Here is a 127,898-nt window from a genome sequence, read left to right on the forward strand (position 1 = left end):
ACAATCTCATAATACTGTCCTAGCCTAGCGACAATGAACTCACAATCTTTTGACTCTAGAGGTGATAGTGTGGTCAATGACAGCTGAAGTACTGTGACAAAGAAATCATCTCTTGATGTTTTTTTAAAAAATCTAAGTATAAATCTAATCTAGTCAAGTAAGTCACAATGGCAATTGTCCTTCTCGAATGGTCAGTATTTATGCACACATCCTGATATTAAGAGTCAAACAGCCATCTATTATAGAGGATATCTTCGGTTAGCTTTGACCCAGTCCTCAACCCTTATTCATATATTTGCTCTTTCAGTAGAGGTCACTACATAGCGATCAGGTGTTAGAATCATTCTCTCACACTGGGAATCCAACTGTAGCATTGTCAAACCCCTACCATCTTTCAAAGGTAGTACACCTTAACCTGTGGTGAATGAACTGGACATCCCTAGGAGTCATCACGTAGTGAAGATGGTGGCACTTATGCTGGTGGAATGGAGAAAGTCATTGACCCTCTTCCTACAAGTGGCTGAGCTGGTGGCTTTCCTTGGACTAGGCCAGCATGATCTTGTTTCATGGTCTCCATTGCTGGTCCTGGGGGGGATGAGGATATTCCACCTCTGTAGCACACCATCCAGCAGAACCTACATGTCCCAGCCTGCAAAGCAATGCCCTGGAAGTCTCATGTCTGTCATGTCTGGAGGAAGAGACAAAACCATCCAGGGCAGCTTTGAACTGATCGTGCTTGACCACAAATTGTTATGGGGGCAGTGTGTGGTGCTGGAATCAGATTGGGCGATACTGTGGTGGTGGGGTAACGAGTTATGAGGCGAATTTAGTAAGATATGGTGAGAAAACCTGCTAGACCTTGTAGCGAAATGTCCTCCAAAAAAACCCCACACAACTCACAGCAAAAGAAATGGAAGGTTAACTCTACGGCTTTCAAACTTCTGTGTCTTGGAATAATTTAGTGGTTATACCTAAAGTTCACGGTCTCCTTTTTAGAACATAGGAAAACCACAGCAACAGGAATAAGCCTCACGTCTGCTGTTCAATTCGATCATGGCTGTTGGTAACTTCACTATCTAACTACCCTTGCTCCTTATCTTTGATAATCTTACTTAACAAGTTTTGAACTTTACAACTGACCCTAGTCTTTGCAATATTGGGTTTCGGATTTCTGCTACCCATTGTGTGAAGTGTTTCTGGAAATCACTAAAATAAAAACAAAATACTGTAGATCCTGGAGATTGGAATAAAAACAAATTGTTGGAAACAAAATGTAATGATATGGAGTCATTTCAAACTTGAAGCATTAATTTTATTTTTTTCTCTCCACAGATGCTGCCAGACTTGCTGAGTTTCTCCAACACTTTCTGTTTTCTTCCAAAGAATTGCCCCTGAATGACTTAGTTTATTATTAAGGCTTGATTCTCCATAATGTTTGAAATGTTCTTTTTCATTCATGGTATTGATTGCCTTCCTTAAATGCCCTGGAGAAGATGGTGGTGACTTGCTTGCTTGAATGACTGTAGTTTTGGATTATTCCTGGTGGAGGGTTTATGCCCGAAACATCGATTCTCCTGCTCCTCGAATGCTGTCTGACCTGCTGTGCTTTTCCAGCCCTACACTTTTTGACTCTGATCTTTAGCATGTGCAATCCTCATTTTCTCTCTGGAGTTTTGGCGTGCAGGTACACTTACGGTACTGTAAGGGATGGAGTTCCAGGATTATGACCCAGGAACAATGAAGGAACAATAATATCGTTCCAAGTCAGGGAGATGTGTGGCTTGGCGGAAAGCTGCAGATTGTGGTGTTCCCATGCGTCTGCCACATTTGACATTCTCGATGGTAAAGACCATGGGTTTGGAAAGTGCTGGTGAAGAAACCTTGGCATCTTTGCAGATACTACACACTGGTGCCACTGCAAGAACTCAATGTGAGTGGGGATGTGACCCATGCAAGCAACATTTAGGATGCCTTAGAGTCAGCATTGATTAACAAACAGAGGAAGTTTATCAGTTAGAAGAGGTTGGGATATCGCAATTGGCCTCAGCAATTGCACTAGTGAGGGAAAGAAAAAGAGAGGGTTCTTGCTTCTGACCATTATCCAAAGACTCCTCCTGAGCATGCATGGAAATTAATTAAGATCAACATCTGACAGGGGATGTAACGCCTTCTGTGACTGAATGGGCTATGCACCCTTATTTCCAAAACCTGCAAATGAAGAAGAGTGATTTGGGAGAGGTGGAGCTGTACCCCATGCCAAGCTGAACTAAAGAAATGAGGTAATGAAAAGAAAACCATTCTTTAAAAGAAACAAATGTATTTAAAACCTAACTTTAAAATCTGCAGCATTGTTGTTTTCTTTTCCTTTCTTCTTTCTTTGTGAAATATTCAAAGAATAATAAAAAAAGGATTAGAGCATGAAAGTTAAGAGGAGATGTGTTGGAAGGAAAATATCGAAGTCAGTTGGAAGAATGTTTGGATGAGGAGAGCTGCCTGTGATTGATGGATCTGGTGACACTGACGATGACTTGATTGCAGGTTATTTTGGGCTGGGAGACCTCTCCTCCTCCTCTGTTCCCTTATTTAGTGCGTGTGGCATTAGTATGACAGGGACCTCCCTCTTGCTCAGGATAGAGCTGCTGTGATTCTGTTCACATCGCACTGATCTGTCAGGTTTCAGTCCACAATGGCTGAAAAGGAGACCAAAAACAACAACAAAGTAGTTAAGAAAGAAAAAAATGCAGAGGGTGAAACAGGTGAAGAGGCTGCCACAGAGAATTTGGAATTCCCTGAGCTGGGGCCTTTTGAAACAATTACAGGGTGAGCATCGAACCTTTTTCTATCTAATAATGCCACTTCAGGAAAGAAGAGCAAGGTAGATATTTGTCTAACTATTGTTAAACATTTTTTTTTAACTCTGAGAAGAATGAACTATTTACCATGCTGATGTACGATACAGAACAAACTTACATCATTGACTAAGATGTGACAGACAAGGTTTAATTTTGACAAGAATGGTAAGAAATATGTTTGTCAGAGAAAAAGTGATTCATTGAATGTCAACTATAGTGTAGGTTACAAACGTTGGTATGCATTGTATTTCAGTAATATTAGTCAATGTTATTTCCATGCTACTTCAGTGCTGGATTAATATGGCAGTGTGTTGGAATTTCAAAACCAATATTACAAGGACACTTACCTGGTATTGAGTCTTACCTACTAGGAGTTCATATTGAGAAATTACAGGAACATTACTGCATAATTTGCCAGTCCATGATGAGTGAGTAACCTGGAGTGTTCTGGCAAAAATGAACAAGTGTGTTTGTACATATTATGCAGAATGTATAATTATGAATGTATATCCTACAAAGCAACAAATTCAATCTTAGTCACTTTGAGATGCAATAAGATGCTATATAGATGCAGAAAGTCTTCTTTATACACTGTATAATGTGCAACCTGCACGAAGTATATGTATCTAAACATTTATCTGAAGGCTACTACTCTTAATTGTATGTGATAGGCATCAACTGCAGATTCACGTATGTTCTTATAAATACAAATGGAACAAAACTATGCTTTATTGGATGAGGAGGTGTCTGTTCATAATATCTCTGTTAATAAATCCTCATCAACGTGTCTGAAGGCTAGATCCAGGTCTCTCCTTCTGTACTAGGATTTTGGGAGTAGAACACCCATGTCTAATACACTGGATGGTTGACTAGATTCATATACAACAGTGGAATTTCATTGATCCCAGGCTTGTTTGAATGAAAATCACACCAGATAATCATCACTATTACTGAGTAGCTCGGTACAATCTCAGAGCGAGTTTCCCCATTTAGTTCAAATGTCTGTATATTCAGATATTTAAATGGTCTAGTCATACTAAGAATGCTTAGTTCTAGTCTATACAGCCATTCTACCCATGATATTTCTCAGGGTTATTATCTCCTTTAAATCTGCTGGAGAACCTGACATAGTAGTGGAGGTACAGGTACCCTGTCTACTTACAAGCTGTAGTTAGTTAGGTGTGCAGCATTCAGCCGAAGGAACTGTGAATTTACAGACTGTAATGTATGTTTTAAAAATGATGTGGAGGAGCCAGTGTTGGATGGGGTGGACAAAGTTAAAGATCACACAGCAGAAGGTTATTGTCCAACAGGTTTATTTGGTTGCCCTAGCTTTCAGAGCACTGCTCCTTCATCAGATAGCTGTGATGAAGGAAACAGCTATCTGATGAAGGAGCAGCGCTATGAAAGCTAGTGCTTCTGAATAAACCTGTTGAACTACAACCTGGTGCTATGTGATCTTTAAATATGTATTAAATAGGCAGTGTGACTCCTAGAAACACTTGGGACTAAATTGTACGTTTGGCTAAGTGTCAGTTTCAGGAGGGTTTCTCTCTGTGAGGTTGAGGGAATTTCCTCACTGCATCTTCCCAAGCTTGTCTAATTAATTACTAACCCAGCCCACTCCTCTTGTCTGATTCTGGCCCCATGTTACTACTTGCCATCGCTGGGGTATCCCAAAGTGGACTGGCATCCCTGGCACAGATGCCATCTTTAAAAGGCCATTGTGAATATGCTCAGTGCACAGCTGCCCTGCACAGTTCCTGACATTTGCCCCAGACATGAGTGTAAAGGGAAAATTAGTACCCCTGTTTATGTACAGGTCTGGAGATCCAGGTGGATGGTCTGGTGCAGAGGACCAGCAGTGGATGCTATGACACCCAATCAGGTCAGTGTAGCCTCAGCTATCTGGAGGAATCCACATCAATGTAGGAAGAAGGTCAATAACCTCCACTCTGCCATCAGTACTGACCCATCCTATCTCCGATACCTTGCATCACTCTACTTCTGCACCTGGACCCACCTCCCACCAAGGGTCATTCTCTATTCCCCTGCAACATTTTCCCTCACTCACTCTCATCCTCCTCAACGCCCAATATCACTAATCCTTCATCCCCTGTGTGCTGCCTACTCATTCAATCAGAACAGCACCCCACCTGCACCAACTGTAGGAGCTGGGACAGTCACTTTCATTACTGTTAATATCGGCCTCTCTTTCTGGAAGAAACATAACCTGCAATAGGGCAGAAAGAGTCAAGAAAGATAATGAGCTGCCTAGCAATTTGCTCTTCTCTGACTCTGACTGTCCTGATTGACTGACTAACTACATCCAAGCCCCTGGATTGTATGGGAGGCTGCCCTTGACTAACTGTACCTCCTCACTGAAGGCTATTTCCCTCGATGTGACTGACAACCATGGCAAGCCTCCTGGCTTTGTGTCTGTGTTAAACAACAAAGCAATATGACAGTGCTATGAGCCTGGTATCTCTGGCTGAGGGGGCAAAGAGGAAAAAGCGATGCAAGGCAGGAGAGCTGTGAGTGTGCAGGTATGCACAAAGAGGGTGAGCCTGTAAAGAGCAAGCAAACAGGCCGTGGTGCAGCTCTCTCCGTCCACGAGCACGCAGTGTCCTTACTGTAGCACTGCAATGACAGTTGCTGATGCAGTCTGAGGTGCAGCACTGAATTGAAGAGGAGTCCTGGAAGTGGCTTGGAGATATGCCACAAGAGTTCCCAGAGACTGGCACATGTCAGATGCAAATATAAGTGGACATGGGGTTGCTGTGGCTGATGCCCATTGGGTGCATCCAGAGAAGATGGTGTCTAACATTTGAGACTGTTTGGAACAAACAGAAAGCTTGTGCCCAGCTCCAACTTGCCTAGCAAGAATTCTCAATGCCTAGTTTGATCATGGCAGGTGATACTCTAGAAAGCTACATACTACTGAGGTGAGATCTGAAGTTAATTAGTTCATTAACAACCAATAATACTCCTTTCATAAGCAACTTACTGCTCCAGACGAGACTCTCATCTTTACACCTAGAACTTAGTTAAGGAGCAGCGCTCAGAAAGCTTGTAATTTCAAATAAACCTGTTGGACTATAACCTGGTGTTGTGTGATTTTTTAACTTTGCCCACCCCAGTCCAACACAGGCACCTCCACATCTTAGTCAATAGGTGCAACAAACTGTTCCCAAAATCGAAGTAGGCTTTGCTGAACTTTTCATCTGATTCAGCCACCATAGCCCAGGCTGTTCAGGTTCTTCAATAAGATTCCATCATTAAAGAAATTGAGCCCTTTTAAAAAATATGTTATGTCATTGTTTATAATAAAATATGATGGTTGCTGCTGTATTGTGGAAATCCTGATTAAACTGGTGAGTTAAGAAGGCTGAGCAACTGGTGACAAAGGAGTTGATTTATAATGACCTTTCTAACACACATGTGAACAGTCTGCTTAAAATAAAATAAAATAATTTGAAATTAATTAAAATAAACTAAATATATGCCAGTGGGAATTTAGATTTAAAGTTCAGACTCACAATAAAGATAGTGGACAGCTTAACACTTTCTAATCAACTCATTCAGAGATGTTATTACTCACCACTGGAATCTAGGCCTCCTGGGTCAGAGGTGGAGACACTACCTCTTCACCACAAGGGCCTCAGGTTTCAGTCTTTTAACGCTAAGATTCAACACTGGCCCCAGCTCTTGGCCTCCATGTGAAATCTGAATCCCTTGAATTAAGTATTGCTGCAATGGAAAAACCGACTGCACTCCTACCTGGATGGCACAGTGGCACAGTGGTTAGCACTGCTGCCTCACAGCGTCAGAGACCTGGGTTCAATTCCTGCCTCAGGCAACTCTGTGTGGAGTTTGCACATTCTCCCCGTGTCTGCGTGGGTTTCCTCCGGGTGCTCCGGTTTCCTCCCACAATCCAAAAATGTGCAGGTTAGGTGAATTGACCAGGCTAAATTGCCCGTAGTGTTAGGTGAAGGGGTAAATGTAGGGGAATGGGTCTGGGTGGATTGCGCTTCGGCGGGTCGGTGTGGACTTGTTGGGCTGAAGGGCCTGTTTCCACACTGTAAGTAATCTAATCTAATCTACCTATTGTGTAGCCATGTGTTTCTCCAGTTCTGAAAAGGGTCACTGGACTCAAAATCGTAATTCTGTTTTCTCTCCCAGACCTGCTGAGTTGCTCCAACAATTTCTGTTTTTGTTTGTTTCTCCTATCTTTGTGAGTCTGTCTTGTGCTGATGATCCTTTTCCCCATTTGGTACGGCAAAGAAACAAAAGTGGACTGCTGACCTCTAATTATTAAAATTATCTTCATGAAGAAAGCAGATGATGTGGAGGTTAAACTGAAGGGGTGAAGGTAGTCATTGGTAGAATAGTAATGGAGTTTAATAGTAAACAAACAATCTTACTAAACTTTGTGTCACTTGGTCGAGATAAAATGAACCTGTTGCTAAAATAAGCAAAAGTATAAATAGCAGAGGCACTGGTCACAAGTTTTCAATTCTTATTGGATTCGAGAATAGTGTGGAGGAGTGGAGGATTATTAATGTTATAGCACTATTCAAGAAGGTGGAGGCCGCTACACTGAGAAACCATAGACTGGGCAGTCTAACATTATGGAGAGGTTATTGGAAACCATTAGTATGTTCAGGGAAGCTCATGGTATAAGGAGAAAATGAGGAAATGAATGCAGTCTTAAGTTAGCTACAGGAAGTACAGAATGGTGGTGGATGAATGTTTTTCACACTCACGGTGCTCCTCAAGTGTCAGCTTTGTCTCTATTACATGTCCCAGATTTGACAAACTAGGTTCACGTCTAGGTAGCAGCATTGTGAGGTTTGTAAATAGCACAAACCCTGGAAAAATATTGGATAGTGATGAAAATAATTTGTGGACTTCGTGATGACAAATGTATGATGGTGAAATGGGCAGAAGCAAAGTGTGCGGAGATCAATGCAGAGAGGTGTGAAATGACACACTTTGCAAGATCTATTTTTGAAAACAGTGTGCTGCTTATTACATGATTTGGAAAGTTTAAATGAGCAGAGAGACCTTCATGTTTATAAACAGAAGTCATTAAAGGTGGCAAGGCAAATTGATTAAACCAAAGCAGTTGAGTTAGAACATAAATGCAAAGAATCCATGCTCAAAACTTATAAAACACTGGAATATTCTGGACAATTTGGGGGAGTACACTTCAGGAAATATGTAAAGGTCTAAGAAAGGATGCGTAGGAAATTCACCAAGAAGTTATGAGGGAGAGGAACTTCAATCATGACATGAGGTTGGAAATTGTTCCCTTTTGAAATAAAGGCTAGAGTGGACATGATCGAGTTTATTAAAAATAGATAGAGAAAAATCACTAGTCGTCATATTTTCAAAATCAGTGACAAAAAACAATTTAGAGGAGAGATGAGAGAAATTGTTTGGAATTTGGAAGACTTTACCCAAAGATATGATGGAAGCTGATGTCATAAATAATTATATAAAAGTATTTAAACAATTTCTTACAAATGAGGAATTTACAGGGTTAAAAAAAGGAGGGATGAGGTGGGATGAAGCAATTTTGTTTTATCGATGAATCAACAGAGGAACAATGGGCTTGCTGGTTTCTTTCTGAGTTGTGAAGGTGCCAGTGTTGGACTGTTAAAAATCACACAACACCAGGTTATAGTTCAACATGTTTATCTGGAAGCACTAGCTGCTCTTTCATCAGGAGATTCTGTAATCTGTGTCAATATGTGTGATCTTCTTGGAGATCCTCTCCACTTTGAGCCGGCAGTTAGTGGTGTCAATGGTAACCATGATGTGGAGAAGACGGTGTTGAACCGGGGTGTACAAAATTAAAAGTCACACAACACCAGATTATAGTCCAACAGTTTGTTTGGAAGAGCGCTGCTCCTTCATCACAGCTACCTGATGAAGGAGCAACACTCCAAAAGCTAGTGCTCCCAAATAAACCTTTTGGATTATAATTTGGTGTTGTGTGATTTTGAACTTTTTTCTGTGTGATATAGTTTATGATTCTGTATTTCTCATGCTTCATTATTGATGGTATTATATGAGGCTACTAGTCTGAAAAGATCAAATGAAGCGTGCCATTAAAGGGTATGTGCCTCCGAATTGGTCTTGTGTCTGAGAGAATAGCCAAGATGGATCCTTCCTTCAACACTGCCCTTCCTTCCTGCGTGAGGATTGGTGTGTCGACAGTGAAATGCTAATCCTCTGGTGTCTCTTCCTGCCAGCACAGCTGAGATAAGGAAAGTTAAAAATAAATGTGAAATTCCATTGAGATATAGCTGAAAAGCCAGAGCAATGTGTCCCAGGCTTCACTGGAGAGCATGATATGTGATAGAGTAGAAATCTAAAACCCCACGTTGAAACTCTGGTGTAAGGTTCAGATGAAGAATTGAATTGGTGGGCCCATCTTAAACACCTTGCTAATATGGTGATCTTACCATATCACCTGTACTGTGACATTAGAAAAATGTCTCCAACCACAGAGTCCTGTTTTATTGCTCATTATATCTATGAGAGAATGACCTTTAATTTTAAACTGATTTAATTACAATACAACACAATGTGATGACTTTGATCGCATTTTGTGAGACTATTTAATTGCATATAATAAAAAGCCTTATTTGATGGAGACCTTTTTGTCAATTCTGTAAAAAAAGTTTGAAGTGTTTCACACATGATGAATTGCTTTGTACTACTCTGCTGTACAGAGGGATTTCTTTTTTGACAACTATCCTATACATAGCAGTATATTATTAACAGTGACTAGATAATGGATAATTAATCAGTTTCAGAGTGATTCTGTTTGAGAGGTAATGGTTGTTCAGTTTTTCTTTGAAAAATGCCTTGAGGAAGCCAACAGTTGCAATGAACTAAATTACTCTTGCTTCTGAGTCAGAGGCTTTAGGTTTAAAAGATAGATTAGATTCCTTACAGTATGGAACCAGGCCCTTTGGCTCAACAAATCCACACCAACCATCCGAAGAGTAACCCACCCAGACTCTTTCTCCTACCCTACACTGACCCCTGACTAATGCACCCATCACTGTGGGCAGTTCAGCATGGCCAATTCACCTGGCTTGCACATCTTTAGATTGTGGGAGGAAACCCACACAGACACGGGGAGAACGTGCAAACTCCACACAATCAGTCGCCTGAGGTGGGAATCGAACCCGGGTCCCTGGCACTGTGAGCCACCGTGCCACCCCATAGTCTACTCTATCTTTTCAGCATATAGTCTAGGCAGGCACTCCAATGCAATAATGAAGGAGTGCTGCAATGTCCGAGGTGCCAGTCTTCAGATTCCAGCCTCAGGCAACTGTCTGTGTGGAGCTTGCACATTCTCCCTGTGTCTGTGTGGGTTTCTACCCACAGTCCAAACATGTGCAGATTAGGTGGATTGGGCATGGAAATGCAGGGTTACGGTGATAGAGTGGGATAGTCTTTGGAGGGTCAATGTGGACTTGATGGACTGAATAGCCTGCAAACACACTATAAAGATTCTATGATCCCACAGGAGAAGAAACAGCGTGAGAATGTTACTTTTCTCCAAGTTGCTTTCTTAATTTAAATAAAGTCAGAAATCACCTGATGCCAGGTTATAATCCAACAGGTTTATTTGAAATCACCAACTTTTGCATCAGGTGAAGTCACTGACTTGTACTTCCAAATAAACCTGTTGGATTATAACTTGGTGTCATGTGACTTCTGACTTTGTCTACCCCAGTTCAACACCGGCACCTCCACATCTTAATTTTAAAAAGCCTTAGCTATGCTATAAAAGTCCCACATATTTTAAGGGTTTAGGGTTTCTCTCTTCAGTGTATACACTTCCCCACTTAAGGCAGTGTATAAGATATTGAAGTTAATTTTGGTTGTAACAGAAACACACACATACACATGCAATCTCTCCCTCTCTCTCTCTCCAACACAGACACTTCCACACATTCCCTCCTTCTCCCTCACACACACATATAAGTCAATGCGATGAAATTGCGTTTGCAGGCTTGTATTTGCAGATATGTTCTATTTTGTTCAAAAAGCACATAATCAGGAGGCAGTCAGTTAATGTGGCATTTTATAAGTTTTTACTTTGGAAACAGAACCAGTCTGATTCACGGTTGGGATACAGACAGACTCCAACCTCACACTTTTAATACATTGTCTGAGCTGAGGTGTCTTTTTTTTATATACTGATAAAACCTTAAGTTATCTTGGAGCCATGACTTGAAAGAAATTCTGGGATTTACATATTAATCAATCGAAACCTCCATTCCCATTCTTAGTGACTAAAGACTTGACAGCAATCTAGGTTTGTTCAATACAATGCATCAGTTGTATGACACTTTGATCTTTTACTATAAATTCTATGTTCTATGATCCTGCCACACTAGCTACCTGATGATGGAGCAACACTCTGAAAGCTTGTACTTTCAAATAAACCTGTTGGACTATAACCTGTGTTGTGTGAATTTTAACATTAAAATTGATAGCATCTGTATATCATCTCCATGTCCACTTACAGGTTTGTTTTGCTAGTTACAACAAATTTTTTTATGGTTGATTCCTACATGAATATTTTAATATTTATTGTGTTCTAACTGATTAATTATGCTAATTTCCAAATCAAACCTAAATTGCTAACAAAAACAGAAATTGCTGGAAAAGCTCTGCAGGTCTAGCAGCTCTGTGGAGAGAAGTCAGAGTTAACATTTTAGGATCTAGTGATCCTTCCTCAGAATGTCTAACCAGATATCACTACATGTACTCCTTCATTTCTGGCCTCTTGCTTTTCTCCATTTGTGGTAGTAGTGCCTTATATCTGCCTAAATTCTAAGCTGTTCAATTCTCTTCCTAAATATCATCTCTGCCTCTTTCTTCTCATTTTAAAATGCACCTTAAAACTCCTTCTGACCAAGCTGTTGTCTATCTCATAGATACCCTACACAGTGAAAGCAGACCATTCGATCCATCAAGTCCACACCAATCCTCTGAAGAGCATCCAACTCAGACCTAGCTCCCTACCCTATCCTTGTAACCCTGCAATCCCCATGGCTGACCCACCTTGCCTGCACATCTTTGGACTGTGGGAGGAAACCAGAGCCCCCCGGAGAAAACCCATGCAAACATGTGGAGAATGTGCAAACTCCACACAGTCAGTAGCTCAAGGCTGGAATGGAACTCAGGTCCCTGGTGCTGTAAGGCAACAGTGCTAACCACTGAGCTATCATTCTGCCCTTTGGATTAATGTTTCCTTTTGCAACTGTATTTGTGACATTTTAATGTGGTAAATACATTCTCTGTGTGAAACAACGATTATTTTAAAATGTGTTTGATGTGCTTCTGACGCTTGTAGACTTATAATAAGTGCTGTATTGATGAGGTTGAATACTTTTTTTTGCTCTGTCCAATACCTGCTTCTTTCTTTTCCAGGCAACGCATGCCATCTGCTTTCTTCAAATTCCAGTTCAAAAACGTAGAATATTCTTCAGGACGGCACAAAACCTTTTTGTGCTATTCAGTGGAGAAGCAGGGCACGGAATGTGAGAGGTCAGAGGGATATGTGGAGGATGAGCACGCGGGCACCCATGCAGAAAGTGCCTTCTTCACAGATATCTTCACGGAGTGTGATGGGAGCCTGAGCTACTCCATCATTTGGTATGTGTCCTCCAGTCCCTGCGCGGTGTGTGCTGCCAAAATCGCTGAGTACCTGAGCAATTCCCCCAATGTGGAGCTCACCATCTTCATGGCACGCTTGTTCATGTGGGAAGAGGCCGAAATTCATCAGGGCCTACGGCAACTGCAAGCAGCTGGCTGCCGGTTGAGAATCATGAAGGCACCAGAGTATAATTACTGCTGGAACACCTACGTTGACAATGAAGGGGAGGCTTTTACACCTTGGGAGGACCTTCAAGACAGCAGCATATTCTATGAAGAAAAACTACATGAAATTTTACAACAAGCCTAGAAGGTGAGGACTTTGCCAGAATTTTGGCTTGCCACTGTGCTGATGGTTTTGATTTTTACCTCCCAGTCTAGCGTTTACTTTCTTCATTCATTGGTGGTTTGTGTATATTTCTGGCAAGGCCTCCATCCCCAGTAGCATTTGAGTGGACTTGCTACGCTGTTTCAGAGGACTGTGAAGAGTCAACTGTATTGCCATGGGTCAAGCATTACATATAGGCTAGATCAGGTAAGGACAGCAGATTTCCATCCCAAAAGCATATCAGTGAAACAGGTGGATTTTAACAACAAGAAAAAGTAGTTATCACTACTGAGGCCATCTTTGTATTCCAGATGTATTTGTTTAATTTAAATTCCACTAACGTTGAGGGATATTTGAACCCATAGAACATAGAATATTACAGAGCAGTACAGGCCCTTGATGTTGCGCTAACCTGTGAAACCAATCTGAAGCCCATCTAACCTACACTATTCCATTCTCATCCATATATTTATCCAATGACAACTTAAATGCCCTTAAACTTGACGAGTCTACTACTGCTGCAGGCAGAGCGTTCCATGCCCTTACTACTCTCTGAGGAAAGAACCTACTTCTGACATCTGTCCTATATCTATCACCCCTCAATTTAAAGCAATGTCCCCTCGTGCTAGCCATCACCATCCGAGGAAAAAGGCTCTCACTGTCCACCCTATCTAATCCTCTGATCATCTTCTGTGCCTCTATTATGTCACCTCTTAACCTTTTTCTCTCTAACAAAACCAGCCTCTAGTACCTCAGACTTTCTTCATAAGACCTTCCCTCCGTACCAGGCAACATCCTAGTAAATCTCCTCTGCATCCTTTCCAAAACTTCCAGATCCTTCCTATAATGCAGCGGCAAGAACTGTATGCAATACTTCAACTGTGGCCGCACGAGAGTGTTGTACAGCTGCAACATGATGTCATGACTCTGAAACTCAATCCCTCTACCAATAAAAGCTAACACACTGTATGCCTTCTTAACAACCCTATCAACCTGGGTGACAACTTTCAGGGATCTATGCATATGGACACCAAGATCTCTCTGCTCATCCACACTACCAAAAATCTTACCATTAGCCCAGGATTCTGCATTCCTGTTACTCCTTCCAAAGTGAATCGCCTCACACTTTTCCACATTAAACTCCATTTGCCTCCTCTCGGCCCAGCTCTGCAGCTTACCTATGTCCCTCTGTAACCTGCAACATCCTTTGTCACTATCCACAACTCCACCAACTTTAGTGTTGTCCGTAAATTTACCAAAGCTGAAAATGTGTTGCTTGAAAAGTGCAGCAGGTCAGGCAGCATCCAAGGAGCAGGAGAATCGATGTTTCGGACATGAGCCCTTCTTCGGGCTCATGACCGAAACGTCAATTCTCCTGCTCCTTGGATGCTGCTTGACCTGCTGCGCTTTTCCAGCAACACATTTTCAGCTCTGATCTCCAGCATCTGCAGTCCTCACTTTCTCCTCGTAAATTTACCAACCCATCCTTCTATGCCCTCATCCAGGTCATTTATAAAAATGACAAACTGCAGTGGCCCCAAAATAGACCCTTGCAGTACACCACTAGTATGAACATTTCCCATCAACCACCATCCTCTGTCTTCTTTCAGCTAACCAAATTCTGATCGAAACTAATAAATCACCCTCAATCCCATGCCTCTGTATTTTTTGCAATAGCCTAACTTGGGGAACCTTATCAAATACTTTATTGAAATGCATATATATTACATCAACTGCTTTACTGATATTAAATCCACCTATTTGATCATCTTCTCAAAGAATGCAATAAGGTTTGTGAGACATGACCTACACAAAACCATGTTGACTATCCCTAATTAAATTATTCCTTCCTAGATGATTATAAATTCTACCTCTTATAGTCCTTTTCAAGATTTTACCCACCAACCGAAGTAAGGCTCACTAGTCTATAATTCCCAGGGTTGTCCCTACTCCCTTTCTTGTACAAGGAGACAACATTTACTATCCTCCAGTCATCAGGCACTATTCCTGTAGACAATGATGACATAAAGATCAAAGCCAAAGGCTCTGTAATCTCTTTCCTAGCTTCCCAGAGAATGCCAGGATAAATCCCATCTGGCCCAGGGGACTTATCTATTTTCACACTTTTCAGAATTGCTAACACCTCCTCCTTATGAACCTCAATCCCATCTAGTCTAATAGTTTATATCTCAGTATTCTCCTCAACAACATTATCTTTTTCCTGTGTAAATACTGATGAAAAATATTCATTTAGCACCTTTCCTATGTCTTTGGACTCCACGCACAACTTCCCACTACTGTCCTTGACTGGCTCTAATCTTACTGTAGTCATTCTTTTATTCCTGACATATTTATAGAAAGCTTTAGGGTTTTCCTTGATCTTACTTGCCAACGACTTCTCATTTCCCCTCCGGGCTTTTCTTAGCTCTCTCTTTAAGTCCTTCCTGGCTAACTTTTATCTCTCAAGCCTTCACACCTCATCCTTACATAAGCCTTCTTCTTCCTCTTGACAAGAGATTAAACTTCTTTATTAAACTACGGTTCCCTTGCTCGACAACTTCCTCCCTGCCTGATAGGTACATACTTATCAAGGACCCGCAGTAGCTGTTCCTTGAATAAGCTGCACATTTCGATTGTGCTCATTCCCTGCAGCTTCCTTCCCCATCCTATGCTTCCCAAACCATACCTAATCGCATCCTAATTGCCTTTCCCCCAGCTATAATTCTTGCCCTGCGGTATATACCTGTCCCTTTCCATTGCTAAAGTAAACATAATTGAATTGTGGTCACGATCACCAAGGTGCTCACCTACCTCCAAATCTAACACCTGGCCTGGTTCAAACGTCGATTTTGCCTGTCCTCGGATGCTGCCTGAATTGCTGTGCTCTTCCAGCACCACTGATCCAGAATCTGGTTTCCAGCATCTGCAGTCATTGTTTTTACCTCATTATCCAGTACCAAATCCAAAGTGGCCTTGCCACTTTGGGGCGTTACGGTGGCACAGTGGTTAGCACTGCTGCCTCACAGCGCCAGAGACACGGGTTCAATTCCCGCCTCAGGCGACTCTCTGTGTGGAGGTTGCACATTCTCCCCGTGTCTGCGTGGGTTTCCTCCGGTACTCCGGTTTCCTCACACAATCCAAAAATGTGCAGGTCAGGTGAATTGGCCATGCTAAATTGTCCGTAGTGTTAGGTGAAGGGGTAAATGTAGGAGAATGGGTCTGGGTGGGTTGCGGGTCGGTGTGGACTTGTTGGGCCGAAGGGCCTGTTTCCACACTGTAGGGAATCTAATCTAATCTCTTGTTTGCCTATCTGTATACTGTGTCAGGAAACCCTCCTGCACACATTGGACAAAAACTGACCCATCCAAACTATTCGAACCATAGTACTTGCAGTCAATATTTGGAAAGTTAAAGCCCCCATAACAACTACCCTGTTATTTTCACTCCTATCCAGAATCATCCTTGCAATCCTTTCCTCTACATCTCTGGAACTTTTTGGAAGCCTATAGAAAACTCCCAACAGGGTGACCTCTCCTTTCCTGTTTCTAAATTCACTATTTATTACTTCAGGAGAGGAGTCCTCATCAAATGTCCTTTCTGCCACTGTAATACTGTCTTTGACTAACAATGCCACACCCCTCTTCTTTTACCACCTTCCCTGATCTTACTGAAACATCTAAACCCTGGAACCTGCAGCAACCATTCCTGTCCCTGTTCTATCCATGTCTGCAAAATGGCCACAATATCAAAGTCTCAGGTACCAACCCATGCTGCAAGTTCACCCACCTTGTTCCATATGCTCCTGGCGTTGATGTGGACACACTTCAAACCACCTTCCTGCCTGCCAGTACACTCCTGTGACCTTGAAACCTTATTCATGACCTCACTACACTCCAGCTCTTGTACACTGAAACTACAATTCAAGTTCCCATCCCCCTGCTGAATTATTTTAAACCCTCCCGAAGAGCATTAGCAAATTCCCCCCCAGGATATTGGTACCCCTCTGGTTAGGTGTAGACCATTCTGTCTGTAAAGGTCACACCTAGCCCAGAATTAGCCCTAATTATCCAGGTATGTGAATCCCTCCCTCCTGCACCCTCCCTGTAGCCATGTGTTCAACTGCTCTCTCTCCCTATTCCTCATCTTGCTAGCACGTGGCACGTGCCCATATGGCTAATGCCCATGTTCAGGGCATTAGCCTAAATCTTCTGGATTACTAAGCCAGTGACATTATCACCATACCACCCTCTTCCCTTGGCACACTTACCTATTGGTATTGATCAACGAAAGATAAGGAACATTAAAAATGCCAACGCTATTAGTTTGGTTAATGTTCCATTGACTTAGCACCAATATATCAGAAAATAAAGAGTTTGAACTCTACACCAGACAATCCTGGTGAGTGGACACCACAGCTCTTACTCTGAACCCTATTTAATATTTAGAAATCATATTTAATACCCAAACTAATTATAAAATATGGGAGTCCATAACATTATCCTGCCGTGCAAACTGTAAGTCTAAATTGATATAAAAATTGGAGCCATTGAAAGAGTTTCATATTGTGATTTGATAGACTGACAAGCAGCCTGCAAATTTGTCTATGACTTCACACTGTTGTCTGAGGGAAGAATGTAAACACTGGAAAGCAACCCCAGGAATGGATATAAAATAAGTGCATAGGAAATAAGGGTAGATCATGGAATGCCGCCATTTGACATGGCCCTGACTGACCTCCTACCCTACCTTCATTTTCCCATGTGTTTCTCATATCCGTCCATTCTCTCAAAGATAAAGATTTAGTGATTCCACCTATGAATATGCTCAACAATTGACCATTCACAATTTACTGTGTTAGAAAATTCCTAAGATTCACAATCCTTATTGACAAATTTTATCCCCACTCTTACTCTAAATTCACCAACCAGGAGGAGTAATCTTTTTGTGTCTGTCTAATTTTGAGCCTCTTCAGAATCATGTATATTTAAATCACCTCTCTTTTCACTTAAACTATAGAGAGCAGAGACCCAATTAACTCATCATCTTCCCATCATAGGATGACCTGTCACTTCAGCACACAATCTAGTAAACCACTGGAATACTTTCTGTTCATATTTTTCTCATTGTGTTTCTAAATGGCAGCATTTGAGGCATATTTTAAACTTCCCTTTCCCTTGCTTCCAGGACAAATGAATCCTTTCTAAGATATAAATACCAAAATTGTATTGTATTTCAGGGATGAGCTTAGCAAAGTCCTTCACAAATGTTCTCCTTTTTGTACTCCCTTACTCTAAAGACCAATATGTAATGATTAGATTACCGACAGTGTGGAAACAGACCATTCAGCCCAACAAGTCCACACTGATCTTCCAAAGAGTAACCCACCCAGACCCATTTCCCTCTGACTAATGCACCTAACACTATGGGTAATTTAGCATGGCCAATCCACCTGACCTCCACATCTTTGGACTGTGGGAGGAAACCCACGCAGACACAGGGAGAATGTGCAAACTCAACACAGACAGTCACCCAAGGCTGGAATTGAACCCAGGTCCCTGGTATTGTGAGGCTGCAGTGCTAACCACTGGACCACTGTGCCACATTTATCTTCCTCCTTAATTGTTTAATGTTTCTGCAAGCCAATTTTCAGCATTGAATTTTCCCTACATGATAAACATCAGTTACCTTGTTGCCAATTCATATAACTAGCCTTTATCTCTTTGTAGTCTATTTGTGTCCTCCTCAAATTACTACCTGGCATTACATCATCAGGAACTCTTGGTCTCTCCATCCAAATCATTAACATAGATTGTAAGCTCAGATCCTTGAGGTAATTCTGCCCTGCCAATTTGAAATGTTCTCATTTATCCCTATTCTCTGCTTCTCGCCTGCTAACTAAGTCTCAATTGATGCTTATTTTTTACTCCCAATGTCATGAGCCCTTACCTTGCTCAATATCTTTGTATAAGGCACCTCATTGAAAGCCTTTTGATATCCAAGTATACCAGTGTTATTGACTTGCCTTTATCTACCCTATTGGTTAGATCTTAAAAACTCAAATAAATTCTTCAAATATGATTTCCCTTTGTAAAACATTATTGACAACGTCTGACAATACCTTGATTTATAAGTTGATTAAAACCACCTTAATATCAGACCCCAGTCTTTTCTAGACACTTGGTGTCATGCTAACTGATCTGGGGTTCCCTGTTTCTATTCCTCCTCATTTCTTGAATCACGGTGTTAAAGTTGCTGGCTAACGAAGGCTTTTGCCTGAAACGTCGATTTTACTGCTCCTCGGATGCTGCCTGAGCTGCTATGCTTTTCCAGCACCACTAATCCAGAATAAAATTGCTAGCTACCAATCACAGAGGCCTTTCCACCATCCAGGGAATTTTGGAAAATCAAAACTCGTGCTTTACCACCTTTCTTGTGCAAACTTTGGACAGTAAAACAACAGGGCAAAATCAGTAAACTGTTTATCTGACTATGAGTATTTGCAATATGGCTCGTGGACAACTAGTACAAAGGAACACATCTTCCATCATTTTTACTGTGAGATCAGCAGTGTTGTACGTATATGTGATTTTTCCTCTCAATTACTCTAATGTGGCCTTGTTTGTGGTTTGTCAAAATAAATAGTTAATTAATAGGCTATGATAGCAGCAAGCACAGGTCTTGTGATACAATGGTAGCATTCCTAGCTCTGAACCAGAAGCTCTGGGTTCAAGTCCCAGTCCAGGACTTGTTGGCCAAGAGGATTTGTTCATGACATGGCCAAGCAAATTGATTATTAGGCCTGTAAGTCCTCTCAGTATGGCAGACGATAACAGTGGGGGTTCTTTCTGATTAGCTAAACAGGCAACAGTAAACCACTGCAGTACTTTGTCCATTAGCATGGAAACAAATCATATCCTTCCAACTTGCATTGAACCTCACTGGAGCACTGCAGCGGGCCCAAGACCTTCATACCCGTTATGTCAACTTACTTCCTACTTCCACTAACTACACCATTCTCCTTCACCTACTATACCAATTCATTGAGTATCTAGAATGAGTGAACCGCCAACAACTATCAAGAAGCTCAACATCATTCAGGCCAAAGCAACCTGCTTGACGGGTACCCTATCCAGCATCTTCAACATTCATTTCCTTTACATCACTACGTGGTGGAGCAATGTTTACAAAACACACAGTGACAACTCATTAAGGCTCCTTATACTGTACCTTCAAACCCTTGATCTCTACCAGCTAGAAGGACAAGGACAGTAGATGCATGGGATCAGGGGCTACTGAAATCTGAAGCTCAGGGATGGTTACTGTGCTTGGGACTGGGTTGTGGGGTGTTCAGGTCAGAGGCTGGGGATATGGACCAGGAACAGCACCTGGTCTCATGATGTCTGTCCCTAACACACTGTGAGTGTTCCTATAACCCAAGTTCTGCAGCAGTTTCAAATTGGCAGCCCATTACAAAATTCCCAGAAGCAATTAGGGAAGGACAAGAAATGGTGGCCTAGCCAGTGATGCTCTCATCCCACGAATAATTTTTTAAAATATCCAAAAGTACTTATGCATGTAGGAGAAAATATCATTCTGCTAGTTAAATTGTTAAATTGCAGACAACCCTACATTTGAAAAGCACTCTAATGCATCAATATACAGTTGACTTTTCTGGACACTTATTGACAGTCCTTGACATTTTCCACAGAACGGGATAGGACTTATCCCATGACCATTTCTGCAGAGGCCTGTTACTTTTCCAAAGGGGTACCTTGTCTATCCAAAAGAAACTAATCTACTGGTCTAATCACCACAATCACATTCCAAACATTAGGGAATGCATGATCTGATTTCATTGAAAGCAGGTGGCCATGTCAGTGTGAACAACTGGAAATAAACAAGAACCCTTCAATCCTCAGAGATGCTCTCTCTATGTCCTGGTGAAAATGGGGCCTAGTGTACATTGACATTTTTTTTTGTTAATGTTTAACCTGCTACACTGTGTTAAAAAATAACAGTCATACAATTATTGATTTTTCTGACTAGACTTGAGAATGATTTGAATTGTACAAAGCCAGTGTGGGATGTTAGTGCTTTCAGGTTTATTCCTGTTTGGAGTGAGAGCAGCTTCTGGTTATGAATTAAAGGCATTACTTCGGAATACAATGTTAATAAATGTGAATTCATGCATTTTGGTAAGAGTAATAGTAAAAAGGATTATTACTTGAATGGTAAATAGTTGCAGCATGCTGCTAAGCAGAGGGGTCTGGTGCCCTTGTGCATGAATCACAGAAGGTTGGTCTGCAGGTACAACAAATAATTAAGAAAGCAAGTGGAACTTTGTCCTTCATTGCTAAAGGGATGGAGTTTAAAAGCAGGGACGTTATTTTGCAGTTGTACTATAGTCATTGGAATTCAGAAAAATTAGGAGAGATATTGTAGAACATATAAAATTAGGAAGGGAATAGATAGGTTAGAAGTGGAGAAAATGTTCCCACTGGTGGGTGAAGCTAGAACAAGAGGGCATAGCCTCAAGATTAGAGGGAGCAGATTTAGGACCGAATTGAGAAAGAACTTCTTCACCCAGAGGGTTGTTAATTTATGGAATTCTTTGCCCAGTGAAGTAGTTGAAGCTATTTCAGTATACATTTTTAAAGCTCAGGTCTATTTCTTTAGACCAATAAAGGAATTAAGGGATATGGTGAAAACATGAGTAAGTGGAGCTGAGTCCATGAAAAGATCAGCCATGATCTTATTGAATGGCGGAGCAGGCTCGATGGGCCGGACGGCCTACTCCTGCTCCTCGTTCTTATATTCTTATGAAGTACATTGTAGAATATTAAATGTGTGAACATAACTGTGATTGTTTTGCTGCCATGCTGTAAGTCCCTGGTTACACTGCATGTTGTGCAGGCACTATTAGAAGTTTCTAACAGCACTCAGAAGTGTTCATAACTATAATAAAAGCAGCCAATTGACATTTCAGCTTGTTTGCCAAATCAGTAAGAGCAAAGCTGAGTACATGTTTGGAGGGAACTGGGAGAATACACTCTGCTGGAAGTTATTATAGTTAAATGTATCTTATGGAAAAGGAAACCAATATTTTATTTGCAACCAATTGGACTGCTGTGAAAATTATTTAATTATAAATAATTTGGTGCTGCAGTTTACAGTTGGCAATTATTGACAGTTTGAATGGAAGCATGACACAGTGACAGTTTTTGCATTTCAAGCACTTCCTTCCATACTGAGAAAGCTTTGAAAACCTGTAAAATGATGTCTTCAATTGAATAAAAAATAAAGATCAGGATAGGGAAAGGTTATTCTGCTCACTGGAATTCATCCATCTGATACTGTAATATTGACTTCATAATGACACAGTGTTCAAATGCACTTTGACTATCCCAAATGCTTGAGTAGTGAGGTTTTTTTTCCACTGCTGGTTTACATTATTTTTTCACTTACTTAAGTTTAAGTCATCTCGCACATTTTCCTGTTATATTTGAAGGGAACAAGTTGGATTTGACATTGAATATTTAATGTATCTCAGTGATATCACATCTTATTTTCCACTCAATATATTTAGTGTTTCCAAATGTTCCCACTTCCTTTTACACTTCAAAACAGTGGAATAATATAATTAGCATTGTAATAAAGTAAATAGAGTAACAACTGATCCAGTCCCCTCTATAACCACAAACCTGGCAGCAAACATTGGCTAATTTTTTTTGTTGCTCTTACGGGTCAAATCCTCTGACTGACTGCAACCAGATTCACAGCAACTTTACCTGCCCTGTCTCAATCTAATTTTTATTGGGCTTAGGCCTGGCAAAGTAAGCCGAACAACTTCAGGAGCATGACTAGGAGCTTTCATTAGGGATGGGATGAATGGACATTTTTAAACGTATCTGCAGATCAGAGAAAACCTGTGGGTTTTATAAAGGGGAGAATGTGTCTAATGAACTTAATTGAATGTTTTTGAAGAGGTGACTAAAATAGTGGATAGGATATTCATGCTATTTATTTAATCTGACAACACATACTGATAATGTCCTTCATAGAGTCACAGTGTCATAGAGATGTGCAGGACGGAAACAGAACCTTCGGTCCAACACGTCCATGCTGATGAGTTATCCCAACCCAATCTAGTCCCACCTGCTAGCACCCGGCCCATATCTCTCCAAACCCTTCCTAGTCATATGCCCATCCAAATGTCTCTTAAATGTTGCAATTTTACCAGCCTCCACCACTTCCTCTGGCAGCTCATTCCATACATGTACCTCTGTGTGAAAAAGTTGCCCCTTAGGTCTCTTTTATATCTTTCCTCTCTCACCCTAAACTTATGCCCTCTGGTTCTGGACTCCCCGACCCCAGGGAAAAGACTTTGCCTATTTACCCTTTCCATGCTCCTCATAATTTTGTAAACCTCTATAAGGTCACCCTTCAGCCTCCGACACTCCATGGAAAACAGCCCCAGCCTGTTCAGCCTCTCCCAATAGCTCAAACTTATGCCCTCTAATTCTGGGCTCCCTGACCCCAGGGAAAAGACTTTGTCTATTTATCCTATCCATGCCCCTCATAATTTTGTAAACCTCTGGAAGGTCACCCCTCAGCCTCTGACGCTCGAGGGCAAACAGCCCCAGCCTGTTCAGCCTCCCCCTACAGCTCAAATCCTCCAACCCTGGCAACATCCTTGTAAATCTTTTCTGAACCCTTTCAAGTTTCACAACATCTTTCTAAGAGGAAGGAGACCAGAATTGTACGCAATATTCCAACAGTGGCCTAAGCAAAGTCCTGTATGGCTGCAGCATGACCTCCCAACTACTGTACTCAATACTCTGACCAATAAAGGAAAGCATACCAAACGCCTTCTTCACTATCCTATCTACCTGCGACGACTTCACTTTCAAGGAGCTATGAACCTGCACTCCAAGGTCTCTTTGTTCAGCAACACTCCCTAGGACCTTACCATTAAGTATATAAGTCCTGCTAAGATTTGCTTTCCCAAAGTGCAGCACCTCGCATTTATCTGAATTAAACTCCATCTGCCACTTCTCAGCCTATTGGCCCATCTGGTCAAGATCCTTTTGTAATCTGAGGTAACCCTCTTCGGTGTCCACTACACCTCCAATTTTGGTGTCATCTCCAAACTTACTAACTGTACCTCTTATGCTCGCATCCAAATCATTTATGTAAATGACAAAAAGTAGAGGGCCCAGCACTGATCCTTGTGGCACTCCACTGGTCACAGGCCTCTAGTCTGAAAAACAACCCTCCACCACCATATTAGACTGTTAAATGAAGTTGAATATCATGAAAATAAAAGCAAATTATTGAGCTGGTTAGGATGTGTGGCTGAGCATCAGGACACAGTTTGAATAATAGGTAGATACTCTACTTGGCAGAATATAACTAATGTTATTCAGAAGGATCTGTGTGTGGAACCTCAATTATTCATCATATTTTTAACAACTTAGATGATGATAGAGAAAGCCACGCATTCAAGTTTATCAAATCGTATGAAGATCATAAGCAATGTTGATGAAAGAAAGAGATATTGACAAATTAAGTGAATTGCAAATCTCTAGTGAATGAATATCACTATAGAGAAAGACAAGGTCATCCACTATGGAACTTACATGGATAAATTACTGTTCAAATGGTGAAAATCTTGAAACAATGGAGACCCTACAAGAATTAGTTGCCCATGAGCACAGATTGTGATGGACAGATATAGAAAATAGTCATAGGCTAATGGAGCACTAGCCATTATGTCTGACCTGCTGCGCTTTTCCAGCAACACATTTTTAAGCACCGATCTTCAGTATCTGCAGTCCTCACTTTCTCCCATTCCAGGTATCAGTTTAGTAAACCTGCTCTCAATTGTCTCCAATGTGGTCATAAATAATAACAGGGAACATATTTCTATAGTTTTTCAGATGATAGAAGTTAATTTATTTGGTACAGGCTACAATCAAGCTCTCAGCACGAAGTAGGATTGTCACTTTTGTTATTTTGGTCATACTGGGAAACACCCAAGTGTAGTTTTAGAGTTTAACTCTCCTATCCCACAGAGCCCTTCCCTTTGTTGCATTGTTACATGTCATGTGAGCCTCTCACATATCTTTGTATAATTTCAGCTGTCTCTTTAGATATTTATAGTTCAGCCTGTTTAGGGGAGGGTACACCAAAGACAGGGTAATCCAGTCAGGACTCCAATAAGGATGGAAACTTTTCCAACTATGGGATAGCGATGAGTTGGCTGCAGCTGGCAGTAATAATCTACTCTATATATGGGTTTCTGTGCAAATGTGTAACAACTTGAAGCTTGTGTGCTTATGATAGGTGCAGCATGAAATAAACAGGAGTTGCAAAGCAGTGCAGCAACCATGTAACCCTGCAAGCCGTCCGAGCAGATGCATCCTTTGTTGCAGTCTTAGCTCAACAGTGGCACTCTTTCTTAATGAATTAGGAGGCTGAATGTTCAAACTACCCTCGAAAGTCAACCTCTGCTGCGCACTCAATACAGTACTCAGAGAATTGCTGTATGGTCAAAAGCTGACTTTCAGGTGTGATGTTGAATCAAAGGCCTGCCCTTCTCTCTGATGAATGCAAAATAACTCATCGTATTTTTCACAGAATAGTAGGATGGTTCACTTGGTGTCCCAGCCAACATCTATTCCTCAACCAAACGTGACTAAAAGAAATCTCCATGCTGCTGTTCATGCTATTCATTTCACTGTGTGCAAATTGTCTGTTGCATTACTCTACATTACAATGGTAAACACACTTTGAAAGTTCCTTACTCGTTGTAAAGTATTTTGTAACATTCAGAAAGCAATTTTAGGAATGCAAGTTGCTTTTAAAAATTCTAATATCCTAAATGTAACTGCAGTGAAAAAAAAGCTCCATAAATAATATCTGTTGGGATTGCAACTAAAGTGATTTGTGTTCAGTTCAAATTATGTGTATTTAAATTATTTTTAAATAAAATAGATGGGCAAAGGAATACCGCATTGACCATCATCATATGTGAAATATGCCTTAAATAGATTGCTACTTATTATAGTTATTTATTCGTGTAATGTGAACATTACTGGTCAGTTTGCTGGGCTTGTTCAGGGAGCAGATAAGAGACAACCAAACTGTGAGTTTGGAGCCACATATAAGTCATGTAAAACTGCAGATTTTCTTTGCTAAAGGACATTTGTGAATAAGATGGAGCTTTATAACATTATGGTGGTTTTTTATTCCAGATTTATTAAATGAAATTAATCTAAATGCCCTCAACTGCCAAGATAGAATTCAAATATATCTTCAGATCACCAGTCCAAGTCTTTTGAATTATTTTGCTACTATAATCAATGAATAAAGTGTTCATTTAAGGAAAATACATTTGCTTCAAAATAAAAGCCCAATAATTAGCTTGCAGAAGTTTCCAATGCTCTGCATTCACTGCTATTTAAACAGTAATTATATACTTTTCTTTATTATAGAATATGGGTGCTGTATGCCAATCACTTCAGTAGCCCAACGGGATGCTGTGGGACATCTAGGAAGAAGCAGAACTCATTTATTGTATTTCATTTGGACTGAACTGAAAGGATTTTCTTTAACATCTCTTACAATATAACCTAAGATTGTTGTCTCCAATTTCAGTTCATTGCAAGTAGTTCCTGTACCTTAGGACAGAAGGTTCGGGTATGCTGATGCACTATTAATTCAATATAGGTCTGCCTCACAAACTGTAAAGTTTATGTTCATGTAGGTTTAGAATTTGGTAGTAAAATATTATTTCACATAGTGAACATTAATCATGTAGCAGACATTACAGCTGCCAATATAGGATTATATTAGATATCCAAAATATGTTAGTTGTCATTGACACTGTGTTTTACAATAAAATATTGACTGCCTACCTTTGTGCTTCTCAATTCTTTCATAATATGGTGAAGTTATCCATCTTGTAGAAATCAGCTGACATTACCTTTAAATGATTCTTCTTCAGGAATAAAACAATATGCATTTTATGGAATAATATACTTGAAATTGAGAACAGACCTCTAAGAGATTCTTGCAAGGATTTCATTTCCATCCCAAATCTGACTTAAAGTCATGAATTTCAAACTTTTCGCAAAGAGTTCAATCAGTTCATTGTTATATTTTGCTGATCGCTAAATAAGATAAAGTATATGTAAAAAGGAGGACAAACTGCTATTCTTACAATTGAAAAATAAACAATCAAAATAGAATTCCTATCAATAAAGAACAATTACAGTCTTAAAAAGCACATAAGGCAGCAATAACTGTTCTTTAATAGACCAATACATTTATTACATCATATGTGGTTTAGTCATTCATTCTCGTTATGTTCTTATAGGTGACATGGTCTTTTATTTAGAAGGGGCTATCTAACATTGCAATACACTGTTGCTGCGCCCAAGGTCTGAAGTTAATTGTGCTATCTGTGTTGATTTTACCTGAGTTCTTCAGGGAAAGCAGCTGAGAAATTCTCATTGGTATCCACACTCTTGTGCTAGCAGGGATGGGTGTGAAATGGAGTCAAGTTATCAAAAGTTCATGCTCATTGCCTAGCCTTTAAATTATGGAATCATCTTCCTTCATTTCTCCATCTTTCTGCTTTACTTCAAGATGTTCTTTAAAAGCCACATTTTCATCTGAGCGCTTGGTCATCTGTCCTAATATTGCCTTGCAAAGCTCACTATCAAATATTTCCATGAAGTGCCTTGGGGCTAATTTACTGTGTTAAATGTGCTTTTATTAATACAAGTTGTTATGCAATAAATCAGTGATGATTGAACTAAACTTAGCCTAATGACAAGAGCAAATTACTTCAGATGCTGGAAATCTGAACGACAATAGAAAATCTATAGCAACAGTAGAGGGAGAATAAGTTAACATTTCAGGGCCAATGTCCTTTTAATTTGCAGTGTTTTGTTTTGAACCAATTAATGGCGTCGGATTGAAATAGCTTGTTACTTTTAGGACGATATTTTTCAATGGACAATGCAACAGGGTTATCAAGCTGTTTTATGTCACTAGTTAAAAAACACAATCAGAAATAGAATGCCCAGCAAAAGTGTTAATGCAAAGCATCAGATGGCTAAATACAATGGACTTATGTTAAGGGTGACTGAAACAGGATTTTATTGAGATATTCAAGATCTTTAATTTCAATAAAACTGGGAAATTTATCATGATTAGATACAGCTCAGGAAAACATTAGGTAGAATGATCTAGCTTACTGTGTAATTTCATACATACAATGTATGATTGGAATGAATTGCCTTAAGAAATTATCAAAGCTATTCAATGTGGAATCATAAAACAGGGACAGGCCTTTGGCATGAAATCAATTTAGAAAGACAGACATGAACTTTGTATCCTGTGTTGGGTCAGCCAGACAGGAACCAAAAAGCATTCCACTCTGTCAACTTATTGTGCCAAATAATTGTAACACATAATGGTTACACTTTGCTTGTGGGTCATACCTTCCATATTACAGCCTATACAGTTAATCAGAACAAAGAAAAATGTTGAACACTCATACATTTAATGTAATTAAGTTTAATAAAATGGTTAAAAGCACTTAACACTTAAAAATAAGGGAATGGGGTACTGCTTGATCCAAAGACAGTGAGTTAACTCTAAGTATGTTTGCTTCAAACAGGAGAATATATTTATAAGTTTATAGTTTCTCTGTGACACATTACGGCTCCGTTAAAGTGGTGTAATAAGTATGACTGCTCTGGTCTTAATTGGGATATAAATGGGATATCATAAAACGTTACATTAATCAGTAGTGTTACGATATGGGGTAAACCCTCCTGCTTAATTTAAAACCAGCAACACAGAAAAGGTTTATCCCGTGCAGTAATCTGTAAAAATTCAAAGGGCCAAGAACTATGTAAAGTAAAAATTAACAACTTTATTTCTTAAAGTATAACAGAGAATAACTAACTAACAACTATGTACAAGTCCTTACTTTAACTTATCTTTTACCATCCCTTCTACAATATTAGGCTGATAAAAATCCCAATTAAGATTTACAACACAACATTTCTTATCTCAAAAACCAGGCAGCTTTCAGTTCTTCTATTTGGATCTTCCTGTGTCAGCTTTTCATCTTTTTAGGGATTCTGTGTCACAGATTACTGATCGAAAAGGTACCTTTTAAGAGAGCTATTTTTCAAGCAGTTTGTTACATGCTGGGGCTTGTCAGTTCTCCTCTCAACTATTTAATTTTCCCTGGTTTTATACCCCCAAAGCATGGGATTGTGTCATTGGCTTTTAAGATTGTCAGTAAGCTAAATTTAGACTGGATTGGAGTTTGGTATTTTTCGGGGTATAGTCTAAACTGATTGGCCAAATTCAAATTTGTTTTTGTCTCCAGGCAATGAGCTAATTGAGTTGTTTGACCCAGTGTTACATTGCTGCCTTATTGAGAATACTTGTTGCTGTGTCCAGTAGTTCTGCTGCCTTTAACGCTCTTAAAGGAACACCCGCATCTTCATAACTCCTGCCCCCTTAAGAAAAAATGAATCATGATAATGAAAAGATGGCTTCTTTTTTTTCTATTTTTTAAACACGTTACTCTAACATACAGAAAACTTTAATATAAGTTCACCGTAACCTCTTCCCATATTCCTGTATAACATTAAATAAAGACAAATGTTATCTAAACTCCATCAGTTAAATCCGCGCTAACACATCTGTGATTATATTCTTCTGATCCGCAATATGTATGATTTTTAAATTAAAAGTCTGTATCATAAGACTCCAATGAAACATTGTCATATTCTTATCCTTAAAACGTTCTAAGAATGTAAGCAGATTGTAGTCAATGTACACAACCGTCTCAGGTACATTGCTTGTGACATACACATTAAATTGTTGTAAGGACAGTACCAAACTCCATAGTTCTTTTTCAATCATGGAGTATTTCCTCTGGTAAATGGTCATCTTCTTTGTAAAGTAATCAACTGGCAGTTCAATCCCATCCTCATCTTCCTGTAGGAGTACAATTCCAATGTCTGTAGCATTGATGGTGACTTTAAAAGGTTTTGAAAAGTTTGGTCTAGCTAAAACTAATTTGGTGGTTAATATTGATATCAAATGGTCGAATGCCTCCTGGCATTGTTCTGTCCACTGCAACTTTGTGTTCTTCTTCAGCAAATTAGTTAACGGTGCCACTACAGTGCTGAGGTTTGGAACAAACTTCCGATAGATTCCGCTGAGTATCTGCCAGTACCCATGCATTAATTCCAACTTGGCGATGTAACTGGCTTGTCCAACTTTCTCAAAACAGTCGTGCAATTTAGGAATTGGATATAAGTCCGATTTTGTAATGGCGTTGACCTTCCGATAATCCATGCAGAATTGTTGAGTCCCGTCCGGTTTAGGAACTAAGACGATCGGCAAACACCACTCGCTCTGGCTTGGTTCAAAGGTGTCCTCATCAAGTATGGCCTCCACCTCCAGCTGGAGCTGTCTGGCTTTGAAAGGATTAAGCCGATAGGTTTTTTTTTAATCAGAGCAGTATTCCCTATGTCTACTTCATGTACAATAGCATTAGTCCTCCCAATCTGATTCTTACATATGTCTTTATACTGCAGTAACAAATGTTTCAACTGTGTTCTATGCTCCTGAGACAGATAGTTTTTGAACCTATCCCACTCCTCAAGGATTTCTTCATTTTTTAATCTATTTTGAAGCACCTCAAAATCAACATCATCTGGACTTGATTCCTCACTCTGCAGGGGCAGTAACCAACACCTGTTTCTCCAGTTCCTTTTCTCTAATATAATATGTGTTCGACATGCTCACATGACATACTCAATACTTTTTTCCTATCTGGCATCTTTACTAAATAATTCATCTGACTCAACGTTTTCTCAATTTGATAGAGAGCACTAAACCTGACTTTGAAGGGATCTCCTATCACTGGTAACAGTACTAACATGTCATCCCCTTGGGAAAACGTCCGAGTCTCAAAGCTTTTATCTGCCATCTGCTTCATTCTATACTGTGTCCTCTTTTGGTGCTGTTTAGCTAACTCACCTACTCTGTTTAATCTCTCCCTCACCTCTGATACATAATCTTAAGTGTGAGATCTCCGACTTTGGTCCTGTCAATTTTTCTTTAATTAATTTCAAAGGGCCTCTCACTTCATACCCAAATATTAACTCAAAGGGAGTGAACTGAATAGATTCATTCGGGGCATCTCTAATGGCAAATAATACAAATGGGATACCTTTATTCCAATCATTCGGGTAATCCTGACAGTATGCTCTCAACATGGTCTTCAAGGTCTGATGCCACCTTTCTAAAGTTCCCTGGGATTCAGGATGATATGCCCTGGATTTAAAGTGCTGCATACCTAAGCTATCCATAATCTCCTTAAACAGCCTAGCAGTAAAATAGCACTAAAAGTAGCCCATACCGCGTGAAGAAAGCTACTAACTCCTCTACTACTCTTTTTGCCTTGATACTCCATAATGGAATTGCCTCCGGGAATCTGGTAGACACATCCATTATGGTTAACAAATACTGATTCCCACTTTCAGTTCTCGGGAGGGGACCTGCACAATCAATTATAATCCATGTGAAAGGTTCTTCAAATGTGGGAATTGGCAACAAAGGGGCTGGTTTTATTACCACCTGTGGCTTACCTACCATTAGACAGGTATGACATGTACAGCAAAAGTTAACCACATTGTTGTGCCTTCCAGGCCAATAAAAATGTTTTGGTACCTTAATCTGAGTCTTTCGTACCCCTAGGTGACCCGTAACACCTCCTGTCTGTATGCCACCAGCAACACAATCTGATGCACTTCGGCCCCTTTCTCCTCCGCACTAACCTGCTGTGGTCTCCTTTTCCATCTTAGGATTCTGAATTTCAGATAATAACTCTCCAGAATATTCTCTGCCTCCTTTTCAGAGTACGCATTCACACATATATCTTTTATCATCTTGTCTTACTGTTGCAAGTCCCTTAGCCTTTCAGGACTAAACACTTCTGTCTGATTCTCATCCTATTCAGGTTTTTCCTGCACCATTATGTTAAACAGGGTAGCCATTAACTAAAACACAACTCCTTCATCTTTCTCTTTACTTTTCACTTCATGCTGTGACTTATGATAGTGGGATCTGGTTACTACACAGTCTGGGAAAATACAAGGATATTTCTAACTCCTCAGTTTCTTGGTCTTCCTTGGGTTCTCCACAACAAGGGGTGTCACTCCCACCTTGGATCCTGCCAAATCATTCCCAAGAACAAACTGAATTCCTGGAACTGACACTCTGTCAATACTCCCACTGTTACTTCCCCACTCTTGAATTGGCACTCCAACCTGTTCTTACATAGGGCAACCCTAAATCTCTGTCCATCTATCCCACAAATTAGCACACTCTCAAGTAACAGATCAGAAAGAGTGCATATTCACTCATCACTTACTATCAGAGACTGGTTAGATGCTGTATCTCTCAAAATTATAACTTTGTGTCCTTCTCGCCCTGTTCTGCGTAAACTTTACCCACAAAGGAGAATTCTTTGTAGAGATCAGGTACTAACTCCATACCCAGCCCCCCTGCCTGGGCTGTGCAGTCTCCTGCAGCTCCTTTGCTATTCTTGGGGTTTCCTTTACTACCTTCACTAATGCCACTGGGTTTAGCTTCTTTTGCCACATCTTTTCCCACAGTGCTGTTCTTTAACAACCAGCATGGTGACTTTACGTGTCCCACTTTACTACAGTGGAAACACTTGAGGCTTTTCACCTCCTTTTACCCTCGAGCTTATTTTTTATCCTGTGGTAAATTACCAGTGCTCTCTACTCTCTGTTTCATAGTGTAGGATCTCCCCTTCTCCCAACTTCTATCCCTCACAGGACAAAATTCTGGCCAAAATCTTGTCTTATGCACCAACATGTACTCATCTGTTAATTCTGCTGCCCTTCTCATTTCCTGAACGTTCTGTTCCTCCACGTGAATTCTTACCATCTCTGGAAGTGAGTTTTTAAACTCGTCCAGCAGAATAATCTGTCTTAGAGCCTCAAATGTCCTATCTATTTTCAAAGCTCGCACCCAATTAATCAATCAAAATAACTGTTTAATTCTTTTGAACTCAGCGTAAGTCTGACCTAGTTCCTTCTTTGTGTTTCTGAACCGCTGTTCTATATGCTTCTGGTACCAAATCATAAGCACTTAAAATAGCCTGTTTAACCTTTTCATAGTCTCTTGACCCTTCTTCTGGCAGCAAATACCTCACTAGCTCTGCCAACCAGTTTAGTCTGAACTAGCATTACCCATAAATCCTCGGACCACTCCATCTGCCTAGCCAATTTTTAAAATGAAATAAAAAAGGCTTCAACATCTTCCTCATCAAAATGTGGCAAAGTTTTGACATATTTATATATATATCACTACCTTCTCTATTAATCTTCATCCTGTTAACTTGACTTTGCCGACTAAGTCACAACTTCAAGTTCAAATTCTCTTTTTGTCTCTCCCTTTCTTACCTCTCTCTTTGCTCAGCTAAGAACGCTCTCTCTCTCTCTTTCTTTCCTCTCTCTCTTTGTTGATCTTCTAACTCCACCTTTCTCAACTGTAATTTAAGTTTGTCTACCTCTACTGCACTTGTCTGTTTCTCTGGCACACCTAAGTGTTTGAGTAAGCCCTTTACAATTTCAGCTTTACTTTTGTCCTTGGTTAAACCCAAATCTAACTTATTTGCTAATTCTAAAAGTATGGCATGTTTCTTTCTTTCTAAACTTTCTTGGCAAATTTGAGAATCATCTTCAAATCCCAGAACCTCTTTAGCAATTTTAAGAGCCATATCTCTCACTTTTAACTTAATCAACTACAAGTCACTGAAATTAAACAAATTGTCTCACCTGTGCTTTATTTGAAGATCTAGGACACTAACCTGGAGGTATTTAAATCTGCTGGGATTTTTCGTACCCCAAATCAATTCAAATCTGTCTAAACCAGTTCAAATCATGGATCTGAGCTTCTAAACTGTTACGACATGGGGTAAACTCTCCTGCTTAATTTAAAACCAGTAACATAGAAAAAAATTATCCCATGTAGTAATCTGTAAAAATTTGAGTATATAAGAACTAAGTAAAAATTAACAACTTTATTTCTTAAAGTATAACAAAGAATAATTAACTAACAACAAGGTACAAGTCCTTACTCTAGCCTATCTTTTAGCTTCCCTTCTATAATACTAGTCCAATAAAACTTTCAATTTACACTTATCTCAAAACCAGGCAGCTTTTGGTTCTTCTATTTGGATCTTCCTGTGTCAGCTTCTCTTTTTTATAGGAATTTCTGTGTCACAGGTTACTGATCAAAAAAGTACCTTTTAAGAGAGCTATTTTTCAAGCAGTTTGTTAAATGCTGGGGCTTGGCAGTTCTCCTCTCAACTGTTCAATTTTCCCTGGTCTTTTACCCCACCCACAAAGCATGGGATTGTGTCATTGGCTTTTAAGATTGTCAATATACTTAATTCAAATTAGATTGGAATTTGGTATTTTTCAGGGTATAATTTAAACTGATTGGCCTAATTTGAATTTGTTTCTGTCTCCAGGCAATGAGCTAATTGAGTTGTTCAACCACATGTTACATTGTTACCTTATTGAGAACATTTGGTGCTATGTCTGGTAGTTCTGCTGCTTTTAACTCTCTTAAAAGTACACCAACATCTTCATACCAGTAGCTGTAAAGAAGAGAATAATTGATACTGGTTGAGAAGTGGATCAGACATTATAAAGATATGGTACTGAGCGAACAGAACTTGGTGTTCCTATACATAAAGAATCAATAGGTGGAAGATTATTCCATACCTAAACCTGGACATACATTGGAGACTGTTTGATGTTCCTGACATTAGTGCATGAGAGTTTAAGTGGGAGATGCTGAGAAGTAAGATTTTACCAATTATTATTAACTTTTCCAGAATGGAGCTTCTACCATGCCCAGCTTACATATGAGATGCACAAGTGTTTGTATTTACAAGAGTGGAACTAAAGCATAATGTAGGAATGTGCAGGATTTACCATCTGCTTTCTTAATAAGTAGACAGACAATACTCAACTCAACATAAAACTTTCACTGCTTATTCAACAACATTTGTAACGGATGTCACAGAAATGTTCTGAAAACAATGGAACTAACATATAGTGTGTTCAAATGAATTTTACTTTACAATCTTCACAAAGTAGAAACTGGAAATCACAGATTCCACATCAAGTGATCTTGCAAACTTGCAAAATCATCTTATTGAGGTAATATTTGCTCCCCACTAGCCCAATTCTTAAAATTTCTTATATCAGTATAGTTGCATCTTCAAGACTCCAGGTCCACAAAGTGTTGGATAGTTCTCATCATTGTATCCTGGACTGATCTTGATGCAGATTGCTCTAGACCTGACCACGTGATTGGGAAGTATTGAGTCATTAATCTGAGAACAACCTGGAGTATCATTTTCTTCAAGCACTTGTGGAACTCTTCTACATTTTCCTATCTTGAAGAACTGCTCCACAGCTGGTCAGGCGTCGATATCCAGTTCATGTCCATTGATTCAACATTTCCAAGGTAGGGCTGTAATTCCTAGCAACATCATTCTCCTTTACAATTTCCAACAGAGAACACACTGTATCTTCAATAATACATCTTATTATAATGCATAACACTATCATTTACTTAATTAAAATTATTAAAAACATTGCAAATAGGCAAAATCTTTTCCTGGAGTCCAGGAGTCCAGAACTAGAGAGCATAGGCTTAGGGTTAGAGGGGAAAGATATAAAAGGAGATCTACGGGCAACTTTTTCACACAGAGGGTAGTATGTGTATGGAATGAGCTGCCAGAGGATGTGGTGGAGGCTGGCAACGTTTAAGAGGCATTTGGATGGGTATATGAATAGGAAGGATTTGGAGGAATATGGGCCGGGTGCTGGCAGGTGGGACTAGATTGGGTTGGGATATCTGGTCGGCGTGGATGGGTTGGACCGAAGGGTCTGTTTCTATGCTATAGATCTCTATGACTCTATAAAAGTTAAGCATCAGTACACTAAATTTTCAGCATTCAATGGGACCATATTCTCCTTTCACATGAAGTCTGAGTGCATACAAGTGAGTATGGCAAAGCAGGGACGGCGTGAAATGAATCTTCCCTTGGTTCTCTGTCAGCAACAGCTCACCATTTTTAAACCTTGCTTCAGCCCAGCAAACCAATGGGTCGTTTCAGGATAGCAGCAGACCTGCTGTCCCTCCAGAGCCAAAAATATGACAAGAGTTGCAGTTTTAGAAGGCTTCAGAAATAGTACACATTTATGTTCCATGAACACATTTTGTAAATGTCAATTTTTAAATGCCATAGAAACCTGCCTGAGGACCAGAGACTCCAAATGCAAAAGAAGTTTGCGTTCATAGTAGTTTTTGAAAAGGGATAAAATTCACGAACAGATTCCCAAATAAACTGATCAGAAATTTATTAGCACTTCAGCAAACATTACACTGCTAAGCAGGATTAGTTCAGCTACACTACGAAAGACCATGTCCAGACAAATCTAATGCAACACTACACCAGATCTACAATGACACGCCAATGAAGGGTTATGCATGCACAGTATTAAAGCCTCACAAACTAAGTTTTAAGTAAACAATTTAGAACTCATAGGTCATCTTCCAATTTAAAATCAGCATAGCAAAAATATAGGATGCAAATATCTATCTGCTGCAAAACCTATTTTAAATGATACTATAGTTTTCATTTACACCTCTAATCCATCCTTTTGTTTACTCACTTGTCCCCGATACCTTTGGCTTGTCACAATCATCATTTTTTTTCCCCACACAATCACTCCTACCCTCCATCCTAGAACATATATTCCTCTTTATATTCCCTTGCCTACCTGACTCTGTGAATGTATGTGGACTGTCAAATCTCCAACTTTTTAAAAATTCTATTGACCAGTCATGACCTGAAACATTAACACGTGCTTTTTGTCTCTACAGATGCTGCTGGACCTGCTGAAAACTTCCATCTTTTGTGCTTTCCAGTTCAAAATTACACGGCTGGCAGCTCTTGATGAGTGGATTCCACATAAATTACAATGTTTTCATTGTAATCCTGTAGGATTCTGAACCACGGCCTAAATCTGTGCTGCTGCCAGGTTTTGCAGATTAGTTTTGGGTAGTATTCACTGATGATATAGGGAACCCTGCTCTGGAAGGTTAATGGGGTCAATTATGCACTTTAAGATTCAAGTCATCTTGAGCTTATTACAAGCATTATCAGCTTACTGAGCAGTAGCTGGCATCTTCTTCAAGCCAGCACCATAATGTCAACAGCCTTTTAAATAGAAACTGAAGTCCATGGGATTAAAGGGACATTGGCTCGTGGACATAAAATTGGCTAAGGGACAAAAAGTAGAGAGCAATTTACGAACAGCTGTTTTCCAGATTGAAGGAAACGATTCAGTGGCAACTAAAGGTTCTTGTGGCCTAGTGAGAGTATCCCTACCTATAAAGCCGGGGAGACCTGGGTTTCAGTGAAACCTACACCAGAAGTGTGTAACAACAGAGTTGTTATGTTCCTGAACAAGTTGATCAGGAAACTATCTGCAGTGGTGCCTCCCAGGGGTGAGCTTTGGGACCACTGTTCTTTTGCAACTAACATGAAACTCAAATGTAGCAAACAGTGGGGCTGCCTAAAGATAGGGTGAAATAACACAGACATACAGCAGATGAGAATTAAAGCCTGATTCATTCATTTTTTTTTAGTAGAAAGAAAACAAATGTTAGAGGGATCACATATTAAAGTCGTAGGAAATGTAGAGTAGTAGGGTAGGGGAATGGATCTGGGTGGGATACTCTGAGGGTTGGTGTGGACTTGTTGGGCCAAATGGCCTGTACCACACTGTAGGGACTCTATGATTCTATGAAATGATACAATTATAAAGTGGGCACAGGATCAGAGACTTAACAGAGGATTTTTAAGCTTTTTCTGGGGACTCAAAATACGTTCCAGGCTCTGTCTCAATCCTGTATCATTGGACCCAGAGGTAGGATAGGAGGCACAATAGGGTCGCTAGCCCATTTACTACAGGGAGCTGATTAAACTTGTCAATAAACACTTAAGGGGTCGATTCACGGTTTTCCAGCCAACGTCCATGTCCTTACAGGTCGCAGGGGACAGTTTAGCAGAGTAGCTGCCTGCATTAAGCCAGAAGACCAGTGTTCCAGGCCTGGGTGCAAGAGCAGGCCACCTTGTGGAGGAGTTCACCCTAACAACCTCTCTCAGTTCTTCTCTACTCTCCCTAACCAACTTGTGGCCCAGCTGCAAATTTGAAAATGTTGGAGTGTATTCCTTTAAGTTTAAATCTTGCGCTCAAGCTGTGACAGCTGCTATCCACCAGCTGGGAGGCCTGTACGGATTCCCTAGCTCCATTAGATAGCATGGCCACCCTCTGGTCATAATCGGCAGAGTCTGGGAAAATTACAAGTGTGAGATATTGGAGTCAGAAACCAACAGAAAACCTCTGCTTCTGTTATTTGAATGCACAACTCTGAAGACACTTGAACATATATTATAGAATAGTACAGCATAGTATAGGCCTTTCTGCTTTTGATGTTGTGCCAACCTTTTATGCTAATCTCAGATCAAACTACATATCCTTCATTTTACTATCATCCATGTGCCTATCCAAGAATTGCTTAAATATCCCTAGTGTATCTGACTCTATTACCACCACTGGCAGTGCATTCCACATACCCATCACTCTGTGTAAAGAACCCACCTCTGACATCTACCCTAAACCTTCCTCTGATCACCTTAAAATTATGTTCCCTTGTGATAGCCATTTCTGACCTGGGAAAACATCTGACTATTCACTCTATCTATGCCTCTCAGCATTTTGTACACTTCTACCAAATTACCTCTCACTCTTCTTCGCTTCAATGAGAAAAAGACATAGCTTCCTCAACCTTTCTTCACAAGACATGCCCTCCAGTCCAGGCAGCATCCTGATAAATCTCCTCTGCACCCTTTCTAAAGCTTCCACATCCTTCATATAATGAGGTGACCAGAACTGAACATAATATTCCAAGTGTGGTCCAACCAGGGCTCTATAGAGCTGCAGCATAACCTTGAGGCTCTTAAACTCAATCCCCTGCTAATGGAAGCCTTCACACTATCACCTTCTTAACAATTCTATCAAGTTGGTTGACAACTTTGATAGATCTATAGACATGGACCCCCAAGTTCCCTCTGTTCCTCCACACTGCCAAGAATCCTGCCTGTAACCTGAGAAAGTGAAAATGATATCCTTAGTTTTATAAATAGACAGGATAGAAAAGCAAGGAATCACTTTAGGAAAGACAAAGTTATGTACAGAATGGAGAGAAAATTTACTCCAAGGGTAGCAAAGATGAAACACTTCAGCTGCATGAAGAGGAGAAAAATTCAGACTGTTCTCCTGATTGAAGAAGGTGCTGAGATGTTTTAACAGCCATGCCCAATGACTTTATTATGCAGTTCCCTGCCCAAAATTAGGTAAAGCTTCCAGTAGCTCAGCTACGGAGGCCCTTAAATGGATAAGGCTTCATTCCAGGAGAAAGTGAGGACTGCAGATGCTAGAGATCAGAGCTGAAAATGTGTTGCTAGAAAATGCAGGAGGTCAGGCAGCATCCAAGGAACAGGAGAATCTACGTTTCGGGCATAAGCCCTTCTTCAGGGGCTTATTCCTGAAGAAGGGCTTATGCCCGAAACGTCGATTCTCCTGTTCCTTGGATGCTGCCTGACCTGCTGTGCTTTTCCAGCAATACATTTTCAGCCAAGGCTTCATTCCAGCTTGGCTACAATTTCTATGGTCTCTGGGGGGGTGGGGGTGCGGGGAAGCATTTACAGTGAGGCACAGCCTACAACTCAATATCGAGCAGAATCTAGGAAGCCTTTCATTTTCAACTGATTCTTAACTGTGCAATAACGATGGCCCACACACCCAGAATGGGTGAGTAAGTTTGTTTCATTTTGTTTGCAGGAGCAGGCTTCACTATGGGCAATGTGAGACACTTCAAAATGCCTCTATAAGACAAGTGAAGGAATGAGTTACATAGAGGTGGAATCTGTGGTAGTAATGGGAGAACAGCTCAGCACATCATGAACCTTACTTAGTTGCCAGGACATACAGGTCATGGCATCCCAGAGCGACTGCCTTTACTTGCAAGCTCAAGGGTCTTCTCCTTGTAGGGCTGAAGAGATGAAGGTTGGCCATCTTACTACCAATCTTGCCCCTTCAAGCCTTACAGGAGACGGTGCATCTTGCAATGAGACAAAAGAAGGGATAGAGGGAGATGAAATTGGCAGCCACAGCCATTAAAGGTTGTACACGTGGAGGAAAGGTAGTGTCTTGATTTGAGTGACTAGAAAGCACAATGTTTAAACATGGCACCTGTAATATGAATGCTAGAAAATTCACTTCTGCCTCTGCTGACTACAGGACCACTCAAGAGTGGACCGTGGAAGCAGGATGCACAGTTAATGAGATTAGCAGTGGTAAATTGCATGAGAAAAGTCACCAAAGCTAAAGCAATGAATCTCAAAACTTAATACTTAACCATTTGTGTCAAATCATTTGGGGCAGCTAGAGACACAGGAGAAAATTCTGATTTTCTAAGTTGACAAGATGAAAGCAGAGCATGCAAAGGACAATGGGCAACACGGTGCCACAGCAGTTAGAACTGCTGCCTCACAGCACCAGAGACCTTGGTTCAATTCCCACCACAGGCGACGGTGTGTGGAGTTTGCACATTCTCCCAGTGTCTGAGTGGGTTTCCTCCGGGTGCTCCAGTTTCCTCCCACAGTCCAAAAATGTGCAGGTTAGGTGAATTGGCTATGCTAATTGCCCATGGTGTTAGGTGAAGGGGTGAATGTAGGGGAATGGGTCTGGTTGGGTTACATTTCGACAGGCCAGTATGGACTTGTTGGGCCGAAGGACCTGTTTCCACACTACGTAATCTAATCTAACTGGCGAGCTGATTTGCATATTAGTAAAGAAAACATATCAGATTTTCATTGCAATGAATTCTGTTCCTGGTGTGTTGACCTCTATCTAGTTTCCATGTTGCATTTCATTAAAGCAATGGTCAACACCCAAGTTTAAAATACCTAAACCTACCTTTAGGATGAATAATCTCCTTAATGGCAACAATTGAGGACTCATTATGTAGCTAGTATGCTATTATATTTATGAGACTTAACTGGGTTATTTTTAAAGATTAAGAAATTCTTGACAGGTACAAATGCCACATCTTTTAGGACATCCTGATTTGGTGTATTAATGTTAAAATTGCTCTCTGGTTTATTATTTTTATCTGATTACTAGGAAAACTTGTAAAGCAGGCATGTCTCTACACTGCCTATAGCAGAACTCCAATCTCCTTGTAACAAAGGCAATGTAGTTATTATAAATGAAGGTAGAAGGCATTACAGGCTTGGGCTTGTAACTCAAACTCCCATATTCTATTGGGACATTCTCACACACGGCCTGCGATTATGGGAGCATTAATCTGCGTAAAAATCATTGACATCTGATGCTCCTCCCCTCAGATGCTCCTGGATGAATTTCCTGATGATACATGGAGTGTACACTCCAGTAATGTTAAGGACAGAAATGGTCAAAAAAGCTTTTAAACCATGCTCAAGGAGGGGAGAAAATGCTATTTTGTGGAAAACAGCATTAACTCAAACACATTTAAGCTGCATACTATTCACAAGTCAATATTGAAACAGTGGCAAAGTCACTGGCCTTATAACTGGCTCTGCTCACATGGGTTCAAACCTTACAACAGCAGCTGGTGGAATTTAAATTGTTAATAATTCTGGAATATGAAGTAAAACCAGTAATGACAATTTTGACATTTTTATTGATTGGTTTAAAAACCTTACCTAGTTTATACTTGTCAAAGGGTATTCAAATGTAGGTTCATGAATTTCCTTCAGGTTAAATGAAGTGATTGAGCAATGGTCTGACTGCACTATTTGAAGCCTGTCCTTAGCATAACAGCTCATACAGAATCCTACACCAGAGACAGAGACCCTTTGGCCCAAGCAGACTAAAGTGTCCATCAACACTAACTCCAGTTCCCTGCAATTGGCCCATGCCCTTCTAAACCATTCCTATCCATGTATTTGTGCAAATGCCTTTTAATTGTTAATGCACCTACCTCATCCACTTCTGCTGGCAGCTCATTCCATGTGTACTACCCCTCCGTGTAAAGAAAAGTTGCCCCTCAGGTACCCTTTTATTCTTTCCCCTCTAACCTTAAACCGATGCCCTCTAGACCTTTATTCTCCAACCCTGGATAAAGACAGTACATTCACCCTAAGGGCGAGGGGGAAGAATTATCAGGAATGAGCAATGAAGGTCTCCTGCCCAAAATGTCAATTTTCCTGCTCCTCAGGTGCTGGCTGACCTGCTGTGCTTTTCCAACACCACTCTAATCTTGTCAATGAATAAACAACCTGCTTGACTGTTAGCATTATTGCTTTATTACCTTGTAGAAAAATTAGCTCCTGAACAAATGGACTAATGTTTGATGAACATTTTTGTATCCTTGAGTCACCCAGAATTAAGTTTACAACTGCACACCATTAAATATTGCTCTGCATGTTTTATTAAATCACTTTCCAATGAACTTGAAATTTATTTAAAAAAATGTAAATGCTTAAGTGATGAGAAATCATAAGTTTAGACACCAAGGACAGTGAGCTGGCTAACTATATTTTCACAAAGCAAGATTTGTCTACTTGATAAACAATCTGCATTAAAAGTGGGTGAATGCCTATCCATAGAAAATAAATAATTCTTGGAGATTTTGGTCAAACTGGCTGATGAAAAACAGGCATCCTTGAGGATTCACTGCCCTCACTATTTTGGGAAATAGGGCACTTAACCAGATGAGCACCCCTCCCCCCACAAAGTGAGGAGAACTGGATTAACCTCCCTGTTGCACAAATATCCTTGCTGTCAATGATCAGCACAGTCCCTGCCCTGTGTCCCCCATCATTTATTACTTGTGGGCTTACACAATCCTGGGTCTAAGGATGGCATTCCAGCAGTTGCCATCACATATCCAGTGACATTGCTGAACAGAATTGCTGCTACCTCCTAATCTGTACCACTAGAAGCTCTCAGTAGGACAGATATCCTGCTGTCGGAGTCCTGATTCAGGAGAAGGTCCACCAGCAGTTTCTCAATGTCCAATGGGTTCAGTAGGCCTTTCCCAGAGCGAGTATTGGATATCTTTGTCTGATGTACTTCCTAGCAGGTTAGAACAATCCTTTACAAGATTTTTTTCCCCATGCACCAAAAATCATTTATAAGTGAATTCACCTAAATAGTTATTTCTGCCAAATGAAACAATTTGAAAGCCACAGTAGTGAAAGCACTAATTCAAACACCCAGCTTCACTTTATTTCCTATTAAAAGTAGACTATCGTTTAGTGTAGGTGGCAAGCTTAGCAGGCGCTTCCAAAGAGTACACAGTGATGATGATATCAGTATTCTTAAAGACCTCTTGAATTATTTTAGAAACTCTCTCCCACTTCAGTTGGTCCAGTCCACATCCAATCCTGGAGAGCAAACAAAACTGATTTTAGTTCAGAGACTGTAGTGATGCATAATGTTAATATGGCAAAATCTTAAAGCCTAGAATATTTAAATGGCTTAACATCCAAGTACACAACATCGTACTGTCGAACCTCTTCCACCATTCATCATGGCTGATTTGTTGCTTCAACTTGGTTTCCCCACTTGCTGTCATATCCCTTCACTAGCTGAAACAAATCTTAGTTTTAATATATTCAGGTGAGAGCATTCACCACCTTCAGCAGACAAACATTCAAAACTTCATCCTGGACTGAAGAAGTTTCTCTTCAGGAAAAAAAAGTGATACATCCCTTCTCTGTGCCCGTGTTTCAGACTCCCCAGTCAGGGGAAAACAACTTGTGTCTACCTTGTCAGGTTTGTTCAGAATGTCACATTTCAAATGAATGTCAATTTACTTAGCCCAACCCACAAACTTGACCATACCATCTCTAAGGCAAGCATATCCTTCCTCAAACATACAGAACAATGCAGCGCAGAACAGGCCCTTCGGCCCTAGATGTTGCACCGATCTGTGAACTAATCTAAGCTCAGCCCCTATACTATCCCATCATCCATGTACTTATCAAAGGATTGTTTAAATCTCCCTAATGTGGCAGAGTTAACTACATTGGCAGGCAGGGCATTCCAGCCTTACTGAGTAAAGAATCTATCTTAATCTATCACCCCTCAATTTGTCGTTATGCCCCCTCGTATAAGCCATCATCATCCTAGGAAAAAGACTTTCACTGTCTACCCTATCTAGTCCTCTTATGTTTCGATTAAATCCCCCTTAGCTGCCTTCTTTCCAATGAGAACAGACCCAAGTCTCTCAGCCTTTCCTCATAAGACCTTCTCTCCAGACCCGGCAACATCCTGGTAAGTCTCCTCTGCATCTTTTCCAATGCTTCCACATCCTTCCTGTAATGGGATGACCAAAGCTGTACACGATATTCCAAGTGGGGCTGCACTAGTGTTTTGTATACTTGCAGCATGACATCATGGCTCCAGAACTCAATCCCTCTACCAATAAAAAAATTTAACACGCTGTATGCCTTCTTAACAGCACTATCAACCTGGGTGGCAACTTTTAGGGATGTACATAGACTCCAAAATTCCTCTGCACATCCACACTACCAAGAATCTTTCCATTGACCCAATATTCTGCCTTCCTGTTATTCTTCCCAAAGTGAATCACCTCACATTTAGCAGCATTGAACTCCATTTGCCACCTCAGGCTAATTCTGCAGTTTATCCAAGCCCCCCTGCAACATTTTTCCATAGTCCACTACTCCACTGATTTTAGTGTCATCTGCAAACTTACTAACCCATCCACCTATGCCTGTGTCCAAGTCATTTATAAAAATGACTAACAGCACTGGTCCAAAAATCAGATCCTTTTGGCACACCACTAGCAACCAGACTCCAGGATGAATATTTTCCATTTCAGAAAGGTAGTTTCTAATCCAAACTACTAAATCACCCTCAATCCCATAACTCTGCATTGTCTTTAACAGCCTACCATATAGAACCTTATCAAAGGCTTTACTGAAGTCCATGTACACCATGTCAACTGCCCTATCCTCATCTATATGCTTGGTCACCTTCTCAAAAAACTCAATGAGGCTTGAGAGACACTACCTGCCCTTGACAAAACCATGTTGACTATCTGAAATCAAATTGTTGCTTGCTAGAGGATTACAGATCCTCTTTTAATCCTTTCCAGAAATGTTTCCTACAATAGAAGGCTCACTCATCTAATTACCTGGGTCATCTCCACTGCCCTTATTGAACAAGGGCACAACATCTTCAAACCTCCAGTCCTCTGGTACTAAACTTGTAGACAGTGACAACTCAAAAGATAGAGGCCAAAACAGCACTAGTTATGGTTTGATCAAGCTACTACACAATATCAAACTTCCTCAATGTGTACTCTTACAATTTCCTTCCAAATTTCTGGCTGCACTTGTGTTAACTTTGCATTCCTTTTACAATTACACAAAATGTCTCTGAACATTTATAGAAAAGTTTCAGACTGAGTGGCATGGTGGCTCAGTGGTTAGCACTGTTGCCCCAGTGCTAGGGACCTGGATTTGACTCCACCTTTGCAGCATCTGTGCAAACTCCACATTCTCCCACTGTCTGCATGGGTTTCTTCTAGGTGCTCCAGTTTCCTCCCACAGTCTAAAGATGTGCAGGTTAGGTGGATTGGCCTTGCTAAATTGCCTGTAGTGTCTGGGGGATGTGTAGGTTGGGTGGATTAGCCACAGGAAATGCAGATTACAGGGATAAAGTATGGAGGTGGGTCTAGGTGCAATGCTGAGAGTCTGGATTCGATAGGGCAATTGGACTGTTTTCACACTGTTGGGATTCTATGATTTAAAAAGGATATTAGTTATGAGACCAACTATGAGACCAATCTTTGGTGGGCGGCACGGTGGTACAGTGGTTAGCACTGCTGCCTCGCAGCACCAGAGACCCGGGTTCAATTCCCGCCTCAGGCGACTGACTGTGTGGAGTTTGCACGTTCTCCCCGTGTCTGCGTGGGTTTCCTCCGGTTTCCTCCCACCATCCAAAGATGTGCAGGGTCAGGTGAATTGGCCATACTAAATTGCCTGTAGTAAGGGGTAAATGTAGGGGTATGGGTGGGTTTCGCTTCGGCGGGTCGGTGTGGACTTGTTGGGCCGAAGGGCCTGTTTCCACACTGTAATCTAATCTAATCTAATCTAAAGCAGCTGCAATGTGGGCTTCTAAATGGAGGACATTTAATGGATGTTTATGTATAATGCTCCTCCAATAAATCTATCCATTGCTGATAAAATTTAAATTGTTACTTTTGCGTGCTCAGTTACCTTCAATTTCTGATATTTAACTGGAAACTTCCATTGTGAAGGATAATAAGAATATTCCTGCAATTTCTTCATTTCCACAATTCCTTCTTCCTCGGTTTTTAAAGGGCCAATTGCATGGTCTTCTTTGCATTTTTTACATTTCTGGTTAAATCACAACATTCCTTCCTCTTTTCCAGCATTTTGAGAGCTCTTTGCTGGTTTCTAAAACTCGAGGTCATAAGGCTGATGACTTTTTCTAAAATATTTATATTCCTTAAGGCACATTAAATCTTTGGTGCTGAATTTGTTTTGCCAATGAAGTCAGTTTTGTACATCTTGAATAACTTAACTGTTATTGCTCATGTGGGTGCTTAAAGAAAAATAGTCAAGCCCCACTATTCCCTGAGTTGTGACAAAGGTTTTGAAAAGCATGCAGAATTTTGCGATTGGTGGCCTTGTACAACCAGATTGACAAAGTAAGGAGCAAGTTTCAGTATTTAAGAACACAATACTAAACAGATACAACAACAAGTGTTACAGGTAGAGGGAAAGATTAAGAGCTTTCCAATGAGATCTCTAGTGTTTGTGGAGATGATTCATATGCTGATCACAATCCTGCTTCTTCATCTTCATTCTCTGGACCCTTTTTTGTGGGAAGAACAATGTGACTGGTTCAACTAGCTTTGAACAAGCTTTTTTTTTTACTGCAGAGAACTGAGCAAATTCCTTGGCTTGTAGAGATTTAATGGCTTCTAACATTTTCTTCACAACCCTGAAATAATTGTTGACAGGCGGAAGGCTTTCGTCATTGAAAAATGTCATTAGTCCACAAGCCAAATTAGATATTTGCTAACTGAATACAGATTTGTACACAGCTCTTAGCTCCAGCTGGTTTACAGACCACTTAGTACTGCTTGAACCAACAGCTATGTAAATTATAAGAAAGTCTCAGGTCACCGAGCTTCAAAAACTGCAGCAATTCTGTAGGGTTTATTTTTTTAAAAAAAAAGTTATTTTCCTATTTCAATGTATAAATCAAAATAGAAATAATGTGGGTTTTACACGGTTTTGTTAACAGTCTTATTTAAGACCATAAGAAGGGCTGAATAGCCCAATTCTGCTACAGTCTGCTCCACAATTTGATCACTTAATGTTTCTGAAACCCATTGTCCTGCCTTCTCCCTGTAAAGAAGGGTCTATTTACTCAATTTCAACAAACCTTCCTCATATCTATATAACTAGTTTTGTTTAGAAACAAATACAGCACAGGAACAGCCCTTGTGGCAGTCTAAGCCTATGCCAACATATTTGCCCTTCCATACTAAAACGGTCTTCACTTACAGGATCTGTATCCCTCTAATTCCTTCCTATTCATGTATTTGTCCAGCTGCTTCTTGAATGCTGCTATTCCACCCGCTTCCTCCACCTCCTCTGGCAGGGTGTTTTAGGCACTCACCATCCTGTGTGCGAAAAACCTTAAACTGGTCTTAAACCTCACTCCCTCAAACAATACCTTAAACCTGTGCCTCCTAGTAATTGATCTCTCCACCCTGGGGAAAAAGCCTCATACATTCCACTATCCATGCCATTCATAATCTTAGAAATTTCTATCAGGGCACCCCTCAACCTCCTGCATTCCAGTGAAAATAAACCTAACCTATCCAACTTTTCTTCAAGGCTAAAATCCCCCCATACCAGGCAACATCTTCATAAACCTTTTCTGTATCCTCTTCAAAGCATCCCCAGCCTTCTGGAAGTATGGTGACCAAAACTGTATGCAATATTCCAACTGTGGCCTAGCTGAAGTAGCAACATAACTTGCCTATCCTTATTACTCAATGCCTCCTTCCAAAAGCTTAAAATGTTTTAGATTAGATTAGATTCCCTACAGTATGGAAACAGGCCTTTCAGCCCAACTAGTCCACACCAACCCTCCAAAGAGTAACCCACCCAGACCCATTCCCCCTAACTAATGCACCCAACTCTACAGGCAATTTAGCATGACCAATTCACCTAACCTGCACATCTTTGGACTGTGGGAGGAAACCAGAGCATTTGGAGGAAACCTGTGCAGACACAGAATGCCTGTGTGGAGTTTGCACAGTCTCCAGAGGCTGGAATCGAACCCGGGGCCCTGGCACTGAGGCAGCAGTGCTAACCACTAAGCTGACAGAAGCTTCTCCCTACCTTCTCTCAAGGATCTATTAGAGATTCGTTGGTTTCACAATTGATTTTTGTTCCAGAAAACTAGAACAAAAAATATTTTAATGTTCCACATACCTTTACATTTGTACAATTAACAAGACTGAAGTCCATTGTAGTTATTACATTGGAGCTTGTAATAAAACCAATTATTTCTTGCTTAGTGCTCTGTCAAAGGCTTAACTCCTTAAATGTTGGAGTGGGGAGGGGTTGGAACTATAAAGTACTCCCATCTGACCTTCATAAGGTGAACGCTAGGAATAACTGATTTCATGAAGTGACCCAAGACAAGACCATTTCTGCAACTGTTCTCCACACCCCTCATCCCCTAGCATTCTGCTCATCAAAATGTTGTCTCCCCTAGAATATTTATACACTCTTAATCCCTTTGTAACCATATCTCTGAAGTGGGGATTAGATCCAAACTATTTGTCTATTTGTGCCACTAGTTTACCCAACTTAAGAATGGGTTGCACAGATCAAGTTTGTTTCATTTGTAGTATTGACCTTAACGGACAAACCCTGTCCTTTCCAGTCTCACTCTACTCATCTTTATATGAATGGCTACACTGCTGTTGCCTCCACTTTTACCACCAGATTCGTAAATTGCTAATCACCTGACGTCACTCCATTTCACGTCCTTTCCTGCGAATAGCACAATTTCTCACGGCTCGCAGCCCTTTGATTAATAGCTAATTTATTTGCATATTCATGATCAGGTAAATCTTGAGTTTTGGATATTAAATGCACCAGCTAAGGAATTCCTTTTAGCCAATGTGGGACACCAATATGATTTGATGCTGTTGCCATCTACAGCATATCTTCACAAACAGATGCTGAGATCATAGAATCTCTACAGTATGGAAGCAGGCCATTTGGCCATCAAGTCCATTCCAACCCTCCAAAGAGGATCTCACCCAAACCAAGCACTCCCCTATCCTATCCCTGTAACCTTGCATTTCTCATGGCCACTCACCTAACCTGCACATCTTGGTGATTGCAGGAGGAAACTGGAGCACCTGAAAGAAATCCATGCAGACATGGGGAGAAAATGCAATTCCACATGGACAGTTAGAATCCTAGAATCCCCCAGAATGGAAACAGGCCATTTGGCCCAACAAGTCCACACACTCTCTGAAGAGCATCCACCTAGATCCATCCCTGTAACCCTGCATTTCCTGTGGCTAATGCACCTAACCTACACACTTGAAAACTATTGACCATGCTAAATTGTTCCATCCATCTAACCTGTACGTTTCTGGACTGTGGGAAGAAACTAGAGCACCTGATGGAAACCCATGCAGACATGGGGAGAACGTGCAAACTCCACAGTCGCCCAAGGTTGGAATTGACCTCTGGTCCCTGGCGCTGAGAGACAGCAGTTAACCACTGAGCCACCATGCCATACACTGAGTATTTTTAAAGTACACAACACACACTTTCCAATTATGATAAAAAATATGCTGAAAGGAAAGCTGGTTTTAAAAAAAATTAAGCTTCCTGTTATTACCTGGGCATTGAGATCCGCGAGATTCCATGTTTCAGGCAATGTTCCTTCATTGCTTCCAGGCTGCTCTGCAGATTTTCATAAGTTGGCTTTTGATAGGCTGCCTTTTTTGTAATCTGTAAATACACAACCACTTCATTTCCAAACAAGCATTCACAATTTCAAATCAATCATTGTTGCATTTCTGACATGTCACAAGAAATGCAATGATAGAGTATTAATGATGTGGAGATGGCAGAGTTGGACTGGGGTGACCAAGGTCAAAAATCAAACAACACCAGGTTATAGTCCAACAGGTTTGTTTGAAATTGCAAGCATTAAATATTAGAGTTAAAAGACAGGTTAGAGACGAATTAACTGGAAATGCACAGTGCAAGGTCAATAAAGACTTGAAGTTGCATTTAAATAAAAATATCTTTTGGCATTCACAACATTAGAAAATCAGAACAGAAATAAAGCAAGATAAAGATGATGGGACTGTACAGTTTTTCTATGGACAGTTTTATTCTGTTCTGTGAAAGATATGTCAGTGTTTGTACAATGTCATACACCATCTAAAACACATTTATATTTTTGATAATATCCTGTGAATTTATTCAAATGACCACTTCAGACAGTCAAATTAGTCAATTACCAAATAGTAGACATATCTTTGTTTTGTCTTCAACACTGCCACATCCCCAACTTTCTTTTCTGTGAAGAAAATCATTTATTTAAAAAACCTAAATATAGTAGTAAGGTAAATGCATTGCAAAGATGTTACATTAGTTGACTGATAGTACTGTAACAACGTCTGCATCCTATTAATGTAATCTAATGTATTAAGAAAAAAATCAGATTCAGGTCCAGCAGGTTTAACAGCAAAGACAAAAATTAAAATAAAAAAAGTTTCCATGTATACATGCCAAGGGGCTTTTACAATTCCACTGACTTTGTAAATTGCTAAGTGCTAGACAATGAAGGTTCAGACTTGGGGGCCCAGATAGATCAGGATATCTGGAACAGGTCCAAACCAAAGTTGTGGAATGCTTGTATTTATACAGACTAGAAAATAAAAGGGGTGAATGGCATCTCACAGCCATACAACTGCAGGTGAGACCACATCTGGTGACTGAACAGTCAAGGATACCTTAGAAAGGTTGAACATTTTGGAAAGGTGCAGCATAGATTGACCAGCATGATACCTGAACTCAAACAATAAAGGACAAGTTACACAAAACAGGATTAAAATTCCTGCATTTTAGATGGTTAAAGGGCATTTGGATAGAGGCCACCATTCAGCTCAGTCTAGTCTGCAAACTTGGAGGTTTAGTTTCCTCAACATATGTACAGTGAATAGCTGGAGTGAAAACACTGATCCCGTTGGTATCCCATCAGACACTGGGAGCAACTTGCAACATTGTGCACCTTTCTTGGGCTTCAAGGTGGAGTTTGTCAGACAGTGGCAAGTTGCTGATTAAGGGATTCTTTATTAACACATCTTATTTAATCTCACCTCATTAAATGTGTAGATTTCTATCTTACCCAAGATGCTGAAAAAAATACTAGATGGAGAATTCTCGATATGAAAGTCAGAGCAGGATCTGGTACTTCAGCTCATTGCTGGCTGTTAAGAGCTTCCCTGCTGTTCAGCACCAAATAGAATCTTGGGGCATGATCCATGGACAGCTTCCACATGCAAACCCCCTCATCCACAGACACTGGCACTCAATATTTACTAATTCCTTTTGCATGCTTCAACCAACGTGCAGATGTTTTAGAAAGCAGAGACCTGCAGTGCACCAGCAAGAACACTGTCGGACAGGCACCCAGCTCACAGATTAAGCCTGGCCCAATCTCAGGGTTACTGCTTGCTGTCTGTGCTCACTTGGTGGCTACCTGCATTCTCACAGCATCCACGTAGTGCGAATTAGCACAATCAAACAACCAGAGCGCTTGCCTTGCTGGTCACTGGTCCTTAGTCATGGGGAAGACATCTTGCACAGGATGTTATGTCAATCTCACACCTGTCCTACATGTCAGCAACTTTTGTAGCAAACACTAGCCAACAAGCAACCACGTCTTAGTCTTAGGATAGTGGTCCTCACTGAATTCCATGGAGGTACCTGTCAGTTACCCGGGCTACTGAACAGTAATTAAAGGGCAGCCCCTAACAAACTTGGTAATTGTCAGCCAGTCATCTGGTTGGGCCAAACAGAAAGCAGGAGAAGTAGGCCATTCAAACTTGAGTTTGCTCTGCTATTAAAAGTGATCATGGCCAATCTTTTCATTTAGAAGCCTATTCCCACTGTCTTCTGATACCCTTTAGCTATAACTACATTCAAGTCCTCCAAAACATTCAAATGTTTTGTTCTACCACATTGTACCTTCAAAAGGAATTCCAAAGACTCACCACTTTAGGTTAAAGCACATCTCCTCTAAGTGGTCATCCTTTTATCATTAGGCTGAACTCTTGTTTTGGGCTCAGTCATTGGGAACATCTAACCGAACTAGGCATTGTAAATGTAGAAAGAATTCAGTTTCTATGCAATTGCTGTTCATTCTTTTAAATTCCAGTGAAAGTAGTCCAAACCAAGTCTCTTCATACAACTGTCCAAACATTCAAGAAATCAGTTAAGTAAACACAGTCATTGCACTCCTTCCATAGCCAGAACATCCATCCTCCGATAAAGAGGCTAAAACTGCACATAATACTCCATGTGCGGAATCAACAAATGCAAGGCCCTATGCATTTGCAGCAAGACATCCCCATTTCTCATTATGAAGGCTAACAAGTCTCCCTTTCTCCCCCCCCCACCCATTTGCCGCCTTCACTGTCTGCTGCATCTGCATGCTAACTGTCAGTGTCTGGTGTACAAGGACAACACTCTTACCCCTCCCCCAATTTATTGCCCCTTAATCAGGCTGTGTTTGCTTACATTTTTCTGCATTACACTTCATCCATCCTGCATTTAGACACTCACTCAACTTGACCAGATCACACTGAAGTGTTTCCACATTCTCCTCAGCTCACCCTCCCACCCAAATCTGTTGTCTGCAAACCTGAAGATATTACATTTAGCTCTCTCAGCTAAAGCATTTATTATTGTGAATAGCTGAGGCCCATGCACTGATTCCTGTGGTACTGTAGTAGTTATTGCTTGTCAATTGGGGAAAAAAAACTCATTTATTCTGATAATTTCCTGTCTGCCAACCAGTTCTGCATCCATGTCAGTACATGATAGCCAATTCCATGAGCTATAACTTTTTTCTTTTTAAGAAAAGGGACCTTGTCAAGAGCCTTCTTAAAGTCAAGTAAACTGGACATCCACTGGCTTCCCCTTGCCACTAGCAGAGGTGACATTCTTGATAAATTCCAGTAGAATTGACAAGCATGTTTCCCTTCTGCAAATCCACCCTGACTGTCTAATCCAGTCACTATTTTCCAAACGCTCAGCTATTAAATCCTTTGTAACAAGCCTAGCATTTTCCCTACTATCAATGTCAGACTAACCAGTGTTTAATTCAGTTTTTCATTTATCTTTTCTAAAAAAAAAAAAATTGCATTAGCTACCCTCCCATCCTTGCGCCCTCGACCATATGGAAATAGAGACTGGAAGCCACCGACTAAAGAGTGCCACTGTTGCCTTGTATGGTGCTGAAAATCAAATTTTGCAATGTACAAGTGGTTTTAACTAATGAGGCTCTTTAGAGAGCAACAGCATTACACACAGATCCATAAAATGCAAAAAAAGTCAGACCTGGAAACACTCCACTTTCAAAAAAAAAAATCCCTAGTGATCAAGGCATTGCCTCCCTGTGTGCTCAATATCTCCATTCAGTTAGATGGATAAAAACTGCAGATGCTGTAATCAAAAGGTAGACAAGCAGAAGGCCGGAAGAACACAGCAAGACAGGCAGCATAACAGGGTGGAGAAGTCAACGGTGAAGGGTTACACAGTGTTGACTTCTCCACCTCCTAGTATTGCCTGGCTTGCTGCATACTTCCAGCCTCCTGCTTGCACGTCTCAATTCTCCAGATATTGCCACCATTTCATTCATCCCATCACTTTTGGACACAGACCAGTGGAAGAAGAGGAATGGTTTACCACATTTAGACAATGGTGCCCGTAGAACATTACCTTGCATACATCTTGATCAATATCTCTATATACAGCAGCTAGTTTCCAAACATCTATCCATGGTACATTCCTTAGAGACATGTTAGCATGCTGGCACAGTTACACCCAGGGTTACACAGGGACTCAAATAAGCATATGCAGTGCAAAAACTATCAAACTTATACAAACAGGATAAGTTAGTGTGCTGTTATTGTGCCAAAGTGACCAAAAAGGTTATAGTTTTCTTTCTCTCCCACAACACCTCACTCTAGTTCCAGATTCTGCAGCTGGGGTAGAAGGATCTGGCTCAAAGGGTAGCCCATTAGCCAAGGAGGATTCGTCATGCAACTCCAGGGACATTTGGCTGGACAGCCTCGAAATGCAGAAAGGATTCCCAGAGAGAAGTGGTTATATCTCAGTTGCACTTTCTGGGAACCTCTCAAGACTTGGTCGTTGTGGCTAGCCTATGCATATCTACCCTTGAGGCTTCAGGGGCCATGTGTGGTTCTTCCTAGCATTTTCTATTTACTTGTAGGGGGAAAGAGTCATTCTACACACAAGTTCCTTCAAGCTAGTGGTGATAGATTGCAGCCACTGAAGGCAGTTGCTGTGCCACAGATTGATTCACAACATCCTCAGGGAGCGATCTCCATGATTTCGGTCCAACAGCACTGAAGTAATAGTTATAGGCTTCCAAGTCAGGACAGTGAATGGCTTGGAGCAGAACTTACAACTGGGGGATCCATGAATCTGCTGTCCTTTTCCTTTGAAATAAAAACATGTGGGGGTTTGGAAGGTGCGGTCTAAGGATTTTCAGTGAATGTCTGTAGTGGATCTTGTTGATAGTAACAGCAGTGTGCACAAAGCAACTGTGATGCAGGTAGTGAATGTGTTTAGATGTGGTGCCAATCAAGCAGGCTGCTGTGCTCTGGATTATATCAAGCTTTTTGTGCATTCTCGGAGTGGCAATGCTCATCCAGGCACATTCAGTAGTCTATCACATACCAGTCTTGTGTTTTGTATATAGTGGACAACACTGGGGAGTCAAAAAGGGATTTATTCACTGCAGTATTCCTAGCCTCTGACTTGCTCTTGTAGCTAGTATTACTGGCTTATCCAATTCAATTGATGGTCAATGGTAACCACCAAGATATTGATAGTGGGAAGTGCAGTGATGTCAACACCATTGAACATCATTGCCTGGTCTCCTTTGGAGGAAGGGCTACCTGGACTGCACATCCTCCTGTCACTGCCTTCAGTCCCGAGGACCAGTTTCTGGGTAATAGGTTGTAGTGTGTGCATGTCTCCACTAACTTGCACATGGAGACAGTCAGATGATCACATGCTTGAGGTCACTGGGTCTCCATAGCATAGCTTCACTTCTGCAGTCTGTGCAATGAGGGCTATTGCATTCCACATATCTGATACCTGATCCTGCCTGTGCACAGGTTCAAAATCCCCAAAACTAACAGCACAAGGTCCTCTCCTGTTGGACACTGAACACGTCCCTCATCTCCAGCAGCCCTAAAGTGCCAGTGGTCTGGAATGTTTCTCCCTTCACCCTTCACCAGCTGTGAAGCTTTGAGTGAAGTTCTCACCAGTGAATGTTCCTAAACTTTCCAAGCCTGCCACTCCCACTAGGCAGTGCAGAACCCATGCAGAGATAGTAGTATGGAGGTTGGCTAGTGGAAACAAGAGTCAGGGAAGATATTGCACACAAATGGTGACAAAGTGTCAGACCATGAGTCTTGGTGGGAAGTGGGTAGCAGAGAGGGGAAAAAAGCATGACACGCATGCTGGCAGAGTAGAATAGATTGGTGACTGTCTTGTGGTATTGCTTGTCATTCATTTTCACCATGGAGACTGTACTGACTTAATCAGCAATCTAAGCAGGCTAACAGGATCAGGTGTTTATAGTCTTGTCAGTCTGCCAGAAAGTGGTTCTACTGCTACCGACAGCACTCCCTGCAGCTGGAAAGAGAATTGCAACACTATCTTCCTCTTGTGACATCTTCTGACTGAATGGCCATCACTGAATAGAGCAAGTTCAGAATGCCACTGCTTGCCCTGATGCACAGCAGCCTTGTTCTATGGTTTGAGTGTCAAAAGACAGGTATCTTCCGGGTGACAAGTTCTTCTGGCATCAGGGTGCAGTAAAATGGGAATAGAATCAGAGGGATGTCATATGGGCAAGATAGGTAGCTAATGAGGTGAGTTTGGAAAGACAGTGAGGGATTGCTAAGCCTCATGATAAAAAGCTCAACTTCATGTAAATGACACTGAAACCAAAAGTAATGCAGATTCCACCCATTGTCTGAGCTGAATTTAATTTGCTAATCAGATTAGCAATACAGATACAAGACAGAAGTCAAGTTAATATATTCGTTAGTTCATTCATTCAGGGGATGTAAAGTTCTGAAGTAACATGGTGATAGTTCCAAGCCAAGAGGTATCATTTGAGAAGAGCTTGCAGATGGTATTCTATGGATTACTGCCCTTGTCCTTCTAGATAGTAGTGGTGTTTGAATGGTCTTGCTAAGGAGCCTTAATTTCTGCACTACGCATTTTGTAGATTATATTTACTGCTTTTACTGTGTTGGTGAAAGAGGGAGTGAACGTTTGCAGGTATGCTGCGTTGCCCGAGATTGAGAGAATCTTCAAGTGCAGTTATCCAGGCAAGTAGGGATCAGTCAATCACAACCTTGACATGCCTTGATGAACAGGCTTAACTAAGTAGTACTCCAAAAATTAGGGATCACACTTTTAGGACAAAGATAGGAGGAAATTGAGGTTTTTGCAACTTTAAAACACACTGCTTCAGAATGGAGGTGGAGTCAGGGCCATTGAATATTTTTTAAGAGGTGGATGGATTTACCCTTGTATGGAAGGGAATCAAACTTTTAGATAGATGGGAATCTCAAATTCAAAACAAAGCAGATCAGACATTGAACGGTTGTGTGTGCTCGAGAGACTGAATTACCTACATCTGCTCCCAAGTTATAATCAATAAGTTTAGCAACCATAGATTTAGTCCTTTCATCCAAATGAAAATAAAGTAAATAGTTGTAGCCCCATACTTTCAAATAAACAAAAACTGTACACCATACTCCAAACAAGGCCTCAACAATGCTTTGTACAAGCATATCAAAACATTCCTACTTTTATATTATATTTCTCTTGCAATAAATAGATATTCCTTTTACTTTCCTAATCACATTTCTCTAAAGACATCTTACTCTGATTCAGCAGCTCTTCAACAGATTGAAACATCCGCTTGAAAACTACTGCTATCCCTGCTCCCATACGAACGTCTTCACTGATGCAATGCGCCAGTGCGTCCTGCTCAGGACATTTGAACAGGTCACCAGTCACATAATGGATCTCAAAGCTCTGGAATAGCCAAGAAGAGATATTACTCCTTATTACAATACTTGGAACATTTGACATTTCTTTCCCCACACTCCCCAACAGATGCCTTCTTCAGCAATTGAGTAGTTTTCTAATTAAAAAAGCTTTCACGAAGTTCACATTAGTTGTGGCATTCCTGTCCAACCAAAAGGAACAAAAACAAATACGAGCAGACCTCATTTGGATCACTAAACAGCAGTAACAGCTTATATTTACATCCTTCCGTTCACACAGGAAGGATGAGCCAATATGCTTTACAGGAGCACTAAAAATTGGGCAATAAATACAGAAGCAGACCTTTGGACAAGTGACAAAATACTGGGATACAAAAGTTGGTTTTAGAAGGAAAGGGAGGAGGGGTGGGAAAAAAAAAGAGGCACTGCAGCATTTAGGGCTAAGGTAACTCAGCATGGACATCATTGGTGGCATGATCAGGCAATTAGGAAAGGCAACCTTGAGGGAGAGTTTGCTGAATGTATTAGAGATTACTCCAAGAAACAATGTTCAGGAACCAGAGCTGACACTGTTAATGAAGTGGGATTAACGAATGATCTCCTATGAAGGATTCTCTCAGGGATGGCATGGTGGCTCAGTGGTTAGCACTGCTGAGTCAGTACCAGGGACCCAGGTTCAATTCCAGCCTCAAGTGACTGTGTGGAGTTTGCACATTCTCCCAGTGTCAGAGTTTCCGCCGGTTTCCTCCCACAATCCTAAGATGTGCAGGTCAGGTGAATTGACAACACTAAACTGCCCATAGCGATAGATGCATTAGTCAAGGGTAAATATAGGCTAGGGGAATGGGTCTGGGTGGGTTACTCTTTGGAGAATTGGTGTGGACTTGTTGGGCCAAAGGGCCTGTTTCCATACGGTAGGGAATCTAATCAATATGCAAGAATTTCAAATACATTTGCAGGATGAGAAACAAGAGGTTCTGGAGTTAAACAAAGGCCATTACACAGACACATGGACAAACTTCACCTGAGTGGACCAGGCAAGATGACTAAAAAGGGAGGACAATGGATGGGCAGTAGCAGAATTTAAGGAGATCCTCAACTGTTCTCAACTAAAATATATTTTGGAAAAGAAAGATTGTAAGAGGGGGTAAATATCATCCATGGGTATGCATGGAGGTTAAAGTGAATATAAAAACAAAAATCTAAGGCATAGAATATTGCAACCCCAAGTAGCAGGCTGGAAGTTGGGAAATTTCCTGAAGATCAAGAAAGGGTTAACAAAAAAATTCACAAAAAAAAAGCAAAGAAAGAAAGACTAACAAAATAAGAAAGGTAGCAAAAGCTTCTATAAAAGGAAAAAAATAGCTAGTGTAAACATTGGTCCCTTGGAGGACAAGACTGGACACCAACAGTGGGGTACACAAATTACAGTCAATTAAATAATTTGTTCAAATGAAAACTGAAGCATTTCATTACTTCTTACTATTAGAAAGGTAGAAGGGGTTATATTAAGGGAGAAACTTAGAACAATCACGATAAGGGATAAAAGTAGCGTGAAAACTATTGGGATTGAAGGCAGACAAGTGTCCAGGGCCTGAAGGTCTAACCCAGGGCCCTAAAGGGAAGTGGCAAGAGAGAGAGTGAATCCGTTGGTTAGAATATTCTAAAGTTCTGTATTTCGATAAGGATCCAACATTTTGGAAGAAGGTTAATACAATGCCATATTCAAAATAGGAACATAAAAAATAGGGAACAAGAGTCCAGTTAGTTTAACATGTACCATTGGTAAATTATTGGAATTCAGGGTCAGCATCATTTTATAAATGGAATATTGTGCTTTACTAATTTGCTAGAGCTCTTCAAAGATTAACAAAAAGGAATAACGAGGGCAGAGTGGTGGGCATAATCTATATGGACTTCAGTAAGGCATTCTAAAAGGTTCCTCAGGCTGATTAGCAAGGTTAGATCACACAATAGAGGCAGAACTAGCTGTTTGGATACAGAATTGGCTCAAAGGTAGAAGACAAAAGGGTGGTGGTGAAGGGTTACTTTTTTGACTGGAGGCCTGTAACCAGTGCTAAGAGACAAGGATAAATGCTGAGTCCATTACTTTTTGGCATTTATAGGAAAGATTTGGATGCAAATATAGAAGGAATAGTTAGCAAGTTTTGCATATGACACCAAAATTGATAGTGCAGCAGACAGTGAAGGAGGCTATTTCAGTACAATGGAACCTTAATCAGATGGGCCAACAGGCCGAGGAGTGACAGAGTTTAATTTAGATAAATGTAAGGGGTTGCGTTTTGGAAAGGCAAATCAGGCAGGACTTATACACTTATGATAAGGTCCTGGGAAGTGTTGCCAAATAAAGAGGCCTTGGAGTGCAGATTCATAGCTCCTTGACAGTGGAGTCATAGATAGAGAAGATAGTGAAGGCGGCATTTGGTATGCTTTCCTTTGTTGATCAGTACATTAAGTATAGAAGTTGGAAGGTCATGTTGTAGCTATACAGGCATTGTTTAGGCCACTTTTGGAATACTGGTCTTCCTGCTATTGGAAAAATGTTGCGAAACTTGAAAGGGTTCAAAAACATTTACAAAGATGTTGCCAGGGTTGGAGGTTTGAGTTACAGGAAGAGGCTGAATGTTGGGGTGGGTGGGTGGGGGGGGCGGAGAAACTATTTTCCCTGGTGTGTTCAAGGCTGAGGAGTATCTTTGGAGGCTTATAAAATCATGAGGGGCATGGATGGAATAAATCAACAAGGTCTTGTCCCCACAGTGGGGGTGCATATAAGCAATGAGCTGCCAGAGAAGGGTTACACCCAAAATGTCAACTTCATCTCCTAATGCTGCCTGGTTTCCTGTATTCTTCCAGCCGCCTGCCTGTCTACAGAGGAAGTGGTGGAGGCTGGTACAATTACAACATTTAAAAGGCATTTGGATGGGTAAGTGAATAGGAAGGGTTTAACAGGGATATGGGCCAAATGCTGTCAAATGGAACCAAATGGGGCATACTTATTTAGGATATCTGGTTGGTATGAGTTGAACCACAGGGAATGTTTCTTTATTGTATTTCTCTGATTCTATAAAGTTATAACAAGCAAAGGGAATAACCAGAATCCTGTAGATGGAGCACATCTGAACACTCAGAAGGCATTTCATTCAGTGCAGCATAAAAAGTTAATAGACAAGGTAGGGCTGGAGGTGATTTATTGGCTTGAATACAGGATTGGCTGAACAACAAAGCAGATAGATGGGGTAAATTGGTCTTTTTCTCATTCATAGAATCCCTACAGTGTAGAAACAGGCCATTTGGCCAAGTCCACACCAACCCTATGAAGAGTATCATCCAGGCCCATTCCCCAGCCTTATTACTTTATATTTCCCCTGACTAATGCACTTAACCTACCAATCCCTAAACACTGGGTAATTTAGCATGGCCAATTCACCTAACCTGCACATCTTTGGACTGTGAGAGGAAACCCACACAGACAGAGAATGTGCAAACTCCATACAGGCGGACACAGTTGCCCAAGATTGGGATTGAACCTGGGTCCCCAGCACTGAGGCAGCAGTGCTAACCACCTTGTTGCCCATTGGCAAAATGCAACTTTGAGTGTCACAAGGTTTGGTCCTCAGGCTCAACTATTTACAAACAACATTAATGACTTGGACGCAAGGATAGAAAGTACTATAACTAAATTTGCAGATGACAAAAGTTGTCAAGAAGAAATAAATTTACAAATGGATATGGATAGGTTAAATGCATAAGCCAAAATTGGCAGATGACATTTAACATGAGAGAAGTTATCCATTTTAGTCAGAGCAATAGAAAGGCAAATTATCTAAATAGAAAAAACTTCAGAGTGCTTTGGTGAAGAGAGATCTGGCATCCTTGAGCACAAATTATAGAAAACAAGCATGCAGTTAATAAAGGAAAGCAATAAACTTCAATTCCCCCATTTGGCAAGGAACAGAGTATAGAAGTAGGGGTTGCTGCAACTGGAGAAGACTTTAGAGAGACCATACCAGATGTACGGTGTACAATATTGGCCCAAATACCCAAGGGATGTGGTTGCATTAGAAGCAGTGCACGGGACTCATGAAGTTGATTCCAGAGATGAAGGGTTTGTCTTAAGACATATTTAGTAGTTTAGACCTATACTCTGTAGTTTAGAAGAATGAAGAGAGATCTATTTGAGGTACAAGATCCTAAAAGGGATCGACAAGATATATGTGGAAAAGGATACTTGCATATGTGGAGTAATCTAGAATGAGGTCAGTTTTAAGATAGCAATAGATTTAAAACAGATGAGAGATTACTTCTTAGTCATGAATTTGTGGAATTCATTACTTCTATGGTGGATGTTGGGACATGGACTAAATTTATGGAGAAAAAGATTTTTAATTATTAATACGTTGAAGTGTTTAGAGTGTTGGTAAGAAAGTGGAGTCAATGCTGAGGTGAGGTCTGCAGATGCTGGAGATCAGAGCTGAAAATGTGTTGCTGGAAAAGCGCAGGTCAGGCAGCATCCAGGGAACAGGAGAATCGACATTTCGGGCATAAGCCCTTCTTCAGGAAAGGGCTTATGCCCGAAACGTCGATTCTCCTGTTCCCTGGAAGCTGCCTGACCTGCTGCACTTTTCCAGCAACACATTTTCAGTCTTTATTGTATTAAATGGCAGGGCAGGCTCAAGGAGGTGAATTGCCTACTCTTGCTCCTAATTATTATTTTATGATTAAAATGAGGCATTTGCAAGAAACCATAACTGTAGGAACATAGATCTCAGTACTTGAGACAAACAAGTTATGCTCGATTTTTTGGTCTTATTGATAGATGTCAAAGATTCCTGGCCATTCAAGCACAGGAGGATTGCTGCAAGTATCTTGTTAACCATTAGCTTCAGGAGGAGATTAACAAAAGTAGCAAGAGGTTTCAAAAAAAAGTTTTGAAATGGTCTTTTTAATTTAAGCTACAAATGGAGAAATGGGAAATGGTCAGGGCAGGGACCATTTCAGCCATTCTGAATTCTACTGATCGAAGGCCTGGCTGGCTTGTGTGTTAAGGTTAAGGTGACAGGGCAGATTGTTTTACTGGCAAGGTGTATGGTATCCATATCCATATGGAATGACCAAAACATCTATGCTGACAGTGAATAGACTTCAAAGTCATTGGAAGGCATTAGAAGTGGCAAGTTGGTAAATGGTTATACTTTAAACAAAATAGGAAGATGCAAGATAACACATTAGTATTAAAAACAAAACCCTGTTAACCAGGATCACAAGCATCAAGAATTCTCAGATGCTCAAGATTCTGCTATCAGGATCTTTATTAGTAATTTGTAGGGAATATAACTACCGTAGACAGATATACTGTTATTGATAACTGGTCCAGGTTACTTGATTTTAAATGTACATTCATTTAATGACAATGGTGAGTTGAGTTCTCCCATATGCCACCAGTATTTCTCAGGCAATTGAGAGATTTAGGAAACAGAATCCCCAACCTCTGTGCACCAGTCACCTGGAAGATTACTTCACTTGGATAATCAATGTGAGTAAAATTGCCATGGATAGGGATTCGAAGAGGAAGATGGCACTGTCAGATCTAATTACAAGATGTTTTCTTAAAATATTACTGAACTTCAGCCTGTCACAATCTGAGACAAAACACAAAGATACAGGCACCTATTCTCAGGCTTCTGGTAGCTCAAACTCATCTACTCAGTGTATGAGGATTTTAACAAGATATAAAGATTTCTTTAGCTTTGAAAGAATAATCTTCAGGATAGGTTCAAAGGTAAAAGCTAGCTCAAGGATTAGAAATTATCAGGTCTGGTATAGAAAGAGAAAGGATGCCCTTGGGAACTAATAATTACTTATAGCTGGTTCTGAGAGAATAAAGAATCTACTTAAATGGCAGGGTGAAGACTAACGATGGAGGGAGATTTTTGGTTGCATTAGATTTTTAGTTGCATTAAAACATTAACAAGAGAATTTTTCTGTAGTGTTTCCAACAAAAAAAAGGTCTTCACTCAAATGTTCTTTTTAATTTGTTAGAATCTTAAGAAAAAATTGCAATGCAATCCCTTTAGATTAACCACTGGCAGTTCAAAAGTTAAAATTATTAGTTTTACAGGGAACACCACAACAAAAAAAAACATACAATACCTTCCTCAGTGAAGGCCACATACTTACACTTCCCTCTAGTGGTTTGTCCATTTCAGTTCCTTTTGGATTGCCACCTGTTAAGCAGAGCAAAATGAATGTAATCTTAACAACATTCTCCTCCCTCTATTTCCACTTTCTATTCTTCACTAATTTGTTTCTCCACAAACAACCAAAGGTTTAAATATTCATTAAAATTAATCGCTCTAGGACTTCATCTGCCTAGATTTCAAACTGAATATCCGTCTCTACTTCTGTCCCATCCTTTAAATTCTACCTCATTCACTAAGCTATTGCTTGCATGATCACTTCTCTTAAAATCTCGTATGACACTTAATTTTCTCCAGTTCATGTTATGAACTGCCTTGGGATATTTTATATTCAAGACACAAAAAGAGTGCAAACAAAATGCAGATTATTGTATATCAATGTTCTGTCACATTGATGACCTTTCCCCCTCTCGTGGGAACACTTGCTTGAAATCTCTCAGGCAAGCAGACTTGCATTGGCAAATTGTGCCGAGAACCACAAGGTATCCTCTATCTCTGAAACAAGGCACTGGCACAGATGTGGGTCTGGGTGGGATGCTGTTTGGAGGGATGGCGCAGACTCAATAGGCTGAATAGCCTCTGCACCGTTGTGATTCTATATAATATGGAAAGAAGCCCCAAGTGGTACTGCCCCCACCTTTGGAGCAGAAGGCCTGCATTCAAGTCCTACCTCCTCTACAGGTATATAACAACTCTGAAGAGGCTGAGAACATATTTAAGAGCTGGGTTCTTTCCTCTTCATCTTTACTAGTGCTGAGACAGTCATGTAGAGGTAATATCAATTACTGTGGATAGAGATGCCCAGGCTGGCCTGGGACAGTGCTGAGCAGGTGTGGCTTCAAATCCCATAGCAACTGATAAAAGGAGCCCTGATTGTCTCTTGTGGAGCAGTGGATGTACAGGTATCCCTATACCAAGACAGGAGGGTTAAAGTTCTACCTGTTTCAGACTTAAAACATTCCTGAACAGATTGACAAGAAAATATCTAGATTTGACACTACGATAAGGGCCAGAAGATCAAGGTTCATGTCCTGTGTAATAACATCGCTAAGCAGACCAATGTCTAGAAACAAAATGAATCATCGAAGTAAAACACATGCAAAGGAGCCCTTTAGCCTATCGTGTCCACACCAGTCTGCAAACATTTATTTCAATTAATTCCACTTACAGCACTTGACCCATAGCTTTGTATGCTATTTCAAGATTGGATACTATTTTTCAACATTTCAAAACATTTACAAATATTTTTTAAAAAGCTTACATTTATAATTTTTCATAATCATTACTGTCAATGAAGTACCTCAGTTACATAGTTACTGGTCACAATGTAGAGATGCAGTAGAAAGATACCCCAGAGCCAAACCTTAAGTGTACCAACGTATCCTTCAGCTTTTGAAAAAAAAAAGAATAAATAAATGAAGAATTACAGACTTCTATAGCTGGGGGGGGGGGGGGGGGGGGCTTCAAATGCAACAGTAGTATTCCTTCCTTTAGGATTCAGCTCCCAACAGCTACAAGGATGTGTCACAGTATTTCACATCAGATTGTGTAAAAAATACAGCTCAAGTTACAAATCCCAAGGTAGCAAGTTAACTACACAGTATAACTTTTGAATAGGTGCAGACAATTTTCTAGCCCACCTGTTCAGAACTGCTATGAGACCCCTCTGGAAAAGGTGGGATTTGAACCCAGATCTCTTGGCTCAGAGATAGGGACACTATTACTGTGCCATAAGACACCCCCACCCTATCTGAACTTGTACAAAAATGAACCTTTTTTCTAATCAACCTGTTCAGGAGATATTATTACACACCTCTGGAACAGGTGGGACTTGAACCTGGGTCTTCTGGTCCAGGGATAGGGACACTATCACTGCACCCATTTAGTCTGGAAGATGAAAATAACGTTCGCCAATTCAAAAGGGTAGCGTTTGTGACAATTCGATTAGTAACACTTTGTTTGGGATAAGTCACATTACCGTGGTCTGGAGAAACAAATCTGACGGAGAAATTCAAAATCAGGACAGAGTTTCCGTGTCTGGGTTAAGAAGGTGGCCACTGGTTTAAACACATCCAAAAGCAGGCGGCTGGCCGTTCATGGCGTGAGTTTAGTGTCGGTGGATATTTAATGTTCTTACCAGGGTTGAAGAGGTCGGTTACCCTAACAACGGGGCCTACTCCGGCAGGAGGCGGCCTGCAGCCTGTGCCCCCTCACGCTGTCTCCACGTCCTGGGCTCGGCTTCGGCCCCGGCCTGACTCTCCCCGGTACAGGCAAGCTCCCGAGCCCAGGTCACAGGCTTATGGCTGTACACGGTAATATTTCCTTGTTCTGCATGTACTTTTTTTTTCCTTCTGAAAGTCAGCAACACCTCTTTCTCTCTCTTTTAAATCAAGATTGAAAAGGGAAATGGAAAAGCCTGAAAGCCCTGTGGTTCCTCATGTAACCTCCACTGTTGATCTGTTTAGAGGAAAGATAGCCACTTAAAGTTTACACGTGGAACATGGGCTTTCCAATTTCAGATGTTCACTATATTGCAATAACAGATAGATGACAGAACGTTTTCTCTTTGCCCTGCAGGAAGAAAATCTCTTGCCCTCATTCGTCTTGAATTTTCTGTCTCAGCATCATTGTTACTATCGTTATATTACTATTACTATCACTTATTTATTATCAGGGTGAAACAAGATGTGAGCAATTGTAATTGAGCAGAAATTTAACTCGTGGTATCTGGAATGCACTACCTGAGAATGTGTTGTAAGTAGGTTCAATTGACATCCCAAAAGGAATAAGATAGTTGATGGAAATCTTTCAGAGTTACAGGGTGAAGGCAGGAAAGTGGCACTAGTTTTACTGCTAATTTGGAAAGCTGGCAAGGATAAGATAGATAAAATTACTTCTTCCTTCAATTTTGTGATTCTGAAATGACTGCTTACCATGTAGCAGTTATCCTACCACATACCGATAACACCAAGATAATGAATAAATAGTAAATAAAAACCGAAAGAACTGCAGATGCTTATAAATCAGAAACAAAAAAAAACAAATTTCTGGAAAAGCTCAGGAAGGGTCACTCAACCCAAAACATTAACTCTGATTTCTCTCCATGGATGCTGCCAGTCCTGCTGCGTTTTTTTCCAGCAATTTTGTGAGTAAGAGAATAAATAAAAGCAGACCATTGCAGATGTTGGAAATATGAAACAAACACAGAAGATGTTGGAGAATCTCAGCAGGTCTGGTAGGATCTGTGAGGAGAGAAACAGTTAATGTCTCAAGTCCAAAATGACTTCAGAACTAATCAATAGTGTTGACTCAATCACTGCTCTATACATGTGCATGTAATGTGCAGTCAGGAAATGTGTAACCTTCAGTCCAACTAATGTGTGTTTCCACGTGCTTGGGACCTTTAGAAGGGGTGCTGGAGGATGAGTTGAAAAAAATGCCATACAGTGCAGTAAGGTACAGGTTTTAAAACCAGCAATCTTAGGCCTGATTCTGTGTCAGATTGGGTCAACTAGTTCAGCTGAGATCAGAGGTTACTCGGACCACTCAGACTGCAGGAAAGAAAAGATTGGTGCTTGAAGTTTGATGAATAATTTGGCCTGCCGCTATACCAATACTGCTTCTCGCCAAATAGGCAGATCAGATAGTCCACTCATTTAATAAGAATTAAAATTCAAGCATTGCAGCTTACAGTAATGTAGTGTCATAGAGTCATACAGCACGGAAACAGATCTTTTAGTCCAACCAGTCCATGCTGAACATAATCCAAAACTGAACTTGTCCCACCTGCCTGCTCCTGGCCCATATCCCTCCTTTCCTATTCATGTACTTATCCAAATGTCTTTTAAACAGTGGTGTAACACCTCCACCACTTCCTCAGGAAATTAATTCCACATGCAAACCACCCTCTGTGTAAAAGCTTGCCCCTCATGTCTTTTCTAAATCTCTCTCCGCTAACCTTAAACATGTGCTCCGTAGTCTTGAAATCCCCCATGCTGGAGAAAAGACAACTACCTACCAACTCTATTTATACCCCTCATTATTTTATAAACTTCTATAACATTGCCTCTCGGATAGCCCACATTCAGATATTGTACCTGTAGTCATTTTATTTTAATCCATAGACACTACTTAATTATTTTAAAAGATTTTCTCTCCTCTGGATTGCAGTTACCATCCAGGCCAGAACTGCCTGCTTAATTGGCACCACACCTACTCCCTCTGCCATTGACACTCAGTGTGTATCATGTACAAGATGCACTGCAGAAATTCAGCAAGGCACCTTAGACAGGACCTTCCAAGCCCATGACCACTTCGAGCTAGAAGAACAAGGCCAGCAGATATTTGGGAACCATGACTACCTGCAAGCTCCCTTCCAAGCTACCCATCTTCCTGACCTGGAAATATATTGCCATTCTCACAGTATTGCTGAATCAAAATCCTGGAACCCCCTAACAGCATTGAAGGTACGTCTACAGTACAATGTCTGCAACACACCATCTCCTTCTCAAGGGAACTGGTGATGGGCAATAAATTCTAGCCCAGCCAGCAATGCCCATATCCCATGAATGAATTAAAAAAACTTCAAAGATCAGAAACCTAACCTGGTTCATAATGGCATTTACCATCTACAGCATATACAGCCATAACTCACCAATGGCTCCTTTGACAGAACTTTCCAAACCCATGACCTTTACCACCGAGAAGGACAAGGGCAACTGATGCCTGGGACACAACCACTACAATTTCCCCTCAAAATCACACATTTTTCACTGTTGTTTGCTCAAAACCTTGGAAGTGCAATCCTTAGAGCAAGGTTGGTGTACCTACACCCCAAGGACTGCAGCATTTTAAGAAGGCACTTCATTGTCACATTCTGAAGGACAATTAGGAATGGGTGATAAATCCTGGCTTGTAAACATGTAAAAAGATCTGCTCACTTCCAGTTTAATAGACTGGAGTGATGTGATAGGTGACTCACCTGGTCAGAAAAGGGTGTGGGGTTGTGGACTTCTATTTAAATGGGCAAATCGGTCAGTGGTCTCAAACCTTTATAGTTTTACTGTTGTGGGTTATGTTCTCTTGGCTTCAGAACTGTGACAGCTGAAAGGAGGTGACAAAGTTTGGATCCAACTGTTAAAATCCTTTCCAGCCCAGCTTATTGGCCAAACATAACAGGAGTTTCCCTCCTGACCCCCCCAACTCCAGACACCCAAGTTAACCTGCCATCCTCTCTGTGATTGGCTAACATCACTCCACCAGGAGCATCTTCTTTTCATCACAATGTCCTCCCCATACTCTATTCTCCCAATAATTTACACAATAATATCCCTGCCCCATTAGATTAGAATACTTCCCTTCTCCCATATTGACATTGTGCACCCAGATACTTATTATTTAACTCATCCCAGCTGCCATTTTGATCTCTCAGCCATCCATTCCTCTCTCCTACACACCATGACCTTCAGGATATCTCATGGGCCTCACCAGGGCATCCATCAGCAACTGAAGGTTTGTCAAGGATGTGTGGGGGGGTTCAGTTTGTCTCTTCCACAGCTACGTTTGTGTCCTGGAGATGGTCATTTTTGGAACACTTGAATTTTTCACAACCAATAGGAAGCAGTGGGACTGACTTGCTTCATTAACACTTGAAACAGAAATTAAATTTACTTTGTTGTATTTTATTTATACGGATAAATTAAGTTTGTGGTTGTGCCTGAAATAACTCTACAGAAGTTGGTATCCCATCGCCAAGTCATCCTAATTTAATGTGGAGAGTCTCTCAAAGTGAATACAATCTCTGACACTCCTGTTTTTAATCTGTCAGCCCGGGCTCCCTGATTGGACCAGATTAACAGCCCCAGTCAGGGAACTCATATTCTGTGAGGTTCACCTGGTTGACCCTGTTACAATCACTACAAACCCTTTAAGAACAGCACCTGTTAGTTTTAATTGGTGAAGTAACCAATTATCAATCATCATTAACAAATGAAAGAGGCAATCTCACACAAACTGTTCAGTGAACATGACCCTGATCATGCATCTGCTGAAAATCACAATTTACACCTCATACTCAGCTTCACCTTGTCTTCATGTATTTAATATTACTGCAAGCTTGATCTTACAGCTTACACACCATTAGCTATTCAACCCTGCCATTTCACCCTCACAGAATAAACCAAATTCACTGACACACTCTCACTTGCAGGAGGCAGCAGCATATTCTGTCCTTTACCCTTGCACGTTTTGATCACACTGCCATTAAATCTCTTCTGGAAACGTTTTTGTTTCATTATTTGTCCCAATACCACTCCCTCTGACCCAGCATCTCCAACACTTCCGCAGTTAATCTGTCTTATCTTCCAACCCATCACAGACCTTCCCTGCTTTTCTTTTCCCATCCTCTCCCATTTCACTTTCTAACAAACCCAAATTCTGAGGAGAGGTTATTGACCTGAACTGTTAACCCTGTTCCCTCTCCACAGATGTTGCCTGACTACCTGAATATTTCCAGTATTTTGTCTTGAGTTCAAAGTTCTTCAATGCCTCTCATTCTATTCCCTCTGGATTTAAGACTTAGTTGTGCGAATCATCCAACACCTCTGCAAACAGTAACAGCTAGGAGGAATCAATCAGCAACTAACTTGAAAGTGAATGAAGAGCCCTTTAAATAGGTGGGGATGGGGAAATCCTTTATGGTCGCCTGTACATAGTAAACGGTAGGGTGATAGCTAGATTGTTGAGTTCCAGAATAGCATTACTGGCATAAAAGTCTGTGTTGCTGTTGATTAATATTGCAATGTGATGTTTCATGCATGTACTTGTGCTGTTGCTCTGCCTAAGGTGGTACCTGGCACTTCCTGCAACAATATTGCGCACATGTGCCACAGAAGCCATTTTGGAACTCGATTATAGGCAGAAAATCATAGGTTTGCAGTATGTTTTTTAAAAATTAACTGTCCCAGAGAACAAGGATTCATTGAAGCTTTATCAAAATAAAGGAAAATGTTGCTGTCTCAATTTCCAGTTACTAAGAGAAAAAAAATTCTCAAGATGAAAGAATGTACATGCTACTCTTTCTCACTGGCCCTAATGATCTCTTTTGGTGATTAAGATCCCATTCCATACTCAAACTCATTAATCCAGAGTTTGTTGGTGGAAGTTGTCCTTACAAAGGACAGTTAGTGAGTCTAACATTGTGGCAAATAACAATTGATTTTTCAGTTTGTCATGTAGCTGATCCTCCAATGTCCTCAAAAGGAACAGGCTGTAAGTTGTAGTTTTATACAGGTTTATAGATTTCAAAAGCTCAGAGTGGATTCAGTTTATACTGTTTGTATTGATTCTGTATTGCAAGACCTTTGACCTATGTTAATGGTGCTACATAAATGCACATTATGTCATCCAACAGGTGTGGAGAAACCGGAAACAAAGTCTAAATCTTGGATTTTATCATATCTGGCCACTCCAAACACCCTTGGAAAATTCATTGATCCTTTTCTAAGATAGAGGAGTGAGACAAAATGTGCCTGTTTGGGTTTCTGACTAAAACTGTGAGATAATGTTTGTGGCAGTTCCAGACTTTTTACATCAGTGACAAGCACCACTCAGAAAACAGACCACATGTTACAATGCTGTAGTGGTAACATTACTTTTCCTCAATTGGCAGCCATTGCTCCCCACATTCAGGGGCAGGATGCCAACAATGTTGCTGACCTATGTTCATTGCATCATATTTAGTATAAAATACAAATGAACCTTTCTTATCAGTTGGGTTTCAATAGAAGTTCATGTCATGGAAGCAAAGTCCACAGGTATCATGAGCTGTGTGTCTCTGCAAACAGCAATTTACAGGACACAAGGCAGGGGGCTGTATTTGCACCTCCTGCCTTTACCCAGGTCATGTGAAGTACTTGGGATGGCCTGAGATTACCTAGTTCTGCACATTACTGCAATTGTTAACACAAGGATCTTGACACACACATCCGAAATACAGTTGCAGTCACTTAGCATATGAGAATAATAAATTGGAATTGCGCATTTTGATAAGAAGCTTTATCCAGCTTAATTTGTTGAATGTTTAAATAATACTTAAGCATTTTCAAAAAAAACTATTAGGTTGATTGCAAAGTGTGGGAAGGGATAACTTCAAGTAGGATAAGAAAGAAAGCTACAAATTCTTAAAATATGAAACCAAAGAAGGAAATGCTGAGATTGTGCAGTGATCCTTAACTCTCTTAATGTAGCAGGACTGATCGATTAAAGTGGTTAAGAGAGCAGAAGGAATGCTTGCCTTTAATAGCCAAGGCATAGAATTGAAGAACAGAGGGGCGGGGGGGGGGGGGGGGGGGGGGTGTTTGCCGGAACTGTACAAAAGCTTGGTAAGGCCACAGTTAGAGTATTGTATGCAGTTCTCAAATCCACATTATCGGAGGAATTGATTGCACTGGAGTGGGTACAGAGGCAAATTACCAGGAAGTTGCTTAGTCTGGAGAGCTTTAGCTGTGAAGAGATATTGGATAGACTGATGTTGTTTTTCTTGCAGCAGAGGAGACTGGGGGTGGGTGGGTAGGGGCATGATCAAGTTACATAAAATTATGAAGGACAGAGACAGGGTAGAAGGGAAGTAACATTTCTCCTCGGTGGCAGGATCAACAACCAGGGGATAGGGATTAAAATTAGGGGACAGGAGGTTTAAAAGGGATGTGAATAAAAATCCTTTCATCCTGAGGGTGCTGGGAATTTGGAACTCGCTGCCTGCAAGGATGGTAGAGGCAGAAACCCTCATAACATTAAAGAAGTATTTAGATGTACACTTGCAATGCCAGGACCTGCAAGGCTATGGACCAAGTGCTGGAAAATGTGATTTGAATAGTTAGGTGGATGCTTTCGACGGGCACAGACAAAGTGGGCTGAAGGGCCTTTGTGGAGTAGATCTCTATGACTTTACAAGGAGATGCTTCTGATTTGCTAGATCAAACTTAATATGCATGGAGACAACTGATGCAGCCATTCAAAAGCCACAAAATGTTTAATATTCTTTCATGACAAAGCTATTATGTAAAAGCCTCCAGCATATCCTCAGACTGTGACCCCTGGTTCAGAACTCCCCAGTCATTGAGAACATCCTTCCTTTGTTTACCCTGTCTTGTCCTATTAGAATTTTATAGATTTTTATAAGATCCCCTGTTATTCTTCTAACTCCAGTAAGTATAGTTTCATGTCAATTGAATCAATCGTTGTTGCTCTCCATTGTCCGCAGGAGGTGCAAGACTTGCGCCCACACCTCCCCCCTCACCTCCCTCCAAGGCCCCAAAGGAAACTTCCATATCCGCCACAGATTCACCTGCACCTCCACACATATCATCTATTGCATCCTCTGCACCCGATGTGGCCTCCTCTATATTGGGGAGACAGGCCGGCTACTTGCGGAGCGTTTCAGAGAACACCTCTGGGACACCCGGACCAACCAACCCAACCACCCTGTAGCTCAACATTTCAATTCCCCCTCCCACTCCACCAAGGATATGCAGGTCTTTGGACTCCTCCATCGTCAGACCACAACAAAACGACGGTTGGAGGAAGAACGCCTCATCTTCCGGCTAGGAACCCTCCAACCACAAGGGATGAACTCGGATTTCACCAGTTTCCTCATTTCCCCTCCCCCCACCCTGTCTCAGTCAAATCCATCAAATTCAGCACCGCCTTCCTAACCTGAGATCTTCTTCCCGACCTCTCCGCCCCCACCCCAGTCTGACCTATCACCCTCACCTTGACCTCTTTCCACCTATCACATTTCTGACGCCCCTCTCCCAAGTCCCTCCTCCCTACCTTTTATCTTAGCCTGCTGGACAAACTTTCCCCATTCCTGAAGAAGGGCTTATGCCCGAAACGTCGATTCTCCTGTTCCCTGGATGCTGCCTGACCTGCTGCGCTTTTCCAGCAACACATTTCCAGCTCTCCATTGTCAGAACATCCTTCCAAAGTAGAGACCAAAACTCCACATAATGCACTGAATTTGGTCTTACCAAAGCCCTGTACAATTTAGCAAGAAATTCCTCTTCCTGTACTACTGCCCTCTTGCTATGAAGGCCAATGGATCATTTGTCTTCTTCACTGTCTGCTGCATCTGCATGCTTACTTCTGCAGCTGGTGTACATAGACACTCAGCTCTTGATGCACCTTCCGCTTTCCAAATCTGTTGCCATTCAGATAATAATCTGCCTTACTGTTTTTGTTACCAACCTAGATAACGTCACATTCATTTATATTGTACTACATCTGCCATGCATTTACCCACTCACTGAACTTGTTCAAATCACACTGAAGTATTTCTGCATCCTCCTCATGGTTCACCTTCCCACCCAGCTTTATGTCATCTGCAAACTTGGAGTTATTACATTTACTTCCTTCATCTATATTATTAATATGTATTCAAAACAGTTGGGGTCCAAACACTAACCTCTGTAGTGTCCCACTAGTCACTGGCTGCCACTTGGATAAAGATCCATTTGTTCTTAAGCTTTGTTACCTGTGTGCACCCTCAACGTCTCTGAAATAAGCTAGTTTAAACTAGTATGGCAGAATGTTGGGAACCAAAGCAGTAGGTCAGCATTTGGCAAAATTGCAGAGGAGGTAAAGGTTAAGTCAAGAAAGCCTAATGGAAAGAACAGGCAGGGACAGATTAATAAACATGACAGAACTGGCACTTTGTAGCCTATGTATGTTAATGCAAGGATTATAACAGGTAAGGCAGATGAGCCTAACGTCTGGATTAGTAAGTGGAACTACGATGTGTGGCTATTACAGAAACTTGGTTGAGAGAAAGGCAGGACTGGCAGTTCAACATTCTAGGGTTTAGATGTTTCAGACGTGATAGAGAGGAATGTAAAAGGGGTGGGGGAGTGGCATTACTTACTGAGGAGAATGTCACAGCTGCATGAAGAGAGGACATCTTGGAGGGCTCATCCATTGAGGCCATATGGGTAAAACTCAGGAACAAGAAAGGTGCAAACACTATGATATAGTTATACTATAGGCCTCCTGAGAGATAACAGGAGATACAGGAAGAGATATGTAGGCAGAACATGGAAAGATGTCAAAACTACAGGTTTGATGTAGTGCGCAATTTTATCTTCCCCAATATTGACTGGGATGTCCTCAGTGTCAGGGGCTTAGATAGGGCAGAATTTGTTAGATGCATCCAGGAGGGTTTCTTGAAACAATATGTTGATAGCCCAACTCGGGAAGCAGCCGTATGAGATCTTGTATTAGGGAATGAGCCTAACCAGATGAGCGAAGTTTCAGTAGAGGATCATTTTGGAACAGTGATCGTAATTCTGAAAGTTTTAAGACAGTTATGAATAAGGATATGACTGGTCCTTGGTGAAATTGCCAAATTGAGGGAACGCTAACTAGATTGGGGATACAAAGTTAAAAATCACACAACACCAGGTTACAGTCCAACAGGTTTAATTGGAAGCACACTAGCTTTCGGAGCGTCGCTCCTTCATCAGGTGGTAGTGGAGGGCTCAATCCTAACACACAGAATTTATAGCAAAAATTTACAGTGTGATGTAACTGAAATTATACATTGAAAAATTGCTTGCCTGTTAAGCCTTTCATCTGTTAGAATACCATGATAGTTTCACTTCTTTCATGTGAAAATCACAAAACCTTTTTTTAAAACGTTGCATTCTCAGGTTAGCTGTTAACAATGGTGATAGCTGGACAATATGTTGAAGGTGTTGGCCCCCTGTGTTCTCTGTCTATGCCATGATGTTTAGATTGATTCTAATCTAAAAAGTGAGATAACAGTTTTACATGAATGCATGCAGTTTTTGAGCAAAATACAATGTAACCCTGCAAGTACAAATTCACCCCCAAAAATATATGTGTGCGTGTGGGTCTTTGTCTGTCTGTGTGTGTGTGTCTGTCTGGGTTGGGGGTTGTGAGTGTGAGAAAGCGTATGTGTGTGTGTAGTGAGTGTAGAGTGTCTTAAGTCTGTGAGGAGGTGCATGTGTGAGTGTGGGAGTGTGTGTGTCTGTAAGGGTGTGTGTGCGCGTCTGTGTATATGTGTGTCCATGTGTATGTGTGTATAAGAGTGCCTGTGTGTGTGTGAGAGTGTGTGTTTGTAGGAGTATGTGTGTGTGTGTATAGTGCAATGGTGGTCACCTGTAATGTGACATGAACATCATGGCATAGACAGAGAACACAGGGGGCTAACACTTTCAACATATTGTCTAGCTATCACCATTGTTAATAGCTAACCTGAGAATGCAACTTTTTAAAAAAAGGTTTTGTGATTTACACATGAAAGAAGTGAAACTATCATGGTATTCTAACAGATGAAAGGCTTAACAGACAATCAATTTTTCAATGTATAATTTCAGTTACATCACACTGTAAATTTTTGCTATAAATTCTGTGTGTTAGGATTGAGCCCTCCACTACCACCTGATGAAGGAGTGACGCTCTGAAAGCTAGTGTGCTTCCAATTAAACCTGTTGGACTATAACCTGGTGTTGTGTGATTTTTAACTTTGTACACCCCAGTCCAACACCGGCATCACCAGATTGGGGATGGCTGTTTGAGGGTATGACATGTCTGACATGTGACAGTCTTTTGGCCAGTTGATCAAAGTTCAGGACCAGCAAGTTTTGTGAGTGAATGGTAAGGATTCAGGAATCCCAGATGTTAAGAGATATTGAAAGTTTAGTGAAAAAGTGAAAACAAACATTCTGTGTGGTTTAAGAAACTGAAATCACACATGGCCTTTGAGGAATACAAAGTAAGCAGAAAAGAATATACATGGAATTAAGACGGCTAGAAGTGGTCACGAAATGTTCTTGGCAAATATGATTGAGGAGAGTCCCAAGGCATTGTACACGTGTATTAGGACCAAGAGGATAACTCAGGAAAGGTCCACTCAAGGACAAAGGAAGGAATTTATGCATTGAGCCAGAGGAAGAGGTGAGTACTTTCCATCGGTATTCACCATGGAGAAGGATGTGGATGATGGAAAGATTAGGGATTGCTATGTTGATATTCTAGGGCATGTCAATGTTAAGAAGGAGGAGCTGTTGGATGTCTTGAAAAACATTAAGGTAGGTAAGTCCCCAGGGATATGATTTATCCCAGGATACTGAGGAAGGCAAGAGAGGAGAATGCTGGGTATGAAAGAAATCTTTGTATACTATTTCGCTTCAGGTGACATCCCAGAAGACTGGAAAATAGCCATTGTTATTCCAAAGACAGAGGGTAATTGTGGAGGGTATTTTTCTGACTAGAGATCTATGACCAGTGGTGTTTCTTAAGGATCAGTGCTATAACCTCTGGTATTTTTAAGAGATATAAATTATTTGGCTGAAAGTGTGAGTGGTCTGATAAGTATTTTTGCAGACGACACCAAAATTGGTGGAGTTGTGGGTAGTGACAAAGGTTGTCAAAAGATACAGCAGGATATTGATCAGTTGGAAAGTTGGGCAGAGAAATGGCAGATGAAGTTTAATTGGGTAAGTGTGAAGTGATGCATTTTGAGATGTCAATTGTGTGATGAAATTATAGAGTAGATGCTAGGACCCTTAAGAGCATTCGTATACAGAGGGATCTTTGGCTGCAAATCCACAGCTCCCTGAAAGTTGCAACAGAAGTGCAACTTGCCTTTATGTTGATCGGGGCATTGACTATAAGCGCTAGCAAGTCATTCTGCAGCTGTATTGGAATGGTTGCAAAAGAGATTTACCAGGATTTGCCTGGATTGAAGTGTATTAGCTATAAGGAGGGGTTGACAAACTTGGATTATTTTTGCTAGAGTGTTGGAGACTGAACCTGATAGAAGTATATAAAATTTTGAGAGACGAGAGGGTGGATAGTTGAGTCTTTTTTCCAGGGTGGAAATGTCAACTACAAGGGGCCATAGGTTTAAGGTGAGAGGGAAAAGTTTAAAGGAGATGCAGTTTGCACATTCTCCCTGTGTCTACATGGGTTTTCGCTGGGTGCTGCAGTTTCCTCCTACAATCCAAAAATGTGTAGGTTAGGTGGATTGGGCCATACTACGTTGCCCCATAGTGTCCAGGGATGTGCAGGCTAGGTGGATTAGCCATGGGAAACATCGGGTTACGGGGATAGGGTTTGGGGGGGCTGTTGGGCTTGGGTAGGATGCTCTTCGGAGGGTTGGTGCAGACTCGATGGGCCAAATGGCCTCTTTCCTCACTGTAGGGATTCTTGAGATTATGATGTGTGAGGCCAGTTTTTTACGCAGAGAGCGGGAGTTGCTTGGAATGTGCTGCCAGGCGACTTGATAGCAGCAGATTTGATAGCAATGTTTAAGAGGCATTTAAAAAGCCAAATTAACAGGCAGGAAATAGAGGGATATGGACCACATGCGGACAGATAGGATTAGTTTAGAATGGCATCATGGATGGTGCAAACATAGTGGGCTGAAGGGCCCGTTTCTGTGCTGTATTGTTCTGTGTTCAATGAACTAAAACCAAAATATTAAGATGCAGGAAATCTCAACTGCCAGTAAACATCCAGCAGGCAAGAAGCCAGGAGAGAGAAACAGGGTTACCTCAGGAATGAAGGCAGGGCTGAGAATTTCAGACAATTGTGAATCTTATCAAGATTTAATGTGGTAGAACTACATACAAACTCTATTAACAGTTTGGATGAAGGAACCAAATATATGATTGGTAAATTTGCTGATAGCTTAACAATAGATACAAAGTTAAGTTGTAAGGTCAGGTAAATGATTGGGCAAACATTTGGCAGATAGAGTATAATGTAGGAACATATGAACTTGTATAAAGTACTGTTTCGGAAACGATCAATGCTAAATACTGCATTAAGCTCCATTCAATATGATGAGATCATAAGGATTTGGGTGAGAAGGCAGATCATTTTAGGATCATGAAAGAAACAGTCCTGTTATATCTCCAAGTATTGTAAATAACAATGTCTTTCTAAAGTAACTTGTACATGCTTGTATCATGCAATAACCTAAATGATTTTTAAGGCAAGAGCCTCTTCTCATTAGACTACCAAATAGTTTTCCCTTATTAACTAGATCCAGGTCTGGCAGTAATCTAGGCTGAAAATGTGTTGCTGGAAAAGCGCAGCAGGTCAGGCAGCATCCAAGGAACAGGAGATTTGACATTTCGAGCATAAGCCCTTCTTCAGGAATGAGGAAAGTGTGTCCAGCAGGCTAAGATAAAAGGTAGGGAGGAGGGACTTGGGGGAGGGGCATTGGAATTGCGATAGGTGGAGGGAGGTCAAGGTGAGGGTGATAGGCCGGAGTGGGGTGGGGGCGGAGAGGTCAGGAAGAAGATTGCAGGTTAGGAAGGCGGTGCTGAGTTCGAGGGATTTGACTGAGACAAGGTGGGAGGAGGGGAAATGAGGAAACTGGAGAAATCTGAGTTCATCCCTTGTGGTTGGAGGGTTCCCAGGCAGAAGATGAGACGCTCTTCCTCCAACCGTCGTGTTGCCATGGTCTGGCGATGGAGGAGTCCAAGGACCTGCATGTCCTTGGTGGAGTGGGAGGGGGAGTTAAAGTGTTGGGCTACGGGGTGGTTGGGTTGGTTGGTCCGGGTTCCCAGAGGTGTTCTCTGAAACGTTCTGCAAGTAGGCGGCCTGTCTCCCCAATATAGAGGAGGCCACATCGGGTGCAGCGGATGCAATAGATGATCTGTGTGTGGAGGTGCAGGTGAATTTGTGGCGGATATGGAAGTGTTCCTTGGGGCCTTGGAGGAAAGTAAGGGGGGAGGTGTGGGCGCAAGTTTTGCATTTCTTGCGGTTGCAGGGGAAGGTGCCGGGAGTGGAGGTTGGGTTGGTGGGGAGTGTGGACCTGACGAGGGAGTCACGGAGGGAGTGGTCTTTTCGGAACGCTGATAGGGGAGGGGAGGGAAATATATCCCTGGTGGTGGGGTCCGTTTGGAGGTGGTGGAAATGACGGCGGATGATACGTTGTACATGGAGGTTGGTGGGGTGGTAGGTGAGGACCAGTGGGGTTCTGTTCTGGTGGCGGTTGGAGGGGCGGAGCTCAAGGGTGGAGGAGCGGGAAGTGGCAGTAATCTACCCAGTTATATTTTGTGCATCAGGCATGATCATTCTACAATATGTTGATAGCGGTTGTATCCTCAAAAACAGTGCTGTCACCTATAGCTGTTTACAATGTACAAGTCAACAGACATTTTAATATAATTCTGCTTTTGGGTATCAAGGATGGAGCAGAGTGCTTGTATTCCTTAGAGTTAGTAAGACAAACTAAGATCTGTACAATATTGCCAATGGGAAGTAACCAACATATATTTCTGCATCAAGGTCAAAACCCTTAAAGAAACTGAGAATTGATGTGATTTTAGCCACCAGTAGGACATTTTACCCAGTGTGGCAGTGCTTAAGTTAGCTTTTATAACATAAAAAACTAGGCCATGATATTATAAACTCCAACAAACATTATATTATTTGGCTATGTATAAAAATATTATGTGTATACAGGTGTATCAGTGTCTGAGATAACTTTAAGTTATTAGTTACAATGAACAGCATACTTCAAATGAATTGAGTTAAGATGCTGTCTGAGAATTTTATATTCTCAAGTTACATGCTGTGATACTGTGATGATATTATGAGCATTTCACTTAGAAGTATATTGACATCCTGATTGTAAGACATAGCAAAGCAAAAACATCAACCTACTTTTTTTCAGCATGGTTTTAAAAAGGGAGAAATGTCCTGTGATATTTCATGAAACATCTTGCATTGACATTTTGTAGCATTTCATCTGATAAGATCACCATTTCAAGATTTCAAATATCCTATACTTGCATATTTGATTATTGGCAAAATGCAATACAGAAGTATTTTCACAAAAAAGACAACCTTACAATTAGGAATGTATAATGATCTGTACTTTTCTGGATTTTTATAGCTCATGTCTTTTCAGTGATCTCCATTAGTATGCCACTCACCTATTACAACTGGCCATCTTCAACCATATGTTGGATATAACCTTTAACTATGATAAATCCATGTCCCACTTAATTATGTCTCAGAGATCTAGATTTAGTGTTTTTTGTGAGGGAAGATTTTTGCAAATGTTACCTTTGTTCATTTTCTGTGGTGTTATAAATGCCAGTTCATGTTATTGGTTCCCTTTAGGTCTGTCAGGAGTGCATTATCATTACATAGTCAACTCCACTCTAACAATATAATAATATATTTAGGTTGTCTGCCAGTAAAGTCCAGAGATCAGTCCTAAAAATGTTTGCAGTGAGTAAATTTGCAAAGTATTTGCTTATATGTTTGGAACATTGATGTACACAAACCTCACCTGCCTCTCGAAACAATGCAACAGATGTCTGATAATGTCCATATTTACAACTTCTGTAGGCTTTCTTTGTACTCTGCCCTTTATCTCTGCTTCACAGTGACATGGGAAGGGCTTACTTTGTGGCACCGAGGTAATTTGCATTAATTACTCAACATATCTCATCATTTAATGTCAAGCAGCAGAGAGAAAAAAAGAACTTGCATTTTTGTGCTCATGAACTAACGTATTTTACAATTAACGAAATACTCTTGAATTATCTTTGCTGCTACAATCTCAAATGTGGCAGCCAATTTGTGTGCAAAAAATTTGCAAAGGCAGCAGTGTTGTAACATCCAGATTTTTGTTTGTGATTTTGGTTGAGGGGTGAATGCTTGATTCCAACTTTTTACCCCTTCAGGCTTCATATCTCAAATTAACCCTCTGACCCCACCTCCACACCCTGCAAGGTCTCCGAACAACCACAGACACACCCAGATCTTCACAATCCTTTGATTCCCACCCCAAATCACAAAACTCCAAGTATCCTCACACTCAACCTTGTGCTATTCCCCCAGGATTGACAGCTAATTGACTTTCTCCCCCACTCATAACAGTAGAAGCAGCCTCAACTCCACTCTCTGCTGTGCCAATAATGCTTGTTTGATCATTTTTAAATTGACTTGTGAGATGTTGGTGTTGCTGACTGGCCAATGTTTATTGCCCATCCCTAGATGCTGTTGAGAAGGTGGTAGTGAGCTGTCTTCTTGAACTGCTGCAGGAAATTTACTATAGGTAGATCCGCAATGTTGTTAGGGAAGCAGTTCCATGATTTTGATCCAGTGATAGCTAAGGAATGCAGATGTATTTCCAAGTCAGAATGGCGAGTGGCTTGTAAGGGAACTTGGAGGTAGTGGTCCCATATATCTGTTGCATTTGTCCTTGTTGAGGGAGTGTATGTTTGTGGATGTAGTGCCAATCAAGCAGGCTGTTTTATCTTGGATGGTGTTAAGCTTCTTGAATATTACTGGAACTGCACGCATCCAGGCAAGTGGAGAGTAGCCTATCACACTCCTGACTTGTACCTTGTAGATGATAGACAGACTTTGGGAATCAGACGGTGAGTTCCTCACTGCAGTATTCTTAGGTCTAACCTGCTTTTGTAACCACTGTGTCTATGTGGCAAGGCAAGTTGAGTTTCTGGCCAATGGTAACTACCAGTATGTTGATAATGGGGGATTCAGTGATGGTAACACAATTGAATTTCAAAGAGCAGTGGTTAGATTGTCTCTTATTGTATATGGTCTTTGTTTGGCATTTGTGTGGTATGAATGTTACTTGTCATTTATCAGCCCAAGCTTGGATATCGTCCAGATCTTCTAATTCAGGAGTACTTGTTGCATTTGAATTTGGACTGCTTCAGTATCTGAAGGATTGCAAATGGTGCTGAAATTGTGCAGTCATCAGTGAACATTTCCACTTCTGCTATTATGATGAAGGGAAGTCATTGATGAAGCAGCTGAAGATGGTAGGGCCTTGTACACTATCGTGAGGAACTCTTGCAGAGATATCTGGGAGCTGAAATGATTGACCTCCAACAACCACAACTATCCTACTATGTGCCAGGTATGATTCTAAACAGTGGAGATTTTCTTCACTAATTCCAGTTGATTCCAGTTTTGCTAGGGCTTCTTGGCACCATACTCAGTTGAATGCAGCTTTGAAGTCAAGGACTGTCACTCACACATCACCTCTGAAATTCAGTTCTTTTGCCAATATTTAAACCAGGGCTGGAAAGAGGTGAGAAGTTGGTGGAACCCAAACTGGACATCCCTGAGCAGGTTATTACTGAGCAGGTGCTGCTTGAAATGATTGTTGTGGAATTAGTGAAGAAAATCTCCACTGTTTAGAATCATACCTGGCACATAGTAGGATAGTTGTGGTTGTTGGAGGTCAATCATTTCAGCTCCCAGATATCTCTGCAAGAGTTCCTCACGATAGTGTACAAGGCCCTACCGTCTTCAGCTGCTTCATCAATGACTTCCCTTCATCATAATAGCAGAAGTGGAAATGTTCACTGATGACTGCACAATTTCAGCACCATTTGCAATCCTTCAGATACTGAAGCAGTCCAAATTCAAATGCAACAAGTACTCCTGAATTAGAAGATCTGGACGATATCCAAGCTTGGGCTGATAAATGACAAGTAACATTCATACCACACAAATGCCAAACAAAGACCATATACAATAAGAGACAATCTAACCACTGCTCTTTGAAATTCAATTGTGTTACCAACACCTTCCATCACTTTACTGATGATTGCGTGTAGAATGCTGGGGTAATAATTGCCTTATTTGGATTTGTCCTGCTTTTTGTGTATAGGACATACCTGTGCAATTTTCCACATTGTTGGGTAGATGCCAGTAATGTAATTGTACCAGAAGAGCTTGGTGAGGGGAGTGGCAAGTTCTGGAACACAAGTCTTCAGTTCTGTTGCCAGAGTATTGTCAGGATCCATAGCCTTTGCAGTTTTAAGTCCCTGCAACCATTTCTTAATATCACGTGGAGTGAATTGAATTCACTAAAGATTGGGGACCACTGGGAGAGGCTGAGATGGATCATCCACTCAGTCCTTGCGGCTAAAAATTGGTGTGAATGTTTCGGCTTTTTCTTTTGCACTGTTGTGTGCATCTTTTCCATCATTTAGAATGGCAGCATTTGTGGATCCTGCTCCTTTGGTGAGTTGTTCAATTGTTCACCATAATTTGCTTCTAGATTAGACAAGATTGCGGGTTTAGATCTGATCCTTTGATTGTGGAATTGCTTAGCTCAATCTATCACGTGCTGCTTATGTTGTTTGGCTATAAGGAGATCCACAACTTGAACTTGTTTGGAATCTCAGTCTGGAATACATTAACTAGGTCAAGGGGAGATGGCTTCATAACGATAAATTCTAATAAAGTGCTGAGGGCCAAGTCTTAAAATCCACCATGGCGGATGATGAAATTTGTGTGTTCTCTTGTGTCAATGGCAGTGTCCCTACCTCTAAACCAGGAGACCCTACCTCTAAACCAGTTCACATCCTACCTGCTCTAGGGTTGTGTAATACCATCTCTGTGTGGCTGGATTGGAAAATATTTAAATGGAACAAAGGCAAACAATATGTGGGAATGGGAATAGCTGGTCCTGATGACATAATTTTGAGATTGGAACCTGATCATGGGGTCAAATGTGACATTGAGATTTCCAAAAAATGTGTTTTGTTGGCAGACTTCTGCCGTGGAGAAGGGTGGATTTAGTTTAATTGGAAAAAATCAAGGTTTCTCCTGTAGTGGATGTCAGATAAGCAGTCTGATGATTTGGCGTCATTGGAGAAGATCGAAGAAATGTTGGTGAGGTAAAATTAGCTTTTATGAGAAAATGATAATGGATTCAATTTTTTTTTTGGCTAAATCCAATTTAAGGTTTTTGAGCCCTGTATTACTCAATCTGCTTCATTATTATGTTCATTTTGCACATTTTGGGTCTTAAATCGGACTGATCTCACTACATGCTGCTCCCAGATCGACTTGTCATCCAGTAGATTCCCACTGAAACACCAGCATCCCTTGCACACACACCATCTGTAAAAGCTTGTTGTGCACCTGCGCCAGCACAGTCAATCCTGCACAGTTCTTAATGCTTGGGAAATTTGTGCCCCACTTTGCAGGCAGGATCCTGGAAGTCCTGTGTCATGGGACAATGCTGACTTGTGACTTCCTTGTGCAGGACCAGCAGTGGAGGCCACAACACCAGATCATTGCAGCTTGGTCAGGGGTTGTTGCTGGGTTAAATCAGTCTCAGCCATATGGAGGAATGCACAGCACTGTGGAAAGCAGGTCAATGTCCTCTTCGCTCCGCCAGTGTAAGTGCCACCATCATCTCTCTGATACCTCACACTCAGTCTATCTTTGCTACAGTTGCCACCTCCTACCAAGGCTCATAATTGATACTCCTACTGTGACAGATAACATCTACTCCACTCACTTTCACCCACCCCAAACTCCATACTACAAACCCTGCATGCCCTCTGTGCTACCTATTCATTCATTCATCTCCCCACCTGCACTAACACAAGTTATGCCTCCCCCTTTCATCTTCTGTAATACTTGCCTGTCTGTTGTTCCAGGAAGAAAGCTGACATTAGGATGGTAAGAGTCAGGATGTGTGGTGTGTTGTCCATCATTCTGTTTCTCATCCCAAGTGAGGAGAGGACCCTGTCTCTGACCTGGACTGGTATCGGAGGTGCCTTTGACTTACAGTGCTGGATCTCTGTGAATGATGGCTATTTCCCTTGAATTGTCTGAGGCCTGCTGCCAAGTTTCCAGACTTTATGTCTATTCTAAACTGCATGACAAAACAGCAGTAATATAAGTTTGGTGTTTCTGACTGAGTGGGTAAAACACCGAAAGACAAGGCAATGTGAGAAATGGATCCAGGAAGGCTCTGAGTGAATGATTCTAGATTAGAGTGGTGCTGGAAAAGTGGTGCCCACCATGGATATCCAATCCCTCTACACCTCCATCCACCATGACCAGGGCCTCCAAGCCCTCCGTTTCTTCTTCTCCTGACGTCCCCAACAGTACCCTTCCACCGACGCTCTCATTCGTTTGGCTGAACTGGTCCTCACCCTTAATAATTTCTCCTTCCAATCCTCCCACTTCCCCCAGACCAAAGGGGTAGCCATGGGCATCCATATGGGCCCAGGTATGCCTGTCTCTTTGTTGGCTACATAGAATAGTCCATCTTCCGTAGTTACATCGGCACCACTCCCCACCTCTTCCTCCGCTACATTGATGACTGCATTGGCACCATCTCGTACTCCCGCGAGGTGGTTGAGCAATTCATCAACTTCACCAACACATTCCATCCGGACCTTAAATTTACCTGGACCATCTCTGACACCTCCCTCCCCTTCCTGGACCTCTCCATCTCCATTAATGATGACCGACTTGACACTGACATTTTTTACAAACCCACCAACTCCCACATCTACCTGGATTACACCTCTTCCCACCCTACCTCCTGCAAAAATGTCATCCCTATTCCCAATTCCTCCGCCTCCTCTGTATCTGCTCCCAGGAGATAAAAACAATGACTGCAGATGCTGGAAACCAGATTCTGGATTAGAGTGGTGCTGGAAAAGCACAGCAGTTCAGGCAGCATCCGAAGAGTCGGAAAATTGACATTTCAGGCAAAAGCCCTTCATCAGGAACACAACATCTCCCATCCTGGTTCCCTCCCCTGCCACCGCAGGAATTGCAAAACCTGCGCACATACTACCTCCCTCACCTCAATCCAAGGCCCCAAAGGACCCTTCCACATCCATCAAAGTTTCACCTGCGCATCCACCAATATAATTTATTGTATCCGTTGCTCCCGATGCGGTCTCCTTTACAATGGGGAGACTGGACGCCTCCTAACAGAGCGCTTTAGGGAATATCTCTGGGACACCCACACCAATCAACCCCACTGCCCTGTGGCCCAACATTTCAACTCCCCCTCCCACTCTGCTGAGGACATGCAGGTTCTGGGCCTCCTCCACCTCCGCTCCCTTACCACCAGACGCCTGGAGGAAGAACGCCTCATCTTCCGCCTCAGAACACTTCAACCCAAGGGCATCAATGTGGACTTCACCAGTTTCCTCATTTCCCCTCCCCCCACCTCACCCCAGCTGCATCTTTCCAGCTCAGCACCGTCCTCATGACCTGTCCTACCTACCTATCTTCCTTTCCACCTATCCACTCCATCCTCCTCTCTGACCTATCACCTCCATCCCCACCCACATTCACCTATTGCTATGCTACGTTCTCCCCACCCCCACCCCCTCTCATTTATCTCTCCACCCTGCAGGCACTCTGCCTCTATTCCTGATGAAGTGCTTTTGCCAGAAACGTTGATTTTCCTGCTCTTCGGATGCTGCCTAACCTGCTGTGCTTTTCCAGCACCACTCTGATCTAGACTCTGGTTTTCAGCATCTGCAGTCCTTGTTTTTATCTGAGTGAATGAGTCCATGAGAGCAAGCAAACTGGCTGGAGTTGCATCTGGGACAGTCCATGAGCTGGTTGCAGATCCCTTAGCACACTGCATTCTTGCTGCAAGTATTACAATGATAGCTGCTGGTGAAGCCTGAGGTGCAGCATTAAAGTACAGAAATGTACGTAAGTGGATCAGAGATGTGCCATTAGCATTCTTAGATGCTGGCACATGTCAGATGCCTATGCGAACAGTGCCTATGGAACATGCCCTGAGATGTTGGTGCTTAGTTTTCAACATAATGATAGTTTGGACCCAGCAGCAAGCTGAATCCACCAAGTATCTGCTCTGGTTTCCTTGTTGAGTATTCCTGACTCAACACGGTATGATTGGTAAATTGAGGAAGCTGAGAGGCTGAATATTAATAAAGTAAATTAACTCTTTCAGGAGGCAGTACAGATATGATGGGCCAAATGGCATCCTTCTGTACTGTAAAATTCCATGATTCCAATTGTGGCATTAACAAGGCATTTAATAAACACAAATTCCTATAATTTGATTTCTCACCACTGCCTAGTGAGAATCTCACCATATTGCTTGTGGAAAACATAAATGATAGGGCAAAATGATCTCAATGTCCAGATGCCACTCATCACAGCATAGCCCGTGTCACTCAGACCTCAGTAAAATTCTGCTCTATGGTTTCATGGGGTAGCATGGTGGTTTGCTGGCTAGCACTGCTGTCTCACAGTGCCAGGGACCCACATTCGATTTCACCCTTGGTTGACTGTGTGGAGTTTGCACGTTCTCCCTGTGTCTGTATGGGTACTCTGGTTTCTCCCCATAGTCCAAAGATGTGCAGGTCAGGTGGCTCAATTGCCCATAGTGTCCAAGGATTTACAGGATAGGATGATTAACAGGGATAGGACAGGGGTCGGGCCTGGGTGGGATGCTCTTTGGAGAGGTGGTATGGACTGAGTGGGCTGAATGGCCTGTTTCCACACTGTAGGGGATTCTATGATTCAGATGATCACGCCAAGGGACAGCATAGAGATGAGAAATAGGAGGGGGCATAGACAGATTATTGAGGTTACCAGAGGTAACAGTGTAGGTGCAGGAAGAAATCCATGCAGGTATTTTTCTGGCTATGATTAGATATGTAAGAATGGAATCTGTTCATTGACCATTATTTGGAGACACATGAACTGCCAAATGTGGTGTCGGATTGCAGGGGGAAAGTTCCCCTAAAGCAACAGGTACTCACATGGTTTTGGCCATGTTTTTCAGACTGGAGGCCTGTGACCAGTGGAGTGCCACAAGGATCGGTGCTGGGTCTTCTACTTTTTGTCATTTACATAAATGATTTGGATGCGAGCATAAGAGTTACAGTTAGTAAGTTTGCAGATGACACCAAAATTGGAGGTGTAGTGGACAGCGAAGAAGGTTACCTCAGATTACAACAGGATCTTGATCAGATGGGCCAATGGGCTGAGAAGTGGCAGATGGAGCTTAATTCAGATAAATGTGAGGTGCTGCATTTTGGGAAAGCAAATCTTAGCAGGACTTATAAACTTAATGGTAAGGTCCTAGAGACTGTTGCTGAACAAAGGGACCTTGGAGTGCAGGTTCATAGCTCCTTGAAAGTGGAGTCGCAGGTAGATAGGATAGTGAAGAAGGCATTTGGTATGCTTTCTTTCATTGATCAGAGTATTGAGTACAGGAGTTGGGAGGTCATGTTGCTGCTGTACAGGACATTGGTTAGGCCACTTTTGGAATATTGCATGCAATTCTGGTCTCCTTCCTATCGGAAAAATGTTGTTAAACTTGAAAAGGTTCAGAAAAGATTTACAAGGATGTTGCCAGGGTTGGAGGATTTGAGCTGTAGGGGGAGGCTGAACAGGCTGGGGCTGTTTGCCCTCGAGCGTCAGAGGCTGAGGGGTGACCTTCCAGAGGTTTACAAAATTATGAGGGGCATGGATAGGATAAATAGACAAAGTCTTTTCCCTGGGGTCAGGGAGCCCAGAATTAGAGGGCATAAGTTTAGGGTGAGAGTAAAAAGATATGAAAGAGACCTAAGGGGCAACATGTTCGCACAGAGGGTGGTACGTGTAAGGAATGAGCTGCCAGAGGAAGTGGTGGCAGCTGGTACAATTGCAACATTTAAGAGGCATTTGGGTACTGGCAGGTGGGACTAAATTGGGTTGGGATATCTGGTCGGTATGGTCGGGTTCGACAGAAGGGCTTGTTTCCATGCAGTACATCTCTATGACTCTGTGACTCAATGGCCATTAACTAAGGTGGCATCTTGCCCATTGTTTGGAGTCTTAGGTTCCTGTAGCAACCCCTCTTGTTGTTAGGAGCCAACCACTACTTCATGGACTGTATCTTTGATCACACGCTGGAATGGTTCAGGATTGGGGGTGATCAGTGATGTTACTGGAATTAAAACTATACAGGATGTGGAGAAATCATGAATTGTGTTCCCCACATCTTTCTGACCAAGACAGTCGCTATGGTTCAGTTAAGGAAGAGTTCCTCCCAAAATTCCCAATAATTGAGAAGTCAAGAATAATGACCATACATACATGATTAAATATCAGAGATTTAGACCTGATAGCAGACAAAAGATTTTTAATGAGACAGCTATGAGCAAAGATATGTGGGATTCACGGTGACTTGGCCACGTGCATTCAGAATTGACTTGCCCATAGAAGATGATAGTGGAAGGTGCTTTCCTGGCTAGAGGTCCATGACTAGTGGTGTTTTGCAGGGATCCATACTGGGACCTCTGTTGTTTCTGATATGTATAAATGACTTGGATGAAAATGTAGATGAGTGGGTTAGTAAGTTTGTAGAACAGTTGCAGATATGGGCGGAGAAATGGCAGATGGAGTTTAATTCGGGTAAGTGTGAAGTGTTGCACTTTGGGAGATCAAATATTAAGTAAACGTATACAGTTAATGGCAGAACCCTGAACAGTAGTAACATACAAAGGCTTGAAGTCCACAATTTGCTGAACGTGCCCACTCAAGTACATGCGGTGGTAAAGAAGGCATATGGCATACTTGCTTTTATTAGTTGGAAAATTGAATACTAGAGTCAGAATGTCATGTTGCAGCTTTCTTAGATGTTGGTCAGGCCACACTTCGAGAATTACATTGAATTCTGGTTGCCACGTTATGGGAAAGATGTGGAGGCTGTGGAAGAAGTTTATCAGGATGCTGCTTGGATTAGAATATGAGCTCTAAGGAAAGGCTAGAAAAACTTGGGTTGTTTTCTCTGGAGTGGTGGAGGCTGAGAGGAGACTTGATAGAAATCTATAAAATTATGAGATGCGCGGATAGGGTTGATGGTCTGAATCTTTCTCCCCAGAGTTGGTATGTCTAAAACTAGGGGGCATGCATTTAAGGTGAGGGGAAAAAGTCAGAGGAGGTGTGAAGGGCATGTTTTTTACACAGAGAGTGGTAGGAGTCTGGAACGTGCTGCCAGGGATGGTGGTGGAGGTGGATACAATAGGGGCATTTTAAGGCATTTTCAATGAGCACATGAATATGCAAGAAATGTAGGGATCTGGAATCTGGACCAAAGATAGAAGGCATTAGTTTAATTTAGCATCATGTTCGGAACAACATTTTGGGCTGAAGGGGCTGTTCCTATGCTGTACAGTACTATGTTCTATGTTCGGACATGTGTTGCTGGAAAAGTGCAGCAGGTCAGGCAGCATCCAAGGAGCAGGAGAATCGACGTTTCGGGCATGAGCCCTTCGGGCATGCCCGAAACGTCGATTCTCCTGCTCCTTGGATGCTGCCTGACCTGCTGCACTTTTCCAGCAACACATTTTCAGCTCTGATCTCCAGCATCTGCAGTCCTCACTTTCTCCTATGTTCTATGTTCTAAATGAACATCAATTATATGGTTCATGTTTGAATCAGAATCTACTTCATAATTCATGATTGGATTAAGTTGATAATAATTAGAAAGGTGGGTAAATGGAACTAGAGCTGCTTATTCACATGAAGGGTAAACATTGAGGCAAATTGCTTTTGTCAGATGATTCCTGAATACAATAATCATGTATATATTTGAATGGTGGTCAGACTCCTGACTTCATACTTTAAAGTGGCACATGGGAACACAGAAGCAGGAATAGGCCATCCACTCACCTAAGGTTGTTTTGCCATGCAGTTAGATACTCGATGATCTGTTACTTAATTCAATTGATTTGGCATTATTCTGAACCTGTTAATAACCTTACTTTATAAAATCTATCAATCCCTGGTATGAGAGTTTCAATTAATTCAGTGTCAACAGCTCTTTGGGAGAGAGAATTTCAGGTTCCTACTATCCCTTACATGAAGTACTGCTTTTTGACATGAAGGACTTTCACCTGAAATGTTGATTCTCCTGCTCCTCAGATGCTGCCTGATCTGCTGTGCTTTTCTAGTACCACACTCTCCAGCATCTGCAGTCCCCACTTTCACCGATGCCCCTGAATGGCCTAACTCTGATTTGATGTTAATGCCGCCTTCTGGACGCCCTCATAGAAAAAATAGTTTCTCTCTGCCTATCCTTTCAAATCCTTTAATTATCTTAAATGCTTTATATTAGATCACCATTTAATTGTTTGAATTTATCAGGAGATTACAAGTGCAGATAACACAATCTTCTTTCATAATTTAACTCCTTTAGTCCTGGATGCACTGTATCATTTCCCTGCATGACCAGTACATCCTGTCTTGAGGACCAGTTGCAGTATTGCTCGTGGAAGTTAAACACAGCTCTGTCTCTCTTACATTCTGTGAATCTGTGAGTTAGGTGAATTGGCCATGCTAAGTTGCCCCATAGTGCTTAGGGATATGTGGGTTAGGTGCATTAGTCAGGGGTAAATGTAGAGTAAGAGGGTAGGGGAATGGGTCTGAGTGGGTTACCCTTAGGAGGGTCGGTATTGACTTGAGGACGTGGCTGGATGGTCTGGGAGATGATGGTTTGGTGGTGGGAGGTGGGGTCATGGTCAAGGCGGTTGTAGGAGGAGGTGTCCGCGAGCTGGTGTTTAGCCTTATCGGTGTAAAGGTCGGTGCGCCAAACTACTACCGCGCCTCCCTTGTCTGCTGGTTTGATAGTGAGATTGGGGTTGGAACGGAGGGAGTGGAGGGCTGCACGTTCTGAGGGTGAGAGGTTCGAGTGGGTGAGAGGGGTGGAGAAGTTGAGACGGTTAATGTTGCGGCGGCAGTTGACTATGAAGAGATCAAGGGCAGGTAAGAGGCCAGCACGGAGTGTCCAGGTGGATGGGGTGTGTTGGAGGCGGGAGAAGCTTGGTCAAAGAAGTAGGTTTCATTAGATTCCCTACAGTATGGAAACAGGCCTTTCAGCACAACAAGTCCACACTGACCGTACAAAGAGTAACCCACACAGACCCATTCCCTTGCCCTATATTTACCCCTGATTAATGCACCTAACACTATGGGCAATTTAGCATGGCCAATTCACCTAACCTGCACATCTTTTGGATTGTGGAAGGAAGCCAGAGCACCCGGACAAAACCCACACAGACACGGGGAAAATGTGCAAACTCCACAAAGACAGTCACCCTATGCAGGAATTGAACCTGGGTCCCTGGCGCTATGAGGTAGCAGTGCTAACCACTGAGCTACTGTGCCATCCTAAAACATGTTGAGGTCCCACCGAGATGGTGGGACCTCAACATGGTATCTCAAAGAAGGAGAGACAGATCAAAAGCGTGCAGGAATTACAGCATTAAGGATGGAACAACTCCCAGAAAGTTCACCACAGGTGGGGTGAACAAAACAAGTGGCTGGAATGACAGGAATGCAAGTTTCTTGGTGTCTTATAGAGCTGGAGGAGGTTACAAACTGAGATTTGATGAGGTCACAGAAAACGTACAAGTAATTACACTGGAGCCTGCCATTTGCAAGATGTTATAATTGCCTTGTGATTGGCTGACTGCGCAAGTTTGTGGACAGAAACCCACATTTACCTCATTATTCTCATAGCTCACAGGGAGTAACTGAGCAGTGACTGACAAAGTACAGACAAGTTATGAGCTAAAAAGCACAAATGTACCCCAGATTCCAGACAGGCGGTCCTGACGAGAAGGCAAATGGCTCCTTGATTGTGTTGACAGCCATTGTTGCTAGGATTCTCTCCTTGGATCAAAAGTGACCAAAGAGGAGCACTTCTCACCCAAGCCTGCAGCAAGGCCACCAGGATTTCTTTGGCGGTCTCCCTGCTCAGTAAAGGACACAACCATAACAAATAAATTGCCATCGGAGGACGGAAGAGGCCCTTAATCTTAAGTGGTTCAATTGTCCTTTGAGCTGGAGTATTGTCTGCCAACTTCCCCATCAATGGCACAATGTCACTGTGAAGGAAAGATTATGAGTTCACCAGTCCCTCGCAAGACCTCTCTACTTCACCCCATGTCCCAACCTATTCCTGTAGGACTGGAAAAATTCAACCTATCATATGTAAAGCCATATCCCAAACCTACTTCCTTCTGTCTCCAACCTGTGGGAGAAAAAAACTCTTCCAATTCACTTACTTTCAAAATCCCACCTGCTTTGTCTTTAGCCCTCTGTTCACAAGACATTTATGCTGTTACCGATTTACTCAGCCACATTGCTTCCTCCATTTTTGATTTCCTAGTCTCCATGAGATTCATGATTGGAATTTTCTTTTCTGAAGTCTAATTGTGGCATTGGGACTGATAGCTGGTGGGGGTGAGGGTGGGGATGGTGGTGAGGGCAATCTTCACACATGTGTGTATCAGCTTCACCCATCCTAACTACATATGCATGCTCTGGTAAAGTGCCAAAATTTGTGAACGGTGGGCAGGAGGTTCTGCCTACTTTTTTAAAAAGACAGTAAATAGCACTTCACTTTCTCCAAACCAGGAGCACCACTCTCTGCCTTTGACAGAGGTGGCTGCAGAAGGCAATGGCTATGGGTGGCTGTAAAGAACTTGGCGCCAGGGCTGCAAGAGGCTGACTGATCTGCTGTGCTCATCCTGAGTATGTACCATTATATGTTCAATACTCAACCTTCCTCTGAATGTGAGTTTGGATTGTAAGATTGCCACTATAATGGAGGTTAGGTGCCAGGCATCTCCATTGGATGGCTCGTGTGCAACCGTTCTGTCACTTCATTGCAGCTATCAATGTAGCACTACTGGCACCATTGCGGCACTGCCACCCATAGAACTGTCAGGGTTCACATTTAAAACAGAAAAAGAGCTACAACACTCAGCTCATGCACCATTGGATCACTGACTTACATCATACCTAGGAGAATGTACATGTCTGACTGCTTTTGAACAAAGGGACATGGATATAGCTGCAAAATAGGACCTTTTGAGTTGAGCCTACTTTTGAGTTCAGCCTGATATGTAGCCCCAGTCAGGTTTGTGATTGTCAGCGTGGCTGCCTTTGCTTCTTTATCCAGTCAGGCTCCATACCCTGATACTATACTGATTTACCAAGTCAGACTGCAATTGACTAAGGGTTCTCTTCAGTTTTTCAAAAGCAATCAGACAAGTACATTCTCCTAGATATGATGTAAGTCGGCGATCTACTGATGCATGAGCTGTGAGTGTTGTAACTCTTTTTCTGTTTTAAATGTGAACCCTGACAGATCTATGGGTGGCAGTGCCCCAATGGTGCCAGTAGTGCCAAATTGATAGCTGCAATTAAGTGACAGACGTTTGCACATGAGTTGATCAACATGGAGAGGCTTCACCCCTAAGAATGTAAGTTTTCTTATGAAGAAATACCTCGGTTATGAAGCAGTCACGTGATGAAGAAGCTTGCATTCTCCACAGTTTGGAGGAAAATGTCTACTTCACCAGGAACACTTTGTATATGGATTCAGTGGGTGAACACACGTATTTCTCATGTTTAACTAAGATGGTTGTGCCCATGAATGTGAATACAGCAAGTTGGTATGATAATAAGTATTCATGACACGTTAATGAATGCAAAATAGTTTCTGCCATGAAAATCAACCTAGCTGGAATGTTCTAAGAGCATAATAGCAAAACTTTAACCTACTGTTGAGAAACTGAATTTTTCCCAGTTAAGGTCCTCCTCTAAAAGCTCCAGACGACTTTGGAAAATTCCACCCATATTGTCTTTCACCTTGGTAGGGCCTTCATCTCTCTCTCCCATAAGTCAAAGGAAAGCAGATTTGACCTATTAGAGTGCAGAACTGATTTAATTATTCACTGCAACATCTGGTGGACTACCTACCAGATTATTGGGCCTTACTTTCAATGCTAAAACGGTTCACTATTTCAAGATTAGCCTCAAATTCAAAGATAACCCCTGGAGTCTTCTTTCAATTGTAAACCACCTGCTTACACCTCTCTCCCAAGTGTTCTCTACCCTCCTCTCCAACAGTAAATGGAAGGAGCTTTTGAACTTTTTAATCACAAAGAATGACATATAATGGATTTCATACTTCTCATCTACATGTTGCCCCTAACATCCATAAGAATGGTATTAATTGTCATATGTATATTGAAGGCACATAGACTACTCACTGATATCCCTCTTGACTCTTCCACAGTCCCTAAAGACTGCTTTGCCAGCATCCAGTACCAGATAAGCAAAAACTTGCAACCAAATATTGAGAAGACTTATCATCTTTGGTTCCCACTACAAATCCCAGTTTTTAAAAATTCATAAATGCATCCTTGTTGCATTGAGAAGATGATGAACCGCCTAATTGAATTGGTGTAGTCTGTTTGGTGCAGATACATCTGCATTGCTGTTAGGGAGGAGCTCCAGGATTTTGACCCATCAACACTGAAGAAATGGTATTGTCTTTCCAAGTCTATATGGTGCGTGGCTTAGAAGGGAATATACGGTGCTAGTCCCATGTATTTGCTACCCTTGACCTTCTAGATTTCATAGTCATGGGTTTGGAAGATGTTGTTGAAGGAGTCTTGGTGAATTTCTGCAGTGCATCTTATAGATGGTGTATGCATGTTGCTGCTATTGTACGTTGGTGGCGGAGGGAGTGAATGATTGTGGAGATGATGCCAATCAAGTGGTCTACTTTGACTGGATGGTGTCAAACCTCTTGAGTGATGCACCCATCTGGGTGAGTAGTTGCACTCCTGACTTGTGTCTTAGAGATGGTGGTCAGGCTTTGGACAGTCAGGAGGTAAGTTACTTGCTGCAGGATTCATAGCCTCTGATCTCTTCTTGGAGCCATTGCATTGAAATGACTAGTTAAATTCAGTTTCTGGTTAATGGTAACACTCAAGATGTTGATAGACTGTTAAGGGGCAGTGGTTAGATTCGCTCTCACTGGAAATGCTCATTGTTTGCCTCTTGGGTGGAATGAATTTTACTTGCCACTTCACAGCCCAAACCTGGACATGGACTGTTTCAGTGTCTGAGGAATGTGAGAGGAGAAAGATATAAAAAAAAAGGCAATGTTTTTCAACAAAGAGTGATTCATATATGGAATGAGGAAGTAGTGGATGCAGGTAAAGTTTCATCATTTTAAAAAGATTTGGATAAGTACATGAATAGGAAAGTTTTGCATGGATATGGGTCAAACACAGACAGGTGGGACTAGTTTGGTTTGAGAACATGGTTGGTGTGGACTAGTTGGACCAAAGGGTCTGTTTTCATGCTGGACGATTCTATGACTTTATGAGTTGCGAATGATGCCGAACATTGTGTGATCATCAGTGAACATCCTCACCTCTGTCCATATGATGAGTGAAAGGTCAATGATGGAGCAGCTTAAGATGGTTAGGCCTAGACACCACCCTGAAGAACTCTTGCAGGGATGGCTTGGAGCTGAGATGATTGACCTTTTTATCAACTGCAGCCATCTTCTTTTGTGCTAGGTATGACTATAGGGATTTCCTCTGATTCTTATTGACTCTAGTTTTTCTAGGGCTCCTTGATGCCTCGCTATTTCAAAGGTGACCTTGATGTCAAGGACCTCTCAATGTCCCTTTGGAGTTCATCTCCTTTGTCCAGTTTTAGAACAAGGCTAATAAGGTCAGGAGCTGAGAGGCTATGGCTGAACCTAAACTGAATGTCAGTTAACAAGTTATTGCTAAGCAAGTGCTATTTGATTCCGGTGTTCTTGACCGATTCTTACACATAACTAATGATCGAGGGTAGACTCACTGGGACAATAATTGGCCAGTTTGGATTTAGCCTGATTTTTGTTTATGGTTCATAAGCTGGGCAATTTTCTATATTGTCAAGGAGATGTCGATGTACTGGAACAGCTTGGCTAGGGGTAATGGCATGTTCTGAAGAGTACATTTTCAGCAATGTCCCCTCTAAGCTGCATGGCTATATGAGTGCACAGTTGCTCTGATGTTCTGCATACAGTGATCGGCTTGTCCAAAAGGATTGCAGCATTGACTTCTGGTTCCAGACATTATTGTTGCTGATGGACCTCTTACGTCCATACAGAAGAGAAAGAAATTAGAAGGAACACTGATCTACAGTACTATTGCCAAAAAGTTGTCGGGGCCCATAGCCTTTGTAGTATCTGGTGCCTTGAATTGACTTGGCTGAAGACTGGCACCTGTGATGCTAGGATCTCTGGAGGAGGCCAAGATGGATCATCCATTTAGCATTTCTGGCTGTAGATTGTTGAAAATGTTTTATCTTTTGCCCTGATCATAAAACCACAAGACCAATAGAAATCGTAACAGGAATAGGCCATTCTTAAGCCTGCTCCACCATTCAATAGGGTCACAGCTGATCCGACATTCCTCATAACCACTTTCCTGCATTTTCCCATAACTCTTGATCCCACCACTGATCAAGAACATATCTATCCCAGCCTTAAATATACACAAGGACTCTGCCCCCTTAGCTCTCTGTGGCAAGGAGTTCCAAAGACTGTCACACTTTGAGTGAATAAATTCCTCTTCATCTGAGTGTTAAATTAGCACCCTTTATTCTGAGATTATGGTCTCTGGTTCTAGACTGTCCCATGATGGGAAATATTGTCTCAGCATTTACTCTGTTAAGCCCCTTAAGAATTCTATAGCTTCAATGAGGTATACTGGGCGATTGTATCATTGAAGACGGGGATATATATGTACACATACATAGAGATATTCTTTTTCATATCTGATACTGTCAGTCTGCTTTTAGAATCAATGTCACATTTGACCCTGACATCAGTTTCTGACCATCACTAAGTCTACCCATTCCCACTTCATTAGCTTCACTCAGTCCTGCTCATACCCAGCTCATCCGCTGCTGAAATCCTTATCCATGCTTTTCCTATGTCCAGATTTGTCTATTGTAACAATTGCTTGGCTGCTCTCAAATTTTACCACACGTAAAATTGAGGTGATTAAAAAAACTACTGCCCATGTCCTAAGTCACACCAGGTCCCATTTACCCATTGCTCCTCTGCTCACTGACCTACTCTGTTAAGCAATGTCTTAATTCTCATTCTTGTTTTCAAATATCTCCTCATGCCATGGCCCTTCAGTCATCTAAATCGCTCTGACTCTCCAGGATATCTATTCTCCAATTCTGGTCTGTTGAGCATCGCTGCTTTTAATAACTCTAGCATTGGTTGTTGGGGTCCTCCTATGTCGATCGTAAGCTCAGGAATTCCCCCATTTAGCTTCTCACCATCTGGATCTGTCTTTCCCTCTTTAAGATGCTCCATAAAACGTATCTTAACTGCCCTAATATCTTCTCAAGTAGCTTGGTGTCAAATGCTGTTTGATAATGCTCCTTGAAGTAACTTAGGATGCTTTACTATGGTATATGAATTATGGTAATGTCCGAATCCTTGGTGAGGTTTCCCAAGATCCAGTTGTCAAATTCCTGGGTGAGGAGAAGTTAGAAGAATAAAGATGGTGGTGGTGGTGGTGGAGTAGCAGCCCCCAGGCCCAGGGAATGGTGAGGCCGAGTAAACGTTGAAGGAGAAGGCGTTTGGCAGCAGCAACGCCAGGGCGAGGTGGACATGACATCATTCCAACCTGGGGTCTCCGGCGAATGAAGAACATGTACTAGTTTTAATCTCCCATTCCAGATTCAGTTTGAACTGAGGCTGCAGTCCACAGCTAGGCCTGGGCACCTGATGGCGGAGTTGACAACAGCAGTGAGTTTAGTCCCAGTGCAGCATCCTGTGGCTGCATCAGTGAAGTTGGACAGAGAATGGGGACATTTTGTTCCAGTAGTGGCAGGGTGAAGCAGTGCCATCGGTTTAACAACAGGGACTTGAAGTCCTGGAGTGGGGGAGTCTGGATCCAGGCCCATGGCTGAGCTAGAAGTGGGAGCTGTTCCATAGACCACCTGACTTTATTGAGATAAAGCTATAAGATGCACTTTGTAATTTATTTTGGATGTATATTATGTGCTTTGATTTGTTTACTTTCTGTGTTTGAAGATGGCGCCAGAGAGTGGTTCACTCAACAACACTTTTCACTGTATTTGTACTAAGTACACATGACAATAAGTAAATCAAATCAAACCAAGCTAGATGAATTAGCTTACTTCTTTATACACCTGGCCTCTAGCCTCGGTTGGTTGCAGCAAGGTTACTTTACAAAGGACTCTTTCCTTTGTGGATGACCTTTCTCCCAGACCAAATGAAGTTATGTTTTAAAATTGCCAACTTAATCAGGCCTTTTAGGGCTAACAAAGTGAGAGTTTATTCATTACAAAATGTGAGAAAAACTAATAATGCAACAGGTATACATGCTGATAAATAATGAGCAGTGAGACCAAGAAACACTGAAAGTTAACAGATATACTGGTCAAGCTAATAGTTAAGCAGTTTAATTTGGGAATCTTGGCTTTGTATTTTGGTTCACAGTTCCTCTTGTTTCCTTTTGATGGTAGCTAGCTGGCAGCACTCAAAATGAGACAGTACATCTTTTGTCCAGTTTCCATTTGATTGGTCTGCTGGCTTGCTGGTTTCTAGCACTCAGACTAATCGAAGGTCTTTTCCTGTAAAGCAGGGGTGACTCGCGGATTGTTTTTCAAGCATGACCTTCACAACACACTAGAGCTTGAACACAGATTAATACCCAAGAGTATCTGAGCTCACTGGCACATCTTCTTCCACTAGTGTACACAGATCGAGGTTCAAATGGCTTTTGATATTTGTCATTCTGCATTCCTGAAAGGGAAGGCATAGATCATATTTCTCACCCAGTTTGCTGTCTTGTTGTCCATCATTTTCAGACTCTAAGAGAATTCCCATGAGATTTTCATGTGAATTTTGATACTAAGCATGTGAGGCAATTTTTCAGGAAACTATGTCAAAACCGAGCTGAACCCTGTTCATAGCTAATGATAACACACTCAAGCATTCAGCGGTGGTCAATAACTAGTGACCTGAAGCAGAAATCTTGGCTTCAGAAATCCCTATATTTTGGTACTTTCAAGGCTTTATGAGGGAGTTTGTGACATGCTGGTACTTTCACTGGAAGATTCTGGATCAGTGGTGCTGGAAGAGCACAGCAATTCAGGCAGCATCCGACGAGCAGCAAAATCGACGTTTCGGGCAAAAGCCCTTCATCAGGAATAAAGGCAGAGAGCCTGAAGCGTGGAGAGATAAGCTAGAGGAGGGTGGGGGTGGGGAGAAAGTAGCATAGAGTCTTCAGGGCAGAGGAAATGACCTGGGAGTTGCAGTGGGAGAGGGACTCCCTGAGATTCTTGTCGAGAAAGGCGGAAAACTTCTTCAAGGCAGGCATCCTTGCAAGAGGATTCGCAGTAGGGTTAAAATCAACGAGGTAAAAACAATGACTGCAGATGCTGCAAACCAGATTCTGGATCAGTGGTGCTGGAAGAGCACAGCAATTCAGGCAGCATCCGACGAATGATTCCTGATGAAGGGCTTTTGCCCGAAACGTCGATTTTACTGCTCGTCGGATGCTGCCTGAATTGCTGTGCTCTTCCAGCACCACTGATCCAGAATCTGGTTTCCAGCATCTGCAGTCATTGTTTTTACCTCTTTCACTGGAAGAGTCATCCCGAAAAGTCAGACCAATAATCTAGAGACAAAGATTCAAATCCTACCATAGCATCTGGTAAAATTGAAAGCTGGTTTTAGTGATGGTGACTGTGAAACTACCATTAAAAACCTTACCAGTTCAGTAATGCTCGTCAGAATAGGAAATCCGGTTGCTGGTCTGTATGTGACTCCAGATCTGTAATGATGTGGTTGAATCTTAACTCTGCTTTTAAATGGTCTAGCACACCAATCAGGAGAAAGTGAGAACTGCAGATGCTGGAGATCAGAGTCGAGAGTGTGGTGCTGGAAAATCACAGCAGGTCAGGCAGTATCTGAGGAGCAGGAGAATCGATGTTTCGGGCATAAGCCCTACATCAAGAATCATTCCTAATTAAGGGCTTGTGCTCGAAACATTGATTCTTCTGCTCCGCGAATGCTGCCTGATCTGCTGTCCTTTTCTAGCACCACACTCTCAACTCGAGCACACCAATCAGTTCAAGTGTCATTAGGGGATGTGCACATTAGCTGGCTTTGCAAGTGGCACCCAAATCGGATGTAAGAATAAAGGAAAAAACAGCTTTTTCATGTAATAGACCAGTTTTATGACTGGCCTAGATCATAAACCTGTGACAATAGCATTATGAAATCATTATTGTGTTGTTTGTGCCATCACTCATTATACCTTATTGTTAATAATAGCATATGTTAATGCAGTCAGTCATCCAAGTTAATTAAAGTAGTTAGTCGCATAGTGACTTTTTGAATTGAGCTCATTTACATTCTTTTTGCATAGTGTCATGTAGATCATGTCACTGTCAATGATCATAATTCAGAACCGGTACAGCCAGTTTATCTGGGTCCAGTGATTCAGCTAAACATGAAGGAATGTTCAAGCAGTAAACAGAGACCCACTGGAACAGCAGCGTGGTATTCCTAGCTGCCACTTTTTAGAGGTAGAGTTCTGAACTCTCGATGGGTGTATACCTAGAGGTTTTATTCCTTGATCTTTGCCTCCAACTGCACAACCATTTAAATAACCCCTTTATTTGTGCCTAGAATTTTAAAAAATAAACCATAGAAAATGAAAACAAAAACACGTTAATGCCTGCACATTTAATTTTCCTCACTGGTTGCACATTGCAGTATATAAGGATATCAAATTCTGCAAATTTCAGGACATTCCTATTTAGATTAGATTAGATTAGATTAGATTACAGTGTGGAAAGTTACAATGGTAATCAGGGTGGCTGGATACTCAAAAGAAATATGACAACAGAAAAGTGAACTTTACCATAAGTATGGCAGTGCTTTCGAGCATTTCTTATTGGGTGATACATTTCTGTGTTACAATGAATTTAAATCAATTTTACAGCCCAGAAACAGACCATTCAGCTCACAGGTTTTTTGCCAGTTTTTATACTTCACGTGAGCCTTCTCCCACCTTACATCATCAAACCCTATAAGCAAATATTTCAATTTTTTTTGTTTCCTTAATTAGATTTCCAGTAAATATTTCCATTGATTATTTCAAGCACTCCATTTGAAAGGGACTAACACTGCTCATGATAGGGAGTTCCACATTCCATCTACTATCTGGGTAAATAATTTCCTGAATTACCTATAGGATTTATTACTGATTAACTTATATTTATGATCTTGATATTAACAAGTGTGAACACCTCTATATTTAACCTCCAAACCATGTCAGAATTTCAAAGATCTCTATCAGGTGACCGTTCAGTCTTTTATTTTTTACAGAAAACAGCCTGAGCCTGCATTGCCTTTCCTAAATGCTGTACCCTCTCAAAGCTGGTAACATGCTTGTAAATCATTTTTGCACCTTCTCCAAAAAGAAAATTTGGGCCTGAGCTTTTCCATCAGTTTTCCTTCAGAGATCAGGATCGTTTCCAGTTTGGGAATACAGACATGGACTGGTTGGGACTTCTGGTTTGATCTTCTGGTAGGTTAAAAGGGGAAAAAGAAAGTAAAACTGATCAGAGACATACTGCTCTTGTATTCTTTATAATGGTGAATCAATATGACCAATACATTTATTTTCAAGTATTAATATCTTCTAACTTTTCTTTCCTTCCAATGAATAGCTCACATCCAAGATCACTACTGGGGATGATGAACAGTCTCCGATTACAGCTGTCTTGCCATACCATTCAACACAGACACAAAGTCAAGAGCTTGTTGATTTGCCACTTCAGTGTCATCAGTTGTATTTTTTTCAGGGGTTTGTTGTTTTACAAGTCTGGGCCTGAACACATTGCAGCTCTCGGCAATGCCAGTCTCTGAGCATGGTTGTCATAGCTGCCAGCGTGTCTCAGTGAAATCAATCGGGACAGTCTTTGCTCAGGAGTTGCTGACACAATAAGTCAAAGGCAGCATCCAAAGCTAGTCCAGGCCTTGCTTGAGGTATTCAGAGTCAGGATCCTCTGTTCATAAAGGGTAATGAGCCAAATTACAGGCAGTACACTACCTTTCTGCTATTGCGGCATGAACTAAGAGAGAGGCAAGTCTTACAGGGGATGAAAGTAGTTGGCTCAGCTAATACTTTCGTGTACATGGTGAGAAAGTGAGTAGGCAGCACAGTGGGCATGTGTGGTGAGTATTGTCAGGTGTTGGCGAAGGGGACAGCATGTGAGGACAATGTTGCAGACAATAGTGAGAGTGGTAGAGCATGAGACTTGGTTTGAGATGGATACAGTAGTGGTGATAGTGAGTGTGAGGTCTCAGAGAGAGAAGGTGGTGACATCTACACTGGTGTAGTGGAAAAGAACACTGTGCATTCTTCCAGCTGGCTTCATCTGCTTTAACCTAGCTGGCACTCTCAGACCAGACTGGCACGTGACTTCCACAGCTGGTGCTGAAAGAGGAGGGTGTATTGTGTGGCACAGCCCAGTCCTTCCCTGCAAAGTGGTGTGCTGATTTCCCCCATGCCTGCAGATAATGTCAGGAATTGTGCAGGCCAGTACTGGACTGACTGTGCTTGTTTAGATGCACAACGAGTTTTAAAGATAGTACAGGACCAAGTGATGCCAGTGAATTCTGACATATCTGATGGTTAACAAGTTGTGAATGATAAGGTGGACCCAGAATTGGATGTTAGGCATACCGAAGGAGTGTGATAGGTCATTAATGAGGCAGGTTTTGCAACGTAAGGCCAAAAAACATGATGTAACTCGCACTTAGTCAAACAAAATGCAAGATTCAGCCCATAAAGTATTATATCATGGAAAGAAGGCCTGCAGCCAATCATATATGTGTTATTCATCAAGGACAAGTTGACTGTAACCCTCTTTTCCAGCACTTGCCCCATAGCCTCGAATGCTATGGACTTCAAATGATTATTTAAACGGTTCTTAAATGTTGTGATGGTTCCTACCTCTATCACTCTTTTGTGCAGGGAGTTCCAGATACCGACTGGGTGAAAAACTGTTTTTGTATTCTCCTCTAAACCTCTTGCTCTTTACTTGAAATCTATGGCCCCTGATTATTACTAAGAGGAAACGTCTCTTCCTATTTTTCCTATCTATGTGCTACATAATTTTGCATACCTCAATCCGGTCCCCCCTCATCCTTCTCTGCTCTAAGGAGAACAACTCCTGCTTATTGAATCTCACTTCACAAATGAATTGCTGCAGCTCAGGCAACATCCTGGTGAATTTCCTCTGTACCCTCTCTATTGCATTCACATCCTTCCTACAGTGTGGTGACCAGAACTGCATACAGTATAGCTATGGCCTAATTAATCTTATGCACAGCTTCATCATAACCTCCCTGCTCTTGCATTCAGTACCTCGAATAATAAAGGTAAGTATTGCTGGCTTTCTAAACCACCTTATCCACTTGTTCTTCGATGATCTGACGACAAGCACATCAAGGTCCGTCTGATTCTCCGTAAGTCTTAGAGTGTTTTCATTCATCATGTACTCCATTGCCTTGTTAGTCCTCTCAAAATGCATGACTGCATACTTCTCAGGATTAAATTTCACCTGCCATTATTCTGCCCGACTGGCCTATCCCTCTCTATCGTCCTGTAGTCTATTATTAGTCTCTAATTATTTGCCACACCACCAGTTTTTGTGTCATCTGTGAATTTACTGATCAGACATCCCATGTTCATATCTAGTTCATTACTGTACATTACAAAGAAGGAGGAATCCAATGCCCACCCTGTTTTTCAACATAGAACACAAGCTTCCAGTTACAAAAACAACCTTCAATCATCACACTCTGCTTCCTGCTAGTAAGTCTGTTTTGGATTCATGGGCTTTTACCTTGACCAATATCTCATGTGACCCCTCACCAAAGCCTTACCACAGTCAATGTAGACTCCATCTGCTACACAACCTTCATTCATGCCTCCAGTCACCTCCTCAGAAAATACAACTGAATCTGTCCGATATGGTCACCCCCCTCATAAATTATCCTGATTATCCTTGATTAATTCTTGCCTTTTCAACTGGAGATTAATTCTGTCCCTCAGAATTATTTCCAAAAATTTCCCAATCAATGAGGCTTGACTCATTGGTCTACAGTCCCTGCTTTTTCCCTAACAACCCTTTTTGAATTATGATCCCACATATAGTGTCCTCCAGTCCTCTGGCACATCTTCTGAGTCCAGAGAGGATTTGAAAATTAATGTTAGCACTTCAGCAATCACATCCCTTGCCTTCCACAAGGATACATCTCATTTGAGCCTGGGCATTTATCCAATTTTAAGCCTGCTTAAATCATTCATATCTCCTTCCTCTCAATTACAATTTGTTTAATTTTATCACAGTTATCTTCCCATTTTTCTGTGCCTGCATTGTTCCTCGCTGTTGTCAAAGTACTCATTTAAAACATCGCCTATGTCTTCCTGCTGCCACTGTTTGCCACTTAGCTCCCTAATGGGCCCAACTCTTTCCCTGGTTATCCTCCTGCCCCTTCATTCATGCCTCCAGTCACCTCCTCAGAAAATACAACTGAATCTGTCCGATATGGTCACCCCCCTCATAAATTATCCTGATTATCCTTGATTAATTCTTGCCTTTTCAACTGGAGATTAATTCTGTCCCTCAGAAATCCTCAATACCTTAGGATTTTCCTTTACTTTTCAAGCTAGTGTTTTTTCATGCTGCCTCTTTGCTTGCCCAATTTCTTTTTTAAGTAACTTCCTGCACTTTCTATATGCCTCTAGGACTTCTGATGTTCTGAGCTCCTGGTATCTACCATAAATTTCCCTTTCCTTCCTTATCCAATCCTGTACATTTCTCAATATCCTGATTTCTTTGGCATTTTTGTTTCCACTCTTCACCTTTAAAGGAACATGTTGGCTCATTTTTGAAAGACTCTCACTGCTCCAATATAAATTTTCCAACAAGTGGTTGTTCCCAGTCCACTTTGGCCAGATCCTGTCATATCATATTAAAGTTAGCCTTCCCCCAACTCAAAACCTTTTTTTCTTGTCTATTTTTGGCCTTTTCCACAATTAAATTTTACTGAATTATGGTCACTTCCACCGAGACAAACATTTACTGTGCGTAGAGGACCATCAAACCAGTGAAAGATGCTCTTTGATCTGCTTGAAACTTGTTGGTCTTCCAGAGCAAGGAGATTCAGTCACCTGAGCCATCTTTCATTTCATCTGGAAGCCTATGATAGACTGAGTCTGCAGGAACTCCATGTACGCAACTCTAGATAAAGTGGGAAGAACATACCCAACTTTGCCCTCATCCTGGTGGCCACCTTTGTGTGCGGCTGCATCAAGCTGTGCGTAGATCCTTGATACACAAAGTGTCACCACGTTCTGAGGTTTTATCTACCCCCAGTGTTGCGAAGGATGGGACTGGCCTTGCTGCCATGGTGCGGTCCTTCATCAAGAAATTTGCAAAGAAAACCATCTTTGACGACCAGTCCATTAGGAAGTGGTCAGCACACAGCATCCTTGAAACCCTGAGGGAAAAGGAGATATGGGTCCTGTCGTGTGGTTCCCTGAGCAGACTGTCAAAGTCATTTGGCAGAATGCTGCATCACCAGAACTTTCTAACAAACACCAAGACATCGCTTGACTGGTGGTGAGCAGGGCACTACCTGTGAGATGCTTTATGTACCGCTGGTCGGTCTGTGCCACCACTCATTCCCTCAAAGTCACACATCTCCTTCTGGAATGTGCCATTGTAAAGGAAGTCTGGAGGAAGATGCAGCGGTTTGTGTTGAGGTTCATCCTGAGTAGCTCTGTGATACAGGACTCGGTGCTGTGCAGTCTGTTCCCTAGAGCGCAAACTGAGACAAGCACCAGTTGTGCCTGGAGGACCATGAACTCAGTGAAAGATGCTCCCTGGTCCGCTAGAAACTTGTTGGACTTCCAAAGAAAGGAGTTGGCCCCAACCGAATGTTGCAGACTGGCACATTCCAAGGTCCAGGACTACATGCTGAGAAATGCACTAAATCTTGGGGCAGCTGCTGCCAAAGCTGAGGTCTTCCTGCTGAAGGTAAATAGGGGTCCATTCAGTTATCAGATCCTCCTAGTGTCTCAAATACATGCAAATATTTGTATTGTATGTGTAAGAGAAGTCTTTGGTTTTTTGGATAGAGTCAAAGTCCAATGTTTTGTTTATTGACTTGATATGCAACTGTACAGAACCGAACTGCTTTTATGACAATGTATAAATACAAAGAGATCTTTTATAAATAAAGTATATTTTTGAAATAGTAAAAAACAAGTTGACTTCGACTGAGTGTTCCACACTGGATCGTTCCAAGGTCCAGGGTTATGCATTAAGGTATGCACTGAAGCTTGAGGCAGCTGCTGCCAAGGCTCAGTTGGAAAACGCCACCATTTGAGGTCTTTCTGCTGAAGTTAAATTGGAGACTGTTCAGCTATCGAAACTCCTGATGCCTCAAATGTATGAAATTATAGTATGTACAAGTAAGAAATGCCTTGGGCCTATTTGTTCACCAGATGTGAAGACTACTGCTATCGTGACTATATATGTATATAAAGGTATTTTTTGAATAAAGTATTTTTTTAATTAAAAAACCTTCTAATTAAAAAGATGAATTTAAAAGATCTCCCAGGTACATTTTAAGAATTTCACCACGTTTAAGCTTTTCATACTTTGTCTGTCCCAGTTAATATTGGGGAAATTGAAATCCCTGACAATGATTGCCCTATTATTTTTACTTTTCTCTGTAAATTGCCTACATGTGCGCCCTTCTATCTCTCTCAGACTGTCTGGGGGTCTACAGCACACTATCAACAATTTTAAGTTCTGCCGAAATAGCTTCATCCCTCCTTATTGCAGTAGTTGGCTCCTGGATCAATATTGAGTTCCAGTCATTTCCTTGTGTTTTAACTTGACTTTATTTGCTCTGTCTTCCAGGCTCTCCATTTGTCTGTGAATCACTTACTAGTGTATCTCTACTTTTGATTCATTCCCCTGCCAAATTAATTTAAACCCTTGCCAACGGCATTAACAACCCCCACCCCTGGAAGGATGTCGGACCTTTTGTGGTTCAGGTGCAACCTGTCAGATTTGTATAGGTCCCACCTTCTGCAGAAACAGCCCCAGTGTTCCAGGAATCCAAGCCCACTTTCCTACCTCAATTCATTGCCACATATTCATCTGTTGCATCGTCTATTCCTATATTGATTAACACCAGGAGTTATCCAGACAGAACAATCTGATGCCCTGCTTTTCAACCTGCTGCCTAGCTCCTTAAAATCTTGTTGTAGGGCCTGTTCCTCTTTCCACCTACACCACTGGCACCAATGTGGGCTATGACCTCTGACTGTTCACCCTCCCCCTTCAGAATGCTGTGCAGCTGTTCTGTGACATTCTAGACCCTGGACTTAGGGAGGTAACGCACCATTCTGGAGTCACATCTATGGCCAGGGAGAAACCTGTCTGTACCCCCTCACTATTGTATCTCCTACCAAGACAGCTTTTCATCTCTCTGTGCTTACCCCCCTTGCCCCTCCTTGCGTAGTTGGATTCTGACAACAGGCCCCAGAGAAACTGTCAGTCTGGGGTGAATGAACTCATGTCAGACAGGGTGACAGTGAATTCTTGAACAGTTCACAAAGAGCCTTGATGCAGTAACATGTGGATTTGGGAGGATTGGCCTAGTGGCATTATTGCTGGACTGTTAATCCAGAGACCGGAACAAGGGACCGGGGTTTGAGTCCCACCGCGATAAATGGTGGAATTTGAATTCAGTAAAAAAAGGAATCTGGAAGTAAGAGTCTAATGATAACTACGAATCCATTGCCAATTGTTGGAAATACCCATTTGGTTACACTAATGCCTTTAGGGAAGGAAATCTGCCGTCCTTACCTGGTCTGGCCTACATGTGACTCCAAACCCACAGCAATGTGGTTGACTTCTAACTGCCATCTGTGCAATTAGGGATGGGCAATAAATGCTGATCTAGCCAGTGAATGAATGATAAAACAAACAAGAGGACTAGAGGGTCTGTAGGGACAGATTCTGAACTTGAAGGAAGTTGAAAAAATAGAAAAAGAATGAATGAATGAGCAAACTTGTATTTTGAACTGTCTCCTATAATAACATTTTGTACCCATTACTCATTTGTTCCATTATTCAACCACAATCGGATAATCAAGTGTTACAATAGATTGCATAACTAAAGACAACCCTTTTTTGTCCCCGATATTTTAAGCTTTTGAATCATTGTAACAACATGGTTTACGTTTTGCATTCCCAGCTCAGATTTAGCATCTATTTGTTTGGCTGTACATTTGTGGGAAGGGAGAGATCTAGCTTTTACACAGTATTATTGGCAATAAACCAGAATGGTCACCTGCCTTGAATGTTCAATCTTAGCATGACGTTTTCAAATTTCAGTCTAATGTTCCCTCTAAGCTGTGTAGATGTATTGCCACACAGCAAGTCTTAATGTATTATGCCTAGAACAAGCATGCTTCACACGACAGGTTAGTTTCTGGAGGAGTGGCAATCTTAGCTCCTTTTTTACACAACACAAGAGCTCTGTATTGCAGACAGTAGTTTCTAGTCAGGGCACCTTCAGAAATGCAGAACTATATTTCCATTCTGACAGGGCCTTTGTATTGTAGAACAGCTGGAAAAAGCAAACCACTCATTCCTTTTCACAGCAATTAGCTGCCATATTCTATAATTTAAGGGCTCATATTTACAGTCAGCTGCTCTTTGTTCGCCTAATTTCTAAGTACGTAAGGTAAGTGTGAGGTTAGGGTGCCAGGTAAATATGGTGCCAAGTAAGGTGCAGGATATGTAGGCTGCCAGGACAAGGTGGCAAGGAGGCTAGGTAATTGGCGGAGTGTTTAGTGGAGGTCAGGATGGGTGGGAAACATTGGACCCCCAGCAGGGAGGCTGGATGTCAGATCTACAGCTGGGAGGTGAACTCCAGTGGCAATTGTAAAGTGGGGTTGGATAGAGTCGAGAGTGAGGGGGGGGGAGGCTGCAGGGTGGGCACTTGGGTCCAGGGCCAGGAGGAGATATAGCATTTGAGTGGATTGTAGCATTGTGACCCAGCCATGGAGGGGCAACAAACACAAAAGATTTCATTAACATTGTGCAGACTGATTATGACCATAAAATCTGGTTAAGGAGAGTGAATGCTGTCTTCCCAGGATGCAATGCTTTCAGTGAATTACCAAGACTTCTGCAGGATTTCTGCTAACACAATGAAAAGTTTGAGATTGATATTTAAGAAACCAGAGAATTTCACCTCTTGGACCCTTTTCGATGAGCATGCAAGTAAAGAGAACTATGCAAGTGGGGAAGTCCATGCACACGCCATAAACATTACTGACACACAATTTTGGTCCTTAGCGAGTTCTTTAAGGTAACCAGGAATCTAGAATCAAGAGGACAAGGAGTCAAACAGATTTCTACTGACAGGTGACTAGAGCCAAATGCCATGCTGTCATTTACACAAGACTCCTAAAACGTCTGTCAACTGCTTGCATGTTCAATGAAATTGCAAATCTAACTTCCTCAACATTAATCTTTGCATTAACTCAAGCAACATGGATCCCATTCCTTTTATCAACTGAGACCTTTTTCTTCAAGAATACTCTCTGGATTGAATTGAAACACAAACCATTGATATTTAATTTTCTAAACATTTTTCACCAATGGCAAAAAAAGTAGACAAATTGAATACTAATCTTTAATGATAAACTTAAACTTTAGCCCTTAAAATTTTCATATGTATACAAACTGATACACAAATAGACAGGACTAGATACAGATGTTGTGGGTGGGGAAAGGGTAAAAAATAAGACAGAGCAGCAGAGATTTGATACCAATCTGGATCATGGATGTTGATTCTTTCCTACTCTTTGCTAATGACTTGAGGTTATGGAAACACTGATTCTCAGTCTTCTCCACACAAATTTGGGGTTTGCCCTTTCAGTATCTCTGAAGATGGTCTTCCCTTTCTCACTCTTAACAGGTGAATTGCAGAGCGAGCAGCTTACAGGGGAAAGTTGAGCTTCTCTTTTACTTCTGCACACAGAAGGGACAGAGAGCGCGATGGATGTTCTCTCTTTGCAGAGTGGATATTTCTACTGCATTGTTAACACAAAAGGCTGTAGCCACCTGCCCAGGAGTCAATCAAGAGGGTGTTACTATGCTGAGCCCTCCTCAGCCCATAATAACTGGTGCCAATTGGAAAGCCAATCAAAAGACCCTTTCTGCAACATTACCCTGAAGATGTGGGTAGTGCTATTTTGTATTTTCACTGCTCCAATAAGGCAACATTGTGTATACAACTCACAAAATGGTCCAGTTTTAAAACTACAAACATCTTCTTCCACAAATTCATTGATTTAAAGCACAATTTCTTCACATTTTTAGTTTGCAGTCCAAGCAAAATAAAAATGGTTTTTGCAAGGCAAAGAGGGAATGGGTGACCACCTGACTACTTAGGCGTACCAGATAAGAAATGATGGAGGTCCCTGAATTTGTCTTGCTCACTAAGTGGTTTTATGCCTTGGGATAATGGTGAGGGCACTTGTCTGTCAGAGGAGTACAGTACCAAGCAATATCATAGCACCACAGCTCACTCCGCTGCACAGGTTGAGGGAAAGAAGCATGGAAGGGCAGTAGTAAAAGTTTCAATAGTTAGGGAACAATCAGGCATTTCTATAATGTTTAGATGTGACTCCTGGAAAATACGTTGCCTTCCTGGTGCTAGGGTCAGGGATGTCACTGAGCAGCTAAAGGACATTTATTTGGGGGAAGGGTGAATAGTCAGTGGTCATTGTCACCAGTTACAAACGGCTCAATTTGATTTGATACCATGTGGTATTGAGAAATGGCTGAAGACATTGGTTATTGCTAAGGTTGTGGGCCCTGGCAACATTCTAGTAGTATGCATATGCTGCAAGACCTGGATATGATCCAAATTCAGGTTGATAAGTGGTAAGTAATATATACTTTACAAAGTGCAAATCTAACTTCCTCATCATTGATCTTTGCATTAACTCAAGCAACATGGATCCCATTCCTTTTATCAACTGAGACCTTTTTCTTCAAGAATACTCTCTGGATTGAATTGAAACACAAACCATTGATATTTAATTTTCTAAACATTTTTAACCAATGGCAAAAAATGTCAATGATCATCTCCAACAAGAGACAATCTAACCACTACGCCTTGACAGGCCCTCTTTATATCCCATTGAGGCAGCAGTGTTAACCATATTATAAAGAATATGATAACATACTTAGAAAACAAAGATCTGATTGGATAGCTTCAACATGGATTTATGAAAGGGAAATCACATTTGACAAATCTGTTGTGGCATTTTGACGATGTTACTAGCAGAGTAGATAAGGGGATAGGGTGCATTTGAATTTTCAGAAGGCTCTTAATAATGTCCCATACAAGATGTTTTATGAACAAAATTAGAGTACATAGGATGTAAGGTGATATGTTATCATATCATAGTATCATAGCAACCCTACATTTTGGAAGCAGGTCATTAAGCCCATCGAATCCACACAGCCCTTCAGAAGAGGATCCCACCCAGACCCACCCCCTCATCCCTGTAACCTTGTTGGCATGGATTGAGTATAGTTACAATCTGGTCATTGTTTGGGAAAATCTATTAAACGTTACTGCTTTCCATTAACAAAAAGGGAAATCTGACTAAGTTCAAAAAAAGCTAAAAACATGATTGCGACAAATCACTTGACTATACTCTGCCAAATGATTTATAGAGAACTATCCTGACATGTGGAAACTCTCATCCAGGTGTTAACAAAATTCCTTGTTTTGGGAATGTAAATTAGTCATGGGCCAGAACAAGAATGAAGAATCACAGATGGAGGGGTGAACTATCTCAGAAATACTGATGCCTTAGATGGAAAATGACTTGGTCCTTTTTGGAGGTTACCTGATAATTATAAACATTTTAGCTTGAGTAAGATCTGCTGTAAAATGACTGGGTGGTTAAAAGTGCCACACCTGCAGAACCAGAAACTTGGAATCTTATTTCTGTAACAAAATCTGTTGTCCTGAGGAACCTTCTTGTTTATGGAAACAGCGCCTATTCAATTATAGAAATCATTGTAGCTACTTAATCTGATTTCAAGCAGCAAGAATTCAAGCAACAGGCCGGATTAGTATCCCATATACACTTTTTGGATTTCCTTCTTAAAGTATTCTGATGCCTTATCTGTCTAGTTTTATTAGTGCCTATAATTTCTTGTTAATAACATTATTTCTTCACCCATAAGGGACCTTTAACAATACTTTGTAATAAAATAATCTAAATTTAACCTAAGTAAAGGTTTGACTGCCATTCTGCTTTAACTTAAATCATTACAAATTAAAAGGGGACAAGGTGATTTATAGTAATCCATAGCTCATAGATCATGCTTTTTTTTAATAATTGTGACTCCTGATTTAAAATTATTTGCATCAAGAGTATCTGTTAACCAGTTTTTCGCAATTTGAGCCAGAGGGAGCTAGACTCCAGGAGACATAATGGTCCATAAAAGTTCAAGCAGTATTCCATCCACCAGTCAAGACTGTTACTTCCTTCCCGTTGGGCTAAAATAAAATATTTAAAAAATGTAGTTTGGGCGTTATACAAAAACAATAAATTGCATATCTAGACATCCTGAAAATAAAACTAATTCTTATTTCTATGAGAGGATCTAAACTTGATCCTCTGCTTAATATAAACACAAGATTTTAAAACATCGAAGATCAAAGTCATTTACCTTGATCTCTGAGAGTGTGAAAGTGTTTAGATTTAGTATGGACCTGAAATGGTTACCAATGAATCCCTTAATTAATGTAATCATTTAGATTGGGGTATTTATGTTTTTGTGTTGTATAGTGAAAAGGTGACGTGCAAGATGGTCATTCAATCAATAATAGACCATCCCTAATCATTATTCCGTATTTGGTCCCATATTTGGTCATTATTCCTGTTTGGTCATGATACTGCATCAAGTAAGATAATAAGAATTGAGGCCTAACATTTCTTTATCAGATTGTGGTTTTACTTAGCTGAACTTGCATTGTACTTCTCATGCTAGTTGTCATCTCAGGTAGACAAGCAGGAGGCGAGAAAAACATAGCAAGCCAGGCAGCATCAGGAGGTGAAGAAGTCAACATTTCAGGTGTAACCCTTCTTCAGTTGTCATCTCAAGCATCCCCAGAACAGTGTTTTTAAAGTGCGTTCAATCTTTCTCAGCTCTTCTACATTGTTGTGAAGGGAGTTCACCATTTTATGCCTGGTTATTTTTGTCCTTGGAAGAGTGCAGCTTGCTATAGGTTTTACTAAAAAGTAAAAGATTAATTTCTTTTATCTATCCCATATGTTTTAGCCCCTATTCCTACACAGTTGGTCATGATAATTAGTTAATGATAAAAAAACTGAGGATAGGAATAATGCATCTTTCCTCATTTGGCAAGCTGTTCCTTGTAGTTTAGTTTATTACGACTTTAAACCTGGCTGTTCACAATCTAAGTCAATAACTTGAATGTGGCAACTAAATGTAATATTTCCAAGTTTTTGGATGACACAAATCTCGATGGAAATGTGAATTGTGAGAGGGATGGAAACAGCCTTCAAGTGGATTTGAATATACTGAATGAGTAGGCACAGAAATGGCAGATGGAATATAATGTGGGTAAGTGTGCAGTTTTGTTTCCCATACACAAGAAAGGCTATATTTGTTCTAGAAGAATTTCAGTGGGGGTTCACCAAACTAATCTATCAGATAACAGGACTGCCATGAGAGGAGAGATTGAGGCCACTGGTGTGCAAGTTTTCTCTGGGGTTTGGAGGAACAAAAAGTGATTTCATTATAACTTAAAAGATTCTTAAATGGCTAGAAGGATGTATTTAGGATGTTATCCGTGGAGTGGAGATTGGATTCCTGGGGAGGTGGCTAGAAGCTTCAGAGTGGCAAGCCATTTTAAGAGATAAAATGAGGAAGGACTTATTCACTCAGAGGATAATGAACCTGTGGACCTTGCCCAAGAGAAACTTAGTTATTGAGTATATTGAAGGCAGAAGTAAGTCAATTTCTAGGACCTCAGGGAACTTAGTGTGGAAATATAGTACGTGGAAAATGGCATTGAGGTGGATGATCAGCTATGGTTGAGATTGGCAAAGCAGGTTTGAGGGGCCAAATAGCCTTTTTGTGTTCGTACCTTTACTGGCAACTGACTGAACTGGAATCTCACATTGGCCTGTTGAAAAATAATGTCCAAATATGAAACTTTAAAAGATGGTCAGATTTTAATATGTTCCCTTTGATGTTAAGGTTAAAAAGGTAATTTTGGAATGAGGAATGGTGAAGTCATATGGAACTCTGCCTGGAGACAAGCCCATGTGATTTAACCTATGGATGACTTTCCTTCTGCTAATTGCTACTCCTACCAGTAGTCCCAATATGTCATATTTATTTGTCTTGTGCCGTCCTCATACATCCAACTGTAGCTCACCTGAAACACCTCTGTGGCAAAATCAGAGTCTCAATTAGAGTGGTGCTGGAAAAGCACAGCAGGTCAGGCAGCATCCGAGGAGCAGGAAAATCGACGTTTCGGGCAAAAAGCCCTTCATCAGGACTGAAGGCAGGGAGCGTCCAGGGTGGAGAGACAAATGGGAGGGGGGTGGGAGTGGGGAGAAGGTAGCAAAGGGTACAGTAGGTGGATGGGGGTGGGGATGAATGTGATAGGTCAGAGAGGAGGGTGGAGTGGATAGGTGGAAAGGAAGATTGGCAGGTAGGACAGGTCATGAGGATGGTGCTGAGCTGAAAGGTTGGAACTGGGATAAGGTGGGTGGAGAGGAAATGAGGAAACTGGTGAAGTCCACCCTGGAGGCCCCTTGCGTTCAGTCTTGATGAAGGACTTTTGCCCGAAACATCAATTTTCCTGCTCCTCGGATGCTGCCTGACCTGCTGTGCTTTTCCAGCACCACTCTAACCTAGACCCTGAAACACCTCTGTGACATCCATCATTCAACTAAGTTCAGGTTGACCTCTCTTTCTGCTGCCCTCCATTTTGTCATCTTGAAAGTATCAGTAGTTTTTTCAACTCTGATCAAATGGCTAAAGTATGGTTTGGAATACACTACTCTATGAAAGAGATCTGGTTAGAGTCCAAGAATTTTTCAATGAAGTTCATTATTTATATTATACTAGTTTAATACATTCTAGTTACACATGAGGTGAAGGCTGTTCCTGGTGTCTTTAGAGTCTCTACCATTATGTGGTCATGACGTAATAACTGACATAGCTTCCTATGTATATGTTCATGAGTAAGCCAATTACTTTACATCTCCCCTCCAAACTTTGTCTCTATTTAATCCAAATCATATATTGTACCCCCAAAGTTTCTGCTTTTACAGAATTTGTTGAGGAGGAATGCATTGAGTGTATCCATGGTAGTTTTCTTGAGCAGTATGTCATGGAACCGATGAGGGAGCACGCTATCCTAGATCTGGTCCTGTGTAATGAGACAGGAATAATTAATGACCTCATAGTTAGGGATCCTCTTGGAAGGAGCAATCACAGTGTGGGTGAATTTAGAATACAGATGAAGAGTGTGAAGATAAAATCCAATACCCGGGTCTTGTTCTTAAACAAGGGAGACTACAATAGGTTGAGGGAGGACTTGGCTAAAGTAGACTGGACACAAAGATTTCATGGTAGGACTGTTGACAAGCTGTGGAGGACTTTCAAAATTTTTTTATAGTGCTCAGCAAAAATATATTAAAGTGAAAAGGAAGGACTGTAAGAAAAGGGGTAATCTGCCACGGGTGTTTAAGGAAATGAGGGAGGCTATCAAATTGAAACAGAAGGCATACAAAGTGGCCAAGATCAGTGGGAACTTAGAAGATTGGGAAAACTTTAAAGATCAACAGAAAGCCACAAAAAAAGCTACAAAGAAACGTAGGATAGAACATGAGAAAAAACTAGCACAGAATATAAAGACAGATACCAAAAGTTTCTACAAATTTATGAAATGAAAAAGAGTGGCTAAAGTAAATGTTGGTCCTTTAGAGGATGAGAAGAACATTTAGTTATGGGATATGATGAAATGGCCGAGGTATTTTGTGTCAGTGTTCACAGTGGAAGACACTAATAACATCCAGTAAGTGACAAAGAAGCAAAAGTAGGTGAGGACCTGGAAACAATCATTATTACAGAAGATGTAGTGTTGGAATACCTAATGGAGCTAAGGATAGACCAGTCTCCTGGCCTTGATGTAATGCATCCCAGGGTACTAAAAGAGATGGAGGGAGAAATAGCAAGTACACTTGTGGGAATTTTCCAAAATTCCCTGGACTCTGGGGCAGTTCCAGCAGATTGGAAAACAGCAAATGTGATGCCACTGTTTAAAAGGCGAGATAGACAAAAATGGGAAATTATAGACCAGTTAGTGTAACTTCTCTAGTGGGGAAGATACTTGATTTTGTTATCAAGGAAGAAACAGCAAGGCATCTACATAGAAATTTTCTCATTGGGCAGACGCAGCATGGGTTCACGGAAGGCAGGTCATGCTTAACAAATCTTTTGGAATTCCATGAAGACATTACGAGAAAGGTAGACAATGGGGACCCAGTAAATGAGGTGTACCTAGATTTCCAAAAGGCCTTTGACAAGGTGCCGCACAAGAGGTTGCTGCGTAAGATAAAGATGCATGGCGTTATGGGTAAAGTATTAACGTGGATAGAGGATTGGTTGACTAACAGGAAGTAAAGAGTGGGGATAAATGAGTGCTACTCTGGTTGGCAATCAGTAACTAGTGGTGTGCCTCAGGGATCAGTGTTGGGACTGCGATTATTCAAAATTTATATAGATGATTTGAAGTTGAAGACCACATGTAAGATGTCAAAGTTTGCAGATAACACTAAGATGAGTGGCAGAGCAAAGTGTGCAGAGAACTGTGAAACTTTGCAGAGGAACATAGATACTTGAAGTGAGTGGGCAAAGATCTGGCAAATGGAATACAATGTTGGTAAATGTGGGAATTTATCCACTTTGATAGGAGTAACAGTAAAAAGGATTATTACTTGAATGGTAAAAGGTTGCAGCATGCTTCTACGCAGAGGGACTGGAGTGACCTTGTGCATGAATTGCAGAGGGTTGGTCTGCAGTTACAACAGGTCATTAAGAAGGCAAATGGAATTTTGTCCTTCATTGTTAAAGGGATTGAGTTTAAAAGCAGGGAGGTTATGTTGCAGCTGAACAGGGTGCTGGTGAGGCCATGCCTAGAGTACTGGTTTTGGTCTCCTTACTTGAGAAGGGGTGTACTGGCACTAGAGAGGTGCAGAGGAGGTTCACTAGGTTGGTTCCAGAGTTGAGGGGGTTTGTTAATGAGGAAAGACTGAGTAGACTGGGATTATATTCATTGGAATTTAGAAGAATGAGGGGGGAATCTTATAGAAACATAAAATTATGAAGGGAATAGATAAGATGGAAGCAGAGAGGATATTTCCACTGGCAGATGAAACTAGGACAAGAGGGCATAGCCTCAAAATTAGGGGGAGCAGATTAAGAATTGAAATGAGAAGGAACTTCTTCAACCAGAGGGTTGTAAATCTATGGAATTCCCTGCCCAGTGAAATAGTTGACGCTACTTCAGTAAATATTTTTAAAGCTAAGGTCGACTTTTGTTTGAACAATAAAAGCATTAAGGGATACAGTGAGAGGGTGGATAAGTGGAGCTGATTTCACGAAAAGATCAGCCATAATCTTATTGAATGGTGGAGCAGGCTCGAAGGGTCAGATGGCCTACTCCTGCTCCTAGTTCTTAATTTCTTATGTGATAACCTTTCCAATAATTTCACTATCTTTCCAATGTCATATGAAAGTCTCTGAGATTGTTGAGGATCTGCATTCTCCAAATTCACACTTATACGCTGAAAGCTAGTCATTGTTTCATTCTCTCCTTGACCTTTTTCTTCCTGTCTCCTCCCCCTACAGTGGAAAGCTGTTTTTTAAGTTGTTTCAACTTTTATCTGTGGTCTTGCCTTTGTCGGCATATTGACTTCTGTGGGTTTTGTCTTTAACTCTGTTCCTACTTAGCCACTTTTCAACAGATTCAGAAGTGTCAAATTATCATTCACCTAAGAGCTCTTCAAATCTTAGTAATAATTGTTGTACAAGTTAACGATTCTAACAGGATTAATGTTGGAGACTGCAATAAGCTCTACCAATCTGATGATATCATACAGCCTAATGTGGGGAGAAGCCGAGTCTAGTTCAAGATCTCAATGGGGACAGATCTGTTATCAGTGTCTCCGAGCTAAATGTGAGGTCTCAGCTGTTATTCTTCTCTTCAGATGTTAATGTTAATTTTAATTTTCATGTTTAATTAGCAAATGAAACTTGTACCTATTGACATCACCCAACAATCTGCACCTTGTTAAGACAAGTGCGTTTCCTGATTAAGGAGAAAGTGCGGTCTGCAGACGCTGGAGATAAAAGCTGAAACTTTATTGCTGGAACAGCACAGCAGGTCAGGCAGCATCTAGGGAACAGAAGATTCGACGTTTCGGGCACATGCCCTTCCTCAGGAATGAGCAGAGAGTGTTCAGCAGGAGAAGATAAAAGGTAGGGAGGAGGGACTTGGAGGAGGGGCGTTGGAAATGTGATAGGTGGAAAGAGGTCAAGGTGAGGGTGATAGGTCGGAGTAGGGTGGAGGCGGAGAGGTCAAGAAGAAGACTGCAGGTCAGGAAGGCGGTGCCGGGCTGGAGGGATTCGGCTGAGACAAGGTGGGGGGAGGGGGGATGAAGAAACTGGTGAAGTCCAAGTTCATCCCCTGTGGTTGGAGGGTTCCCAGTCGGAAGATCATCCCCCCTCCCCCCACCTTGTCTCAGCCGAATCCCTCCAGCCCGGCACCGCCTTCCTGACCTGCAGTCTTCTTCTTGACCTCTCCGCCTCCACCCTACTCCGACCTATCACCCTCACCTTGACCTCTTTCCACCTATCACATTTCCAACGCCCCTCCTCCAAGTCCCTCCTCCCTACCTTTTATCTTCTCCTGCTGAACACTCTCTGCTCATTCCTGAGGAAGGGCATGTGCCCGAAACGTCGAATCTTCTGTTCCCTAGATGCTGCCTGACCTGCTGTGCTGTTCCAGCAATAAAGTTTCAGCGTTTCCTGATTAAGACTCACTGCATGTTTATTCTATACCACTGTTAAGCAAGTAGGTTGCAATTCCCATGTCACAAAATCCCTAAAAGACAATCAATATGTTTGCACTGTAAACATTTGTTTTTTGTAAACTCAAGTGCTTAGAACTTAGCTAAGTCCGAAGGATTTCACACTCCTTAGCACGTTTGCTTCTTTCTTTCTTTTCTTGTCTCCGTTCCCTATGGCCTTCTTTAATTAATTCCTGCACCATTTAGTCGCTTCTCTATCTTAGACCATTCTTTTGTGCCTTTTCCCTTTCATACCTTGATAAAATACAATTCTGTTTCTAACTTCTCTCAGTTCTGATGAATGGTCATTTGAGCTGAAACATTTCTCTCTAAAGACGTGACTGGACTTGCTGAGTATTTCCAGTATTGTTTGACTTTTATAGAGAAATCTTACTTTAAAACAATGATAAACCCACTGAAGGTTCTCTGGCCTTTTGAACTGCAAATCTCATTCAAGGACGTCAGAATAAATTCTATATTCTGCTTCTTATGGAGAATATGACAGGTTAGATTCCACACAGCAACATATCTGCACACAACTGCAGTCAAATGTGCAGTTCCCACACATAACAATCAACATTCCTGAAAAGGTATTGCCAAACTGGAAGTATTACATGTAAGCTGCACGTAGACCCTAAAGTGCATTAAGTCATGCATCAATGTAAACTGATCTGTCTCATGTCAGAAAGCAAATAGAATAGAAACTTCAGCATCGATTTGACCTTGACATTATAAAGTTGATGATGAGCCCAACTTTAGGTCTCATCACAACTGATTGAGAAAATTTAGAGCAAGAACCAGATTAGAAATTGCGTTGACAGGCAATTACCAAATGAATTAGAATGAGAAAGATATTTTATGCCGACAATTGATTAAATACTTAACTAACGTTGATTTCAATGCAGGCTACTAATATGTTGGGTTTGGATATCCTTGAGTGCTTTCCACTCACAATGGACTTTTTCAATGCAAGAGGGTCAAAGTTGGAGACAACTAAGCAGCTAAGGCTATTGGTACATGATTCATTTTGCACTGTGTGGAATTCAGGGCACATGAAATATCAGTACTCAGAGTCACGTATGTCCTGCTGCTTTCTCTGTCTTGGTTTCCTTCTTCATACATGGTACATCACAGTGACATATTTGCTGACATGAGGTTGTCACATACATATAGCCTGGTGACATCCATTTCTACCACTCCACCACTTCTCCTCGCCCAATCGCATCTTTTTACTCACAGATCTGATATCCAGTGTTATGTTTCTCCTGGTTGTACCTTGGGAAGACTTATCTTTGATACTTGCTTAAACTTTGTACTATTGCCAAATATTTCACTTGGCTGAACTCAATTGCTTCTGATCTCACTATGATATTCAACACCGATCTGAACTTTGAATTCCATACTCTCTTCATGACTAAGACTGTTGACATGTGCCTCTGTAAACTGTCCACGAAAACCCTCATCCATGTCTTGGTCACCTCCAGACTCAAACTGTCTCCTCCTGTCCACCATCCTCTGCTAACTTTAGTTTGCTCAAACCTCCTATTCGGATTCCTATTCCTCGCTATGTTCCCTTCCTTCATCATCATTGTCCTCATCGATCCCTATCATGTGGTCCATCTTAGTTCCACCACACCTCCAAATAAAAATGCTCAATCAGCTTTTCACATTTTCACTTGCTTTGGCCCTCTATATTCTGATATATTCTCTATGCCCCAGGCCTTCCAATTCCACCTGAATTGTGCCTATGCTTTCAGCCATGCAATATTCATGCTTTGGAATCTACTCTAACTCTTCCAACAAATTCTCCATTCCAAGAGCTCACCTTTTGTCGCCCCAACCAATATCACCTCTTTTTAAATTTGTGTTCTTTTCCCCTTTTCAATTTTTCTTATTCCTCTTTGAAGCACATTGATATTTCTTCAATGTTAAAGATGCTGTTAAGTCAAAGTTGGTGTTGATTTCTTAACATTGCTGCCGTTGCACAAGAGGACCTTACCAATCAGTTGGAATCAATAATGAGCACCAAATGTATGTTGGGCTGAGGATAGAGTTGCCAACTTGGGCTGATCATAGATGCTATCCTCAACCCTGGTCCCTACACTCTTGTTTTGCCATCCTCCATGTCCATTCTGCACCCCACTGCTTTCCATAACAATTGGAAAACTAACAGACTTGTCTTCTCCAGTTGGATAATCCTTGACCATCAGTCAAACAACCTTTTACTTTCCTTTCGATCTCTGATTGTTTAATGCCTTCTCCTCTGAGTTTGTTCCTGGAGTGTCTGCTGTTGTATCTAGCAAAGTAATCTCCAATTCATAGAGATTCCTGGCCAATCTAGGAGGTTTGGCAACTCTAATCAACAACAGCAAGCTTTGGAAAGAAGATTATCTGACGCTGTCAGTTGCTCTGAGAGATCAATTTTCATCTTATCCTTTGGTGGTGAGTCTCACTTATGGCCAAGACTGTGTATGCTTGCTGTTAGTGGACATTGGGACTGAGGGGCCATTCCTGGCTGGAGTGGCTGCAAATACTTTCAAGGAGTTGCTGGCCATACATCATGCCCTGGCCTCTCTCAGTTCAACTGGTGCCGAAGAGCCAGTAGAATTGGATCCTGATCCCCCCATAGCGTCCCTTGCCACTACGCCATCAGAAATCCACCCCAAAAGAGTTAGCAATTTGACTTTTGGTTATAAGTCATGTAAGGGTTAACTGAAACCTTGATGAAGTGACATTTGTGAACTCTGTCAATCACTCTTAGTTGACAGGTAGCTGAACTGTGCCCTTTAAAGCCATTTTTCCCTTGAGTTTAAATTAGTTTCCAAATAAATGTAGATTTAAGATTCAGAGGTTACCTGGATTTCCAAGTTTCAACTTTCCCTTTTCTTTTGCAATAAAAATAAAACTAGAATCTTAGAATTATAGATTTGTACAGGTCAGCCAATCCCAGCTATTACAAAGAATAAAACAGTTGGTCTCACCACCAAACCCACCCCACCATCCCCCTCCCCCCACCCTCCTCCCCTTTACTGAAATCCTGGCAGTTTTATTCCATCAAGTATTTATCTGATTCCCTTTTTGAAGGCTATTATCAATTTTAAGTAACTGAGGAAAAGAAACCTGGCTTTATTCATCCTTAAAACAATACATAATAATGGAGCTTGTTCTTATATTCCAGATGAGATTTTATCCAAAACAGTTTGCAGTATGATCAATTATCCTTGATAATGACCATCTCTAACAAGACAGATCTAACCATCTCCAGTTGATATTCAACTGCATTACTGAATTCCCCACCTTCAACAGTATCCTGAGTTTACCACTGACCACAAACTTAGCTGGACATTTTCTTTTGGTTACTGGAACAGACCAGAACCTGAGAATTCTATGAAGCACAGTTCACTTCTGGGATTCCTCAACTCCACCATTTACAAGACCCGAGGATTGTGACTGAATACTCCCCACTTGGATGAGTGCAGTTTCAAAGACATTCAAGAAGCTCAACACCATCTGGACAAAGTCATTCTCTTGATTGGTATCCCATTCATTACTGAACCATTGCCTCACTCCAAGCTTCAGAAACATAAAGCCCTGGTTGCAACACAGCCGGAGGCACCAGAAGTAGGTTCTAGGTACAACACCTCAGCATGAAGGTGCTGGACCTTGGAGGAAGTGTGTTGTGAATTCACCAATGACATCTGGACTGCAAGGTTTAAACTAGCAGGAGTAATAACACCAACTAAGGTTCTAACCCCTAAAACTGAGGAAATGAAGATGCATTTTGATGACATTTTTTTCAAGATATTAAGGAGAACAATTAGGGTCAATAGAGCATTTCCAAGCGTGTCTCTAGGACTAGGGGCCAGAGTCTAAAATTTAAGACAAAGGATGAAATTTAAAAACACAAAAGGGTGGTTAGAATTTGGAAACAGCAACTGGTGTTAGACCAGTCATTCATTTAAAACCTGGGATTGAAACTGATTTTTTTGCTGAAGTTCGGCGGGGCGGTATGGACTTGTTGGGCCGAAGGGCCTGTTTCCACACTGTAAGTAATCTAATCTACTCAAATATGAAGGGATATGGAGCCTGGGCAAGTCTATGGAGTTTGTCCACTGAGCGTGTTGAATGGCAGAACAGGCTCGAGGGACTGAATGGCCTCCTGATCCTCTGCTTCTTTTAGAATCTTTGTGTCTAATTGTGGCAGATACTGGGGATCAAACATTAGGATTGTGGATCAACTGTGATTCTACTGGGACAAAGGAGAGGAGGAATTTCTTCTGTCAGAGGGTAGTGAATCTGCGGAATTCTTTACCAGAGAGACCGTGGAGGTTGGATCATTTGAGTATATTCAGGGTTAAGATAGAGAGATTGGGAAAAGACGAGAAAGTGGACTTGAGAATGATCAGATTAACCATGATCTCTTTGAATGGTGGAGGGACTGAAATGGCCTCCTTCTGCTCCTATGAATTAAGGTCTTATGAACATTGGCAGAAGTGTACATCTATAATATTCACTGCAATGACAATTTAAGGTTCTTCAGGTAGCATATTCTGAACCCATGACCTTTACCACCTAGAACGTCAAGGGCAATAGACATCTGGGAATACCACAACCTGCCACTCACTCTCCAAGTGACACACCGTCCTGACTTGGAAACCTATTGTGAATGCTTCATCATTACTGGGTCAAATACGTAGAACTTCCTTCTGAACAGGAGGATGTACATAAAACTCATGGACTGCATTGGTTTTGAAAGGCAGCTCATTGCCACCTTCACAAGGACTATCTTAACAATCATCTGTGAGAGTTTTATCTGTTTGTTTGGCCACATCACAAAAATAGGTTTGATGCAGTTGCTACAATCTGACTGATGAGGGATGTGGATTTAAACCTGAACATGGAGTACCAGAAGAGGAGAGGAGAACTGTAGGGCACAAAGAAAATACAGGTGTGGTTTAGAATCATTGGTACCATGTTTAACTAAAATAATCCATTAGTTTATTATATTTTGTCTGAATCAGTTTTCTAAATAAGTTGTTTTATGCAACATCAAGCAACTCTGTGGGTTACCTGCTATGGGAGGGATATTATTAAATTGGAGAGGATGCAGAAAAGATTTACCAGGATGTTATCAGGACTGGAGAGTTTGAGTCATAGGGATAGATTGGATAAGCTGGGATGATTTTCACTGGAGCATAGGAAATTGAGGGGTGACCTTATACAGGTTTATATAATCATGAGGGGCTTCGATAAAGTGGATAGCAAAGGCCTTTTTCTTAGGGTTGGGAAGTTCAAAACTAAAAGGCATAATTTTAAGGTGAGAGGAGAAAGACTTAAAGGGACTTGAGGACCACCTTTTTCATGCAGAGCATAGTTTGTATATGGAATGAATTGCAAGAGGAAGTGGTAGTTGCAGGTACAATTACAACATTTTTCATAGGTACATGAGTGGGAAAGGTTTAGGAAACACAGACAAATGGGACTAGTTTATTTGGGAAACTTGGTCAACATGGACTAGTTAGATTGAAGGGTCTGTTTCTGTCCTGTATGACCTATATGACAATTAGGGATTACAATAAATACTGGTCTTTGTTGTTGATGATATTCTCATTCCTGAATAAGAAATTACACAGTTGGTGGGGATTGATCTTTGTAATGCTGAGAGGGTATCAGCTGTTATATGTCCTGCTGTCTATTGGAGTGGGTGAAATTGGTTATCAGGAGAGATGCCAAGTGTGGTAAGGAGGTGATCCAATACTTTCCAAGCACAACTATAGCAACCAAACTTCTATTCATCAAGCGTAGGAATGTTGATGTTAATGATCAGTCTTCATGGTCAAATCCACTTCTCATATGTTTGTGTGGTGCCGGTTATCTCGTGTTTGTGAGGGGTGAATTTTAAGCTGAATTGTACACTGAAAATCAAACCGGAAATGTGTAATTACTCTAAATGGCGCCTCTGTAGCAACCACATTCCAATTGTATAGGGGTGGGGATGAATTCAACAGCACTGAGCAATTCTCCTGCAAGTATATGGTAAGATTGTTTTTCCATAGATATTCAGATTTATCTGGTAATCCGATTTGGCAGGAGGCATAAGTGATGTTAAATAATGATAATAAAGGTTCGTTTCTGAACCTGAAATAGTGTTTTTTTGTGTGTGAAATGCTAACCTGCCTTGACTTCAGTCAGAAAACACTGTCTTGCTGAAGTTTCCATTACCCAGATGAACACAACGACAGAAACAGGTTTTCCTTCATTCCAGTCTAATTCTTAATTAAACATTGTGTAGCTGCCAACCTCAACACCTTAATAAGAAAGACTAATAAACAAAATGATGATAGAAATTGAAAAAATTCAACAACGTCACTATTCTTAAGATCACGATTTCCCATAAATTCAGTATGTTGTTGTGTAAAATATTATACAAGGGACCTGTTAGGATTCTTTTGAATGTCTAGAGACAGTGGCAGCTGGAAATTCCCACTCCATATCTGTGTACTCATTCTTGATTGCTCTTTAGCTTCAGTTGTATAGTCAGGCAAAACTCAAGGTCTGGGTGTGGGCTGGGGGTGTCTGGGGTTAGAGGGGAATGGAATTTCCACAGTGCTGTAAATCTATCATCTATCCCCAAACAATAGTTAACCAAACATTGCTTCTTGTGGTGACTAATCTGTCCTTTTCTGCACCAGGTTTGATCTATTTGATCTTTCTCCTGACAAATGAACGCCTATTTATAAGTCTTGTAGCATTTTTACTTTTTTTCCCCTTCTTGTTATACTGATTTCTTTTTTGTTCTTTTACAGAAAAGCTAAAGTCACAGAGTGCACAGGCCCGTAATGTAGGCAGAAGTGAGTGTCTAAAGGTCTAACCAGTTCTTAGGTTTCGGGGCTCTTCACAGGATCCTTGTTGTGATATTCTGCCACAGCGCTAACTAGGCCAGCTTCTTTTTACTCAACTCTAATTACTCTTGCAAAGGTGATGTTGAGCTGCAGCCCACCTGGTGTAGATGCACCCTCAATGCTCTTAGGAAAGGAGATGCAGGATTTTGACTCAGTATCAGTGAAGGAATAGGACCCAGAGTCACAGCCACAGGGTGAAGGAACAACCCATTATAACTAAGATGAGGAGGACTTTCTTCAGCCAGAGG

The 127,898-nt window shown here is 41.4% G+C and overlaps 2 protein-coding genes and 1 long non-coding RNA gene across 4 annotated transcripts; 2 read left to right on the forward strand and 1 right to left on the reverse strand.

The window, feature by feature from the left end:
• Positions 1-2,632: 2,632 nt before the first annotated feature.
• apobec2a (apolipoprotein B mRNA editing enzyme catalytic subunit 2a) lies at positions 2,633-26,786 on the forward strand. Its single transcript, XM_043716962.2, has 3 exons — positions 2,633-2,820; positions 12,318-12,855; positions 26,367-26,786. Exons 1-2 carry the CDS (start codon positions 2,687-2,689, stop codon positions 12,850-12,852), a joined length of 669 nt encoding a protein of 222 aa, XP_043572897.1. The 5' UTR covers positions 2,633-2,686; the 3' UTR covers positions 12,853-12,855; positions 26,367-26,786.
• Positions 26,787-39,743: 12,957 nt separating this feature from the next.
• LOC122563277 (ADP-ribose glycohydrolase OARD1-like) lies at positions 39,744-66,046 on the reverse strand. 2 transcript variants are annotated; one of them, XM_043716963.2, is made up of 6 exons: positions 65,902-66,046; positions 63,745-63,791; positions 57,421-57,574; positions 50,719-50,777; positions 50,088-50,200; positions 39,744-43,531 (listed from the first exon to the last, which is right to left on the reverse strand). In XM_043716963.2, the coding sequence occupies exons 2-6, from the start codon at positions 63,766-63,768 to the stop codon at positions 43,393-43,395; spliced, it is 489 nt and encodes a 162-aa protein (XP_043572898.2). In that variant the 5' UTR covers positions 63,769-63,791; positions 65,902-66,046; the 3' UTR covers positions 39,744-43,392. The 2 variants fall into 2 exon arrangements, with proteins under 2 accessions (XP_043572898.2, XP_043572899.2); XM_043716964.2 differs by lacking the exon at positions 65,902-66,046 and adding an exon at positions 65,743-65,874.
• LOC148145141 (uncharacterized) lies at positions 65,953-108,073 on the forward strand. Its single transcript, XR_015750951.1, has 3 exons — positions 65,953-66,076; positions 67,935-68,230; positions 106,669-108,073. It is a non-coding gene; the product is annotated as an uncharacterized LOC148145141 (long non-coding RNA).
• Positions 108,074-127,898: the final 19,825 nt, after the last annotated feature.

Source organism: Chiloscyllium plagiosum, unplaced genomic scaffold, assembly GCF_037043375.1.
Source record: "Chiloscyllium plagiosum isolate Xiang-an unplaced genomic scaffold, Cpla_swu_hap1 HiC_scaffold_26, whole genome shotgun sequence".
In the NCBI taxonomy this organism is placed as follows: domain Eukaryota; kingdom Metazoa; phylum Chordata; class Chondrichthyes; order Orectolobiformes; family Hemiscylliidae; genus Chiloscyllium; species Chiloscyllium plagiosum.

Bases quoted from the DNA above. Each gene is read 5' to 3' on its own strand.
- LOC122563277 (XM_043716963.2), bottom strand. From the start codon at position 63,768: ATGGACAAACCACTAGAGGGAAGT. The intron at 50,778-57,420 runs GTAAGATGTCTT...TTTTCTTCACAG, and splicing joins TGAAGAGCTGCTGAATCAGA to AAAAGAAAGTTGGGGATGTG. The intron at 50,201-50,718 runs GTAATTGACTAA...GTGTATTTACAG, and splicing joins AAAGATATGTCTACTATTTG to ATTACAAAAAAGGCAGCCTA.
- apobec2a (XM_043716962.2), top strand. From the start codon at position 2,687: ATGGCTGAAAAGGAGACCAAAAACAACAACAAAGTAGTTAAGAAAGAA. The intron at 2,821-12,317 runs GTGAGCATCGAA...TTTCTTTTCCAG, and splicing joins CCTTTTGAAACAATTACAGG to GCAACGCATGCCATCTGCTT.